This window comes from Equus asinus, chromosome 2 (assembly GCF_041296235.1).
Source record: "Equus asinus isolate D_3611 breed Donkey chromosome 2, EquAss-T2T_v2, whole genome shotgun sequence".
Taxonomy (NCBI): Eukaryota; Metazoa; Chordata; class Mammalia; order Perissodactyla; family Equidae; genus Equus; species Equus asinus.
The window spans coordinates 99,077,656-99,220,532 of record NC_091791.1 but is presented as its reverse complement, the minus strand read 5'-3'; the positions used below and the strand labels follow the sequence as shown (position 1 = coordinate 99,220,532).

The window sequence follows — 142,877 nt, the reverse complement described above, 5'->3', positions numbered from 1 at the left end:
CTGTGGACTTCTTGCTGCGTGAGAAGGGCACAGCTAGGAAGGGCTGGAGTGAGGCCCGGCATCCACTTTTTAAGAATTGTGGCAAAATATACATAACATAAAGTTTACCATTTTAGGGGCCAGACCCCTGCCCGAGTGGTTAAGTTCACACGTTCCACTTTGGTAGCCCAGGGTTCGCCGGTTCGGATCCTGGGTGCAGACCTATGTGCTGCTCATCAGGCTACGCTGAGGCGGCATCCCACATAGAAGAACTAGAATGACCTACAACTAGGATATACAACTATGTCCTGGGGCTTTGGGGAGGAAAAAAAAGAGGAAGATTGGCAACAGATGTCAGCTCAGGGCGAATGTTTTTTTTTTTTTTAAAAGATTTTATTTTTTCCTTTTTCTCCCCAAAGCCCCCCAGTACATAGTTGTATATTCTTCATTGTGGGTCCTTCTAGTTGTGGTATGTGGGACGCTGCCTCAGCGTGGTTTGATGAGCAGTGCCATGTCCGCGCCCAGGATTCGAACCAACGAAACACTGGACTGCCTGCAGCGGAGCACGCGAACTTAACCGCTCGGCCATGGGGCCAGCCCCAGGGCCAATCTTCCTCACACACACACGAAAAGACCATTTTAACCATTTTTAAGTGTAACATTAAGTACATTCACATTTTGTGCAACTATCACTACTATCCAACTCCAGAATTTCTGCATCACCCCAAGCTGACCCTGTGTACCCGTGAACAGTAACTCCCACTCCCCTGCCCCACATCCCCATTCCATTCTCTGTCTCTACGAAGTGGCTACTGAAGGTACCTCATTTGAGTAGAATCATGTATTTGCCCTTATGTGTCTGACTCACTTCCTGGCATCCATTTTGCCCAAGTCTAAGGGTGGAGGAACTCTGAGCCACGTCATTGACTGGTTGCATGTCATACATGAAACGTATCCCAAACAGTGAAAGAGCACGTGAAGACGCCTGCCGCAGACAGGGGCCTCTGATCGCACATCCTTGCTTTTCCCGCCTGGGCGTCTACATGCCCTCACTCACAGCCGCAACAGCGCCTCCCTTCCTGGCTCACACCACCCCGTCCCTCGGAGCCCTTCAGGGACTCCCAGGCTTGGCCCCTTGGCACAGCTCAAGGGCTACTACTGATCAGCCACAGCCCATTTTCTCAGTTGTATTTCTAACTTCCTCTGCTCGCCAGGCTGGGGCTGCGCCCTTTCTCGCTTCTGTCTTCCTGTCTGTTCCTGTGCCTGGAACACCGCCCACCCCCACCCTCCAGGCCTGAAGGAAGGACACAACGTGGAGTACCACATTCCCTGATCACACCTGGTCTCTAACCAAGCAGAGGTGGCTACTCTGCCCTCTGTGCTCCCAGAACACGTGGCCCCTTCCCTCTGAGTGCTCCCCCCAGCTTCCCCTCTACTGGGCCATATTTGTACGTCTGTGTCTCGTATCCCAGCGTCCAGCCTGGTACTTGGTGCACAGCAACACACAGCGAATGCTGATTGAGAGAATCACTTAGTGTCACCTCCTTCCCCCACAGCTGTGGGGACACCTGCGTCCCTCCCTGACCTCCGAAGACTGGACCCGTCATAATAACCAGTCACAGCGACTGGCAAAGGCCACGAGGCAGACTGCGGGTGAGGCAGGAGAAACAGCCATGACTGCTGCCGTCATACATCGGCACCGTCTCTACGGAGCACACTTTGGCAGTATTTATAAAACCTAAAAATGCACATATCCTCCGCCTTAGAAATTTATCTACAGACATACTGTTCATAGGTACAAAAGTTGTTTCACACTATTTGTAACAGCAAAAGATTAGCAAATGTCAATTGTCACTTCCCAGGAGCCTGGACATGTAAGCTAGGCAGCTGCACAACGCCACGCTACACGCCTGGGAGAAAGACCCTCGCTGCTGCTTGGCTCCTGTTGAACGTGCATCATGCCACCGCTCTCAGCTGTTGAAAGTAATAATGCTTTAAAATTTGGCAATTTGGTAGGCTAGAATGGCATAATCTTGTTTTAACTGCTATTTCCTTCACTGCTACTGGGGTTGACTTTTTTCATCTTAATTGGTTTTAGTTCTATAAAAACGTTTGTAAACGAAACAAGTTTACATTCATCAGCTCTTCTGATTCTGATTCTCACTATGGTGCTGTGAATACAGACAGGCAGAAAGCAGCGCATTTCACACTTGTGGGAAACGGGCTCCCACATCCAACAGGAGCTGCCAAATATTTATCGTGCCATGCATGCTACCAGCTACTTTTTAACATATTACTTCTACTTTTCCCAACAACCCTGCGAGGTATTACTAGTCTCATTTTGCAATAAAGAAACTGGGGCTAGGAGAGGCTGGTTAACTTGCCCAAGGCTGCTCAGCTGGTGACAGAGACCTGTGGTCCTCGAGGCCTAAATCAGAAGCCTTGCTACGTAGCTCCTCCTCTTCCTAGAGGCCTGGGCAGAGACGCTGGTGTCAGCAGGAGGCACGGAGGTCCACCCAGTCCCACACGTGCAGAGAGGCGTCACTCGCTGCAGACAACAAAGTCCTTGGCTTTTGGGGGTGCCAGGTATGGGTGGTGACCAGTGGAGCAGTGTCTATCCCATTGCCATCTAGGAAGACGTGACCTCTGTGAGTGAAGAGAGGTTCTGCTTGGCCCCCCATTCCATCCCAAGACGTGACATCATAGACCTGGACGGTCCCATCAAAACCTGAGGAAGAACAAGAAAAGAGAAGTGACACTGCATCTCTAAAATACTTTCTATAATTTGCTCTATGGTACCAAAACAGGCTATAGGATGAGGAATCAAACAGTAACAAGATACTTAAAGCCCAACCGAAGAGCACGTAACATCTGCCCTGAGTGTGGGCAGGTGACGGCTCCAGGAGGCACGAGCGACGAACATCCACTGGACATCTGTCATGTGCCAGGCCCAAGGCTGACCCTGGACGTGCGTTCTCTCTTTTAATCCTCACATCTGTACGAAATAGGTACTATTGTTTTCTGCACAAAACTGAGGCTTAAGAGACTATTTCAAACCTTTTCCACTTGCCCAAATTCTAACCCCTCCACCTCTGGGTCCCTCTCAGTGGATGGCCTTGTCTCCTAGTGGATGGAGAAACAGAAGCCTGTAGAGAGGGACACCCCGGTCCCCCCGTGACCTAGCTCTACCACACTCGCTCCATCCTGTGTCTTCCTGTTACCAAACAGCCAATCCTCCACCCGTCTGTGCTTCTCTTCTGCTCCTTCTGGATTCTGCTGTTATCAATGACCCTTTCTTGCTCTCTCAACTACCCTTCCCACTGGCTTTTGGATACCCTCATTAAATACCCTCATTCAACTAGATACTGCCAGGCCAGACCCGGGAGCCTGCTGACCTAGCCAGCTTGCTATAATTTGAAAACCAAGCAGACTGAGATGCGCCCTTGACATCTATCTGTATGTCTTTCCGGTACAGCCCCACAGCTGTCCTAGGCCTCTCCACCAACCTCAGCACTGAATTCCTGCTGGGATAGGAAAGGCCTGCTACCAGTGTGTGGAAGTTTAATAGCCAGAATGGGGACGGGCCTGCTGCTGAAAAACCTGGAGAACTAATCCGGAGCTTCTCTGTGCACAACTTTAACTTGTGGGGCCAGATTTATTATGGAGCTACAGGCTTCTTCCTGAGCACCTGGTATTCCCTAGAAGAGAGAGGTCAAATAATGGACAAAAGTCCTGCTCAGCAGTACCTGAAATGGCCAGGCAGTTGTCCAGGCCTGGGGCCCACGTCACTCGCAGCAGCTCTGGGGCGGGGCTGGGTGTGGACACCGCGCACTGGACTGAGCTTACAGGATGGGAGAGATCCCGGCAGTCAAGAAGACAGAGCTGCCCATCTGAGCCAAGGCTGGCAATGTGGGGCCCAGGGCCCTGGCCCCTACCCCCAACTTCTGCACACCACCTCCCCCCACCGGACCCAGGGCAGGGGCTGAGATTCTCTGATGGGGCCCACTTCTGGCGAGTGTCCAGGAGCCCCAACCGGCCCGAGGTACAGCAGAAGGCAAAGGTGTGTGCATCGAGGACCTGCAGGCTGCTCAGCTCGTCACTGTCACTGACACCTGGAAGACAGAGGCCGAAAGAGAAAAGCTGCTGGCGTCAGAGGGACTGGCCGGTCACAAGTCCCTTCCTCTGGGAAGCTTCCCAGCAGTCCAGGCAGAATGAACCCCATCTCCCCTCGCCCGCTCATCTCGCCATATTCTACTCAGCTGGTGGGTGCTGGTCCCCAGGACTGCCTCTCGAAACCCCAGAGCAGGAGCCCCTCAGGCCAGGGCTCGCCTCTCGTGCATCTTGTTAACCCAGCATCTGGCTCACAGGGTTGAATTCAATTTCAAACATGGCCGAGCAGGGCTGGGAGGCAGACGCTGGCTGGAGGAGCCAGCAAGGCGTGAGCTGTTGCAGTACCTGAGGTGTACATGGTCTTCTGGGACTCCAGATCCACGATCTTCAGACTGCTGAGCCTCACCCCGTGGAGGATGCCAGGTGCCACTGACGAGAAGATGGCTACCCTAGGCCAGAGATGCCCTTCTTTCTCGTGGACAGCAATGGTGCTGACAGCCTGGATAACATCTGGGGGAAAGCGGAAGAGACTAAAATCCAGGAATGTTAAGGAAGGTTTGAAACATTACACAGTGAAGGCCAGCCAGCCTTCCCCAGAACATTTAGAAGGACAAGGGAGAAGGGAGCTGACAGCTGGCAGGAGCGGACGTGGAGACTAAACACTCTGCATTATGTTTCCATTTCTGAAACTGTTGGAAGTGCTTTAAATTCTTTGTAATTTGTCTTATAAACTATTTTGCAAATGAGAGATAATGAATCAGAGCAGCCACCTCAAAACCCCAAAAGCAGTTCTGGCTTTTTATAGTTTTGTGGTGAACAAGTAAAGGAAGAGAACAGGAAAGAACACGCTGACGATGTCATTTACACCTTAAGTGAAAATAACAGGTACAGAGTTCAAGAACTACTATTATTTCTTCAAAAACACGTTCCACGACCTCAGGCAATTTGCTGAAGCCTAGCAGGTGAAGGTTACAGCGTAGGTGTGTGGTCTTCAAAGGCAGCCTGGGCAAGCAAGCCCACGTCTTTTTTACACTGAACATAAGAAGCACATACTGGTCCCCAAGCTGGGTTGGCCTGCAGTCTGACCTGTTTGTCTCAACCTGCATGGTGAGCAGGCAGGCTCTTGTCCCCGGAGCAGTCTACATTTGTGGCTGCTCTTAATACAAGCCATTGATACACAGTTCAGAACAAGCAGTCTGCTGGACAAACTACTTAAAGAGAGACGCAATTTTCCATTTTATATCTTCTCGCTCCAAGAGGGGGCTCATTATTTGGTTTCCACATTCTCTGAAAAATACGTATTTTTTATAATTCTAAAGGATAGGTAAAAGTCAGAGTGAGGAAGGAATGGATGAGAGAAGCAAGCCTAACACAGCTCCATCAAGTGAGCACGCGGCAACATGTCCCTCGAGAGAGCTCACATACAAGGAGTGCACAGAAGGATGCGTCTGGGCTGCGCTGGAAGGTGGAGGACCCTTGAGTCCTGCTCCCAAAGCCTAGACTCTGCGAACTGACTCCAGACCTGCTGAGCTTCACTGCTCCTCCCGCAGGGGCCGCACAGGTTCGGAGAAGACACGACAGCTGAGCCTCAGGATGAGAGCTGGTCCCTGAGGAGTGCCCATGAGACTGTGCTTCAAACCCGCCCCAAGCACAGTTTGTCTGGCTCTCCCAGGCCACACTGAGTGGCTCCCTCTCCCCTGTCCACAGACCCTGAGGGGCCTGGTTGGACTCCCCAGGAGCTGCCGCTCTGAGCAGGGGAGGGTTCTCAGACATGATCTGTCCCCATACGGGGGGAAGGAGGCCGCCAAGGGAAAGCCTGCAAAGACCTATGTCAAAGACGCCATGGAAAGACAGGCTCCAGGGCCCGACTGGAGAGCTGTTCTGTAATTACGACAGGGAAGGAAGTGCCCTCCTCTAGGGAATCCACGCCATGTTTCCAAAGCAGCCCCAAGCTGAGAGGAGAGACTGCTATGAAACCAAAGCAAAAGACACAGCGAGGTACCTCCAAGAACCCCAAGGGCAATAAAGGAAGGAAGGCTGTGTCTGAAGATTAAACCAACATAGAAAGGGTCAGAGGAGAGGTGGGCACACTCTGGAAGGAGCCAGAATGGCTCCCAGACCGGTACACTGAGCAAACACGTGAACACGTCTAAAGGGAAGCCGTGTCCATGAGACAGGCTGTTCAACCACAGAGGCAGAGAAAGTGGAGCCTGTCCAGGGTGGAAGGAGCCACACCAGACTAAATATTTAACTTCAAAGTGGAAGCAGCTAGTGACACTCAGCTGAGACCTTCAGATATGTATTCCTCCAACTCAGACACTTCCACGCCCCCGGGGCTGAGAAGGGGCTTGGCGCGGCCCAGGGGCGTGGGCAGCTCTTGGCTGGGCAGTGCGCCCTCACAGGTTCATACCCTGTGCCTAGGAGCGTGAAACACAACTTAGAAAGCTCTGAGCTAATTCCCCTTGTTTGGGTTAAGTTTATCACAAGCCTTTGATTAGGTTAGGTCTTCTATAGGCAAAGAATAAGGACCTGGACTACTCCCCTTTTATGGGTACTTACTTTGTCATTATAAACTAATAAATGAACTCTGGCCTAGACAGCAGTCCTGTGAGTCCGGTGAGGGTGTCAGCCCCCATAAACAGATTCGATTTGTTGTGGATGCACTGACAAAGTCAGGTTTCTGAGACATCAAAGCCGTGGGTCAAAACCTGGAGCTTGGAAAATTCACCAAGACAATGCTGTGCTTTTAGGCTTCTGGGAAAACAGCTGGCCAGTCTTCCCCAGGCTCTGGAATATTCTGCACTAATATCTAGGCGAAGAAAACTTTTTATCTGATTTCCGACTCCCAAGAGTGTCAGAGTAAGCCCCTTGGGCCATTTGCTCCCTTAGGCCTGAGGCTCCAGGGTCTTTACCGGCACCCCAGGCCCTGTCAGGACAAAAGGCAGCTCCAAGGCGCCTCCAAGCTGTTAGAAAGACTCCCCTGCTCTCGTCTTTAACCCACTGCTGCCCCACACAGCCTACTTTTAGGTAAAGATAAAAACAATTACAAGTTACTGGCATAGGGACAGACATATTGATCAATGGAAGAGAACTGAGAGTCCAGAAATAAATCCTTCTATTTATGGGCAATTGATTTTCAACAAAGGCACCAAGGCAAATGGATGGAGAAAGGTTAGGCTTTTTGACAAAGGTGCTGGGACAACTGGATATTCACATGCAAAAAGAGGAACTTAGACCCTTACCGCATACCGTACACAAAAGTCAACACTAAAGAGATCAGAGACTTAAATGTTGGAGCTAAACAATAAAACTTTGGGGGAAAAAAAATAGGGGAAAATCTATGGGTTAGGTGAAGATTTCTTAGATATAACACCAAAAATACACTCCATAAAAGAAAACACTGATAAATTGGACCTCATCAAAATTTAAAACTTTTATGCTTCAAGGGACACTATTAAGAAAATGAAAAGACAAGTAACAGACTGGGAGGAAATATTAGCAAAACACACTATCTGAAAAATAACTTGTACCCAGAATGTGCAAAGAACTCTTACAACTCAATCAAGACAAAAAAAGCCAATCAAAAAGTGGGAAAAACAGGGGCTGGCCCTGTGGCCGAGTGGTTAAGTTCACGCGCTCCACTTCGGCGGCCCAGGGTTTTGCTGGTTTGGATCCTGGGTGCGGACCTAGCGCCGCTCATCAGCCCATGCTGAGGCGGCGTCCCACACACCACAACTAGAAGGACCCACAACTAAAATATACAACTATGTACTGGAGGGCTTTGGGAGAAGAAGGAAAAATAAAAAATAAAAACAAAATCTTAAAAAAATAAATGGGCAAAATATGTGATAAAATATAAGCAACAAGAAAGCAAGGAACAAATGTTTTTGCTTGCTGCTGTAACCCCAGAACCCTGCCCAATGTTTGACACATTGGAAGCACACAATGAATGTTTGTTCACTGAATGATGAGATGTTAGCTACTGCTACAAATAACAGTAATAATGATAATTATTATTATTATAAACGTGACCTTTCGTGGATAGATTTACCCCCAGGAACCAGCTCTAAGCAAACTGGTGGCATAGCCCACACTGCTGGTCGGCAAATACCCCGCCAACTTTTTTCAGAGCCCCTACATCCATGCTGAGATGAATTATCATTATCTGACCACAGCTACCGCCAGGCATGGCTATGAGCAGACTCTGAAGTCAAACCAGACCTAAGTCTTGCTTCTGCTACTATCTTTGTGACTCTGAACAAGTTAGCCTCTCTGGCACAGAGTTTGTTGTCAGACTCACGAGAATTTAAAGAGATCACGAGTGGAAAGTGCTTAGTACACGGCCTGGAATACAACACACACTCACTAAGATCACTGTCACATCTTACAGATTGTTGACTAACCTGAACAGATACCTACCAAAATGTACAGTGAAAGCACAATCTCAAAGGGTCTGTGACAGCATGTTGTCTCAGCCTGCTGGGGTCAAGAACGACAGCAAAACTCCCTCATCAAGATTTGAACAGGCATTTCACCAAAGAAGACACATGAATGGCTAATAAGCACACGAAAAAATGCTCAACGTTATAGTCACTGAGGAAATGCAAATGAAAACCACAATGACAGACAATTTCACACCGTTAGGATGGAGCTAATAAAAGAGATAGACAATAACAAGTGTTGGTGAGGACACGGAGAAACGGGAACCCTCACAGACTGCTGGTGGGAATGGTAATGATGACGCCATTGTGGAAAACAGTCTGGAAGTTTCTTCAGCGTCTATCCAAGAGAAATGGAAACGTACGTCCACACAGAGACTTGCACATGAACGTTCTTAGTGGCATCATTCATAACAGCCAAAAATCAGATCCCTCAACTCGTGAAAGGATAGACAAACGTGGAACATCCACACAGTGGAGCACTGTTCATCATAAAAAGGAGCAAACTACCGATACACACTATGTCATGGTGGACCTCAAAAGCAGCATGCTAAGTGAAAGAAGCCCGATACAGGAGGCCACATATCGTGTGATTTCATTGATATGAAACGTCCAGAAAAGGCCATCTATTAGAGAGAGAAAGTAGATCAGTGGCTGCCTGGGCAGGGTGTGGGCGTGCGGATTAACAGTAAATGGCATGATGGATCTTACCGGGGTTTTGAAAAATGTTCTAAAACTGACTCAGAGTGCTGGCTGCACAACTTGTTAAACTTAGTAAAAATCACAGAATTGTACACTTAAAATGGGGAGAAACAACAAGGAAAGCCCACAGGGCCAGTGCCCTCACAAGCAGACGAGCAGGCCCAGCCCCTCTGCAGCAGTGAAGCCTGGGAGAAGCTGAAGCCGCGGCAGGTTCTGGGAAGCACCCAGCGAGGCGGTGTGGGCCTGGGCAGAGGACCACACAGGCGAGGGGGGGGCTCCCAGAGTCGGGGCCTGTGGCTCAGAGGCAACATCCACACTGCCAACAACGCTCTCATGGAGGGACGTGGAGAAGGGGCTGGGTCAGGACTGCATGCTCTGGTGCCTGCCTGTGGGGGAAACCGCAAACCCACTGCTGGAGGGCCAGCTACTTCCCACTAGGGAACTCCCCTCCGCTCCCAGAGGGAACAGGACTAACACTTTCTGCCCCGTTGCGGTCCCCTGTTGGGGAGCAGAGCGACTTCTCTGAGGTGGAGACTGGTGAGCGCAGCCTCTTGCTCATTCACTATTTTCCTTCCGTGAGACCAGTGTGCGTGCAAAGAGCGGGGACCTCCTCGCTGCCTCCTTTCCCTCCAGGAGGTGAGCTCACCCAAACAGCCCTAGCTCTGCCGTTGCCTCTGCCCCTGCCTGGGGGAGAGGCCCTGGTTCACGAGGTGCTCTGCCTATGACTGGGTTGGTAAACTCAACTCCTGGAGCAAGTTCCAGGAAGCTCCATTTGGGGCCTGTGTGCCATGCTGTAGTTGCTAACTCATCTTTGCCTGCATTAAAGGATACTGCATTTTAATTCCCACTTGGCTCTGAGTCACTATCTTTTTCTCTTCTTTTTTTTTGGTGAAGATTGGCTCTGAGCTAACATCTGTTGCCAATCTTCCTCTTTGTGCTTGAGGAAGATTGCACCTGAGCTAACATTTGTGTCAATCTTCCTCTATTTTGTATGTGGGACGCCACCACAGTGTGACTTGACAAGCAGTGTGTAGGTCTACACCCGGGATCTGAACCTGTGAACCCTGGGCTGCCGAAGCAGAACACACCAACTTAACTACTACACCACCAGGCTGGCCCCAAGAGTCAACTTCTTAATTGGTTCAGATTAGGGGGTGGGGGTGTGTATCAGGCTTTCCTACAACCCAAACCCCCACCAAGTCAAATTCACTCACCACTGTCCTCTGCGACCTGCCACACCTGCAGGTAACAACCTGGAAGGCCACTGGTCACCAGCAACCTATTCAGGATGGATATGAATCTCAGTCCAGACAGTGGGGAGCTCACCCACGTCCCCCAGCCTTTCCCCTCTTCAGCCCCTCAGCCCGGGATTTGTATACTCTCCATATCAGGGAAGCTTACTGCAGGAAGGGGTCATCAGGACCCGTCGTCTCATTTAACGGGAGAGGGGCAGGCTCCCTCCACTTTAGGGACAGGCCACAGCTCCTGGCGAGTCACAGGACTGAGCACAGGCTTCCACATGCTGTGACGTGTCCCAGAGAGGACACCAGCATGGAGCCTGAAGACACAACCCTGACCCAGAGACTCTCACCCTCTGCCAACTGAGCTATCAGCCCCAACCATCAGCTCTCTGAGAAACTAAGAGCGACGTTCTTCTCTATATCTATTCCCCGGAGCAACCCCAGCGATCTGTGGGTTACACTGGTCAAAAGGTCTGTGAGAGACCATGAAGGCACCCAGCCATGCTTTCTTTGTATTTCAGATCTCTGCGTGTGCATGCATGTGCTCACGTGTGCCCATGTGCTCACGTGTGCCCATGTGCTGAGGGGGTAGGGCTGGGGATGAAGAGGCAGGATACCCCTGGTGTTTCCAGACACTCCATCCTGAACAGAAGGTCTGGGTCACAGAGCTGACCGTACCTGGTGTCCGGCACATGCTTCAGATCAAAGACAGGCCTGTCTGAAAATCCTCCGTGGCGGACCTTAAAATCTCTTTCCGGGAACAAGCCCTAAAATACAAAGGGGCGGCCGATCAGATAGGGCCTGCTCTCCAAAGGGCTGTTTCAGACGTGCTCTAGGTAAGGAGCTAGAGCCCAGGCAGCAGGCAGCCATGCAGGATGCTCAGCTGCCAACAGATGCTGCTCCCTGCAGGGCCTCGGTGGCTGCTATTTATAAACACGGGTCTCAGCTGCCTACACAGACGGCTTCCTTTCTGCCCTGCACATTCAAAACCCTTCTAACCTTTCCCCAGCCCCTCTCACTACAGCACAAGTCTGATACTCCAGGCCTTCTTAGAGGACTCACAGAGGCCTAACAGCCTCATCAAAGAAAGCTGGAATGTTATCAGCCAACTGACACATTCCCCATCCTCCCACACTGCCCACTGGAAGTCAGATGGGTTCTTCCAGCAGCAGAAATATACAACCACCAATTACCCAGTGTTCACTGCAGCAGCCGCTGTGTTTAGTGCTTTATCTACTTCATCAAGTTGGATTCTTACAACCACCAGTGATGTAGGTACTATAATTATCCCTATTCTAAAATGACAAAACTAAGGCACAGGGAGCTTAAGCAACTTTTCGAAGGTCACACAGGGATTATGTTGTGAATCTGAACCCAGGTCTGTGTAACCAAAGTTCATGCTCTTAGCCACTAGAGCTATCTACTATCTGCACGTGAGGAACCGGAAGTAGGGGAAAAGGAGGTGGCCGTAAGGCAAGAGACGAAAAGCCAGGGGTGAGGTGGGAGGTAAACCAGGCCTCTCGTCAAGCTCAGTCTGGGCAAGCTCCCGGCTGAAGCTGGAGTGGTGGGGACGCGGGTGACCAAGAGCCCTAGGCAGGGAATTTGCCAGGCGGCCCTATCAGATGAGTCTGAACGATTCTATAGCAACATTAGGCAGCTACCAACTCTTCCCTTCTTTTTTGGGGGGAAAATATAAAGGTTTGTTCCTTACAAGACCTGGAAATTACACAGCATACCTGGGGCCACACATCAAGGGCTCAGGTAGAAAGAGAGAGAGAGAGAACTCTTTTCTCGTTGACACATACTCTTCTCTTGGCTTCGGAAACACTAACCTTTTCTGAGACTCCTACTTCAAAGACGATTCCTTCTCAGCCTTCCCTGTGGGCTCACCTTCCTCTACTCACTCCTTAAATGTATCCCTGAGGTTCTGGCTCTAGTCATTTCTCCTCTTATTCCTTATACACTACACATTCATCCTAGGGGACCTTAACCACTCTCTATACCCTAATGGCTCCCTAAATCTATTTTTAACAAAACAAAATTGACCTCCTCCTCCAGGAGCCCTCTGTAAATCATGACATTCTGAAGCACCTATCTCTGTGCATATTTGCCTCCCTCTACTAGACTATAAGGGCAGGCCCAGGGCTTGTCACTCTTTCTAGCAGCCAGGACGATATCCAGTAGACAACAGGGGCTCCATAAAGGTTTCAAACATGAGTAAAAGTAGACACATATACTCAGCATTTGTATTTCAACTTACCTGGTTTTCTTTTACAGAAAGTCTGAAAGGTAATGTCAGATGAAGAATCTCATTTTTTTTCCGGCTTTCATAGCCAGCAACAAAGACTCCTGGAAAAAAGAAGCAGAAGTAACTGTGACAAACTGCTAGAAAGACTCTGCATCACGGCTGGGTCTTGAAACTCTGCCAAATCCTCCAAAGCAACGATAAACTCTTTTGCCATTGGTATGCAGTCTTGTATTGGGGTGTGGAAGAAACCTAGATCTTTTTTTTGCTGAGGAAGATTGTCCCTGAGCTAACATCTGTGCCAACCTTCCTCTCTATTTTGTATGTGGGTCGCTGCCACAGCGTGGCTGCCGACAGTGGTGTAGGTCCCTCTCGGGGATGGAACCCAACCACTAGGCCACCAGGGCTGGCCCCAAATCTAGATCTTAAAGGAGAAACATAAGTGCTGCCTGGCCACGCAATTGCTACCAGGGACCAGGAGGCCCTCAGGCTCCCAGAAGAGTGGGTTGCGTCCCTTTGAGCTGAGCTCCCGAGTCCCAGCCCGAGGAGTGGGACTCTGCCTCCTTCAGGGCCAGGCAGGGCTTATCACCTTTGTCACCAATCCATTCAAGGACTCGAGTGGCTTCCGAGAGGTCGAACGCATGGAAATCCTGGTACCTACACGACAGGAACAACACAACGTCGGCCGGTGCACGACACTGCACTGTTGTTAAGGAACTGAGCTGGCAGCACGGTTGGGTGGCTGGGGGCCCGGGCTCTGCAGCCAGGCCGCGCTGGGATCAAGTCTTGTTACACATTTTACCCGCTGCGCGCCTGGGACCAGGCCAGTCCCAATTCCCCGGAGCCTCGCTCCGCATCTGTAAGGTGGAACTCCCAGGGTACCCGGACTCCCCGAGGGTGATGCGAGGAATCAACGAGCTAACCCGCGTTCACGGCTGAACTCACAGGCTGGCGCAAGATAACTGCCCCCTTATGTTATTATCCTGCCAAGCACTGCCCTTAGCAGAACCTCACCCGACCTGCGCCCACAGGAAGGCGCCGTGTCCCAGACCAGGCAGCCGAGGCCCCGCCCCGCGGCCAGCGCCGCCCCATGCACGCCAGGATTCCCCACGCGCCCCACCCGCGCCCGCCCAGGCCCGGAGCCCACGTCCCAAGCCCACAGAATTTACAAGCGCAACGACTCCACCAGCCAGTCCTCCGCGGGCTCCATGGCAACTGTCGCTTCCGGTTCCTCACTTCCGCCGCCCCACTTCCGCCTCGGAACCTCCCTTGGCCCGCGCGGCCCTCTCGCGAGGAGTGTGCGCGGCCTGCCCTTGCCGGGGGGCGTGGCCTCTCGCCAGGGGCGGGGCGGAGAAGTGTTGGGGCGCGGGCGCAGCCGCAGACGCGCCGTGCCTTCGCCCGGCTGGGTCAGGGCTTCTCCGGGTAAGAGCTCCAGGAAAAATGACGTAAAATCAGGGATTCCCAGGATGTCAGCTCCAGGTGAGCCTGAGGGACCAAATACCCGCCTGTTTTACGACCGGGTATTTGCAGATCAGAGGACCAAGGCCAACAGGACGCCCCGTTAAATTCGAATTTTGAGTATGTCCGTACAATATTTAGGACATCTTGTACGAAAAGATTATTGTTTATCTGAAATTCGAATTTAACGGGGTGTCCTGTATTTTTACTTGCTAACTCTGGCAACCTTACCCAAGGCAAGCGGAGAGAGGAAGCGGACAGCGGGGTCTGGATCCCAGCCCGGCGCTCTCCCTTGTGTGTGCCGGACACTCCCCTCAGAGCTTGGCGCGAGGAAGAAATAAGATGGGGTAAGCAAAGCCCCGCTGTGTAGTGCAGGCAGCTCCCTTTACAGGCGAGGAAACAGGAGAGACTTGCCTGTGCCAGTAGGTGGCAGAGGCGAGAGGAGAACCCAGCGCCTGGCACAGGCCCTGGCATCCAGCAGGCGTTGAGTACCTGCTTGCTGAATGAGCGAATGAGTAGGAGTCCTGAGTCAGTGCCTGGCTAGTACCGTGGAGTGTTCTGGGCTTTTTGGAGCCAGCCCCATCTCACTGAAGACCCGGTCCTCCAGCCCCCTTTCCCTCCCATTCCGTCAAACCTGGCTGGAAGGAGAGGACCAGACATTCTATGTAAAGAGGAAGGTTTTATTCATAACTTCAACAGGGAAGCAAGACATACAGTAGGAACATAATTTGTGTCTGCATTGGCAATATTCCTGGTGACTCAACTAGAAATCACAGTAATGGAGTAACAACCGAGATTTGAGCCCAGGATTTACATCCAGATGGGGCCACTGCCAGGGTCCCATTCAGCACCTTCCCTGGGTGGGCACAAGCTAAGCCATGTCGTCCTGTCTTCCTCGTTAATGGCATCACTTCTGCAGCAATTGTACCAGCAGCCTCCTGTGCTGAAGGGGAACACACAGAGGAATTAACCTGGGCAGAAGGGGCAAATGATAGGGGCATCCTGCCATTCCTAAGGGCTAGGCATCCACAGAGGTAGGAGGGGTAGGCTCTCAGCTGAGGCAGGTCCCCCAGCACCTTTCTCCCTGAAGAAGGGCCTGAGAGGGGTTGGGGCAATGGTTTTCTCAGAATAACAGCCCCAACCTCAGAGAATGGGCACGACAGTCAAAGGACATCATGGAAGTAAAGTCCAAGTACAGTGCCTGGTCCTGGGCAAGAGTCAGTGTTTTCACTCCCCCGCCCCCAGCTCTGCCCCAGCCCTCACTTCTGAAGCCCCATCCCCAAGGGCTAGGTACTGCTTTCTAGCTGTCTGTATGTTTCAGGCCTTTGACCAACAGCCCCAGAGGTGACATTGTCTCCCTTCAGATTCAGCCAGCCCAAGCTCCTGCCCTTAGTGGCTGGGGGTTCTGTGCATCAGGAGAGTCAGTGAGATTGACTGGGGCTGGACCTTCTCTAGGGAATGCCCCTCCCTTCTTTCAAAACATACAGACTACATGCTAGGGATACAAAGGTGAGTCAGCAACAGGTGCTGCCAGGGGGCTCACGGACCGGTAATAGCACCCGTTTACTAAGTGCTTTGTATGTGCCAGGCATCATCCATTTGATGGATGAGAAGATGAGGCTTAGAGAGGTTAACTGACATTTCTAAGGTCACACAGCTACTAAGCAGCTGGGTTATGAGCCTAGGACACTGTTGCCAGAACCCACATTCTACCACATCACACTGCCATTTTGCACACAGCAACAGAGGAACAGGGAAGGTGGAGTGGGGACAGCACCAGGAGCAGGGAATGGAAGAGCTGCCCCTCTACCAGGCTGGAGACTAAGGCGGCTGGGCTCCAGCTTTAGGGCCTTGAACCCCATAGGTCAGTGGTTTACAACCAGGGGTGATGTTGGCTCCCTCCCCCGTCCCCTCACCAGAGGACCTCTGGCAACATCTAGAGGCATTTTTCGTTGTCAAAATTGTGCGGTGGTGAGGGAGGATGCTCTAGTGGATGGAGACCAGGGAAGCTGCTACACTGCCTGCAATACACAGGCTAGCCCCCACAACCAAGAATTATCCAGCCCAGAATGTCAAGAGTGCTGAGGTTGAGACCCTGCCATGGGTCACTGAGGCAGATGAGAGACTGGGAAGAGCACTGGTCATGGTAAACAAGATCCAAACTCTGTCTTGGCTGATAACTGACTCTTCTCTTCCCTCTCTGGGGCTCAGGGTCCCAACTCTGGCTACAAGGACATACAGGGCACTGCAAAGGTGGAAAACTGGGGTGCGGCAAATCTGTGTGGACTGGCGAGGGAAAGCCCTGCTGCAAGAGGCTGGGTAATCCTAGGCTCTGACTGTAAATTGGGCAATAGGTGAGGGGAACTTCTTCCCCTACTTCTTGCTCCATGGGGTTTGCTGGGAGGGTCAGCTTCCTTTCTTTGGAGTCCTCTCCCTTTGAGCTCTGATCACAGGGAGAGCCAGAAATCTCTGGCTTTCTGGGGCCCATCAGGCCCTGGTGGGGCAGTTACACCCTAAGCCCAGTGCTGGATCCAAGGGCAGCCCTGGCTGAGCCTGGCCTGGGCCCAAGGTGGGGGCCTGGCTCACCTGGGTGTGAGATGCTGGGCTGTCGAGGCTCAGGTCCAGAGCTTTCTTTAGCAGGAGGATCCTGAGCAGATCATGACTCAGCTGCAGCCTCTGGTCCCTCAGGGAGATGTGGGGAGCTGTCCCCAGTGGGGATGGGATGGCCAGACTCTTCTTGCCCATGAAGTGACCTAGAAATGAGATGCGGAGGCACAAAGAAGTCAGGGAGTGAGGATCCGATCCCAGTGGGGAAGTTCCTGACCTCTCCCATCTTTCAGTTCTCGTGGCAAGAAGATACACAACTTTCCTCCTTCTCCTTCTCACCAAGGAGCTGCAAAGACCCCCGGGGTTGACAGCCTGTACCTCAGCTTTTCCTGAACAGGTAGAGAGGGTGGAGATGGCATGGCTGGAAGGAGGGAGGCATGGCCCAGGGCCAGGGAGAAACTCTGCCAGTTGTGCTCCCTGCTTAGAAGAGGGACAGGAAAGGGCAGGGAAGGAAGTGGAGAAGGAATAGGTGCCTGGAAGGTGGAGGTGCAGAGAGAAGACACGCCAGAGGTTAGAAGATTCAGTAGAATCTTGCCTAAGTAGAATCAGCTGGAGGGCAGATCTAGGATCCAGCCCCAGGTCTGCTTTAAACTGGCTGAATACTCTTAGCCAAGTCACTGACCGATCTGGCTCTCAGGTTCCCCATCTGTTAAATTAGATGAGTTCCAGGGTTCCCACCAGCCGGGACACTAGTGTCCATGGCTGAAGAACAGCCAGAGAAGGAACATGGGGTCAGAGGAGGGTGAGGGGCGCCTGCCGGGGTCCCGAAGACTTACCGGTGGCCCAGAGGTTGCCCCGCGGGTGCACTCGGATCTTGCCGGCCCGGCTGCGGGGCTCCGGGAGATCCCAGCCGAGGGGGGCGGTGCTGGCCGCGAGCAGAGCGAAGAGCAGGAGGCCGCCGAACAGCCGCGCGCCCCCCGCCCGCAGGGTCATGGCTCTACCCGGCGCGCCTCGCCACCGCCCCAATGTGCGGCGCCCGCCTTCCCTTCTTTTAAACCCGCGCCCAGGGGGCGGAGCCTGTCCGGGAGGCGGAGCCTGCCCAGGGCCTGCCCCCGCGCTCCACCTGCTCCGCCTTCCCAGTCCCAGTGCGGCCCGCGAGCCCTCGGGTGGGGGTCTCTGTCCGCGACCCGCACGCCCGCACTCCTGCCCCCACGTGGGCACCGCTCCCTTAGGGCCTCTGTCCCAAGCTCGCCACCTTCAGGCTAAGGACCTGGCCCGGGGCAAGTGGGGTCCCCCGGTCTCCCTCCACTCCCACCGGCGTTGGGCCGACAGCAGTTCTTCGCCTCGGAGCTTCTCTTTGTAAGGGCGAAAGTGGGGGCGAGGACGCCTGCTCCTGTGTAACACTGGCGTCACAGCGTCCAGCAAAGGGCCAGGCGCCAGAGGGGCTCCGTAGGATGCCCATCGGCCCCTCCCGCAGGGCTCTGACCGTGCTCAACCCTCTTTGCACTCTCACTGCCAGCACTCAGGCAGAACGATGGATGCTGGGATAAGGCCCCCCAGGAATGGGCACCCCGCTGGGAAGAGCCTGGCCTGTCAGCCGGGCAACAGGCAGATCTCTGGGTCAGGGGAGTGGAAAGAGCACAGGTGTCCAGATACAAGTGTGTGAACTCGTTGAACCTCTTTCTTCAACTGTAAAATGGGAATAACCACATTGCCCTATTTTTAATAATTTTACATGTTTTAGCACAATTATTTTGTGGCAGGAAGCCGCAGTCCTCTAGGACTGCCCTCTCACACTCAGCACTCTCCTCCTCCCAAGGTGCTGTCTAGACTTGTCTTGGAAAGAACTTCTGGGTCAGCAGCATCAGTGTAGGCAAAGACAGTGTGCTCCAGAATAATATGTTTATTTCTGCTTAATGTTTGGACTAAACACCAATGTTCAGAGCACTCTGCTAGGCACAGGAGGAGGGGAGACAAGAGGTAATTCCCCACTCCCAAGGGAGTTCATCTCATTGGAGAGACAGAACACAAAGGAGGGCGTGATGAAGGAGCGGGGTACAGACCAACCCCTGGACTCTGGACTCTTCCCTGAAACACTGCACAGTGTGGCTGTGACAGAACCTACTCCCCAGTCTGGCTCAATAACGGTACTTGTTATCATTCCTCTTGCATGTATCTAGCGCAGCAAGCCCTGCTAGCTCTATGGATCAGCATCCTAATAGCATTTATGAGAAGCTGATTGTCACGCTCAGCTCCTGGGAGCATGACATGCAGGACAGGAGCACTCCATTTCTGGCCCTGGCTTTTTCCCCGATCTCTTTGCTTCTCATCCCCCACCCTGGCATTTACACCTCTCTGCATTCTTGTCACTGCTTAGCCATGCTGTACAGATATAGCTCTCATCACCTTCCCATAATAATCATTCCCTTTGTGACCCCCTCCCTCTCCTCTGCATCAACCACATACCATCCTCTCTTCTCTGGTCCACGGATGGAGAAACTAGTGGGAAAACATAGGAGCTGGTATTAATTGCTGCCTGATTTAAATGCTTGAAGGAACTTTATTGGGTAGATTTATCTTTCCTCATTTCATAGTTGGAAACAGGCTCACAGGTTGAGTCACTGCCCAGACGTCACACTGGAATCAGACTTTGGGTCTGTCTGGACCACTCTATCGGACACCCAAAGTTGTACAGGGCAGATGCTGCTTTCCCTAAACACACCCACACCTGCTTTACCATTCCAAGTTTAAACATTGCATTGGTGTAGATTTCTCAGGAGGGAGGGGGAGCAGGCACTGCATTTACTTTCACCTCTCTTCTGCAGGTGACCCTGGAGCTTTGGGTTCTGCTCTGACAGGTTCTTTATATTTAAGCCAAGCCTCCTCTGACACAGCCTGGGTTCACTGCTCCAACCACAGCCCCTGGACAGACCCCAGATGTCCCTGAAATCACTGTATGTCAGCCTAGCAGAGGAAAAAGGGGCTTCTGAGGACTCTGGAGAAAGCAGCAGGGCAGCGGCTTCACGGCCAGCTATAACACACTGTCCCAGGAGGGAGGAGGATTAGGCACAGCAGAGAGGGTGGCTTGCCCAAGATAGCACTTCCAAGCGGGATCTCCCAGGGAGTGCTAGGCTGAGTTTAGAACAAGGACCTGAACTGCCAACTGCCTGTTCCCCAAGTCCACTGTGATGGCAAGGGAAGTCCAAAGGCCTCCATCCCAATGGGAAGACTGACAGTGAATCATGGAGGTGCATGGGGAAGCTCTTCAGAGCGTACCCTTGACCCTTCCCATGTTTCTACAACATTCAAGGTCATCCACAGAAAATGTAGAGAAGATTCATAGGACAATCCAAAAGATAATTAAGGGGTGAAAGATAGATGGGAAATCCTGTTATAACCAACACCAATGAAACATTTAAACTGCACCATGGTTTTTAATCAAAGGTTGCTTGAAATAAAGGACACATATATTACTAGTTGCTATATTTTCATTAAGTTGCAATCAATTATAAGTAACACCTTTTCACAACTGAGTCTTTTTTGTTGTTGTTTTCCAAAAGCACTTACATACATGCTCCTTTGATCACCAACACTATTTTGCTGTAGTAAAGACTAGTATTATGCCCACCTTATAGATAAGTCAACTTAAGTACAAACCAAGTTAGTTGCAGAGAAACTAAACAAATGGAGAAACCAGTGTGTGGACTCCAAACACATGAAAGGCACAGAGGACAAGAGAGAAAGTGAAAAGCAGAAATTTAAATTAGACGTAAAGAATCCGGTGAAAAGGAATGATGACAAACGTAGAGCTGCTCAGACTAGGATGGCGTACAATCACTCTCCCGGCAGACCTCCGCGCACAAGCTCTCCATCTGTGTGGGATGGGGAGATGAGATCTTGAGATAACTCAGGTCCTGCTCTTTAGTTTCAGAATGGGGAAGGGGCTGCAGAAACAGGATAACAGCAGAATCTTTAAGAAAGAAAGAAGGGAGACTCAGGGATATCTGACACAATTTCCCAAAGTCAGAAGGAACACAGAGGGATTAGCTGGAAAATCAGAACATTAACTATTAATAAGGAAATATTTCAGAACTGAAATTGCCAAAATACGAAATTTTTTTTTTAAAGGCAATATTCAAAAAGAGAGAAAATACCTACATCTAGTAAGGAAAGTGATGATGACCCCAACAGTGGCTAAGAAAGCTAAGCAGCTGCTGCTCAGCTAACGGCACAGATGCTCAGGGAAGTTATGAAAACCTAAGGAGAGAAGCCCCAGGCCCAGCATTCATAATTATTTGCATGTAATAGCCATGGATTTCAGGGTGTATTTCAGTAACTGAAATAAATACTCTGTAAACTCCAAATAGGTTTAAATGCTTGGAAATCTGCCTGAGAATCTCACTATTTCTGGGAGATTTACTAATCTGAGCAAATCCACGGAAGAACAAACTAAAGCCTCTGAAGAATTCCCAAGGGGCTTGCAATTGTGGGGTTTATCCCAAATCAAAGAGTCTTCTTAGACTTTATAAAGGTAGAAAGACACCAGCACTGTGACATGCTAAAAGCAATAGACTGACTTCTGGCTCTGCCATCCGTGGACCAGAAGATCCTAGGCAAACCTCTTAGCTTCTGGTTTCTCTCTTTTGTAAACTGGAGTTTATTTTGAGGACTAAATGAGAGAAAATAAAAATTTGTTATAAATTCAAAAGCACTTAGCAGAGCACATGGCACATTCTAAGCACTGAATATTATTAGCTGGATCCTGGGAAAAGCAAAGCCTGCTGGGAATCTGAAGCCCATCACAGGGGTTCCCTGGATGCAGCAAAGGCCATGGTGCAGGCGTAACAGTCAAGAAAACGTCTTGGCAAAATGCCTATTACATCATGAGTTCTTTGATAAACTAAAATACCTCAACTTCTGACCAATTCCAAGAAATGAATTCTACATAGCATTCTTTCTTTTTTTCGCTTAGTCAGGCTAACAGCTTTTATCAAAGTTTCATGCTAGCTGATCTACTTACTTGCCTGACCTAAGTCCTGAGTACAAATTCTTTTAACTAGATTCCTTGAATTAGAGCTGGAATTCAGCTTACCAATCTAAATAAACTGGCCAATTAAAGTAAGGGTTCTAGAGATATGATTCTTAACTGAGAGTGGATGGCATTCCAGAAACTCCTAAGATTGGGAGAACACGGATCTATAGCTTGAAAGTCATATTCAATATAATAACCTATCTGTATATTAGAGAGGAGTAACTATTGTTTTTATAATACATACTTAAGAAAAAGCAAGATCAAATATTCTTGGCTGGTGAGGATAAGAGGTTAGATACCCAGACCTGAGGGGGGAGTTATCAGAATGGAGAAGTTGTTTGAGATTTTTATTTCTTACAAGAAGCTATGAGTTTTAAAAGATTAAGGAACACTGTTCTCCACGAAAGCTGGTTGAAGGTTCCTGGCTGATTAGATGGGTAGCTGGTCTTTTGTGAGGTCTCTTTGCAGAAGTTGCCAAACTACCTATACTAAAGGAACATTCTCTGAAAGAGCTCCAGGAAAATCATCAGGCTAATCAATATAGGGGTGACTGTATAACATCACACAGTGCCCTTGCAGTGAGGTCCCAGAAGAGAAATGGTCTTCGGGTATCATTACAAGTTTTTTTTAAAATTGCATTTTATTGCCCATTACACAAAGCATAGAAATAATTATCCCCTCTTTACATCAGCACCTAAGGAACTGAAAACTAACACTATGGATCTCCTCCAGCAGACAACAGAATCTTTCAGTGTGTCTTGTGGATACTAACCTCACTTATGATTTCATCCTTTTCTCCTCCTATACTTATTTCAACCCCAAATTCTTCAATTATTTTATATCTTATCACATAGTACTAGATGTAGCTTTATGAGCCACTCCAAATCCTTTTGGGAACAAAGTAGGGTATAAATAAATCTAAAATGTGCCAGGGACCAGGGGATATACAATAATGAGTCAGAGGCTGGCCTTGTCTTAATGCCTTCAAGGAGCTGGATGGGGAGTGGGCCACACATAAGACAAACCACTCTGAGGACAACACTAAAGAGGAGCATGAACAAAGTACCGGGCAGCACCGGGCAGCACCGAGCATGAAGCACGACACACTCAAGGGCTTAGTCAAGAATAAAAAACACTTTCCTTTGAGCTCCCTGTGCATCTCTCTATCATTGCACTTATGATCCTATGTGGAAAATTTTGTTTACACGTTGCCCCTGTTAAGGCTTTGAGTTCCTGGTAGAAGAGGTCCCTTGCCTTACTCTTTGTATTCCCAGGGCCTAGCCCATAATCTAGTACAGAGGAGATAATCAATAAATGTCAGCTGAATGAGGAAGCTTTTAGTAGGTAGAGAAGGGAGTAGGTACCCCAGGCAGAGCGACCAGCACAAGCAAAGATGGGATGTCTGTCCAGTGAGACCAATATCAAGAGTACAAGAATGTGGCATCTGCTGAGAGCTGAGGGTAGAAAAAATCCTGAGGGCCTTCCACATAACACTTGGAAGGCGATGTCCTCACTATTTTTTTTGATAACCCCTGCATATTCTAGTCTCTAACACTTCTTGGTTACACAGAATTCTTTCTACATCCAGACTCACCATAGTTGTGTGTGAAGGCTCATATTTGCTGTTTTATGTCTAAAAACCTATCTGGCATAACTTACAATTCCAGTAAGGTAGAATGGTGACAAAGACATACCTGGCCAGAAAACAGCTTGAAGAGGCAGTCCTGACTGAAGGAGCATCTGAGAAAGGTGGACAATCCACTTAGCCAGCTAGATGCTGGATCATTTCTGAAGCTCAGTAGAGTGATAAACGTCCTAGGAAGGATGCCCGCAGATGCTGAGACAGCCTCCACACCATGCTCTGCAGGGTTGTCTGGACTTGATAACACACCGATGCAAATGACCAAGAAATGCACTCAAGGACAACAGAGCCTTTATTCTAAGCGTAGGCTCTCTGAGAAGGCTGACTCCCTAAGATAAGTGCCAAACATCAATACTTCTCCCATCAAGAAAGAGAACACAGGAAGAATTCAAGGACACACACAAAAAAGAGGAAAACAGGATTAACATAAAAAATTCTAGAAAGGGGGGCCGGCCCCGTGGCCGAGTAGTTAAGTTCACGCACTCTGCTGTGGCAGCCCAGAGTTTTGCCAGTTCGGATCCTGGGCGTGGACATGGCACCACTCATTAAGCCGTGCTGAAGCGGCATCCCACATGCCACAACTAGAAGGACCCACAACTAAGAATATACAACTATGTACTGGGGGGCTTTGGGGAGAAAAAGGAAAAAAAATAAAATCTTAAAAAAAAAAAATTCTAGAAAGGGAACATGCTGTCTAAATGTAACCATGGGAAATAAAGTTTTCAGATTCAAGTTTGGCAAGACCAAGATAATGTACTTACTAAGTAACCGGAAAGTACAAATCACTTTAATGATTCATATGCTCTGCCCCAGAATAATAGCTCAACAATGATGCTCCCCTAAGTTACTGCCTCTGGTTCCAATGCACGATTGTACCAAACGTTTAGTGTGTGTTGCTAGATGCTACTGGGAAAACAGAGTGCAGCATCTGTAAAATGGGGCTCCTGCACTGGAGGAGCTTACAGTCTGAGGGGGGAACTTGAGGCCAGAGCCACAAACTTGGACAAATAGCATAAGGCTGCAAACACTGAGTGACAGAGGAAGAACAATTACTTTGTGAAGACAGTGAGACTCAGACAAGCAGAAAAAAGAGTATGAGATAATATAACTGAAAACACAGCAGTATAGCACAAGGATGCTTAATGTTAGTTGAATTCAAAGTTCGAACTTCACATGTAGGTCTTATGTAGGGTAAACACAAAACTTATGGTCCAAGAAGAGACATTTCTTAGTTGAAAACTAAGGGGGATCTAAAACAGCCACAGACTGGCACAGTGCAGAGAACCTGGGACACAGAGTCACCTAAGCAACAGGGAGCCACTGACTATGTTTCTGGATTCAGGTAATGGTAATGAGAATGGAATGACAGGGGTAAATGTAGGCCTTACACGTGACTAAATATGGTGGGAAAATGAAAAATCTTTGTGAATACTCCTTCAACAAAAAAGTGGAACTTGGAGGGGAAGTTTGCAGGAATTGCTATGAGCTTAAGTTTAAGGATGGGACAATCAAGTGAAGTGTCCAGTGGGAACAGAGAGACATGGGACTGGAAGCGAGGACAGGCCTCTGGAAATAACTTGTAGAGACTCAACAGTTGGAGTAACGGGAGTGGATGAGTAACAGGCAAGAGATCATTCCATTATCGAATTCTCATTTGCAGTTTATCAATTCTCACACTCTTCAATTCCCTTCACTCACAATGGTTAAGCCCTCCCAACTTCCCACTTGTCCTGCCAAATCTCGAAGAGTTTATAATTCCATTTAAACACCAAATCAGACATGTCTGGCATTTCTTATATTTTCAAAGGGTTTGTAAAATACATATTTACTAGTAAAATCTCCCAGTTCTAAGTTTTAGCTTTTAGCACTAAACTAGACAATATAAAAACTGGGAACGTAATACCTCTCTCCACAAATTAACTTTATACTTTTGGCTAATACAGTGATTCAACTATTTTTAAATGATTTGATTACTTTTCAGAGAAATTTAGCTGTTGCTTCCAACTAGGGCATCCAACAAAGGAGGCAAAACAGTAATTCCACAAAATTGGGTGTGAAAATATACGAGTGAGGAAAATAATGTTTTCCTCCCAATAAGTGTGTAAGGAGAAATCCGGACAGCCAAGTATGTAAGTGCAAGGATGGTGACACTCAGGCAGGCTAGGCTCACAAAGAACCCTGGATCCCAGCGTTGGCCAGCAAAGCACACTACTTCTCCCCTAATGTACTCCCAGAAAGGCTGATACGGAAACAGAGCCAGGACACTCACGAGGAGGAGCCGTTAACCCCTCCTCTCCAGGTGACTAGGAGGAAAAAATGGAGCAAGCAGCAATTTTCTGCCATTCCTCACCCAGAGGGCTACTTCAGCACTCTCCTTGGCTCAGGAGAAATGTAAGTACCAGAGAAGCCTCACAGACAGCTTCAAAGAAGCACTTGTTAGCAGTGACCTGCCAAGTTTCATCCTCTGTTGAGATCATTAAGAGCCTGTATCCAGAGGTGGAGGGCTAAAGCCTAGTTAATGGACTTAGGATGTACTCTTCTCTACAGGCGAGGGCTTTAGAAGAGGAACTGTCCCTACTCTCATTCCATTAGCATAAAAGTATGCACTGATAGCCACCTCCGTTGAACAAATAATAGGAACTGTTCGTTTAACCCAACACAGATAACGTGCTCACTTTGAGATTTCACATTAATACAAGAAGAGAACAGAAACGAGAGTATTTTGTGCTTAAAATACATTGGCTTCCGCTACACTCCCTACTTCCTAAATGTCTCCATATTAACAGAAGAAAAACACAACTGGGCTTTGCATTCACTACTTCAAACCTTGCCTTCTTTAAGACCGCATCAGAGCAAAGCCAAGCCAGGCACTTAAGAGAACGGGTTCAGGCAAATTAAGAGTTTAAAGAGAACAAGTAGCATGCTTGCCCTCCGGCACCTTCCTCATGCCCCCTCCCGATGCTAAAATGCACTGCCATGGTGTAGGCAGGCTGAGAACGACTCAAGTGCAGAACAGGTTACGAGTCTTTACAGCCTAGTGAGATTTTCTCAACCTCTCAGCCACACTAGCTGGGTAGACGCATCTGAGTCACGCCCTAGTGAAGAATCAATTTTACAACTAAAAGATTTCCTATGAACGTCAATGGCTACTTTTGCCTCACAAAAACAAAAACAAACAAACAAACAGAAAAACAGTTGTTAGTATTAGGACAACCTTTTTAGCTGAAGGACTGTTCACATCAAAGCCTTACCTCCCCAATGGGTGCTAAGAACAGCACAGGAAGGCAAATTTCAGAAGCTTTCCCGACAAACACAAGTCAGGGATAAGGGGTTCAATATGCAAAGTCTTTTATTTAAAATTTTGAAAAGTTAAGTCTTGTGATCACCTCAGGATATGCCATTCCCATTATAAGGAGAAATGACGGTTTTAAACTCGTGTAGAGCTGCATTTTCATGTACAGAACTCTGTAGGCACTTTAGAAGTGAAGCTTGGCTTCAAAATACAAACACTGGGGGCTTTGGCTCAATCTTTTAATATAAAAAATTCACTGATGTACAAAAATGTGAAAGTGTGACAATGACAACATATGAAATTCTGTGACTGAAAGTCCCCTTGAGTGCCCGCCGTGGCGCAAGTGCACCAGCCCACACACACTCTGGCGTGGAAACATAAACTAACGCAAACCAGTGCTACCAAGAAGCGCCAACCCGTGTGTTCTCCATTCCACCAATCACAGACCGATAGCTACTCCAAACATTCAGTAACAGAAAGGACGGCATCTTCCAGGAACAGCAAAGCAGATTTGTTACTCACGATGGACCAGCACAAATAAACCGAGCAGAAAGAGTACTGCATACTAGAAAACAAACACAGAACCACAAGTCAGAGAAGTTTTTACAGGTTCACATGTCCTTACAGTTAATTAATAAACTGGCCTTTGTGACCATGATAAATTACTAAACTACCCAATTAGTCTTTAATCTTTTAACAGTAATCTATTTAACAGTTTCCAAAATTAAGCAAAAGATCATAATTTTAGTGAAGCATATAATTCAGGATCTTACCTTAAATTTAGGATAGTCATTCATGAGGATCGTCACAATCCCAATATAAGGAACAAATCTAAACAAACAAAAAATTGATCATCACAGAACGTCCTAAGTAGCTGTTATCATTTCCTGAACATTCTCAATATCTTCCATAGAATACTAATTTTCAGTTCACAAAGTCCACTTGTGTATACTGTCCTATTAGACCCTTTCAACAGCCCATGTGATAGGGAAGTTAGGAATATCGCCATTTTATAGATGAGGAAACAGAGGCTCATGCCCAAGGTTATATAGCTTCTGTGTGGCAGAACCAGTACCAGATCTGAGGTCTTAGACCTCTAGCTGGCAACTTTAATGCATTACATGCTGATTCAGTGCTAGGGGCTGGGTTTGTCATCAGAACCGCTGTCAATCTAGTTGGGAGCCAAGGCATACACAGCCAGAACGTTACAAGGTACTTCATGTTAAGTGTCCAAAAAGTGAGTATAAGAGCTCTATTACAGTACTTAAGATTTCACCACCCTCTCATTTTTTAACCACTGTAATCTGGCTTTGGCTCTTTTAATCCTGAAACTTTTTCTAGAACGGTTTTAATCACTGCACGCAGCAGACCAGTCTCAGTTCTCATCTTCCTTTACATCTCTGCAGCATTTGACTTTGATGACCACAAATTTGCCCTTGAAATCCCTTTCTCCTTGGTTTCTGTAACACACCACAAATTTATTCCTCCACCTAACTCTTGGCTGCTACACCTTTGTTTTTTTTTTACTATCTCTTTCTTTCCTCTTGCCCCTAAAGTCTGTCCCCTCAAACTAGGTAAAACCACCTGTTAAATAATCTCACAGCACCTTATATATTTCCTTTGAAGTCTTCATCACAATTTTAATTATGTAATTAGTTGTATCACCAGCTGGCTAGTGCCTGTCTCCCCTACTAGACTCTAAGGTCTACAGGGGCAAAAACAATGCCAATCTCGTTCCCCACTGTATCCTCAAGGCCAAACATAATGCCTTGCACATGGTAGACATCCAGTAAACACTGCCTGATTCAAGTGTCAATGTCCAGGACACTTCTTTTCTTTTTCCCTTAAGGATCTCATGTTCTCCCAGGACTTCAATTCTCCCCTCAATGCAAAAGATTCTTCAACATCATAAGAATTCAGGACAGAAAGAGAAAGTTGGCAGGGTACCATCAATGTGGTAAATGGCAGTTAGCAAATGTACCACTTTCTTCTTTTTCCTCCTCTTTTACTGCTGGACTCCAGAGTGGACAAGGTGATACTGTCCTAGAGAAGGGAGGTTGGGCTGAAGTGGAGATTGACCTTTGTGCACTTTAAAATAGCCCAGATACTTTTATTCAGGGCATTCACAACATTTGCACCATGCGAAAGGTGCACAAACAAATTACCTCCCACATAACACCTCCACCATCAAAGCCTTAGGCAAATTTGAAAAACAGAAATTTTGGCTTTAATGCATTTCACTTCCTTTAAAGAACTCCTCTTACTTCCTGTTCCCTGTCCTGCCACTCTCCCTTCTGGCAGCATTACTCAGACCCATCTCTCTCCCCATTCCCAAACTCCCATTCTAGAAGTTGATGTTTCTTAAAACCTAGACCTCCTTTGTCAGAATCACTTGGACAGCTTGTTAAAAATGCAGATTGCTACATGTTCCCCAGACTTACTGAGTCAGAGCATTTCTGGAAGGTGGGGCCCAAATGGTGCTTCCGTACACTAAAGTACAAGAAGCACAGTTCTAGCAAGTGAGATGCATGGAACAGGCATGTGGTGACAAATAATATCCCCTCTCAGGGCCCATGCTTTGCTTTCAACCCCTGGAACATCTAAGAGCTGAAAAGTAAGTCACTACAGAAGGGCATAGCTAAGCTCCAGGAGGGTGGGTACAGGTTTTCTGCATTTTTAATACACATATTTTTCCTTTTTAATGTAATAACTTATTTCTTTTGTTTCATTGATAACACTTTCATAAAAGCAATAGCTTTCAATGAAGGTAGATTATCTCATTTAAGAATGCAAAGGCAAATGCCCCACAGTAAAACGTAGATTAAAAGCTATAAAGGAATCTGTGATTTCCATTAAAACAATATCAGGCTGCTAATTCTGGTCTGCTTATCAATCATTCAGCGCGTAGAGACTTTCACTGTTACCTCCATGCAATGACATCTATGCTCAAAGAACCACATCCTTTGGTCTCCCAATGATCACACAGTCTGCTTATGAATTATTCATGGAAACATTATTTTCCCTAAGGTTTTTCCTTGCCCAGCATTAAGTGAAATGGAAGCAGCTTGATCTTTAGGAGTAATATAAGCAAAACGTAAGGCTGCCAGAATATGACAGGCAGTCCAAAGTCAAACAACAGATTTAATTATCTGCACCACTCTCTCTCTCCATGGACAGAGACAGCAAAGAGCTGCTAATCAAGTGCACGATGCTGCCATCATCAGTTATCATAAATTCATATCAGATGTTCTTTTCCCCTACTCCGCTCACATAAACTCTGCTAAAGCAGAGCTGATAATGAGGTTTAAAATAAGTAAAACAAATGTCACCCATGAAGCCAACTCCAACACCAGCCTGTGCCAAGTCAACATCTAGAAGGCAGAGTAGGGATAAATACACGTCCCTGGGCGTTCCTGGGGTCAAAGTTGCTGCTAAGGAAGGAGCCTCAGAAGGAAGAACTATCTGCTGATGTTTTGGGAGAAAGTAATTTTGTCAGATGTCAAAAGAGGTCTATATCTGGGAAGTCCCAACTCTGGTTGGGATCACTACTTTTCTCCCACAATGATATGTTTCAAGTTAAGTAAAAAGTACATTTTCAAAGTCTCATCCATTAAATTGGTTTCAGTCAAGAGAGAGCACAATTCCGCTGCTCCTTCTTTATATTTTTACTCCTCTTTTCATTGTCAGTGTTCCTCACCTCCCTGGCCACCTGCGTCTTTCATCCCCTGCCCGCCCCCCCACGCCGCTGCTCTCTACTCTGCTTTGACCAACAGGTCCTCTTGTGTTTTCAACCTCCTCAGTTTAGAAAGAATCACCCCTACTAAATACTTAGCTGGCTCAGTATTAGTTTTATTTTCCAAAATTGTTCTTATTACATGGTACGACACGAACGAACCTGGAAAACGTTATGCTAGGTGAAAGAAGCCAGACACAGAAGACCACATATTGTAAGATTCTGTTTATATAAAATGCCCAGAACAGGCAATCCAGAGACAGAAAGTAGATTAGTGGTTGCTAGGGGCTGTGGGAAAAAGGGGATGGGGAATGACTGCAAATGAGTATGGAGTTTCCTTTTTAGGGTGTGGAACTGTTCTGGAATTATATAGTGGTAATGGCTGCACAACCTTGTGAATACAATAAAACCCACTGATTGCACACTTTAAAATAGTAAATTTCATATCCCAATATATGTGAATAATACCCCAATAAAAATTTTTTAAACTTGTTTTTATTTATGGCCTTAGGCTTCAGTTTAAAATTTTTTAGTGTGCAGCTGCTTGAAAAAAAAATTTTTTTTTAATGCATAAAGATATTTGTACCACAGTCACAGACTGGTCTGCAGAAAAGCTCTACTCTTAAGGTTTGGGTACAGTCTGACTTTGAAATATCAGTTTAGTGTTTGACAAACACAATTTCCACAAAAGGAAGTGTGATGCCCCATTATGTGTCAAGGTAAGCGGTGGTATAATCAATGGAAAGTGAATTGGTACAGTTAAGATTCTGTGCTCTCGCTGTTCATGCCCCAGATGTTTACGCTTCACGGAAGTGAGCACCAGGCTATTACATTTTTTATTAAAAGCCACACAAAGGTCCATATTTTCAATGTTGGGATTTTAGAAACAACATTGTATATAGTTTGGGATTTTTCAAAAATTCTTCAGAAACACAAATTACCTGAGTGAAAGCCTGGCTCCCCTACCCTTTTGTGGGATGATGCATCTTTTCCCACGACAGGGGGCCAGAGTGAGCAGACGGGAGCTGCATTAAACACCTAAGCATCAAGATCCAGACAAAGGGACACTCTGTTATACTGATAGGAGTATAAATAAAACAGTATGGCAAAATTTGTCAAAAGCCTTGAAATATGCATGTTTCACCCAGTAATCCCACGTCTAAGAAGTGACTGTGAAGAAATGATTGGGCAGAGGACTGAGATTCATGTCACAAGGATGCTCATCATAACACTGTTCACAATGGAAAAAATGGAAACAATCAGAACATCCTACAATAGGAGATTGGCTAAATAAAAATATCCATACAGTGGAATAGAATACAGCTTTGAAAATAATGACATGGAGATAAATCTTTCGATTTGTAAAGATACTAATAACTTTGAGGAATGAAAAAAGATATAAACAGTGTGACCACTCTCTCCCCATAGATAAAAGGTGTCCCTGTATGTATACACATATATATTAATAGCTGCATCTTTATACATAAAGGCTAAAAGAACATAAACCAAAAAGTTAAATATTCATGGAGAGGGAGGGGAAGGAGAGAAGTGACGCTGCTTTTTGATGATTGCTGTTTTCTTATGTTTCTACATGAATCTGTACATTTACAATTAAAGGAAAAACATGGACTCAAAGAAGTTGATAAGTTTGAATAACTATATTAGCAGCATCTTGAGAACTGAGGGAGATGGGGACTATAATTTCTCCAAGGCACTGATAATCTAATTTAGATTATAAAAGTATGTTTAGCTCCATGACAGAAAATGCAGTGCCCTTGAACTGTAGGCATGCACAGAAAACCAGCTCTGCAGGAGACAAAACACACTGGTGCTTGCTCTGCTCTGCTCTGCTCCCTCTGGCCCCGAAATGAGTGTCTCTCATGCTGTAACTGAGGCAGGCTTCACTTAATGACTCACATTGACCTCTCTAAGGGACAGAGTCTCAGGGTGGTGGCCTGTGCACTAGCGTAATCACTCTGAATCCACAGTGTCTCTTCTAGGTCAGCAGGGGCAGATGTTCTGACAGTGGTAAGAGTACCAGGTGGCATCTAAATAGCGAGAATCAGCAGCTACTCATTTCAGAAGTGTTATGCCAGTAATTCTGGTGTGATGGTTAAGAGGGTGGACTCCGGAGTCAGCCAGCTTACCATCAGTGTGACCTTAGATAAGCAACCTAATTCGTCTGTGTTTCCTCATCTGTAGAATGGAAATATTAGGGTTGTTCTGAGGTTAAAATGAGGTAATACTTGTAAAGCACTTAGAGTGAGTCTCTGGCACACAGTACGCCCTAATGAATGTGAGTTATTGTTAATACTATTAATAACATGAAGGTAGTAACAATCCCATACTTCCTCATACCAATAACTTACAATTCCTGTCCTCCACTGATCTGTTCTCCTGATAAAATCTGAAATAAACAGGCTTAATATAACTTTTTAATTTAATTTGACCTCAATAATTTCAAGACTAGAAATAAAACAGTATGGAATAAACTAACATGACAAAGTTAATTTAGATGAACACTTTAAGTTGTTGACTTAGTAACTACTTAAGAACTGTAAGTTTCATGAAACAGGATTAATACTGCTCTGGATCCCCAGAGCCAAGCACAGCACAGACATTAGAGCACATGGAAGGTGCCCAATAACATTTCTTAAATGAATTAAATAAACAAATGAGTTTTTAAAATTGTAACTCCAATTCCATCTCATCATTAACATTCTATTCTTTATTGCACCCCATTTCCTCCCCTCTGGAACAGTATCCGTGAAGTTTCAGATGCATTTTAAGATGCGTACTTTTCTAAAGGACACAAGGTCACTTGGTAGAACCAGGACCAAACCATTATGTTCAATTGTGGATGACCAGACTACATGACTGAGAGAGCCATGTTTCAAGTGACCTGAAAAGCTCAGGAAATGCTCCCCTTTATACTTACCCCCTCGCTCTCCCTACAACATCTTTTTTCTCTAGCCAATGTTGTCCTTGTTTATAGAGGCCTCGGTCATCAACTGCATTATTATCTCCTTTGGTCAAAAACTTGATATGTCCATTTTGCCTTAAAAGAGCAAGGGAAAGCCAAGTCATCAAACACCTTCATGCCATTTGAAAGCACAAAATTTGCTCTTATTAACCAAAAATTCCTGTGGAACTGTGATATTTTATCATCATTCCTAATATCAAAATTACTTATTTAGCTAAAAGGATGTTCACAGCTGTGTTGTTTATAATAGGGAAAAACTGGAAACAGGCTAAAAGTCTAACACTCAGGAGTTGAAATACTATGCAAGCATTAAGGATGATATTATAGAAGAATAGTTAATGGCACTGGAAGATTATACAAATTTTATTAAGAAAAGATTACAAAGTAGCATATACAGTATGATCTCATTTTTATATTAAAATAAACACAAACCACCAATTTTCTGGAAATACAAAGAGCAAAGGGTATAATCCTACCTCATAGAATATAATTGGCAAAATGAAGACTATGGGAAACTACAGAAAGACCCAGTTTCTTCAACCAATAAGTTGCAAGGAACAAAGAAAGTTGGAGAAGGAATTTACAGATTAAATACAAGAGATTATAAAGCCAGATCAGCCAATCACAACTGAGAACCTTACTTGAATCTGGATTCAAACAAACTGTCAAAAAAATTATGACACAACTGGGAATTTGAACAAAGACTGGAAACTAATGATATAAAGGAATGAGTGTTCACTTTTTTTAGGTGTAATTCTAATTGTAGTCATGCTTTTTAAAAGCTCATTGCCTATTTTATAGATATTTACTGAAATACATACAACATAACATATCTAGGATTGATTCAAAAGAATACAGGCAGGAGGGCAGGAAGAGGTGGTAGCGTAGGTGGGGCAGAACCGGCCGGAGATTAATAACTACTGGGACTGGGTGATAGGTACATGGCAGTTCTTTATACAGTTTTGCCTATTTTTGTGCATATTAGAAATTCTCCATTTTAAAAAATAAAAGCAAAGAAAAAAAGATATTAAACAATATCTAAAATGATAGACCAAGGTGTAAATAGCAGCTATCTATAGCTTTCTTTATAATTTTTTCTTCAGCAAACACACACAGCTTTTACACACCAGGGTTTATAAGGACAGCATCTTACTTGATCAGAAAATTACTAGTTTAATCATGCTAAAGAACCATGAGGTCTCTAATAATTTTAAAATTTAATTGAACGCAAAGTACTTTTTACAGTTGATAAAGACTATCTTAAAACTACTTCAAGTGAGTTTGGGTTAACCACTACCCTAAAAAGAAAAAATCAGCTTCAGACTGCCACTGACTAATATCTACTTAGATTCTAAGCCAGAAACTGGTTCACTAGACACTAAATCTGCAGATGAAACTAAATTGAGAGGTGTTGCAAACACCAAAAACACTTAAGTGCAAACAGTCACTCTTAAAAATGAGATTCCAATTAGAAAAAAATGCAAATATATACAGAGAAAAATAATCTGTAGCTGACAACTTGGTAAGTGAAAGAATGTCTGAAAAGTCTGGGAGGGTGAAAGAGGACAGGTGCTAACAGGGGCTAGCTGCAAGGGTGAAAGTCAGGAGCAGCAGGAAGAAGAGTCAATTCAACCAGGAAAATAACAGCAATCCTACAGAGGCTGAAGAGTCAAGTCAGATATGAGGAGAGAAAAAGCTGGGAAATGGGAAACCCCCCAGGAAAGGAAAGGGCTGCTACAGGAGATGTGGTTATTACCAAAGATGTGATTTGTCAACAAAACAAGCCAACAAACAGACCCCATTCCCCTCTCTGGAATGTAATCAGGAGAGACTACTACAGCTGTTTGAAAAAGCACAGGTCCCAGGGCCGGCCCTGTGGCATAGTGGTTAAGTTCAGTGCACTCTGCTTCAACAGCCAAGGTTCAGTTTCCAGGTGTGGACCTACACCACTCATTGGTGGCCATGCTGTGGTGGTGACCTACATACAAAATAGAGGAAGACTGGCAACAGATGTTAGCTCAGGGCAAACCTTCCTTAAGCAAAAAGAGGAAGATTGGCAACAGATGTTAGGTCCAGGCCAACCTTCCTCAGGGGGGGAAAAGAAAGCATAGGTCTCCATCTCCTTCATGTACTTTATAGTGTAACAAGTATTACTGATGGCAACCAGTTCCTATTAGACTTACTACTAAGACCTACTCCAGGATTCATAACTCACAGGCCCAAAATACTGATTGACGACACACTTATACAGGACTTTTCCCTGGCTAGCACAGGGACCAATTATTTAATATCTACTTTCAAGGAGCTCAAAGTACTTATAACTTAATTCACCTATCATAATACTGTGATGTTAGGAGGGAGGAGACAATCATTTTATAAAAATGGGTGCAAAATAATATATCTATCTGCATAGAAAAAGCAAAGCTAAGGACTAAGCCACCCTGATGGTGAAATTTCTCTTTCCAAATACTTGATCACTTGCCAGTATCCAGTATCATCACCTCCTACAGGCCAAACTTACTAAACACATATTAGAGTAGGCTATAAAATAAGATAAAGTAAGAGTTTATGTGTGGGGAAAATATAAGTATTAAGAAGAGCTGACTAAAAGGCCAATATGAGGAGCTATCCAAGAGAATTAAGTCAACTGATAACATTTAAAAACAATCTCACCTTCTAAATTAAAAAACAAACTTCATTATCTCCTAGCTCTCTCCTAACTCATCTATTTTGGAAGAAAATGGAAAATAAGAGAATAGGTAAGGGGGGAGGATTCAGAGAAGAGACTTCTCGCTGTTTGCCACAATACATAACAACCTTGCCTGTATTCCTATCTCATATCCCTCATGTAGCAGTGAGGAATAATGATTCTCCTTTTTTTACTTAATTAAAAATATGGTAACTATAATAAGTGCAACATAGTTGTGTCTTTTTAAAAAACAATGCCAACCACTTTCTCTCAATTTACTGTTGTCCCCAAATACTAGAAGTTTCTCCATGTTTCTGACAAGGGAATTTTGCTTGAGCTCAGCAGCATGTTAGAGACGAGCTCTGGATTGCGTGTGCTTTTCCACTGCCTCGTCAGACAGTTCAGTCCACATAATTGGCGTCATCTGGAGAACAGGTGGGACCAGGCAAATGACTACACCGAGCACAAAGAACAGGTTCCAATTCACAGATCCATTACTATTAGATTAAGCAGTACTTGGCATGCTGATTTTTCAGTTCAGGGATTCTTTGCATATGAGGCAATACCAGGTATACTCTACCATATGTTTCTGATATAATCACATTACAAAATAAGATTGAGTAGATCCCAGTGGTATTTGGGGGAAAAAAAATCTATGTTTAAAAAACAAAAAGAGAATCACCCAAAATTTAACATTACCTCTGGGTACTAGGACTACATGTGATTTTGTTTTCTGTATTTTCCAAGAACACACATGTAATAAGAATGTTTACAAGACGGAGATTCAATAAATGAAAAAAGAGCTTTATATGATGTTTATAAATTTATAAAGGTACATTACATCAGAAGCAGGTGGTGAAGGAAAGGAGGGATGGGACAAAAGAGAGAGGCCAGTTCAACAGTTCCTACCTCTATTCCTCTTAAAGCTCAAGATTTTATTTCTTAAAACAAGGTTCAAACGAGAAATGAACAACAGTGCAAAAACCAGGCTGAAAACGTTCAGGACACATTTACTATAAAAACTTAATTCATTTTTGTTGCCCTTTGGTCTCATATTTAAGAACAATGTTAATACTATTAAATCAAATGATTATTACAATCAGGTATTTTAGTCTCCCCAAAAGAAAAAAGGAAATTGGAAACTTCATTATATATATATATATATATATATTTTTTTTTTTTTCTTCTTTAAAGCCCCCCAGTGCACAGTTGTGTCTTCTAGTTGTGGGTCCATCTAGTTTGTAGCATGTGGGACACCACTTCAGCATGGCTTGACGAGTGGTGGTAGGTCCGCGCCCAGGATCTGAACCAGCGAAACCCGGGCTGCCAAAGCAGAGCACGTGAACTTAACCACTCGGCCAACGGATCTGCCCCTGAAGTTTCATTATATTAATAGGATCTGTTATCTAAACAGGCCTGCAAGTTGAAGGCATCTCAAGAATCTAAAATAAATCAGCAAAACTCCAGATTACAAGTACCATACACCTTAAAATACTCAGAATGCTGTTGAAAATTGTTTTTAAAATGTAAGGGATCTGTCATTGATAGGGTATCTGTTAATGAACCTGCCCTCAAACAAGAGGAACTGTTTTAAAATGAAAAATTCACTCAATTTCACACATGAAAATGGACAACTTCTGCCGCACTCAAAGCAAGGCCTGTTTTAATTTGATTTTCTCCGATTCAGGGGATTCAGGGGAAAGTTAGTTCTGTTTTGTTCACAACAGGCAGCACTAAGAACAAACACAAACCCACTGTGAGAATCTGCAAAACACTACCTGTACTGAATAAGCCTTCACAATTCCAAAATAAACTTCTAAAACAATTAAGTTCTTCCTTCCTAGTCAATAATAGAATGTCATTTAAAAATTATAATCTTTCGGGGCCAGCCCGGTGGTACAGCGGTTAAGTTCACACGTTCCGCTTCTCAGCGGCCCAGGGTTTGCCGGTTCAGATCCCGGGTGTGGACATGGCACTGCTTGGCAAAAGCCATGCTGTGGTAGGTGTTCCACGTATAAAGCAGGGGAAGATGAGCATGGGTGTTAGCTCAGGGCCAGGCTTCCTCAGCAAAAAGAGGAAGATTGGCAGTAGTTAGCTCAGGGCTAATCTTCCTCAAAAAAAAAATATAAATAAATAAATAATTAAAAAATAAATAAAAATTATAATCTTTCAAAATATATACTGAGGTCTGGAAAAAAAGAGCAGTCAGATCTTTATTTCATAAATGAAGAAAGAACGCTTCTAAAATAGAATGTTTGCAGGGATTTTAAAAAAGCAACAGCTGACAGTTGCCTCTTCTTCAAGTGGAGAAAATAAAATACTTTAGAGGGTGGTAAGAAGAAGATAGTATTTATTTAGGGCTTCATCATACTCAAATCACCCCCACTGTTTCACTCGCCCTCTCTGTGTCCTCCAGGACGCCTCCCTTTTCCTTCATTTCTTTCCTTTCCTTCTGCAAATTTTCCAAACCTAGAAATACCATAGCTTTGGAAGGGAGGGGTGAGGAATATGCAGTAGGACAGGGGAGCACAGGCTTGGAGCTCAGAGGTCTCATGATTCATCTTCCTGAACTCTTTATATTACAGATAAGGAAACAAACCCAGAGGTAAAAGCTTTTCCTCACTGTTATGCCCCACCTTCACCCCCAGGTGACTCTCAAGGTTTTACATATGTCCTTTCCAATTCTGAAAGGCAAGAGACTATATTTAAAAGAGTAACTTAAGATTTCAGAAATTTTCTTTGGAATTTACAAAAGTTGATAAATTATTCTTATTTGAAATGTCTGTTACAATGCCTTAAAGATCTTTTTTTTGGGAAAGATTAAGGCTACCTCATCCATTATATCAGAAGATTTTACTTTTATTTAGGATCAATCTTTATGTCATGTCTTTTTGGGGGTTATATACTGGGTTACTGATTTAGTGGGAAAGCAATAGGAAACCAAGAAAAACCTTCAGGGATATAAATAAATTAATAACTATTTGGTTTTCCGAATGTTCACCAAACCTTCAGACATTCATAAAAATGGATTGGAAGAAGGACCTAGGAGTTCCCCACCCATTCTTAATCTTTAGGTTATCAAAATTAAATACTGTAAAAAATAAAGCATAAAAATATTTTAAAACAGAGAAGATATAGTTTGCACATACTTTTCATGAATCTTCAAGACTCGGTGAACTATAGGAATCTCTCTCCCTTCTATCCGGAAAACAACAATTTCTCCCACTCGTATGGGATCTTCAACTCGATTTGTTAGAAAGAGAAGATCTCCTCTATGAAATGCAGGTTCCATGCTGCCACTGGGAGGGAAAGAAGAATATAAGAGTAAAAAGAAAGCCTGAGATTAAATTTACTTTCAAAATTAGATATTCCACAAAACAATCAAAAGTATCACCTTTGGAGTATATGAGATACCTTAACAAATATATCAGCATAAATGTGTACTGTTCTCTAAATATGGTTTCCTCAGACTGAGTTATATTAAAGTTTTCTTTAGTTATTAGCTTTCACTAACTAGTTCCATTTCAAGCATTACTATTCAAAGGAGCTTAAATTTTGAAAAGGGCAATGTTACTAAATTCCTTAACCTTTTAAAATTTCAAGTGACAAATAGAATATAAAAGAATGAACTTTATAGTCACTGCCCTTATTCTCACTTCATCTGAAAACGCTAAACATATTCAAATATTCAAATGAGAGCTGGATCATCATCTTCTGCCATTTACAAAGATACAGATCAAGATGACCTTATAGTTTCAACCCATTAAGAAGGAAAAACAGCTCCTCAAGTCAAAGAATAGTCAGCTACGGAGATAATGCTTGTGCTACCACTTTAATTATTTATTTATTTTTAAAGGAGAAACAAGAAAGAAACCCAAGGACAAGAGCAGAGATTCTTGCCTAAGAATTTCAGAAATGAGAAAAGGATTCAATTCCATGGTAATTAGTGAGGACAAACTTCTAGAGTGTCATCTCACCTCTCACCTGTTCTACCTTATACCGAGTACTTCAAAGGTCTAAGATATTTGCACTATTTAATGAATTTTTTCTTTCTATGAAGAAGTAACCCATCAGTACTATTTTCAGAAACTCAAGCTCCAGTTTTCAGTTACAGTAGATTTAGTAAGAAGAAAATGGATCGACAGGGAATAAAATTCAATACAGAATAACTACAAAGTGCAAACACTTCTGTTTGAAGACTTTGGTCCTTCTACATAAGGGAATATGGCAGTGGTTCCCAAACTTTTTTTTTTTTTTTTAAGATTGGCACCTGAGCTAACAACTGTTGCCAAGCTTTTTTTTCCTGCTTTTTCTCCCCAAATCTCCCCAGTACATAGCTGTATATTTTAGTTGTGGGTCCTTCTAGTTGTGGCATGTGGGATGCCACTTCAACATGGCCTGATGAGCAGTGTCATGTCCACACCCAGGATCCAAAGCAGCGAAACCCTGGGCCGCCAAAGCGGAGTGTGCCAACTTCACCACTCAGCCACAGGGCAGGCCCTGGCTCCCAAACTTTGCTGCACGTTACAATGACCTGGGGAACTTTTAAAAAAATCCCAATGCTAAGGTCATATCTCAAACCATTTAAAGTTTTTTCTTTCCTTCTCCCCAAATCCCCCCAGTACACAGTTGTATATTCTAGTTGTGGGTCCTTCTAGTTGTGGCATGTGGGATGTTGCCTCAGTATGGCTTGACAAATGGTGCTAGGTCCATGGCCAGGATCCGAACTGGGGAAAGCCTGGCCCGCTGAAGTGGAGCACACGAACTTAACCACTTGGCCATGGAGCCGGCCCTCAAACCATTTAAATTAGAATATCTGGGGATGGGAGGCAGGCGTCAGTATTTTGTAAAGATCCCAGGTGATTCTAATATATATCAAAATTTGGGAACCACAAGGAACATGGATTTTCAGTATATATTTATTCTTAAAACTTTTGCTAAAGTTCCTCATGGGGCAAAGAGTTCCCTTTTACAGAAAGTGTTCCGAAGGAAGACAGGATGTGTTTGGTGAAAATATTGTAGAAGTTATCCTAGATATGTAGTTTTCAAGTTTTTACTTTGATGGATTTATTAAAATCAGTGACATCCTTTCTTCAAATAAAACCTTGTTTGAAAATTATATAAATAAAACAGGTAAAAACTGAGTTGCTCTGGTTGAATGACTCTTCTTTATGAGCACTTATTGTATGCGAAGTGCTATTCTAAGTTTTTGGGGTTTTTTAAACAATTTTCAGAACAACTCTATGATGTAGGTACTATTATTAACGCAACTTTATGGATAAGGAAACTGAGGCTTAGAAAGGCCTAAAGTTATAAATCAAAAAAATGACAAAGGTGAGATTTGCACCAAAGATGTACAGCAGGATCCACTCTCTCTGTGCTAAAGTGCCTCCGAGCCACTCAAGAATTTTAAGCATGGAGTATCATAATCATACTTGCATTTAAGAAACACCAAGTCAAAAGTTAGAGTATATAGAAGACATTCAAATATTTATTGAATTAATAAGTAAACTGGAAAAGATAAAAAGTAGATTGGGAGACCAGTTCTCCAGGCTATTACTTATAATTAAATACTTGGCAACTATTAAAAGTGTTATTAGGGGCTGGCCCCGTGGCCGAGTGGTTAAGTTCGCGCGCTCCGCTGCAGGCGGCCCAGTGTTTCGTTGGTTCGAATCCTGGGCGCAGACATGGCACTGCTCGTCAGACCACGCTGGGGCAGCGTCCCACATGCCACAACTAGAAGAACCCACAACGAAGAATACACAACTATGTACCGGGGGGCTTTGGGGAGAAAAAGGAAAAAATAAAATCTTTAAAAAAAAAAAAAAAAGTGTTATTAAAAACATGAAAACAGGAGAATAAGGGGAAAAAATTGAGAAAAGGATGCACGAATAGAATTACTTCAATTACATAAGAAATAATATACCTGAAAAAAGAGACTAAAATATTAATAGTGATTACATCCCAGAGCTATGGGTAACTTAGTTTCATCTAGATTTTTTGTGTGATTTCAACATTTCATATAACGAAAATATATTATCTTTTTTCTGATTATAAAAGCATTTTTTTAAAGGTCACTATAGCAGCCTAGGCAGGAAATGATGAGGGCTTGAAACAGAACAGCAGGGAGAACAACTATAAATGGGTAGAATAGAGAGAGGGAAAATAACAAATCTGATGGCCAATTGGATACGACACAAGAGGGGATCAAAAACAACTCCTGGATTTTTAACACTGGCAACTGAGCAGATGGCAGTGACAGTCACAGAAATAGGAGAAAGAACAGGTTTTGTGGGAAAGGGAGATAAATTTCACTCTCATTACATGGGAGTTTCAAGTACCTAGTCAACATCCAGATGGAGATGTTCAGTGTAGGGTGAAAACAAGAGTCTAGACTTCAGGGAAGAAAGTTGGATGAGAAAGAAAAAGATTTAAATGTTCAGATATAGATGGCAATCAAAAACAGATAAAAGTGTGTAGTGAGAGGACCATTAAATAAACCAGGGGAAAATTTTTAAACATTAAATAACTATTAGTAAACATTATTATCTGATTAAACTATACTTTTAAATTTAATACACCAATCATGGTAAATTTTATAAGATATATACAAACCATTTAAATATTTTTAAACTGACTTCAGTTATATAAAGAGGAAAAAACCAGTTTTGAATGTTCCCCGAAACTTCAGTTAATAAAATAAATAATAAGAAAGTATTTGTCTTTACCCCCAATGGCTTCACAGAAGTCCTAAAAGCAGATTCTCAGGTGGCCTGAGTCCTCTGAGGCATATTTGGTTCCAGGGAAAAATTAGATCCCTTGAAGTTAGAAGAAACCCTAGCCAGGCAACACCTACTTGGCCACCCAATCACGTAAATTACCTTTCTCTAAGGACTGTTTCTTCCAGGCTTGACCAAATTCTCTTCTAATATGTCCTGGTCTCTCAAGTTCTTTTCTTTATTCCACACTGGCAATCAGAAAAGCTTAGTATATAAACAACCTACCTACCAAATAACTTATCCAAATACCACTTTTAAATCCCAACTGATATCACAAATTTTCCAGCTATAGCGAATTGGACTATTTTCAGGACTATCCATGTGTTGAGCAGATCCTTAGTCTAGTCCCCTGCTCACTCCAACACCCCCAGTTTAAAGGTCATTAGATTGTCCATTAACATCTCCACTGAAGGGAACTCAATCTGAAACAATCCCAGAAGAATCACCAAAAGCCCTCCTGGACCCTCGCTCCATACCTTTCCCCAAAGCGCCAATTAGTGTGGCTTCTCCTTCTGTTAAGGTTCAAACACTTCACAAACTGAAGCTCTCCACTGAACTCAAGACTGTCTGAGAACTCAGGGCCACATAATTTTAGAATGGGAAAGGTCTTCTGACATCATCTAGGTCTACACTTCATTCTATAGATGAGCAAACTATGGTTCAGTGAATAGGGGGCTTGCCCAAGGCTATAGTTAGACATGAAACAGCTAAAGACCCAAGTCTCTATTCTCCCAGAGCAGTACATTATTCATGCTTTCCTAGCTAATAAAATCCACACATTTCTTTGGATCTCTAAAATTACAGTCAAATTTGATCATTAATAAAGACAGAACTAAGGTATGAGTAACAGTACAAGTAAGGTACAAGACACTGTAGACCCAGTGCCTCCAATCACTTGTTGCTGGAAGTATATCCTAGTAATGACAAAGAAGGAGTCAAATTCATCTTGTCAAGAGTAATGTACTATTATCCAGACTCTAGGTAACGTTAATGATTGCATTTATTTTATATTTACACTCTATTATCTCCAGAAAAGACTTGAGACAGCTTACATAATTAAGCCCAAAATAAGACAGAACTATAATGATTCAATTAAATAACCAAGTGGTAATTATCCAAAAATGAGCTACTAAATTAGGTTTTTAAATCACTAAGAGTATGAGTACCAGATTAGGGAAGAAAATTTGGTGGAGAAAAAATTCAGCACTATTTGTCACTTTAAGAGATGGCATTAATATCTTTCAAAACTCCTGAAGTCTATTTAGAAGTGATATTTAAAGGTCAGCAGGAAACATGGAAATAATTAGTGATGCTTCTGCAGAAAATGAACATGCTGCAGAAAAACTCAATTCATGGAGATGATATATAATCTAACAAACAAACAACTAAATATCAATCCTGATGTATCAAAGCAAAGTGTGTAAGAAAACAGAAGAATTTCTGGAAAATAAAGTACATTGAAAGACTTTCTTAAGAGACGTGCCAAAAATAAAGCTCATATAGTAAACATTTTATAGAAAAGTCATGAGCCCTTTGGGGTCTGAAAGGAAAGTGCCTAACAAGGTTGAGAATTTCTCACAATTGAGAAATAGCAACTAATTTTCTTCTAGGCCCTCTTCTGGGAAAGATTAGATTATAAAGGAATGATACAACAGTTATTCAATATCTCAATTTTTCTCCCAAGTAATGCCAGGCAATTCCATGCTTTGAAAAGAAAAATTAATTGTTACCTGAGCACCACTACAATTGGACTTTCACTTCCAGTTATGACCATTAATCCCTTCCAGATCATTAGTGCCGAGGAGACAATCATTCCAAAATTTAGGACTTGATAATAGAGCTGTAAGAACAAAAGAGAAGAGATCAGATCCATAATTATCCCCACCAAGAAAGCAACTGAGAGTAGTAACAACTTAAAGTTTCAAGTAGCCCTATTAGGACAGCTGACGTTCTGAGACACTCTGTAAAATGCTGTACTAATCCCACCATCGGCATCCCGGAAGAGCCCTCCTTCTCTCGCCCAAAGTATCCCGCTCTATTTTGTTTGTTAAACGTGTTATATTTATATAATAACTTATAATTTTCAGAACCTGCCACATAAGTTATTTTATTTGGGCTTTACAACCATTCAGCTTAAATTCAATCACACCCATGATACATACCAGCCAAGAGGAATATACCTCCACTTCTGAACTCGAGTACTTACTTTTCTACAACATTTATCCTTTGATAATCATCGGCTATTCAATGACTTTTAACTCCACCCCTCATTTTATAGTTGAGGAAATTTAGTCTCAAAGAGAGGAAATGACTGCCAAAGTCATACAGCTTGTCAGTCACAAAGTTAGGACTTGAAGGCCAGCCTTCTGTCTTACTAAATTTCCACTACTCGACAAACTAAAATTCTGTGGCATGAATAACCAGATACAATATCAGAAAGCCATTTCAAGTGAGGGAAATAATGTGAGCTAATTGTGTTGGTCTAAGGGTGGACAATGGGTAAAAATAAAGAGGATGACTGGACACCATGGCAGAGAGGTCAAGGAATGAAAAGACGGTGCTGGAGAGCACTGGAAGAAATCTGCAAAAGCATGTTAAGCTCAGATATGGAGAGCCTTGTATGTATGACCGAAAATGCGGAACTGAAAAGACATTCATAAAATGCTGTAAAGTGAAAAAAACAAGTTTCAAAAATATGTACGAGTAAGTTCATTCTTGTTATTTTAAAAAATATATGTGCCTGTGGACATTCTGCAAGACAACTGTTCTAGTCTTCAAAAGTTCAATGTCATGAAAATAAAGGTGAGAGACTGTTCTAGATTAAAAAGGACTAAAGAGATATAACAACCAAATGTAATGCACAAACTCTGACTGAATCTTGGTTTAAAAGAACAAAATGGATATAAGAAAAAATCCCAACTATAAAAGACATTTTGGGCTCAACTGAGGAAACTCAATATGACAAATTTTTTGTGGGTGTGAGGAAGATTGTCCCTGGGCTAACATCCATGCCAGTCTTCGACTTTGCATGTGGGACTCCACCACAGCATGGTTTGATGAGCAGTGTGTAGGTCTGTGCCTGGGATTAGAACCTGAACCCTGGCTGCTAAAGCAGAGCACACACACCCAACCACTACCGGGCCAGCCCCTGTCTTAAATACTAAATGATACTAGAAAACTAGGGTTAATTTTCTTAGGTGTGACAATACTATGGGGGTTATGTAGGACCCTGTCCTTACTCGTAGGAGATGTGTGCTAGTAGGAGTCAGCTAGCAGTAGTAGGTAGGGATGAACTGTCACATCTGCAACTCGCTTCATGTGAGTCAGAAAAAAATTTATATACATGCACACACACATAATTACACATAGAGCAAATATGGCAAAATGTTAACAATTGTTGAAGTTATGTGGTAGCTTACAGGTGTTTGCTGTACTACTCTCAATTTTTTTTTTAGCTTTATTGAGGTATAACTGATGCATAAAATTCTAAGATATTTAAAGCATACAACGTGATGATCTGATATACGTATCCTTTGTGAAAGAATTCCAACGGATTCATTAACACATCCAATACCTCACATATTTATCTTTTTGAGTGTGTGTAAGATCTTTCAATTTTTCTTAAAAATTAAAAAAAGAAGTATAGAAATAACCAGAAGAGAATAAACTAAATATGTCAGTGGTTACATCTGGGGCTATAACACTACGCCATATTGTTTCATCTTGTTTACTCGTATTTTCTACTTTTTTCCTTTTTAAATTAATTTTTATTTCCCTTGAAATATTATATACACATAGAGCCAAGAGATACATGTGAGAAAAACCAGCAATATCCTGGTGACGGCAGGCCAACTCCAGCAATCATTTTTGTGTCTTTTAGCTACTTCTTCTGGTATTTACTCTCATCCTTTTAAAAACTAATTGCTTCTCTTGTTTCCATAAATTTGGAACATCATCTATTAACTACCTATCATGATGAGGATTTTAGCTCTCTTAGACCATTTTCTGTTTTTGTTCCCTACAGTAATTACCTGTCTTTCCTATATATTTTTTTTAAAAGTTTCAAGTTGCATCTTCTTATAAATGCATAGGTAATCTCTGGAAGGATACACAAGAAACTGAGGACAGTGGCTGCCTCTGGGAAAAGGAACTGAAAGTCGAGGTGGAAGGAGAATACTTTCCAATATATATGTTGCATGTTTTTAAAGTTCTTACTAAGTGCAAGTATCACCTTTTCAAAAATAAGTTGTTTAGGTTTGTTTTTGTAAGTCCATATTAACGGCCAGAACATTATCTTTCTGGCATTCCAACAAAATATGACACACTCTATCAATATAATTAATGTCACCCACAAAGGAAGAAAGAAACTATGGGTATTTTCTAACAGACTCTATTTCTAACAAATAGTTGCTATTCTTTGAGTAATGGAGTAATATGAGCATACAGGTATAATCTGAAACCCAGTTTAATACTTCTATTTACAGGTGAGGAAACTGAGGCACAGAGAGGCTAAGCGGTGCACTCATGGCTGCACAGCTATTGGCAGGCAGAGTAATAACTGCTAGAACTGAGGTCTCCTAAATTCCACCTCTTTAAGATGGCAGCTTTAAAAAAAAAAATCTTTTTATTCAGAAGACAGAGTTAAGGAAATGGAGTGGGAGAGGCTAGAACTAGGAAAACTGGCTTCTAAGAAGTAATTATGGTCAACCAGTGGATGAGCAGTCAGCAATTCAGCTAAAGGTTCTATTTTCCAAACTTTCCAAGGTAAAAAACTGACCTACAGTACTGATTAGGACAATAGATTCCGGGCTCCAATCCAGAATCTTTGAGGGAGGCGCTGTGGGGTTCCATGGAAACTATACACTATAGTTCCATGATCCCTTATTTAAAACCTTTGGGAGTCAGATGTTTCATAATTCAAAATTGGCTAATTTTGAAAAAGTAATACCAGCATGTACCATGTATTATCTGACACCCCTAGCAGGGTCTATGACAATGTCCCATTATCAAGTATATTGATATTTCTGCAGCAAAACATAAAAAAGTTCACACTGAAATAAAACTAAAAATAGCCATGTCAGTCAGTTCAAGTTTGTTTTGTTGAGGAAAATCTTTCCATTTTCAGAAGGGCACAGATGTAAGGAGTGGCAGAACAGGTGTGGGATATCCAATAACTGTTCTTTAAAAGAAGAATGAGGGACCAGCCCGGTGGCCGAGTGGTTAAGTTTGTGGGCTCCACTTCAGCAGCCAAGGGTTTTGCTGGTTCTGATCCTGGGCGCGCACCCAGCACTACTCATCAAGTCATTCTGAGGATTCCCACATAGCAGAGCCAGAACAACCTACAACTAGAATATTTAACTATGTACTGGGGGGCTTTGGGGAGAAGAAGAAGAAAGAAAAAAAGAAGATTGGCGACAGATGTTAGCTCAGGTGCCAATCTTTAAAAAAAGAAAAACGAAAGGCTTTAAAATCATGATTTCTTATGTCCCTGCAAGGAGGTCACTATCCTATCCACAATTACCCTTCTCTTTCTCCTCAGACATGTAACGCCACCTTTCACTATAGAGTCATTCTTGTGAAATTTTTCTAGACAAGATCATCCTCATGACTATTATAGGGAAAGAGCTTAAAAGTCCCTCACCAGTATAACCGGTAATGTTCCTTAAAAGATGCCTATTTGCATACTGCTAAGTCTGTCTGTGAGCCAAAGCTAGGTAGAAGCACACTATTTGCTAAAACAAATGCCCTACCTGAGCAAAAATTTGAAAAACATCATATTCTTTTCCCTTTCTTTTTTCTCCTCTTTTTCCCATCAATAATCATGACTCGAAAGACAAATATATTGCCTCCCTAGCCCCTGCTTTCTTTACCACTACATCTGAATGCTTATGAACGCACATTACCAGAAAAAGTGCCGTCTCCTTCTGGTATTGGCAGAAATCAGGTGGCAGCCACCTAACCTTCTCACACCATTTGGCCACACCAAGCTAACTATTAATAAGACATTGTGACGTATGTAGCAAAACAACGCAGAATTGAATAGTCCCATTATTTTTTCTCAGAAGTGACTGGAACAATACACTCCTCAGTGCTCAAGGTGAAACTAGAAAAGAATGTTATTAAAACCAATCAGAGCTCTATGTAATATCTCTTGGTAGGTATGGCATGGGGATTTGCGTCTGCTATTTTTCTTTTGCACTTTTAAGAAGTAATGTGTGGACTCCTTCCCCAAAAGTTCTGTGACAATTTAAACTGCACCGTAAGCAATATACAACAAGAATTAAAGAACAGCCTAGGACAGAAAATTCAGCAAAATAAAAAGCTGATATTTCCTATTCTTCTAAGAGATATCTGAAGTTCAGCATATAAGATATTTTCATAAAAGTCAGACCTCCAGCAGGCTCACGCAAAGACAGAAGTGACCATGGAAGCAAAAATGTATCTCAGAGGGGCAGGTCCGGTGGCGCAGTGGTTCAGTTCGCACTTCTGCTTCGGCGGCCCAGGGTTTGCTGGTTCAGATCCTGGGTGTGGACATGGCACCGCTTGTCAAGCCATGCTGTGCTAGGCGTCCCACATATAAAGTAGAGGAAGACGGGCACGAATGTTAGCTCAGGGCCAGTCTTCCTCAGCAAAAAGAGGAGGATTGGTGGCAGATGTTAGCTCTGAGCTAATCTTCCTCAAAAAGAAAAAAGCATCTTAGAGCTACAAAATAGCAGTTGGCCTAAGTCTTAAATTCAACTTATCTTAAGACCTCAAACTAACAGACTCATTAATCTATAACCAAAATTTCCCTGCTTTCTAACTCACAGAAGAAGAAGCAATTAGAAGCTAGGGTATGTGAGGCAGATATATGGACAGCAGCTAGAAGTAAAACTGATGTCATCGGAAAAACTGAAGCATATTCAGAGTAGACATTGTTACCATGGCCCAATAAAGTCACTGATAGTCCCGGCGAGGATCTTAAATGATAACAACAACAACAACAAATCTTAAATAGTCTAAACAGACATAATATCACTAACAGTAAGACAAGTTTCATTTAAAAAATCTGTTAAATCTTTTTGAAGTCTGACAAATGAAAACATATCTACACAACATATGTACAGCAGCTTCATTCATAATAGCGTCAAATTGGAAAAAACTCAAATGTCCATCAACAGATGAATAAATCAATCACAATATTTCATACAGTGGAATACTACTCAGGAACAGAAAAGAAAGAACTACTGACACATACAACATAAATAAACCTCAAAAATATGCTATTTGGGCCAAGTTGGAGTAAGAGGGACTAAATTTACCTTCTTGCCTGAAATAACTAAAGCATTGCACAAAATAAATGAAACAAAGATTTTCAGACATTGGACATGTAACTGTGTTTAGGCAGTGTAGGATCATGACTACTCAGAAAGGAGAAACAAGGTGAGCCCTACGATCGCCCCAACTTACAGACTGGAGAGTTACCAGACCACAGGGCAAAGGGGAAATGCAGACAGAGCCTGGAAGTCTCCCTGACTTGAGGATAAAGAACTGGGAGTTTGGGAAGGCAAAGGGAGCTAGAGATTGCAGGCAGTACAGAAATGAGAGCTACATAAAGATCTGCAGAGGGTTTCCTCAAGTCTTCAGCTGAGTGATGATCAGCAATGATCAGTGCGTGCATGTGAGGAAATAACAAGGATGGAAAAAGAACCAACTAAAAGGAGGAGATGGAACAACTCTTAAAGCTCATAAGGGGCAGGAACAGATTGTTTCCACCAGCCAGAGTGGAAATCCTCATAACACACGGGCTTTGGATAGAGTATTCAGAAAGGTACTGTTCAGTTGTGGTGCAAAATTAGCCTTAAACTAAAGGTTGCTCTGGACTTGCCTAACAATGCCTTAAAAGAGCCTGGAAAGAATTAAACTGTTTCCAAGTAACCTGACTGTATCCCAGAATAAAGCTCAAAAATACTCATACAGGAGTTGGCCCCGTGGCTGCGTGGTTAAGTTCGTGTGCTCTGCTTCGGTGGCCCAGGGTTTCACCAGTTCGGATCCTGGGCGTGGACATGGCACCACTCATCAGGCCATGCTGAGGTGGCAATCCACATGCCACAACTAGAAGGACCCACAACTAAAACATACAATTATGTACTGGGGGATTTGGGGAGAAAAGCAAAAAAAAAAAGAATACTTATGCAAATACAGAAATATCCAGCATCCAAAAAGGTGAAATTCACAAAGTCTGGCAACCAATAAAATATCACCAGATACGCAGAGGCAAGAAACTATGACCCATAATAAGGAGAAAAATCAGTGAATAGAAACAGACCCAGAAATGACTGACATGATAGGATTAGTAGACAAAGACATTAAAACAGCAGGTTCAAGAAGGTAGAGCATACATTGAGCATGATAAATAGAGACTTGCATGACAGAACCTAAAATTCTACACCCTGAGAAACTTCTTTCTAAAGAGAAGGAAAAAAAAACCTTGGGGCCGACCCGGTGGTGCAGTGGTTAAGTTCACACGTTCCGCTTCTCAGCGGCCGGGGGTTCGCCCGTTCAGATCCTGGGTGTGGACACAGCACCTCTTGTAAGGCATGCTGTGGCAGGCGTCCCACATATAAAGTAGAGGAAGATGGGCATGGATGTTAGCTCAGGGCCAGTATTCTTCAGCAGAAAGAGGACTGGCAGCAGTTAGTTCAGGGCTAATCTTCCTCAAGAAAAACAAACAAAAAACTTTTTGAACACACAAAAACTAAAATAATTCACCATGAGCAGACTTACACTATAAAAAAAAGTTTTAAAAAGGTCCTCCAGGCAAAAGGAAATTACCAAATACACAAAGGAATGAAGAACACCAGAGACAGCATATGTTGGTAAATACAAAATATATTTTTTATTATTAAAAAAATTAAACATAACTGGCTATTTAAAGCAAAAATAACAACAAAGTTTTGTGGTAACGTGTAGAAGTAAAATGTATGACAACAGCAGCAGAAGGGCCAGGAAAGGGGAAATGGAAACATATTATTGCTATGTTCTTGTGCTATACATGAAGTTGTACAACATAACTTGATGGTAGAATGAGATAAGTTAAAAACACAAGTAACAAACCTTAAAGCAACTTAAATAAATAAATAAGGTATATCTAACAAGCTAACAAAGGGAATAAATTAGAAACATTAAAAAGCTCAACTGAACCAAAATAAGGTGGAAAAAGAGGAATGGGAAACAAAAAACAAATGGGAGAAATAAAAAAAAAGATGGTGGATTTAAACACAACCATATTAATAATCACATAAAATTTAAATGACCCAAATACTACCCTTAAAAGGTAAATACTGTCCAACTGAAAAAAAAAGCCCAATTATACACTGCTACAAAAAATGCACTTTACATATAGACACAAATATTGTAAAAGTAAAAAGTCAGAAAAACACATCATGCTAACATTAATCAAAAGAAAACTGAAGAAAGAAAGACAAATGGAGTGGCTACATTAATATCACACAGAGTAGATTTCACAGCAAATAACATTACCAGGCACAGTGAGCGTCATTTCATAATGATAAAGAAGTGAGTTCATTATGAGGACACAAACCTAAATGTTTATGCAACTAATAACTTAGCTTCAAAATACGGGAAACAAATACTGGCAGAACTACAAGGAGAAACAGACAAATTCACAGGTATAGTCTGAAATTTTAGGGCCGGTTCTGTGGCCTAGTGGTTAAGTTCGGTGTGATCCACTTCAGTGGTCTTGGGTCACGGGTTTGGATCCTGAGCACGAACCTACACCACTCATCAGCCATGCTGTGGCAGTGACCCACATATAAAAAAGTAGTGGAGGACTGGCACAGATGTTAGCTCAAGGCTAACCTTCCTTAGCAAAAAAAAAAAAACAAAACAAGAAATTTCAAAATCCCTTTCTCAATAATTGATATAGCAAGATGAGAGAAAGCCAACAAGGACAGAAAAGATTTGAACACTAACAACAATTTGACCTAAATGATATATATATATTTTTTTCTCCCCAAAGCCCCAGTACATAGCTATATATCCTAGCTGTATGTCCTTCTAGTTCTTCTATGTGGGATGCTGCCACAGCATGGCTTAATGAGTGGGTCTGAGCCTGGGAACCCTGGGCCGCCTAAGTGGACTGCATGAACTTAATCACTACATCACCAGGCCAGCTCCTGACCTAAGTGATATTTACAGAACATTCTGCTCAACAACAGCAGATACACACTCCTTTTAAGTACACACAGAACGTTACCCAAGATAGACCATATTCAAGACCACAAAAGAAGTCTTAATAAATAGAAAAGGATCTGAATTATGCAAAGTGTATTCTCCAATCACAATGGAATGAAAATAGAAATCAGTAATGAAAGATGACTGAAAAATCCCCCACATATTTAGAAATCAAACAACACACTTCTAAATAATCACGATAAAAGAAAGTATTTCGAACCGAATAAAAATGAAATACAACATATTAAAATTTGTGGTATGCACCTAAAGTAGTACGTTGAGGGAATTCTATAGCAGTAAAGGGCTATAATAAGGAAAAAAGAAAGGTCTTGAATTATATGTTGCATTTTTGTTTACGCTCAGTTTAAAACATTTTGTAATTTCCCTTGTGAGTCTCCTTTGACCCATGGGTTATTTAGAAATGCACTGTTTAATTTCCAAATATTTGCAGATTTCCCAAATTAAGCTCCCACCTCAAAAGACTAGAAAAAGCAAATGAAACACAAAGTAAGTTACAGAAAGGAAATACTAAAAGGAGAAATAAACGAAACAGAAGACAGGAAAACAATAAAGAAAATCAACCCAACCAAAAGTGGGTTCTTTGAGAAGATCAATTAGCCAGACTAATCAGGAAAAAAAAGAGAGAAGATGAATTACTAATATCAGGAAGGAATGAGAGAGGTGACATCACTAGATTAATACATGTTACTTTGTACTACTATACAAATATTAAAAGGATAAGTGAGTATTATGAATAGCTTTACACCAATATATTACCAATTCCTGAAAAGACACAGGCTACCAAAGCTCACTGAAGAAGAAACAGACAACTCGAATACAACTACAACTATTTAAAAAATTGAATTTATGGTTTAAAAACCTTTCCACAAAGAAAAACTCCAGGCTCAGATGGCATTCACTGGCAAATTCTACCCAGTATCTAATGAAAAAATCGTAACAATTCTACGCCACCTCTTCTAGAAAGTTGCAGAGGGAGTACTTCTCAACCTATTCTACGAGGCCAGCATTACTGAAACCCAAACCAGACAAAGATGTTACAACAAAACACAGAACAGTATCATGGATATAGATATAAAAATTATTCGCAACATTTTAACAAATCAGATCCAACAACATATACATCATAACCAAGTCAGGTTTATCCCAGGATAAAAAGTAGGAGACTTCAACATCCCTTTCGCAATAGTTGATAGAACTAACCAGAAAATCAGCAAGCATAGAGAAAACCTGAACACCATCAGCTAACTAAACATCTATAGAACATTCCACTCAACACAACAGAAAACACATTCTTTTCAAACACACATGAAACATTCTCCAGAGATCAGGCTCTAGGTAAGTAAAAAAGGGCCTCAAATTTTAAAAGACTGTAATCATACAAACTATGTTCTCCAATCCACAGTGGAATTAAATTAGAAATCAGCACTGGAAAGAAATTTGGAAAATCCACAAATATTTGGAAATTAAACAACAGTTTTCTAAATAACCCACAAGTCAAAGAGGAATCACAAGGGACATTACAAAATATTTTGAACTGAATGTAAGCAAAAACACAACATATCAAAATTTATGGAATGCAGCTAAGGCACTGCTTAGAGGGAAATTTATAGCTTTAAATACATACATTAGAAAAGAAAGATCTTAAATCAATAACCCAAGATTCCACCTTAAGAAACTAGAAAAAATAGCAAACTAAACACAAAGCAACCAAGGAAAGAAATAAAGTTTAGAGCAGAAATTAATGAAATAGAAAACAGATAAACAATAGAAAAAAATCAATAAAAGTCAAATTCATAGAGACAGAAAGTAGAATGGTGGTTGCCATGGGCTAGGGGAGGGAGAATGGGGATTTTTAATGGATACAGTTCTAATTTTGCAAGATGGAAACTGGTTGCACAACAACATGAATGTAGTCACCACTACCGAACTCAACACTTAAAAATTGGGTTAAGATAGGGGCTGGCCCCGTGGCCAAGTGGTTAAGTTCACACACTCTGCTTTGGTGGTGCAAGGTTTCACGGATTCAGATCCTGGGCGTGGACCTAGCACCACTCATCAAGCCATGCTGAGGCAGTGTCCCACATGCCACAACTAGAAGGGCCCACAACTAAAATATACAACTATGTACTGGGGGGCTTTGGGGAGAAGAAGGAAAAAAAATCTTAAAAAATAAAAATAAATAAAAAATAAATATTAAAAACAATGTTTAAGATAGTAAATTTTATGCATATTTTACCACAATTTTTAGAAATTATGCTAAATGAAGGCAGCCAGTTGCAAAGGACTACATTTTGTATGATTCTATTTAAAACTGTTAAGTAAAGGTAAATCATAGAGACAAAGCAGATTCGTAGCTGCCTGGGGCCACGAGTGGGAACAGGCACTGACTGTAAAAGCATACGAAGGATCTTTCTGGGATGACAGAAATGTTCTAAAAGTGGATTGTGGTAATGGTTGCACAACTCTATACATTTACTAAAACTAGGAATTAGATACTTAAAATGGGTGAATTTTACAAATTATAGCTCAATAAAGCGGTTTAAAAAGAAAAAAAATACACATACAAAAATAATAGAAGAAAACAGAGTAGAAAAGGCCTTGGAGTAAGGGAGGTCTTTTTAACTGACCTGAAATCCAGAAGTCATGAAGAAAAGATGGGTAAATTTAACTACCAAAACAAAATAAAAAAGCAAACAATAACCTAAAAATCCCACAACTATGCATGGCGAATTATACTGTAAGCTAAGTCACAAGACAAATGAGAAACTGGGAGAAAATATTCACCACATACATAACAAATGATTGAGTTTCCTATAAAAAGCTCCTAGAAATCACTAAGAAAATAACAATCCAAAAGGAAAGTAGGCAAAGGATTTTAAACTGTTAGTTCATGGAAAATGTATTAAAATGACTCCAAAGTCACAAGAAAATATCCTCAACCAAATTGATAATAAGGGAAATACAAAGTAAAACCTGTCCTAAGATACCACTTTTCACTTATTAGAAGGGCAAAAATCTGAAATTCTGAAAACACGCAATGCTGGCAACACTAAAGGATAAAGTCACTTTCACTTTTTTATTTCTGAACAATGTAAATATATCACCTATTAAATTTCATTCAAAAGGAGGAGGAATGAGTCCATGAACTTATTTCAACTACCTTACTTGTCTTTCTCAGGCATTTGGCACTTGATTAACTCTATTATAACTCCCTTATCCCTTGGTTTCTATGTCACCTGCCTCAGACCCTCCTCCTTTCTGATGTCCCCTTAAGTATGAGTGTTCTAGGATTCCAACCTTCGCCCTTTGCTCTTCCCGTTCTGCATGCAATCTTGTCTACCTGTGGTTTCACTTACAACATACATGCTGATGACACCCAAATCTCTATCTCCATACCAGACCAATTATATCCAATTGGTAATTAGGGACTGAAAATTACGTAGACGTTACACAGACACCTTAAATTCAACATGTCCAGGGCTGAAGTCAATCTTTTTCCTCAAGTCTCTTCCTCCTTCCACATTCCCTATCTTAGTGATTAGCACCACCAACTGCCCAAGTCCTCTAGATTTTACCTCCCCAACACCTCTCACATCCACCCCACTGGCTTTCTTCCCAGGGCTATTGCCTTAATTCAGGTCTCGTCTCCTCTCACCCAGACTATTAAAATAATCCGACAATTCTACCTCTAGACTTGCATCCTCTAATTCATCTGCCCACATATAATTTTTATAAAGTGAAAATAAAACTATTGTACTGTCTGCTCAAAATTCTCTCTCCCCACCTATAGGATAAAATCTGATCTCCTCAGTACACAAGGCCTTCCGTGATCTGGCCCCTGCTGCCCTCTCCAACCGGATTTCTTGCTCCAAGTGAGATTCCAGGCTCATAACCATAAAGATAATTTGGCTTGTAACGCAGTGTATCATAGTTTCTTAACAATGCTACTACATGGAGCAATATCTGAAGAAAATTCATAACCAATCAGAACTGAAAGTTACATGTTCTTAATAAGTCTGGATGATGAAAATAAAGGGTTAGGTACCCTGTCTTAGCAAGACAATCATCGGCTTCTAGCAATGCCAACTTAAAAGAGGCTCACTCCATGTTTTTCTGACAGTTTCCTATCCCTGAGGACCTCTGAAGCAAGGAATCCATAGAAGAACTATGCTTTGATGGCAGGGCCTACTTGAGGGTTACATCAACTCTAGATCTTTCTCTCATAATCTGGTCGCTGGGGACCCTGATTGGCTCTCCATTCCACAGAGTAAACTTGTTCACTATATTGATGATACTGGATGCTGACTAGACTTGGTGGTTGAACTTCGTGACCTAGACACCTTGGTAAAACACATACATGGCCAGAGTGTGGGGGATAAATACCACACAAGTTCTGATCCCAGTGAAAACTCTTGGGGTCCAGTCGTCCTCTTCCAAGACAAAGGACAAGTTGCTGCATCTAGTTCCTGCTACCACCAAGAAACGTAAAGCCTAGTGGGCCTCTTCAGATTTTGGAGGCAATGTATACCTTATTTGGGTGTGCTACTCCAATCTATTTATCTAGTAAACCAATTCTGGGCCAGTTTTGGGTAGGGCTCCACAACAGGTCCAAGCTGCAGTGAAACCTGTTCTATCACTTGGGCCATAAGACCTGGAAGATCTCATGGTGACTTTTTGTTTCTCAGCCTCCTAGCAAGCCACTTATATGGACCAGCTCTAGCTCACTGCTCTGTCAAATGTCATTGCCATGTGGGTGCATGTTCCTGTGGTAGCCATACCCTCTCCAAAGTGGTCTGAATCTCAGGCTGGGGAGGTGGGTTGGAGGAAGGTGTTTTCTTAATTCTTTCCTTGTTCATTCTCCCTCATCCTAGAAGGTAGTGGCTATTTTCCACATATGCTACTTCTGAACCCCTTAAGCATCCTCTTACCCGTTTTAGTAGTTAACCATCCTTTACTAGCTAAAATTCTCTACATTAAGTTTTTCCCTGTTCAATTACTGGTGTGGTTTCTCTATCTTCTGAGTGATACAAATGGCTTTTTGAGGACAATTATGGCACCAACTGGCCACCAGCAACAATTTGTGGGGCTGGGATAACGTCTAATGCCCCCCAGTATGTGGTGTATGCTCTGAATCAGCAACCAATATACAGGGTTATTTCTTCTATAGGTAGGATCCACTAGTCTAGAATTAAAGGGTAGGAATGGGAGTGAGTCTTCTCACTATTACCCCTAATAATCCACTAACGAAATTTTTGCTTCCCATCTTCACAACTTTGGGTTCTGCTGGTTTACAAGTTTTCATTCCCAAAGAAGATACCCTTCCACCAGGGGACACAAGGGTTCCATTAAACTGGAAGTTAAGACTGCCTCCTGGCCACTTTGGGCTCCTCATGCCAGTGAACCAAAATGCAGAGAACAGGGGGTTACTTATTGGCAAAGGTGATTGATTCTGACCATCAGACAAAAATAGGGTGGTTACTACATAATGAGGGAAGTGAGTATAACTGGAATACAGAGAATCTTCTGAGGCCTCTCTTAGTACTCCCATGTCCTGTGATAAAAGCCAGTGAAAACTATAACAATCCAATTCAGGCAGGACTACTCAAGACATTAACTCTTCAGTAATGAAGGTTTGGGTCATTCCAATAGGCAAGAAACTATGACCAACTTAGGTTCTTGCTGAGGGCAGAAGGAATATGGAATAGTTAATGGAAGAAAGAATATAGCTATAACCATGTGGCTAATTACAGAAACAAAGGATAGCTGCATATTAGACAGAAGCATAATTTTGCTTTTATCTTTATTTGAAAAGTCTAATATGATTAAAGGAGGGTGTATAGATACCATGTTGACAAAAAGGTAGACTATAGTAGTTTGTATTTTGCCAACTTGACTAAGCTATAACTAGGTCTCCCCAACCCTCTCCCTGTATGGGTCTGGGTTAGAGTTGGCCAAGGAGAGAAACTTGCCCAGGATCTGGAAGTTGAAAGGGAAGCAGCTGCTATTATGCTGAAGGTCACTGCTGTCAGAAGTAGTGAAAGACAGACATTAAGGGCCTGGTAAAATCCAGTTTGTCCTTGCTCTGCCCTGCTCCACATCCAGCTCTCTGGCTGACTAACAGAGACTAGATATAGCGGCAACAGCCTTCCACAGACTTCACCTACTCTCCTTTGGTGTGACTCCACTTCATCAGCCAGACATGGAATCCAGCCCCAAATTCCATGGCAAGCTTGGATTTGCCCACCCATCAAGAGCGTTTCAGAAGAGCTAGTTAGTGACATTTCTCCAGTTCTCCATCTCTCAGTTTTAGACTCTTATCCAGCTCATCCCATAATTGTGTAGGATCTTATTGCTATAATAAATCCCTTAATTCCATAATATTCACAGTGGTTCTGCTTCCTAAACTCTGACCAATAAACCACGTTTTCCAGACAAAGCTTTCTGTCCCTGTGGACATCATCTGTGTTTGGACACTACATCTCATCTCCTTTCTTGAAGTCAGAAAAGACAATTCTTTTGAAAAAAGAGTTACAGTCACAATTTCTGCTTAAGTGGAGTTTATCTTTATTGTTGTAGGCTTGTGCCATCTGGCCATGCGAATGAATAATCATGCTTGCCTTTATGTCCATAGAGAGAGTATTATGGGGGGTGGGGCGGAACTACCTAAAAAATATGAAGTATCTAGGAATAGTAACAGGTAAAAGCCTTAATCCTTACTATCATCCTGTATTCTAGATTTTGCTCAAAGTTACAAAGGACAAAGAATGATTTCTGGACGCTCAAGAAGAATATACCCATTGATAGCAAGTGCAATTTTCAACATAATTTTACTTGTGATTTCCTTGTGTAGGTAGCGGAGACGGATGTTAGTATTTCTACACTGAAACTTGGCAACTCATTACTAAAGGCTGACACCCTGCCAGTGATAAAGATTTTCCTGATCCTAAACGAGACCAGATTAGTTTCCAACAATCACACACCTCCTATTTGCTGCATACTTACTCATATTAGGTCCAACTCTAAGAAAAATCTCCTAGGTTTCTTTGTGTTTCACTAGCGGGCCAATTCATAAATAAAAAAAGTTACCAAAGACATCCAGAATTCAATCACATACCACTAGAATAACCATTAAGGGTTAAGTGATCCTAAGAGATAGGAAGATATAAAAAGAAATAAGGATTCTGCCAAGTCCTAAGGCCTTTAGATTGAGGCAGGAAGACATACAGATAATTAAAATCCAACGAAATGCAAAATTCAATCAAGTAATATAAGAGGCCTAAGGAGGAGGTAATAAGCGAATTCTGTGAAAGTCAGATTAGTCCCATCAGGGCTCAGATGTGGATCTAGTCACATCCTGGCCAATATCCTCTGGTCATTAAGAATTTTCAGCAAGCAGAAAAGACAATCCCCAAAATCACATGTGAAAATAACATAGAAATTAACTGGGATGACACACTTATTCTCTTAGTGAGTAAACATCTTTTGACCCCAGAAAAGTTTATAATTAAGAACAAAAACGGGGGCTGGCCCCGTGGCCGAGTGGTTAAGTTCGCGTGCTCCACTGCAGGCAGCCCAGTGTTTTGTCAGTTCGAATCCTGGGCGCGGACACGGCACTGCTCATCAAACCACGCTGAGGCAGCGTTCCACATGCCACAACTAGGAGGACCCACAACTAAGAATATACAACTATGTACCAGGTGGATTTGGGGAGAAAAAGGAAAAAAATAAAATCTTAAAAAAATAAACAAAAAACAAAAATGCTTAAAGGAAATTATGTATAGTTAATATTTTTATGTTAAGGACTCTGGGCATATCTGGTATTTTAAGTATTTGTAAAACTGAAGAGAATTTGGCCTATTAAAGTAATAGGTCAGGTCTGCAATTCAAACTTAAAATATATAATCAATTTTTGTAGATTTATTATTTTAATCAGAAAGTTTACTATTAATACACAGTGTTGAAACATTTGAGGAAACTTAAGAAACCCAGGATTTATAAAGATTAAATAACTATGCAGTGATGTTTATTGAATAATTGACATTTTTAAAAAGGAAATTTTTAAAATATATAAATTAAACGTAATGGGTCTTTCTGTTTCGGTTTTTTTTTTTTTTTTGGTGAGGAAGATTGACCCTGAGCTAACTCCTGTGCCACTCTTCCTCTATTTTGAATGTGAGGTGCCACCACAGCATGACTTGATGAGTGGTGTGTAGGTCCACGCTCAGGATCTGAACCTGCAAACCCTGGGCCCCTGAAGCGGAGTGCACAAAATTAATCACTATGCCACCAGGCCAGCCCCTGAATATTATTTTTCTAAAATGAAAGAAAATTCTAAGTAGGCTTTTCTGTACACAAAGGGCATCTCACTGGGGATCAAAAAACTAATCAACAACCAGTGGTGTGCTGGAGTCAACATTCTAAATTTTCAGGAATTTTGCAAGCTGATTGTTAAACACAGTGTTATGAAAAATCAGTACTATTAAATTACATTAAAAACTAAGGTAAAAAATATTCTAAACTCATCAGTTCCTAGTTATTTTACTATTACCTAAGTTCTTGAAGTTATCTTTTCTATTGTATCTATAAAGTCGAAATTACAGTTGCATGCTACCACATCTCTTCCTAGTTTCACATTCAGTGATGTCATGTTAGTAGCTTCAAATCAGCCACTTGGGAGTATTTACACTACAGAAAAAGGCAAACTCTACAAATCGGGGCTTCATGGATTAAGAGAAGCCTCAAGAAAACAGTGATCTGACACTCCAGTGAAGGAGCCACACTCCAAACGGGAGAAGAAAAAGTAGTATATAACAGCTAAAAGGACTTTAGATTTCACCTAATATTCTAGGGCAGTCCACAGAGACTCAGAAAGAACACAAGGGGAGTTCTGAAGACAGTTAATTTACGTACACAAGGTTGGAACAGAACAATGTTCATAGAGACAATGATATGAAATAGGTAGGAAAAGTAAACTGGGACAAGATTGGAACGAAAAACGGAAGACTATAAAATGACTGGGACTTAGTCCAGCTGCCATTCTGAGGAGCTCAGGCTTTAACCTACGAGGCAATGAGAACTACAGAAGGTTTGAGGGCAGGAGAGACAAGATTAATCTGGCAATAGTGTACAGGATACAGTGAAGGTAGTGAAAATTTTATTTTTGAAAATTATGAAGTAGACCCCCCCAAATTACATTATATATAATAAACAACAGTCTCAAGTAAGGCTTTAAAAGTCAATTAAAACTCAAAGCTCTTGGGGCTGGCCCCGTGGCTGAGTGGTTAGGTTTGCGCGTTCTGCTGCGGAAGCCCAGGGTTTTACCAGTTCCAATCCCGGCGCGGACCCAGCACCGCTCATCAGGCCATACTGAGGTGGCGTCCCACGTATCACAACTAGAAGGACCCACAACTAAAATATATACAACTATGTACTGGGGAGCTTTGGGGAGAAGAAGGAAAAATAAAATCTTTTTCTTTTTTTCTTTGAGGAAGATTAGCCCTGAGCTAACTACTGCCAATCCTCCTCTTTTAGCTGAGGAAGGCTGGCCCTGAGCTAATATCAGTGCCCATCTTCCTCTGCTTTATATGTGGGACGCCTACCACAGAATGGCTTTTGCCAAGCGGTGCTATGTCTGCACCCGACATCCGAACCGGCGAACCCCAGGCCACTGAGAAACAGAACGTGCGAACTTAACCACTGCACCACCAGGCTGGCCCCAATAAAATCTTAAAAAAGAAAAACAAAACAAAACCTCAAAGCTCAAAAGAACACATACTCTGCGATTCCACTTATATAAAACGCAAACCCTTCTATACTGACAAAAAGCCTATCAGTGGTTGCCAGGTGCTAGAGGAGCTGTGAAGCACAAGAGATCTTGTGGGTGACAGAAATGTTCCCTAGCTTGACTGTGACATCTAACTGTAGAAACCTGTCAAATGGTACAGTTTAAATGGACAGAGTTTATTGTATTCAAGTATTCCCCCAGGAACCTGATAAGAAAAAAAAGCAATTACAACTCAAACAAGTTAACCAGACATTTGATGATATGTATTCAGGCATAAATGGAAAAGTAATGCTAATGACAGCAACCTTAGAGGAGTCCTACCAAAGTTCTAGTTTCCCTCTTCTCTGATTAGCTCAGTGACTAATCACTGTCCATTTTCCCCTCAGACATGATGTCCAGGTAAAACCTCATTTCATAACTTTTCCTCACCTGTTCCCAAGCTACCCAACCCCTCCTGTCCCCTCCCAACGACCTCTGGGAGGCTGCCCCTTTTCTTCATCTGTATGGTGGGAATAACACTACCTCACAGGTGTCTTTGCCCTTCACACAGAGCAAGAGCTCACAACAGTTACGTTTTGCCTTAGTCACTTTCTACACATTTATGCTCCTTGAAGGCAGACTCTGTCTCATTATCTTTGCCTTTCTCTCACTGTACCTAACATGCAGTACGATAAATAATAGGCCCAAAATAAGTACTTCTTCAGAGAAATGTCTGTGGCACCTAGAAATTCAGATATGGATGAAAGAGACAACACTGTACAAAAAGTGACAATCTGAAGTGTTATCATAAAAACAAACATTTTGTGCAACTTGAAAAGAGTGATCAATTGTGGCTGAAGGAATTAGGAAACACGTCTAAGAAGATGACACTGAGCTAGCTAAGGCCTCAAGGGGAGTAAGGGGAGGCTCCATGACTACTTCCCCAAACGCCGATTACAAATAGTGCAACACACAAGTCCGAGAGAAAAACCTTTCACAGTGACATCGGGATAATCCTTAACAGCCAAATACTGGAAAAAGGTCGGAGGTGAGCAAAACCAGGCTCTAGAGACACACCTGGTGCAGAGGACAAAAAGGCGCACCTTTTCTAACAACGGAAGGATCGCAACAGTATTCCCAGTACCCCTCGGCATGCGATCTAGAAGTTCAAGACGGAGCAGGGTTTGAAAACAAAATCAGATCTAAATCTCAAGGTCCCTGTGCCACCAAGGCTGGGCGGCACCCCCGAGGATTCTGGGGGCTGCCACCCTCGCGCCGAGCGCACTCAAGGGCAGGGGCAGCAACTGCTCCGGCTCCAGACTCAGCGGCGGTCCACGCCAGAGCCAGCAGCCGGCCGGGCCCAGCGGTGCGAGGAGGGCTGCGACCGGCTGTAAGCAGCAGAACGGCTTCCGTGGGGCCTGCGGCCGCCTCCCCGAGCATCCCAGGAACCAGGGAGGCAGGGCGCCGCCGGAAGCCCTCGGAGTCCCCGCGGCGGGAGACGCCGGGAGCGCGCCGCCCGACCGAGCCCCAGCCGCAAGCACCCCAAGCCCCGCTCCCGCAGCGCCCCCGGCCGCCCCCTGCGCCCCCGCCCCGTGGGAGGAACGCGACGTGAGGACCCGGCTCCCCGCTCCGCCCCCAGCAGGCCCCAAATAAGCTGGAGGCTAATAACTGGGGGCGGGGAAGCGACCTCCGGCCACAGACCCCACACACAAGCGGACGGACCCCAGCGTCAGAGCCGTCAGGCCCGCGCACAGGGGCCCCGCGAGGACAACGTCGAAGGGACAGCGGAGCCGGGGACACAGCGGGCGGCCGATCTCACCTGCCGCTTGTTCATCCGCCGCACATCGTCCAGAAAGTCTAGAGACAGCATGGCGGGGCCGGCGAGGGGGACACCGGCAGGGGACAGGACGCGACGGCGACCAGCGGGCGGAACGGCAAGCGCACGGGTCGAGCTCCCTGGACCGGACCCCGCGGCGCCCGCTCTTCCGCTTCCGGGGCGGACACCGGCGCGGCCCCACCCCTTGGCTGCGGAGAGCGGACAAAGGGGCTTGCGACCCTCCTGACCGGCCTCCGCGCCTGGCCCCGCTGTATGCGGGGGGGCTCTCTCCGGCTCCCGATCTCGCCAGCTGAGGACCGGCCGGAGCCCACTCCCCGCGCTCAGCCCCGCGGCCCCTCACGGGGCGGCGACCTGGGCTTAGCCGGGAGGCCGCCCTGCAGCCTCAGGGAGGCGGGCCCTCGTGCACGCCTGGCCAATAGGGAGCGAGTCTCCCGCGTCCGCGGGCAGAAGCGGCCCCTGAGTGGCCGGCGCGTGCAGCCTTGGTTGCCAGTCTGGGTGTGGCGCCGGCCCTGGTAGGGCCGGTTTCCCGCGCTGGTGGAAGCGGACCGCTCGGGGTGGTTCCCATAAGGGTTTCTGCGAAGGGTGGAGGTGTGAGAGGCTTTCAAAGCGCTGCCTGAGCGGCCCAGGAGCTTAAGGAACTCTTGGAAAGAGAGAAACCGCCAAACCTGGCGACAGCGGTGGAGCCGGTTGTCACGAAGTCCCGCCCTCCCCGAGCGCGACTTCCTAACAGACGGGCCTCCTCCAGTCTCGTTACCTCGGGCGCCGTGATGCGACCCTCTTCTCGCCGCCTTCTGTCTCTATAGAAACAGCCTTCGATTTGACTGGCTAACAAGAAGGACCAGAGCCGGTCTCTTGTTATTACTTGCCTTTTTAAAAATATTGGTTATCTCACGTTAGGCGAAGCAGAGTGAAGGATATGCTGGAACTCTTTGTCCTACCTTTGCAATTCTTTAAATCGAAACTTATTTAAAAATTAAAAAGTTAAATATGTTGGAGGACGGCTATAATATAAAAGACAGATGATAAGTTTGGGGAAGGATGGAACCTTCATAGACGGCTGGTGGGAATGTAAAATGGTGCAGCCACTTTGGAAAATAGACGGGCAGTTCCTCAAAAGGTTAAATATAGAATTACTATATTAACCATATTAATCAGCAATTCTGCTCCAAGGTATATAGCCAAGACAATTGAAAACGTATGTCCACACAAAAACCTGTAAGTGACTGTTCATGGCAGCATTATTCATAATAACCAAAAAGTGCAAATAACCCAAATGTTCATCAACTGATGCAGGGATAAGCAAAATGTGGTATATCCATACAATGGAGTATTATTTGGCAATAAATACTGCAAAACGGATAAAGCTTGCAAACATTAGGTTTAGCAAAAGAAGCTAGTCGCAAAAGACCACGTGTTGTATGATTTCATTTATGTAAAATGTCCAGAATAGGCAAATCCATAGAGACAGAAAGCAGTGGTTGCCTAGGGCTGGGAGGGTTGGGAGAAATGGGGAGTGACCACCAATGGGTATGGGTTTTCTTTTGGGGGGTGTGGAAAATATTCTAAAATTAATTGTGGCTATAATTGTACAACTTTGTGAATAGTAAAAACCATTGAATTGTACACTTTAAATTAGTGCACTGTATGGTATGTGAATAACACAATAAAGCTGTTATGAAAAAGAAAGAAAAAAGAACCATTGACGTCTTGTTCATTGTTAAATTCCCAGTGGCAAAAACACAACCTGCCATGTATTAGGCACCCAATAAATATTTGTGAATTTAAAATATGTTTGCGTGTGTATCTCCAGCTGCTGCCCCTAGGCACCCCATACTTATGGAGTTGAAGAATCAATTCCTGATTCCTCCAAATTAGGAAGTCCTGTGGAGGAAAAGACACATAAACCCCATGAAGGCAGGGGCCTTGTCTTGTCCATCCCTCTACCCCAGCTCTCATAACAGTGCCAGACTCATTAAGTATTTGTTAGTAAATGTTGAATGTGGCTTCAAATCTGAATTCTGGATAATAGAGCACTTGGCCTGTGCTTGTTAATATTGAATTCAAATCTAAAAGTGAGAGTTGGCACCATTTAAGTGGGCATGAGCCTCAGTCCACCTTCGTATTGTGAATAAAGAGCTCTAAGTGGTCCTCTGGGGCTTCAGGTGTAGGAAAAGTCAATTTAGTTGGGGAGCTTAAAAGGGGCCTCAGAATGAAGAGAACATTTGAGATACTGATAAAATATATTTGATATATGGGTAAAGTTGGCAGGCAAAAAGGATATACTCAGTGGAAGGAATTGTAGCAATAAAGGTATAGAGGCAGGAAACTGGAAAATGTATTTGAATAATCCAGTCTGATTTCCAACCTTGCCCATATCTTAATGAACAGGGCTGGTTGGGTCTGCGGGTGCTCTCTCACCACTGATGAAACTTAGCAAGCCTGAAATGTCACTTGTTGGATATGCACACTTAGCACTCATGGGCGCATTCAGGTACTGCTCTATGTCTGAAACCTTATGCTCCCATAACCCACTTTCTGATGGTTACTTCTTTTTCCTTTCTCTGTGTGTTTTAAATTATACAAATAATACATGAGTACATTCTCATGATAAAAGAGTAAAACAAGACAGGCAATCAGCCATTCCACTTCTGGGCATAGACCCAAAAGAACTGACAGCAGGGTCTTGAAGAGATACTTGTACACCCATGTTCACAGCAGCATTATTCACAATACCCAAAAGGTGGAAGCAACCCAAATGTCCATCAATGAACAAATAAATAAACAAAATGTGGTATAAACTGACAATGGGATATTATTCAGCCTTAAAAAGGATGAAGTTCTGATACATGCTACAACATGGATAAACCTTGAACTTAGCATGACATCATGCTTAGTGAAATAAGCCAGATACAAAAGGACAAATATTGTATGATTCCAGGTACATGAGGTACCTAGAGTAGTCAAATCCTCAGCGACAGAAAGTACCTGTCAGTGTACTTTGTACAGTGTACAAAGAACAGTGGTTACCAGGGGTTAGGGAGAGGAAGAAATGGAGAGTTACTGTTTAATGCATATAGACTTTCAATTTTTCAAGATGAAGAAGGTCTGGAGATTGGTTACACAACAATGTGAAAATATTTAGCACTACTGAACTCTACACTGAAAAATAATTAAGATGGTAAATTTTATATTATGTGTATTTGACCACAATTTGAAATAAAATAGATCAGCATATATAGAGCAGACCGTGAAGGTTCTCTTTGCTCCCCCAGTCTCTCCCCTTTCTAGAGTGACACCACTGTCAACAGTCTTTCCTTCTAGCGCTTTTTGCCTATGTACTTAAAATTGACACTCACTTTTTCACATAAATGAGATCACACTGTACATTTCCTTTCACTTTTTGCTTTCCTTTCATCTATTTATTCTTTTCCACTTAAAAAAGTTCTCTAGTCCCATCACTTTGCAATTTTCTCCCAATCTATCAGCATTCTTCCAAGTGGAGGTCCCTGGACCGGTGATCTATCAATTGTCTACAGGCTATTTTCAAGAGATGAGAAGCTTTATTCACATCTACTTCACAAATTTTAATTGTCACATTAATTACAATTTTCTCAGAAATCATGTTACACTCTCAATAGCCATTTTGCTCCTAAAGTTTAGGTTGTGTCGGGTCTATAGTTTGTCTCAGCTAATATTCGGTTAGTAGGATGTAATTTAAACTAACGCATTGTTTCATAATATGTGTTATTGTTTATGTGTTAAATTTGAAACTTCATTGTTACATTTTATTTTCAATTCACAGAAACAGATGAGTAATTCAAATTAGTTAGCTGAAAGTTAATTAAATCAGGATGCTGAATATTTTCAAACTCAGAAAAAAAAGTTGTAAGTGAAATGTTGACCAGGAATCCAGTGCAAATAAATATAGAAGACAAATCTGACTGTGCTGGGCTGGGTAGTCCACAAGTGTGATGAATTGGGATGAGCAGCTGAAAAAGAAAAGTGCTAATAAGAAATACGATGAGCCTCTAAGAAGAATGTTTTATTAAACTGGGAATCTATTTGCCCCTGGTTCCCAGTACATTATGTTATGAAACTTGGTCAAATAGTGGCATAAAGCCAATGAAGCATTAGTGCCACTTTTTTTTAAAGCTCAGTGGCCAACCTGATAATCAAAACAAATGTTTCCAAAGGAAGAAAAACACGCAAACTAATGCTTCCTAATAGAACATTGACAAAATTTCTCCCTGAAGAGAATTGCTCAAAACTATAACGGCATCCTTTAAAGTTGCACTTTTATAGCCAAAACACTGACAGGTCACATTCTTGCCAAGAAGCTTTTAAAATCAGTCATAAAGTTAAAGATAAATATGCTCATTTAGAAAGCCAAATAAGCTTTTGGCAAAATTCTTTTATCAAAAGATATTATTCAAAAAAGAAGGGGCTGGCCCGGTGACATGGGCAGTTAAGTTTGCACGTTGGGCTTTGGAGGCCCGGGGTTCACCGGTTTGGATCCCGAGTGCGGACATGGCACCGCTTGGCAAGCCATGCTGTGGCAGGTGTCCCACATATAAAGTAGAGGAAGATGGGCATGGATGTTATTAGCTCAGGGCCAGTCTTCATCAGCAAGAAGAGGAGGATTGGCGGCAGATGTTAGCTCAGAGCTAATCTTCCTCAAAAAAAAAAAATGAAGACACTGTTGGACACTGCACAGTATGAATGACATACAAAGTGGACGAACACATTGTCTGGGGTCATCCAGGGCTGTTGAAGAAAGTCATCCACCCATGCTCAGCCCTAGAAACCCATCTCACCACTTTCCCCTCATTTTAATTGATCTGATGAATTGGTTATCTATTTCTGCATAACAAACTACCCCAAAACTTAGGAACTTAACACAACAAATATCATCTCACAGTTTCTTTGGGTCAGAAATTTGGGGCCAGCATAGCTGGGTGGCTCATGCTCAAGTCTCGTGAAGTTATAGTCAAGTTGTCCAGAGGGGCTGCAGCCTCATCTGAAGGCTTAACTGAGGGAAGATCTGCTTCTGAGCTCCACTCATATGGTCATTGGTAGGTCTCAGTTATTCCTAGACTGTTGGACTGAAGCCTTATTTCCTAGTTGGCTATTGACCATAGATCTCCCTCAGTTTCTTGCTTTGTGAGCCTCTCTTTACAGCAGTTTACAACACGGTGGCTAGTTTCCAACAGAGTGAATTATCCAAGAGAGAAAGAACCAGCTCAAGACTAGGATGACTAACTCATCCTGATTTTCCCAGAACTTTCCTGGTTTTTGCCTTGAAATTTCTGTATCCCAGAAAGTCCCTCAGTCCCAGGGAAACCAATATGGTTGGTTACAAGTTGCAATCTTTTTTATAGCCTCATCTCTGAAGTGACATCTTATCATCTCTTTCATATTCTATTCATTAGAAATGAGTCCAGTACAGACTTAAAGAGAGGAGAATTAGGTTCCACTTTTCTTTTTTGCTGAGGAAGATTCACCCTGAGCTAACATTTGTTGCCAATCTTCCTCCTTTCGTATGTGAGCCACCACCACAGCATGGCCACTGATGAGTGGTGTAGGTCCACGCCTGGGAGCCAAGCCCGGGCCACCCAAGTTGAGCACACCAAACTTAACCACTAGGCCACTGGGGCTGTCCCAAGTCCCACCTTTTGAAGGGAGGAGTATCAAAGAATTTGTTGAAATATTTTTAAAACCACCACATCTAGAGTCCAGTTTCATGGGGAAAAGAAAGTATTAAAGAGAAACTCAACTTTCTACCTTGTTCCCTACCCAACTTACCTACCTCCACAATCATCCCTTCCTCCTTTGTTCTTCCTGTCCATGAAAGAGGCATTCCTCCTTCTGTCTAAAGGTAGTCCTTCCACCTGGCCAAAACTTATCTCTTCCATCTACTCAGAACCTTGTCTTATTCATCATTCCTTCTCTCCCTCAATTTCTTCCCTTGACTTTCTCTTTTCCCAGCATATGATCATATTCAAATATTTCTTATAAAATTTTTTTTTTAATATTTTTTATTTTTTCCTTTTTCTCCCTAAAGCCCCCCCCCCCCCCCCCCCGCACATAGTTGTATATTCTCCGATGTGGGTCCTTCTAGTTGTGGCATGTGGGATGCTGCCTCAGCGCGGCTTGATGAGCAGTGCCATGTCTGCGCCCAGGATTCGAACCAACGAAACACTGGGCCGCCTGCAGCGGAGCGTGCAAACTTAACCACTCGGCCACGGGGCCAGCCCCTCTTATAAAATTTTTATGCTGAGTGCCTTATTGAGGTATAATCTACTTACTATAAAATGCATGAATAATATGTCTACAGATTGATGAGCATCAACAAATATATCTATCCATTTAAGCATCATCTACATCTTTCCTCAATTCACTGAAAGCTGGTTTCTGCCCCCATCCCCTGGCTGAAAGTCAGAAAATAGCCACTTGAAATCCTTTAGGTCCATTAGGTCACCTTTTCCAGTTTGCCTCCTACCTCTCTGGCTTGTGGTTCTCCGTCTCCAGCATGGACTCCTTGGCCTGCTCCTTAAGTGGTAGAATCTTCCACTGTCTTCTCACTCTACACTGCCTCTGGGTGATCTTATCTGCTCTCATGACTTCAACTACTTTCTCTGTACATTCATCTCTCCCACATCTAGAACCCTGATCTCCTACTGGATAACAGACCTTTATAGAAACTGCCTCTGGACATCTTCACTTGGATGTCCAACTGACAATCTCAAACTCACTATGTCCCAAATGTCACATCTCCCCATCCTCACTACTCCCCATAAGAGACCTGTTCTTCCTCTTATGTTCCAAATCTCCATAAAAGGCACCACCCAACCACAAAAGTAAGCAATCTGATTGCCATCTTTGATTCTTCCCACTCTCTCACCTCCCAAATCCAATTAGTCATCAACTCTTAGTATTCTGCTTTTTTAAAAAAATAGTGATGCTTTAGTTTTATTTTCAAGTGATTTTTTTTTTTTTGGTGAGGAAGATTGGTCTTGACATAACATCTGTTGCCAATCCTCCTCTTTTTGCTTGAGGAAGACTGTCCCTGAGCTCACAGCTGTGCCAATCTTCTTCTATTTTGTATGTAGGACGCCACCACAGCATGGTTTAATGAGCAGTGTGTAGGTCCATGCCCAGGATCTGAACCTATGAACCCTGGAGCACCGAAGCAAAGTGTGCAATCTTAACCAGTGTACCACAAGGCCAGCTGCCCTACTTTCTTAATATCTCTCTTATTCATCCAGTTTCTCCATCCCCACTGTCACTACCTTGGTTCATGCTACTATCATTTATCCTGATTATTGCAATGAACTCCTAACCGGTCTTTCAGCCTGCAGTCTTGCCTCACTTCAATCCATTCTTCACTCTGCAGCCAGAGTGATTTATCCAGACTATAAATCTGATGATGCTTCTTCCTTACATAAAATTGTTCAGTAGATCCTCCTGACTTTCAGGATAAGATCATATTCCCAGTGGCTGGCCCTGTGGCCAAGTGGTTAACTTCTTGCGCTCTGCTGCAGGCGGCCCAGTGTTTCGTTGGTTCGAATCCTGGGTGCAGACATGGCACTGCTCATCAAGCCATGCTGAGGCAGCGTCCCACATGCCACAACTAGAATGACCCACAGCTAAGAATGTGCAACTATGTAGTGGGGGGCTTTGGGGAGAAAAAGGAAAAAAATAAAGTCTTTAAAAAAAGAAAAAGATCATATTCCTCAGCATGCTACCAAAGTCACTTTGTGATCTGGCCCCTGCCTACCTCTCCAACTAGTCTCATTTTCATGTTTGAGAGTCTTTAGTTCCATGACTGCTGCATACTCTCACTTTTGCGTAAGCTTCTTCCTTCCCTCCATCTCAACCCAACACTTTTCTCTTTTTTCGGTGAGGAAGATTGGCCCTGACCTAACATCTGCTGCCAATCTTCTTCTTTTTGCTTGAGGAAGATTGTCACTGAGCTAACATCTGTGCCAATCTTCCTCTATTTTTTGTATGTGGGATGCTGCCACAGCATGGCTTGACGAGTGGCGTGTAGGTCTGCACCCGGGATCTGAACCTGTGAACCCTGGGCTGCCGAACTAGAGCACATGAACTTAATCACTATGCTACCAGGCTGGTCCCTCACCCCAACATTTTTTATTCCTCCTTGCCTTTCAAATTCAGCTCATGCATTACTTCCTCTGGGAAGCCTTCACTGCACTTCTATCTGCATACTCGCCATCTAATTATATATCTGTTGCTCTCACCAGACTGAGTCTCCTGGGGCAAGGGCCTTCTCATTTATCTTTTTACCCCCAACATCTCACATGAAACAAACACTAGAAAAGGTTGTCAAATGAATGAATGGAGGTCTTAAAACCCAGGAGGCCCCGCCCACCCGGAGACAGACATCAAGAAAGACTCTAAGGATAGGATTATCTTTGCTGGGATCAGCGGGGGTGGTGGCCCACAGTGTGTGCTCAAGGCTCAAGGCTGGAAGAGGATTTATCAAAGTAAAAAGCTGAAGATATAGCCCTAGTCCTTGAAGAGCTTTTCGGATCGTTTGAGGCAGAAAAAGAAAAAAAGATATCTTTAGGAAAGGAAATCAGTTAAGGTATAACTGCTAGCCTATACATGCTATAGAAACTCAGAGAAAAGAAAGGATCTTGCAGGCAGGGCCTTAGTCAAAGGAGGGAAGCTGGGCCACAAAGCTGGGAAGCTTTGCATTGTAAAAGAGGAAGCGTTATGTCAAGCACAGATTAGAAATGGGGTTAGGTGTGGGGAGAGGGCTAACACCCAGGCTTCCTTCCTGGGAGCAAACAGTCTTGAGGAAAAGACAGACTGAGCAAGAAATAATTGGGATGAAAAGAATCCATTAGGGCAGAATTGGACCTGGAGGGATTAAGGTAAACTGGGTGGACCTGGAAAAGCTTAATGAGGTTTCCCCGCAGTGCTGGGGTCTATGCAGTGCCTCTTATGAAAATAATTCAGATATTTACGACAGGTGATCCCAGACTAGATAAAGACATAAAGCCTAAGGAATTAAATTTTCCACATTTGCAAAATGGGCTGCCAATCTTCCTAACACAAAAGTCTTTTGGACCCCGTCAATCACAATGGCATGTCTGGTATTTTCCTTCATATATAGCCTGCTGGCGTGCCTGAAGGAAGCACCTTATTATAGAAGTTAAGTCAGACCCACTTGACTTTGAATCACTCATTAACCACTCACTAGCTGCCTAATCTTGGGCCAGTTAGTTAACACTTTTTTATCCTCAGTTTTCTGGTGTGTAAAGTGGGAATACAAAATCACTTTCATCATTTGAAGATTAAGCAAGACAGTACGTATCAATAAAGCTGTTGGCACAATGGATGACAAATGGTAAGTGGACAATGAAGGTTAATAATTATTAAAAACAAGAAGTGGGTTCAAACTGATATCCTCATGCTTAGGGTGAAGAAAGTCTGTCACTATACTTGAACCCTGGTTAATCACTTCTGTACAAACCAAGCGTGTCTACTAGCAGAAGCAAAGTCACCTCCGTTTTTAAAAACCCTATTCAAAATAACTACGATCTCATCCATTTCTCCTTGAACTTCCCAATGAAGGAAATGGTGGATAGAAGGAGAAGGTGTCCCTCTGACCCTGCCAGGAAAGGAAGTGTCCCAGGCATATTAGGGCAAGCCAGTAGCACACAGGCCACACTGGCAGTCTAGCTCTTCTCCAGTGCCATCTCCCAAAAGGATCTATCTGGGTTTGCTGGGAGGACCCATCCACCCAGCCTCCCCAAGGTCAGGTCAGGGGCTGCAGAGATGGGACTTTCTGCCTACCAACCCAATGGCTATGGACATCAGAGACCATGGCTTTAAAAGATGCAGCAGCTCTGGATAACATGGGGTATCAGGAAGAAATCTCATTCCCAAAAATCAAAGGTGCCTTCTGTTCAAAGAGATTACTAGAGTCACTCAAGTCCCTCTGGAAGACTTTTGGAGAGCTCTCTTTAAAAAGTCCTGAACAGCTGCAGGGGCAGCTGGGAGAAGGAAGCGCCAGCCTTCTGGGTTGGTATGTGTGCATATGTGGTGGGGGGTGGGGGGGGCACCAATTTCCTGTTTGGCCATTCTGCTTTGGCTAAAAGAAGAAAGGGACCTTGCTGTTTGTTTTGTAAGTTCTTAGGAGAGAGCCGTGTTGCGAATGTGGAGGTCCTGTGGATGAAGGGCTGGGAGTGGGGGCAACCTTGGCCCCTCTTCTCTAACGGGGGATTACTCCTCCTCCAGCCCTGATGAGTTGCCTTTTGAGGTTTTGCATCTCATAGCTAAGGACAGGGGCTTGCCTCCTCTTGACAGCTTAAGGGATCCTATGAGAATCTGTTGAGGCAGTGAGTCACCACTGGAAATGTGGCTTGTGTAAATCTGGATTTGAATATAATAGTGTCTTAATGCAAGCACATTCAAAGATATAATCATTAGCAGTCATTTATATATGCACTCAAGTAACCAGAAACATTTACCTAAAGGCTACTGTGAGCCTGTCTTCAAGGTGCTTGTGTTGATACTCTGCGTGATTTGGCCACGGCCTCCCTCATCAGTCTGATCTCTGACCTTCCTTGCCAACCTCTCACCCTACAATCCAGGCATAAGCAAACTCCGATAGCCCCAGGATGTGACAGAGGGGTTCATGAAGTGAGCTCTGGAGCCGAACTGCTCTACTCCTTACAAACTGTGTGACTCTAGACAAGTTACTTTACCTCTCTACCTCAGTTGTTTCTTTCCTTTTTTTCTGCTTTATCTCCCCAAATCCCCCTGGTACATAGTTGTATATCTTAGTTGCAGGTCCTTCCAGTTGTGGCATGTGGTCTGATGAGTGGTGCCATGTCTGTGCCCAGGATCCGAACCCGTGGAACCCTGGGCTGCTGCAGCGGAGTGCACGAACTCAACCACTCGGCCACAGGGCGGCCCCATCTTTCTTTTTATTTTAAGGAAGACTTGCCCTGAGCTAATATCTGTGCCAGTCTTCCTCTATTTTGTATGTGGGTCACTGCCACAGCATGGCTCCCAACGAGTGGTGTAGGTCCGCACCCAGGATCCGAATCTGGGCCGCCAAAGCAGTGAGCACCGAACTTAACCACTAGGCCAGGGGGCTGGCCCCTCTACCTCAGTTTCTTTGTAGGTAAACAGGGACTGTGGTAACTAGGGGTTTTTATGAAGCTAAAATGAGCTAAGAATGTGAACCCCTAGAATAGTGCCTGACACTTAGTAAACAACGGTTATAATTATCAGGATGTTCTTCTGATTGGAGGCCTGACAAACTCCTATTTCTCCTTCCAGACCCTGTTCAGTGTCATCTGCTGTGTGAAGCCTCCCCTGGCCTCCCCTGGGCAGAGTTAACACCCCTTCCTTAGTGCCACTCCTGTATTTTATATGTTCTTTTCTATGTCCTTTATTACATGGAACTTCAATCGTGTTCAATTTTCTGAATCAAAAATAAAGCTTCAAGGCCTGACGTACTTTGAAAGGAGAATAATTGCTATACGAGAGAGTCTCGCTTTTATAAACAGCTTGTTAACCCATTTGAATCTGCAACTAGTGAACTTGAACCGGTGAAGGAATATTTTTGGGGTGGAGCACTTCCTGTGCTGGGCCTGCCGATTCCAGATTTGTCAACATCCTGCCTTCCAACTCCCACTGTTAACTGGGCTGCCCAGAGAACAGTGCACGATACCAGCCTTACCTCTCACCCTGGGGGCCCCAACCACACTGAACTTCTTTCAGTTCCACAAAAGCCTTCTGGGCCTTCGCTTCAGCTGCTCTTTCTGCCTCAAGCATTTTTCAACCCTCCCTTCTCCCTTTTGCTTAACCATTCTTTATTCAGTCTTCATTCCCTCTTGCACCCCCAAGCCTTCTCTTATCTCTCAAATGGGTTAAATTATTCTCCGAGGTAGCCACACAGCCCCTCATACTTCCCCTATCATGACACTCACAACATTTTATTATAATTGTTTGTCTGGCTTTTCTGCTAAATTGTAGGTTTCACAAGGGAGGGAATATACCTATAAAGCTAGCCCAGGGCACAGTCCCTGACCCAGAGTTGATGTTTAGTTCCTGTCATTAAGAGGAAAAAAATGAACAAATGAATAGAAGGAATGAACGTTTGGTCACAAGCACCTGTACCACATTCCCCTGCCTTTTTATCTTCCCTCGAGATTCTGTGCACCATGGGCCTTAAAAAAAAAAAAAAAAAAAAAAAAGAGCCAACTCTTGGGGATAGGAAGAAAATTGACTGGGAGAGCTGTACCCGAAACATTTAAAATTTCAAATCAGAGACTCTCAGAATATGAGCATTTTCTCCCACTTCCTTCAAAATCCAGCCCTAGCCAATTCAACACATTTTGAAAGAAAGAAAAAAGAGAAGGAAAGAAAAAAAAATACAGATAAAATAGTTTAATGCCCAAATGTTAAGTATGTTTTTCTCTAAGCCTGTGCTGTCGGACACTAAAGCCAGTAGCCACATGGGCCACCCAGCACTTGCAATAGGGCCACTCGGAGTCAAGACATGTTACAGTGATAAAGTGCACCCGAGATCTTGAAGACTTAGTGTGAAGAGAGGAGTGTAAACTAATGGTCATTTTGATTACAAGTTGAAACGATAATACTTTTAATATATTGAGGTAAATAAATTATATGAAATTTCAGCCATTTCTTTTCACTGTACTTAATGTGGCTACTAGATCACCTAAAATTGCATTTGTGGGCCCGTGGAGGTTAATTTGCTAGGCCAGGTGGCTACCTTCTTTCTGCTCAGATCTGCTTTTTCAGTTCTTTCCTGGTCTACTACATGCTCTTGAGCCCTGACATTTTCTCCAGTGCCCTTGGTGTGACCTCTGGGGCTGGGACTCTGGTGTGGCCGCAAGGTCTGCCCCTGCATCCTGATCATGGGTCCTGTTGTCCCAGTTGGCTCGCCACAGCTCTCAGTTTCTGTCTCTGGCCGTAGCCTGTGACCGGACCATAACATTCCACAGTTCCCTATGGCCCATGGTTTGGTTTTGGTTTTCTCCATGTTCATTGCATGTGGGAGTTTGGCAAAGAGAAATGAGATCTGTTCTTTAGGCAGATATTCTGAAGTCACCTATCAGAAAATATTGATAGATGACAAATACGTCGCAAAATGCCTCAAGCTGATAATTGTAACAAACAACTTGTTGGCATGTACAAACTGTTTTCCCCTCCATTCCTTTGAATTAAAGCAAGAGCAATTCTCCCATGAAACAACTGTTTGGGTGGAGGGTTGGGTGAACCGATTGGCCACACAACTGTCCCGAGTCTTCAGCTGTAACTTTCTTAGCCATGTCCAATTAATTCTGTCACCGCAGAAAGGTCAGCTCAGTTCTCTGGCCTGAATTTTCTTCTGCGTAAGGCGAGGCTTTCTCAATCCTGCCAACTTTAAAAGTCCATATGCTTCTATATGTGAATGGGAAGGAGAATAATTTTAAATAAACACAAATCGTAAGCACACACGTCTCTTCCATGTCTTTCCCCCTTTCCTCGGTGCCGACAGAAGCACTGCTCCTCCTCAGCAGCCAACTTTTCTGCTTGTCTGTGGCACAGGAGTAGACAAGCATTGGTGCTTTAGAGTCACATGACCTGGGTTCAAATCCTGGCTCTGCCACATTCTAGCAGAGTGATTTTGGTCAAGTGACTTAACTTCTTTGAGCCTCAGTTTCCTCCTCTGTAAATTGGGGATAACACAGTCTTTATGAAAAACCCCTGGTTCAGAGGAGCTGTTTATTACCATATTATGCTTGCATCATATCCCTGCTGCCTTTTTTGGGGGCCTAATTCTTCCCTTTCCTGCTGGCATCTGTAATTGCTACCTTTGCTTAAAAAAAAAATTATACATATCATTTAAAAAATTATATATATTATAATTGCCTCACTTGACTCAGTTACTCTGTCTGGTCAATGTCTTATTTTTCCCTTTCATTTCATAGGCAGTGTTCTTGGGTTGCCTGTGGTTTACTGCCTCACCGTTCTTTCTCTCCTTTCTTCTCTGCTGTGTGTCATCTGCTCTGACCTATAGTGACCCTCCAGACACTACTTCAGTAATGACCAGTCAGTTGGCAAATCCAGCAGTCCCCTATCCCACCCTATCCTTCTCGACTTCACTGCTGTGACATTCGGCACTCATCACCCCTTCTTTTGATGCTTTTCTCCTCCTGTAGCTCATACGACCACCAGAAGAAGTTACCCGACCAGGCAGATCAGTATCCCTGCAAATTTACTGGCCCTGAGTAATCCCTGGCAATCTCGTCTCCTTCCTCTAGTAACTGCCTATCCCCTCTTTAAAATGGTGTGTCACAATTCTTCCTCTCCTCAGACCTCCCGCCAGCCACCATTCCCCGCCCCTCCCCCACTGGTGACATTCCTTCTCACTTGCCTGTGGTTACTTCAGAGCCAGCACCTGCAGCCACACCATACTTGACTCCTCCCCTCCAGCGCACAAGCGGAAGTGGCTTCCTAGCTAAAGCCGGGCCCTTCACCTTTGCCCTCGAGCCCTCCCCTCCTGCCACTTTTAGGGGAAAGAACAGACCGTCAGTGATGTGTCTTCAGCCTCTCCCACTCCGCTGCATCCTCCCTGTCAGGATTTAGGATCTCTTCCACCTTAAAAAAAAAAAAAATTCTTCCCTGCCCTCACTTCCTCCTGTAGTTACTGCCTTCTCTCTACCCCTCCATTTTAGCCAAAGTTCTCAAAATCAAGCACTGCTCTCTGCTTGCTCCTCTTGCTCTCCCCTCTGGGTTCTGCCCTCAGGCTCTGCCGAGGATTCCCTGCATGCCACGAATTCTAGGTGCTTTATAGGGATGTGGTAGTCCCTTAACGATGAGAGAGGTGATAGCACTGTCTCCGTAAAACACCTGCCGAGAGCACGTGGATCGACTAAATTAGCTAAGGCCACCTGGCAGGGGTTGAAACCAGACTACTGGGCTCAGAGTCCATGCTCTTGACCACCATGCCATACTGCACCCCGTGCCCCAAACTGCACACTATCTGTTCTGAGCACTCAGCACGGTGCCTTCATAGGGCAGGAGAACGACGAACGTGTCTGAATGAATGAACACAGACTGTCACCACGGTTCAGGTCCTTATTCTCTCACTTGGAGCATAACCCGCGAACCTAAGGGTTCTTAAAAAGTGCATGGGCTTGAGTTTATGTCTATTTTTCTGAAAGAAGGTATAGTTTTCATGAGTTTTTCGTAGGAGTCCGTGTCCAGAAAAAGTTAATAACTTCTTGATTCATTCATTTTTCTGTCTTCGGTTTCATTTTCGCCAACCTCCTCCCCCTTACATCCTGTACATAGCCATTAGATAACTAGATTGTCAATGTTTTGTTTTAATTCTGTCATTGTTAAAAAATGTAAGAACAAATAACCTCTCTCCACCTAAAAAGCCTTGAATGCCTCCCTGGCTGGCAGCCTCCAAGATAAAAATCAGACGCTTTGGCCCAACGGCCAAGACTTTTCAGTAATCAAGCCCCAGCACATTTTACCAGTACTATCTCCCATTTTTCTACTGCTTGAATCCTCTGTTCCACTCCAACTGAAGTCTCCTAGTAACTTCAAAACTTCCTTCTAACTCACCTTTTAGCAGTGCATTCAGCAACAATGTATTACATTCCTGACCTAACCTAGGCAGATGGTGGGGGTGGGGGGGGGGGCTGAGAATACAAAGATGGATGCAACACAGCCCTTACGCTTGAGAAACTATCAGTCTAATTAGAGACAGAGACGTGAAAACAAAATCCCCAAAATATGAAATGACAAACTATTCGTGAGAGTTATTCCCACTTGGAGGTGGGGTAAAGGAGACCTTCCCTTTCTAAGTCAAACGTGTCTGTATTCTTTACATGTTTCTTTTACAACAATTACTTTTTTAACCAGCAAAAAAGTGATTATCAGGCGAAGATTGTGATTAATTCAATTCTCAGCTCCTGAGTTCCAAGAGGGACAAACCATAAGTGTCACAGAATTAGTAAAATTAATGAGGAAAGGAGGACAATCAACTGACAGAAAAATGGGCAAAAGCTATGAATAGACATTTCCTAGATGATGAAACATTTGTGGTCAATAAATAATATGAAGACGTGGTCAACCTCACTAATCATCAAGAGGTACAAACTGAGACCACAATGAGATCCCATCTCATATCTATTTGAGTGACGAAAATTAAGAAATCCGACAATACCAAGTGTTGCAGAGGATCTCATATAGAACGTTGTTGAAACTGTAAATCAGTACAAACCACTTTGGTAAACAGTTAGGAATTCTCTTGTAGAGGTGAAAGTTCACTTAGCCTTTGACACAGCAATTCTTCTCCTCTATAAATACACAAGGGAAATTCTTGCACTTGTGCACCAGTAGTTTTTATATGAATATTCTTTTTTCAATTATTTTTTGAGGAAGATTGGCCCTGAGCTAACATCTGTGCCCATCTCCCTCTACTTTATATGTGGGACGCCTGCCACAGCATGGCTTGATGAGCGGCACGTAGGTCTGCGCCCAGGATCTGAACCATGTGTGAACTTAATTGCTGTGCCGCCGGTCAGGCCCCTATATGAATATTCTTAGTAGCACTTTTGCAATAGCAAAAACCTGCAGCAATCCAAATGCTCATTATTAGGAAATTGGGTGTGTTAGTTGGAGTTCCCTAAAAGCAGAGACTGGCATGAGGACTTGGGTGCAGGTTGCCTATTTGGGAAATGATCTCAGGCAGCAGGGGTGAAGGAGAGGGGAATAGTGAGGAAGAGTAGGAGGAAAAGTCAACGTAGGGAGCATGGTTCCATGGAGACCTCTGAGAAATGTACAAAATGCCTCCCAGAATTGTCCCCCTGAAGGATGGGAGCCTGGGGCATTTATCTCTTGGATCCTATTGCCCCACTACTTGAGGGTTAACTCTCTTTACTTTCAGGCTGTGCCTGGGAAAGGGCTGAGAAGGCTTTTGTGGCTTTCTAGAAGGTCCTGAAACAAACTAGAGAGGCCCCAGGCCTGGCACTTGCACTGGGAATTGTCAGTAACTGGGAGCTCCCATGAAAATGATCAACACATATTTGGCTAAAATCAGATGTTGGGGGCCAGGGCAGGCCACCTCAAAATATCCCACAACAGCACATTGATTATTTTGAACTAAAGTTTCTTGAGAAACAAAAAGGCCACTCTGACTCTCCTCTCTCTGTTCCCCCTTAAAGCAAGAAATGAATCTCCCCTGTGAAAGATGCTCTCCCTGCATCCTTGTCACCAGAGCCAGGGAAGTCAGAGCTGAGAAGCTGCACAAGCAAACCTTGTCACTTTTACTAATTTACTACCTCAAGCCTAAACTCTGTTTAAATTCCTCACTAATTATGTACCCCAAACTGAAGTTTCTTTGTCCTGTAATTTCTTCAGAAATGTATTGTTTCTTTACGCAAAAAGATATACAAACTGCCTGCTTTGTTCACTCAGAGAACATCACGTGTCTATGATCACCCATGTGCGCATATTAAATTGCTTTTTTTCCACCTGTTAACCTGGTCTTATGTCAATTTTATTATTAGTCCAGCCATAAGGACTCTCCCTCTCTGAAACAGAGGGGGCCCAAGGGGAAGAACATAGGGCACCAAGAGCTTTTGCTGCCAAGGACAAAGTGATATTAGCATACTCACACCTCGGAATAGTCACAGCAGCCACAATAAACAAACTCAGCTGCATGCAACAAGCCTGAGACAAATCTTAGCAACATGACATGAAAAGCGAAAAAGAAGTCCCAGGATATTATATAGGGAATAATACTCTTTTAACAAAGAAAACAACTAAAGTTAACAATAGGTGTTTTGGGAATATGTATGTATGTTCACACACACACACATGCATACAAATAAACACTTAACTAAAAAAAATTTTTTTTGAGGAAGATTAGCCCTGAGCTAACAGCTGCCACCAATCCTCCTCTTTTTGCTGAAGAAGACTGGCCCTGAGCTAACATCCGTGCCCATCCTCCTCTACTTTATATGTGGGACGTCTACCTCAGCATGGCTTGACAAGTGGTGCCATGTCCACACCTGGGATCTGAACCGGCGAACCCCAGGCCACCAATGTGGAATGTGCACACTTAACCACTGAGGCAATGGGCCGGCCTACTAAAAAATTTTTTCTGTGTACTTGAATTCCAAGAAAAAAACCTGCAAAGGATTATTAAAACAACGTATAAAGCAATCCTGAAAATTAATGAGAAAAGAATAAATAATGAATAGAAAAATGGGGAAAGATATGAACAGATAACTAAAGAGGAAATATGTATAACTAATGAATACACATATACACATTCAACCTCAACTTTTTATTTTTTTAATTTTAAGTTTTTATTTTGTTAAAATTTTTTTTTTTTAATGAAGATTAGCCCTGAGCTAACATCCACTGCCAATCCTCCTCTTTTTTTCTGAGGAAGACTGGCCCTGAGCTAACATCCTTGCCTACCTTCCTTTATTTTATATGTGGGACGCCTGCCACAGCATGGCTTGACAAGTGGTGCCTAGGTCTGCACCTGGGATCCAAACCAGGGAACCCCAGGCTGCCAAAGTGAAACGTGAAAACTTAACTTCTGCACCACTGGGCTGGCCCATCAACCTCAACTTTTTTAAAAATGTAAGACTTTTTAACTCTAAATTTTTATAAAGCTAGGGAAATTTTAAAAATTAATTTCTTATTTTTAATAAAATTTGTTTAGATAAAAATATTTGTAAGAGCAAGAAAGTGATAAACACAAGATTAAGCACTGGGTTGGGGGGGGATATGTGTAAGTTGTCAATTCTAGTTTTTAGGGTGGATGATAAATAACAAAAGAGAACCACACATGAACCAATGAATGTAGGCTCCTGACCCACGGATTATGTTGAACCCAGTCCTGTACACCCAAGGCCCGAGAAATAAGGTGATATCATATGGTAAATACATTGAGGTACTGAGAAGATATGCTGATAACACAAAGGAGGGAGCTGGAAGATCCCCCTCATAACTGGGAAGGTCAGAAGGCTGACCAAAGTGGTGGCAGTTAATGGGTGTAGAAGAATAAGGAGAGGATTGCCAAATTCGGGAGGAGGTGTAGGGTCTGGGAGGGCATTCCAAGTGGAAAGAGCAGCATGGGAAAAGGTACAGAAATGAGAGACAGTGAGGCACGATCAACAGACTACAGACAATTCGTGTTGGCACAAAAGGAGAATGAGAAAGGGGAAGACAAGTGATCGACCCAGAAGATAAGAAAAGGTCCACGATATGGAAGTTAGACATTATTCCACATTATAAGCAAACGAGCTTTGGAGAATTTTTGTTTGAAGAAACATGATTTGTTTCCGGAAGATTCTCACAGTAGGGTGGAGGATGGGTTGGAGGGTGCTGGAGGCAGGAAGATCAATCAGGATAGTATGACCTTGGTCCGGGTGAGAGGTCTGAAGGCCTAATTTACTCAGGAGCTCTGGTGTGTGGGGGCACGTGTGGTCTAAATCAAGAAGTTTTTAAGAGGTAGAATGGGCAGAATTTTATTTCCCCGCTCTCCTGTGCTTTTCTTTACAGTGCTTGCCACCTTGACATATTTACTTATCTATTGTTTTCTGTCTGTTCCTTCCCCCGACCCCGACCCTGCCGCAGGATGTGAACTCCAGGAGAGCAAGATATTAACTTTGTTCCCTCCTCAATCCCCAGGGCCTAACAGTTCCCAGCGTATGATAGGTACCAAACAATTATTTGTTGAAGGCATGAAGTTTAGCTAGGAAGGAGAAATACAGGGTAATAGCCAATAGGTGAAGAATTTCCAATGTTCCAGTCTAATTTAGCTTCTGTACCTCCTATTAATCTCTCCCAGAGCTCAGACTCCAGCTAAGCATTTGACCAAACAATAAAGTGTTCTCACTTCTGGCTCTTATTCTTGTCTCAGCCTGAGTTAACAATCTTTCCTGCCTCCTCGACCTATCCTACCTGCTCTCTACCTCCCTCCACTTTTTATCTCTAGAAACTCTGGTTTTCTAGGTTCCCTTAAGGTCTCTGGCCATAGGCTTACACAGTTCTCACATTTTTTTCTTTCTTTCTTTCTTTTTTTTTTTTAGTTCTCACATTTTTATATGATCACATACCTGCTAGATATTCTGCCTTTGTCCCTGCAGATCCACTCACCACCTTTCTCCAGAGGCTGACCTTCAAGGACAGTGTCATTTGGGCTCACCTGCCCTTAGCCTTCCTCTTGGGTTCAGCCAGTGGGAGGTACCACAGGAGATCTGAGGGCAAGAGAGAGAGGTAGGGCTGTATTCCTCTAAGTTCCTGTTGGCCCTCCCTGTCCTTCAGCTATTGCTCTCACTGAGCACGGGCTCCATCTCTTTGCCCCCTCAGGCCTATGGTTGATAATGGCTTCTCAACAGATGCTAACCCTGGGGTGCTTCACTCTCCCTTGCTTGTTTCCCTCAACCCTGCCCACATCTTTGTACACTGTCCCCTCATTAACTGTCTTTAGTTACACATTTTGAGCTGGCCATCTGTTTCCTGCTGATCTTGGCTGATACAAAAGCAAAAATACAGAATTGTATCTTTTTTTAAAAATTGAGGCACGTTTCACAAAATTCACCCTTTTAAGTATACAAATTCAGGGGTTCTTGATATAGTTGAGCAAATTGTATCTTTTTTCATTTAATGTGTAATCAAATGTTTTCCACCTTACTCCATTGTCTGCATACTCAATGGTGAGTTACACAATGTTGCGTACCATAAGTTACTTAATCACTTATATGTTTCAAACTTTCACTATCACAAATAAGGCTATAGTAAATATTGTTGTTCCTGTGGCCATTCTGTTTTGGGGAGGATTATTTCTTAAGGAAAAGTTTCTAGGAGTGGTATTGATGAGTCAAAGGGAGTCACATCTCTATTAAGTTTCTCCAGAAGTACTGTCAAATTGCTTTTTAAAAGGATTATACCAATTCACATTGCCTCGGCTTTCATCATCTCATTAGCATTGGAAAGTACATAAGATATATATTTTGCTAATGTAGTAAGTGGTATTACCATTTGAAATTCTTTGATAGCCATACCAATCCTTAGCCATTTAAAGCCATTTTTAGTTAAATGGGATTGGAGGAACAGTGATTTGAGGGGATAGGATAGAGAGAAGGTAAAGGGATATGCTCCCCAAATTCCTTCTTCTCCATCCAGCCTCTTCATCCTGTTTATATGTCAGTTTCTTCCTCTTCTGTGAGCTATGCTTCTTCAGGGCATGGCCTAGTGCCTGGCACTGTCCTGAATATCAACAAACATTTATAAAATGGATAAATGATGAAAGAATATTAAGATATATGCACAGAGTTGGTCATACTAGTCTATGAGCATTAATGGCCCTCCTTTTAATGTACCCTTTAAAACAATGCTTTCTATCCCCTCCAAATAAACATATTGACTACTACTGCCGGCCTGCAGAATGCTTTGGACTAGTGAGTTCATCTCTGGACTACCTACACACTTCTTTCTACCAGTTAAGTTAGATGCCCAACAAGAATTTGTTCTGTTGGTCCCAAACCTGCTTATGACAGCTGTTTGCCAGAGTATAATGAATTAAATTAAAATTACATAAACTGTTGAAACTCAAGCATGAAAAGGAAGAGCTGCTTCTATGAAATGTTAGTTGAATGCTTTGGAAATATTAGCTAAAGACCCGCTGAAAATTACTGTCAAACTAGATGTGGATGAGACGATTACAAAGGATTTTTTTTTTTTTTTTAAATAAAGAGCCTCTACACATACTGCTTTGCAAGAAGTTTTAAGTCCTTAGTCAACTTTAAAGAAACAAATTGGAAAGCAGAGGAAATACATCATGGATATGATTTATGTAAGAAAGACAGCTCAAGAACTCTAATCAGCATTTTTGCTCAAAGAAAAGGTTTGGTCTCACATCAAAAGATGGACAAGTGGGTGTCCCTTAGATTTTAAGTGAAAATGAAATGTTAAGGTGTGTATTTGCCATTTTTGGGGGCGGGGGGTCACTCACTGCTTTAGCATACTTTTCTAATTAGCTGAACAACTAGTGGATCAAATCCAATTTGTTTCGGCAAGGATAAATCCTTATTCCCAAATCTTTTTGTTTTTATAGGAGGGCAGGAATGGGAGAATTTGTCCTGGTTCTTCCAGAAGGAGCAACTTACCTAACTGGTGAATTTGGATCTGTGTGCCCCCAGAGAGTGTCATTTTCCCTAATCAGACATGGATAAGGTTGCCATGCCTCTGCAAGGGGGAGGTTGAAGGTTTGGGGGAGATAATTTTAGTTCAGGGAATATTGAAAAGCCTATCAGTTATCATCCAAGCCACATTCTTCAGTTCAGCTTTAATGGTAATAAAGTTGATTTTTTTTTTAAAAGATTTTATTTTTTTCCTTTTTCTCCCCAAAACCCCCTGGTACATAGTTGTATATTCTTCGTTGTGGGTCCTTCTAGTTGTGGCATGTGGGATGCTGCCTCAGCATGGCTTGATGAGCAGTGCCATGTCTGCGCCCAGGATTCGAACCAATGAAACACTGGGCCTCCTGCAGCAGAGCGTGAGAACTTAACCACTCGGCCATGGGGCCAGCCCCTAAAGTTGATATTTTCATTGGCTCCAAACTTATAAGAAAGGGATGGTACTTACTGTCCCCAGAATACTCCAACAGTGTTGGATGTCTCCTATGTGCTGTCACAATCAAGATATAGTCCCTTTTATTTTAGTCCATGATTCTGTTCACTCAAATGAAAAGTTGTCTCTGGTTCGCAGGCGGTAGTCTAGCCCTGTTTGAAGTTCAGTCTGTATCTCAAGCTAGATGAAGAAGAAAACATGTACGGCTCCTGAGAAATACTGATATCAGGAAATATTTACTGAGAAGGGAAGAGGAACCCAAACATGACTCCTGCCAATCCTTCCATCCCCTCCCCCACTGTATCCTGAGAAAGTCCTGCCTGTTCTGTTGATTCCTGGGACATGTAAACATGGCAAACTTCAGGTCACAGCCTGGATGGCTACTCAAATGAGAACTGCAAACACAGTCGGGAATAGTCTAGCCTCTTTTCAATGTCCTTCAAGGTATTTTGTAACTCTATAGTGGGTCATAAAATCAAGGCGGCAGGTCCTGATCAGTCTTTAAAAAGAAATAAAAGAATAATAAAGTTGAAAATATCAGCCAGCATTGCATAAAATAAGGGTAGCATTTTACCAAACATTTGTCTCAGAGGTGCATGTATCTGTGCATGTGTGTTTACATTCTGGGTTGAGATGTGGAATATATTTCTTATGGAGGGTCACAGTCAAAAAAGTTTTCAGGGGCCGGCCCGGTGGTGCAGCGGTTAAGTGTGCACGTTCCGCTTCAGTGGCCCAGGGTTTGCTGGTTTGGATCCCGGGTAGAGACATGGCACCACTTGGCAAGCCATGGTGTGGTAGGCGTCCCATGTATAAAGTAGAGGAAGATGGGCATGGACGTTAGCTCAGGGCCAGTCTTCCTCAGCAAAAAGTGGAGGATTGATGGCAGATGTTAGCTGAGGGCTAATCTTTTAAAAAAAAAAGAGTTTCCAAAGCATGTTATTCAGCCATAAAAAAGAAGAAAATCCTGCCATTTTCAACAACACGGATGGATCTCGAGGGCATTATGCTAAGTGAAATAAGTCAGAGAAAGAAAAATACTGTATGATCTCACTTACAAACGGAGTCTAAAAAAAGCCAAACTCGTAGAAAGTTGTAAAAAAAAAAAAAAAACAGTTTGCAAAGCACCGGTTTAAGGTGCACATTTCTTTTTCCTTTCATTTTTGCTCTTTGCTAATTTGTTCTGAAACTCTGCTGTGAATAAAAATTGTAGTAATTAGCAACCAGAGAAGCAAGAGCCAATTCTCATTATGTAAACAGCTGGAATGCAAAAACTGTTGCCCCCACTTCATTCCTCTGAGTCAATCAAATGTCCACAGATTATTAAGATGGAAGGGCTGAGATCTAGAACTTTATGAAGCAAGAGGTTACAGGAAAATTTCCTTTAAAATTTATCACCTGCACAGTTTAAGCCCCAGTGGTTCTTCCCAACAGACAAATTACAGAGTTCAGCCTGGCACTCAGGACCACAGCCCTCCCTTCCTTTCCACACTGATATGCCTCCTCTCCTCCCACCAAATCCTGTGCTCCAACCAAACTGGCCTCTTGCTGTTCCCCGCACACTCCGTCTCATTCTGTGTCCTTGATTGCACTGTTCCTTCTCCCTAGGGCAGCCTCCTTAGTTAACCCATCTCTGCTTGCCAAAGTCCCATCCATCCTTCAAACATTCATTTGCAATTTTCTTTCCTGGTTCCTAATATATCTTTCTTTTGAACTCCACAAATGTTTTAAAAAACACCTTTCTTAAAAGTACTTTAAAAATTTACTTTAAAATGTCATTTTTCCTGATCTCGAGGGACATATTAATATACTGTAAAAATAAGAAAATACAGAAGTCACGGAAGAAAATAAAAATCCCATTTTTTACCTATGTGACACATATTTATATATTATAATCTGGTATTATATCATCTTATGTGCTTTTTAACTACAAGTATTTCTCATGTCCTTAATCTTTCTCTTCAACACGATTTTTAATGCTTATAAACGAACTATAATTTATTTAATAATCATATAACATTGGACATTTTGCTTGTTTCCACAAACGGTGCTGTATTTTGGAAGAGCATAAATGGGGTGGTGTCCAGTGCACAGTGACAATTTCCTAAAAGCACAATAGAATATTTTTTGGAAATAGGAAATTGGGGCTAGTGATAATTAGGAGAAATCTAAGTTCCCCCATGAATGTTTGGAAATACTGGCAGGTATGCTGGGTTTTCCACTTTAAGTGGAATGGGGGTTTGAGCCACTCAAGTTTTAAAGGACAGTGACCCAGCAGGTCTATGGATGACTTTGGCGGAGGGGGGGGTACGGGGGGAGGGGGGTCATCCAGGCAGCTGATCCATGGAAACAGGCAGGGTTCAGTATGAAAGAAAAAAAAATCACCTCCCTCCTTTAATCTTACTCCCCCTTGAGCTACAGGCCTACTTTTCTCTCCCTCTCACTGCCAAACTTCTGGAAAGAACCATCACCCTTTACAGCCGTCACTGCTTCCCCACCACACACTCCTCACCCAAGCACTCAACTCAGCTTGGTGCCTGGCACACAGCAGGCCCTGGCTGAGACTGAGTTCCACCCCTCTTGCAAATTGGCATCTCTTTCCTGGTTCTCCACGGCCAGCCACTAGGGCCTCCTCTCCGTGCTCCTCCGCCCGACCCGGCTGCCCCCTACTGCCGCCTGTCTCCAGGTACGCTGGCTTCTCGGCAGGCCCCGCCGCCCCCCGCCCCGCCTCCGCCCCCGCCTCTGCGAGTTCTCACCGCGCAGTCAGAGCTTCCTCAACGGCCCCGAGTTCCCAGTGCCCCCGGGGAGGCACCCGAAGCCAGTGCTGCAACTCGGTCCTCCGCGGGGCTCACGGTCACCCCAGGGGCTACCCGTCAGAGTGCCCGTCCCCGCACCCAGCAACACCAAGCGTTCGGGGCGCACCTACTAAGCGCCGGACCCACGACCTCGGGCAGAGCGCGTCCCCGCCCAGCGCCCTCCGCGCCGGGCGCCCGGGGGCCCGCGGCCTGGGTCGCAGGGAGCGGCCGCGGGGCAGCGGGCGGCGGGGACGGGGTCCACCCTGCGCGCGCCGCCGTCGGGGCCGCGCCGCGCCGCGCACCCCGGGCGGGAGGCCGGGCCGAGCCGGGGCAGCCCCGCGGCCGCTCGCCCTGGGCCGGCGCCCAGGTCCGAGTCGCCTTCCGCCCGCCCCCCCGCCGCCGCCCGCCGCGGCCCCAGCCAGGTCCCGCCGCCAGCCCGGCTCCCGCCCCCGCTCCGCCCCCGGAGCCGCAGCCCCGCCCGCCACCGCCGTCGCCATGTTGTGGCTCCCGCAGCCGGCGCTGGGGACGCGCGCGGCCGAGCCCGGGGCCTGCCGCCGCCGCCGCCGCCAGGTAAGCGCCCCTCGCGGGCCGGGCCGCCGCCGAGGCCGCCCCGGGCCGAGCGGGCCCGCGAGCCGGCGCCGCGCCCGTGCCCGCGCCCCGGCCGGGCCCTGCAGCCGGGCGGCCCCCTCCGCGCCCGGGGCGGCAGCCACTTCCCCGACCGCCGCCTGGCGGGCCCGGGCCGCCACCCCACCCCGCCCCCGGCGCGCGCCGCCGGCCCCTGCCGCCGCCCCCGCCGCCCGGCGCGCGCCCCCCTCCGCCGCGGCCCCCCGGCCCGGCCCGGCCCGGCCCGGCGCGCATAACGGTGCCGCCTCGGCCGCCGGGACGCCTGTCAGCCACCCGTGCCCGCCGCGGCCGGGAGCCGCGCAGCCGGGGGCGGACACTTCGGGGCCCGGCCCTTCGCGGCGCCCCTCGGCGCCTCCCCCACCTCCGCCCGAGTTGTGACCTCGCGGGAGGGTTCTCCGGGGGCAGACAGGTATCCCTGCCCCAGAGTTGGGGGTCTTCGGGGGGCGACCCGGCCTGTTGATCCGAGGGGGAACTGCCTCTCTGCAGCGGCTCTTCCTGCCAACCTGGGGGGAAGGCTCAATGTGACCCGAGGGAGGACAGGGGAACGTCTGCTGGACAGATGGCCTCCTGGCCTTGGCTCAGCGTGGGTGAGGGGGAGGGGTCCGTGCGACCTGAGGTCTGCCTGCTCCTGAGAACCCCCCCACCCCCAACCCCCACCCCGGTTCATTGGAGCTGCTCGGGGGATTTTTAACTATTGTTTTTTGGGGTAGGCCAGAGGTGGCATGAAAAGTCCTGGACTGGAATAAATCCACAGGCCCCCCTTCCCCCATCAAGGGAAGCATGTCTGGCACCCGGGAGTAGCCTAGACTAGGAGTGGCTGTAGGAGAATGGGACTTGGATAAGGTGGTCTTTGGCCTGGGATTAGCCCTGTCACCTTCAGCTCCGTGTCCCTGTAGGGACTGTAGGACCCATCTGTTGATGTGTACAGTGTGACTGAGCATACAGGATGTGGACACGCAGATCCTGGCCCGGTGGGTGCTTGGTGGGATGTTAGGGATCTGTTTCCTCAAACTCACAGGCACCTTACACAGTGAAGGAGAGGAGCAAGCATGGTGCCAACACACATATTGTGACCGTTTTCCAATTTTTCCACTGGTTACGGCTTTGATCCGCCCAGTACATTTTTATTGAGCACTTATTATGCACCAGGTCCTGCACTCGGTGTTGGGAGGAGAGTGGTAAACCAGAAAGTCATGTTTCAGCTTGAGCTCATAGCCTAGTGGGAAAGCCCAATAATAAACAACTAATCTTGAAATTTCATTCAGCAACAAATATGTGCCAGGCATTATTTTAGATGCTGTGAAGAAAGCAAGCAAAAGTAACTGCCATTTTGGAGCTTTCATTCTAGTGGGGGGGGGAACAATAAAATAAAATATATAATACAAACTATAGTCTGTTGAAAAGTGCTAAATGCCAAGGAGAAAAAGAAAATAGGGAAGGAGAATATGAGATATCAGGTGGGGGATGAATTTACATTCCAGTGGCCTGGAAGGCCTCCTAAGAAGGTGTCTCTTGAGTAAAACTTTGAAGGAAGTGGTAAACAAATCATTTTGAGCTGTGATGAGTGCAAGGAAAGAAAGATGAAGAGCGTGGTGAGAGAGAGTAATGGGACTTGATTTGGGTTGGGGGCACAGGGAAGGCTTCCCGGAGGAAGTGACGAGACCCGAAGGAGGGTTAAGAGTTAACCATGTGTGGAGCAGCGCAGAGCTTGGCAAGTTGGAGGAAGTGAAAGGAGGCCCGTGTGGCTGGAGGGGGAAAGGGAGAAGGGAGATAAGTCTGTGGAGAGGTGGGTCAGGTCACGGGAGGCCTTGGGGACAGAATGCCTTTCCCCCTTAGTTTGGATTGTAATTAGGAAGCTTTCAAGGGTTTTAAGCCAGTGACATGATGACATTTACGTTTTAAAAGATCTCTGGCCTCTGTTTGGGGACCGGTCTTTGAGGTAAGCAGGTGAGGCAAGGCTTTCTGTGTGGAGAGGCCTAACTACATACCTGATCTGCCTGGAAAGCCTCAAGCCATCTGGGGGAGATCCTTTTGCTCCAAGGGTCTGTTTTGCCCCGCTTTTAGGAAGGGAAAGGAAAATGAATTTGCATTATTGAGTGCCTGCTAGGTGCGAGAATCAGTTTTAGAGACTTCTGCAAATATTATCATATTTAACTTAATCCTCTCTGCATGCGAAGAGAAAGGGATGTCTTGCCCTTTGCAGATGCAAGCCCAGAGGGGACAGGGGACTTAACCCAAAGCTACATTTGTGTCATAATCGGTATTCAGACCTGGGTCTTCCTAATTCCAGAGCCCACTGGCTCTGCAGCCAGACTCCTGGAGTTTGCATCTTGCTTCTGCCACTTGCTAACGTAATGGTTTTGAGTTATTTAACCTCTTGTGCCTCAGTTTCCTGTCTGGAAAAACCTCAAGCTTTTCCCAGCTTAAATGCAGATAAAATTATCTGCCTCACAGGGTTTGATAAATACAGATAAAACGGTTTTTGTGCGGATCAAATTAACTAAGCCATGTAAACATTTGTAGCACTGAGCTCCGATGTTAGTTGCTGTTAGTACGTAAAATTTTTAAATATCCGTGCTGTCTCTCAGCCATACTGTGGTCATTTTGGATGAGAATAAATATATAGGTAATTTAAGTCTTGAATTTTGTGGGACTCTTTCACCCTCCGTTTTCCTCTAAACGACTTAATGCCAATGTTTCGTGTGATCAATCATTCGACATTGATTTCCCATTTCATTCTCGACGCTGTGCTAGGACTTATGGATATAAAGTGAATTCCTTCCCTCCAGAACCTCAGGGTCTCCAGAGGAGGTCATATATTTAAAAGGATGAGCTACAATGTACTTCATGAGTTCTGTAATGCACCTGTAGTTAAGAGAGCTGTTGGGAGCGAGAAGAACTAAATGCCGAGGGAAGTGGGGAAGACTTGGGGTGGAGGTGACTTTTGTACTGGGCTTTGGAGGAAGAATAGGAGTTTTATACACAAGTAAGACTGGGGAAAGGACGTTCTAGGTAGAGAGAGCTACGTGTGAAAGCGAGGAGCTGTGAGAGGCTTGGTTTGTCCCGTGATGAGACTGGAAAGCTGAGTTGGAGCTGCAAAAGGCAGGTCCAGTTTGGGTTTTATTCTATAAGCCACAGGGAGCTATCAGAGAGTGTTAAGTACATCAAACACATTCCACCACTGTGGGTGCCGCAGTTAGAGAGTGGAGACAGAGACCATCCTGGGGGAGCTTTTCTGACGAGATCCCTGTGCCTCAGCATCTAGCTCTCAGTTTCACAGACCCGAAATCCAGTTTTTTGGGGCACTCAGCTGGTTGTGTCCAGGGAGACTGACTCATTAACCAAACTTGGAAGAGACTGATGCACAAACTCAGAGTATTAACTGGCCATGAGAAACAAAACAGCGGAGTGACAGATGTTTCTGTCCTCTGGCCATTGCTCCCCGCCCCCCCCCCCCACCCCCCTTCTGGCCAGGACTGGGACACACTGACAAATTCTTGCTCCTCAATTCCTGTTTGTCTTTCTCAGGCTCCATGAAAATTAACCCTTACTGTTAACATAATCTTTCCCCAAGCTTTATACAGTGTAGTCAACAATGATTTTTAATTGATTGAATGATTCTGTGTCATTTGGGTGGGATCCTGTGTTTGTAAAACTTAAGGAAGAGGAGAAATAACTTTTTTAGAAATAAAATATTGGAAAAGGGGCTTCCCTAGAGTTGGGTTACCGGAGAAGGCGTAGGGATTTTATGTGGGGTAGGTAATTTTGTGGCTGAGCGGTGCTTGTGGACAGATGCATTGGGAATTGTTCTGGGAGTAGAGGTTTGTGGACTCTTGGAGGGGGCGGGGGGGTTTTGGTTGCACTTGAAGGGGTGATTGGTTTAACATTTTCATCTTCCCTACACTTTGGAGACAGAGAAGAAAGTAATAGTTCCTGCCCTTTACTCAGCCTGGGCATGGTGAGCTTTCTTAGTAGATTGGAATCTTCGTGAGATTTGAGCTTCATCTTAGCACTTCTTTCTGCTTCGGCAAAACTGAGAAGAGTGGAGTTCTGAATCTGTATTTTTCTACAGTGAAAAATAAAATCCAAATAGACCAACCTAGATTGTGGATTAATTATTTTTCTTTTAAAACTCTAAAAATAATTACACGAGAATATTCGTGTAGAAAATTTAGGAAATGCAGATAGGTACACGAAGGAAATAAAACTAACTGATACATCCTATAACCTAGACCTACTGTCAGCATTTTAATATTTCATGTTTGTATTAGACCTTTATCTCCAGCTCTGTCTCTACATGTAAGTTTAATTTTTTCTTTTCCTACAAAAATAGGAACATCCTGAATAGGAGAGAGTTCTGAGTGTTGACCTCTGAAATGGAGCAATTGCATGTACCCCAAATTCGTATCTGTTTCCATTTGTGGGCATCTGCGCCAGTGTTCTCCCCCTTCCTGCTCTAGGGGCACGGAGTGCGATACCCTTTAGCTAATTAAGTTTTAGAAATGTTTTTAGGGGCTCAGGTGCCACTTCACCCAACTATTTGCTTTTATTCGACAGCAGGAAGTGTGTATGTGTGTGTTGAAATGACATGTCTGATTCTTTTTATGACTCAAAGAGAAGTTAATGAACACCGCTCGAGTTTGGTGTCAAACCCGTCAACACTCTTGGGCTGTCCTCTGTTCACTGTGTGACTTTGGCTAAGTCCTTTCCCTTCTCCGTTTCAGATTCTGAAGGTGTTCTGTCAAGAGGTAACGGTGGCCCCCTTCCTTTCGTTAACACACTCTGCAAGATGACGAGGATGCTGACGTCTTTCTATGTGATCCATTGTGGAAAGACTGCCACAGTGTGGAGTGAGAAAGAGGGGGCTGCCTGTGGAACACACTGACTCCTGGCCTCGAAGCAGTGTGTGTGGGGCACACACAGGGGTCTCTGTGACTGTGTCATGTCTGTTTGTGAGAGCTCCAGAATTATCGGAGCCTCCTGAAAACTTTTGAGTAGGCCAGAGGTGGCGTTCATGGTCTTCTGCAAAACTAAATCCACAGGCTTATCCTGAGAAGCAAGACCTACGCCCCAGGTCTAACTCAGGACAGGCTCACTCTGCAGAGCAGTTTCCTGTAAGCTCTGCTTACCTCTCAGTGGTGAGATTGGGTGGTTTTCACTTTTTTCTTTATATTTTTCCCTATCCTTTGAATTCTCTTTTGGCTTATATATCATCTTTACAAAAGCAAACAACTGGTAAATCTGTTTTCATTTTGGAAATAAACCTTGAATGCCCTCAAGCAAAAGTGCAAACTTCCCAGAACTATGTCCCTATAGAAGAGCCGGCCACCCCTCCTTGGTCAGGGAGGGGAAGATGCCTTTGTTAGATGTGCTGTAGAGATGGCTCTCCCAGACAGGTGAATTAGGCTAGGACCTCTGACTGAGATGTTCCTGAGAGAGCCAGGGCTGCACCCATCCGGGAGGAGCTGATGAGTAGAGTGTGACTTGGCTTGTAGCCTCATTTGTTGGGTGTTTTCTTTAGGAGTGTTTCTAAGGAAATCACTTCTTTTGGGTGAGGCCCTGGGCCTTCTTGCATAGACTCAGTCTCCTGCACGTCAACGTGGGGGATGCTCTAGAGGCCTTGGTGTTACAAGCTGGGGGTCACAGGACTGTAAAGAGAGGGGTTCCTGTGTGTAAGCCTCATATGCCTTCCTGGAATTTCCCTCCCTCTGAGAGCTCAGCCCATCCTGGTGGGGAGGCTGGGGGGTACTTCTTCCTCATATCCATCCAGTCCTTGGGCATAGGACCATTTTACCCACACTGCCCTTGGCAGGCTGGAGCTGAACGTGAGCCAGTGGAGTGGGCTCTGGCTCTGCTTTTATTCCCCTGCTTTGCTGCAGTTTACAGCATTCTACTCCTATCTGCCAATTCAGTTCCTGAAGTTGAAGTTTTTCCTTAGCAAGCCAAAGGGCAGAGTGAGACCAGAGAGAGAGAGGTCTTAAAAGTAGATGTCCATTGTAACTGAAGGCTTCTCAGACTATTCCAGGGCCTGAAAACACATCTGAGGCAGAGCTTTGGCATTTTCAGAGGAGAAGGGAGCCCAGGGTGGGCAGCGAGCAGCTGTTCAGACTCTTCTGGGGCTTGGCCCAGCTGAGGCTCAGGTCTGTGTGGGCAAGGGCCCTGCCTTTGCCTTGTTAGACTCTCCAGACCTGAACTGAACTGGCTGAGGTTGTAAAAACTGCTTTATTGTCTGAAACTTCATTAAGGCTGTAAATCTTTAGGCCCTTACAAATATCAGATGTGTGATTAATACTACTATTATTCTTAATTAGAATGTTTACTTGTATGTAAAATCCTGTGGAGCCTTTTTGCAACTGGGCATCATTGATCAGTAATCTACGGTTGCTTATGAAAGGCCCAACCTGGGCCCCAACCCAGAGCTGGGTGCTCTGTGGAGTATAAGAGTCACATGAGATGAACTTTGCCGTCAAGGACTTCCCCCACTGAAAGCAATTAGAGAACAGTTTGCTTCCACACCAGAAGGGTCTTAAGGGGGCTTTTCTTCCTGGGGGTGGTGGTTACTTTCTCACAGGTCAGCCCTCTGAGATGGCTGGGCTTACCTTTGGGGAACATTCTCTGCTACCCAAAATGGATTGAATGGCCATTTGGGAGGAGGGAGGTGGTGGCAACAATGTTGTATCATCTTTCGTTGCTTCACTTGTCTCTCCTTGACACTGTGTCTCTAAGCACCTGTGCTCTTTAGGAGAAGATAGCCACCTACCCACAAAATATGAACCCCAACGCCTATCATTCCACCATTGTAGCTCCATTCCTCTGAGTCTAAGGCTTTTGCATTTCTACTTAGAGTCCCCTTTTAAAATATTTACACCCCCTGGGAGAGGTCAGACTCTTAGCAGTTCATCACCAAACAGTAGCTCTAATTACCAGGAATTAATTAAGTCAACTGAGAGAAAGACTGGGACCCAGACAGGCACTTGGGGCCAAGAATGTCCAAGGGGACACACTCCTGCAGGGCAGGAGAGAAGTGAGGGCAGTGAAAGGAACTTTCATGCACATTAGTTGCTGCAGGTGGGTACTGCTAACTCTGGGGCCACCTGGTGGTCTTGCTGGCTGGGGTGTCAGATACAGCATGACCTAGCGCTGGTACAGGGGGCTTTGAGGCCCATGTGGAATTTGCACTGAGTGGGGAATTTAGACTTAAAGGATTGGAAGATTGTTTTTTCCTTCATTTAAAAAGTAATATATGCTTGGTTTAGAAAATTTTGGAACATTCAAGAAGAAAACAAATTCTTCCTAATTTTATTACCTAATGATAGACAGCTGAAATGTACAGGCAGAGGGACGAGATCTTTTTACAATGTAAGTCAGCATACCACTCCTCTACCCCAAGTCCTTCCTTAGCCTTCCATCTGAGAGCTGAAGTCAGTCCTTGCAGTGGCCCTCCATTCTCCACCTCCCACCCCTGTCTCCTGTGACTCCCTCCGCTCTGGTTCGGGTTCCTTGAATGCACCAAGCACTTTCCTGGCTAAGGGCCTTTCTACTTGTTCTTCGCTCTGCCTAAAACCTCTTCTCTCCCATATTCACGTGGCTTGCTCTCTCATTTGCTTCAGAATTGAGAATGTGGTCACTCCAATTTCTGTTCTGAGGAACAGGGGTTCCTCAACTGAAAGACTGCCTGACATACTATGAATCTGCTTGTTTGTGTCTGTCTGTCTCCTGGTGGAATGTCAGCACCACGTGGGCAGGGACTTAATCTATTCTGTTCACAGGTGGTATCCACCAGTGACTAGAACAAGGCCTGGCACATAGTAGGCGCTCAGTTAATATTATCTAATGAATGAATGCACGTGCATGCATGTGTGTAGTGTGTGTGTGTTGTGGAAATGGAATGGGAAAGGACCGTGTTCCTAGAAGCTGGAGGGGGAGAGAATGGATGTGGATGATGTAGAGAGTGAGGATGCTCTTGGCGGGAATGGAGGCTGGAGACGTGGTCTAGTCTGTTCCAGTCTGTACAATCTCTTCTCTTACTGATGCTGTTGAAGGCGAAGGCAGTGATTTGGTGCTTTGAGGCAGGTGAAGAAGCAGCTGCTGAAATATAAAATCAGTGGACTTGGTCTAGGCCTCCATTATGGAGCTTCTCAAAAGCCTGGCCTGAGGGCTGGAGCTGATAGGGTAGGTTATAGGAGGCTATTTTTAGGTTTGTGAACAGGGTGAGGGACCTGATGGAAGTGTTATTTGGGGAGACATACAGGATGATAATAGCGGGAGACCACAGAGGGGGAGCAAAGATGTGGCAAGGATAGGGTGGAGACATGGAATGGAAGAGATGATGTCAGTGAGACTTGGCAATGACAGGGTGCTCCCCAGCTGCTGTGCGGCTGCCTTAACAAAGGTTTCCAGTGCTCCCAACTTGGTAGAGCTTAAAGTATTGTCGGTGGCTTCGAGTGAGTTTTGGAAGCAGGTGGGTATAAGTGGGAGAAAGGGAGAGGGAGAACCCTGAGGTTCATCAGGTTGGGGGGTCTGTAGTGGGGCGCCGGCGTATCCTGCACTAGGCCTACAACTCACAGACACAACTGGGGACGGGAGCCTGTCTCTTCCTCCTGGTCTGCCCAAAACCGTCACCTTCCCAGAGTGGCTGTCAGTGCTCTCGGGTTTTCTTCTGAACCTACACGTATACCAGGACGGTATCTGAAATCCGTTTGTTCCATCACCTTTCAACTTCATTTTCTGTCTCCACAGTATTGTCTATTTCTCAGAACAAATTGTCTTTGACTCACAGACCCACTTAGATTGGATTAATTGACTGGAAATACTTATTTCTAAATGATTTCTGTTTCATTAGGCTTCTAGCCTGTTTTTTAAAAAGACTTTTGCCAAGATGAGATCAGCGAAGTGATTTCGGTATAATCTGCTTCTTTTTCATCTTTTGGTACAAGTTACGTTTTGAGATTGACATTTCAGATGCATTCATTCCTAGAATAAATATTTGAGTGCCTGCTATGTGCCAGGCACTATTCTAGGCACTGGAAATATAATGAGGAACAAAGTAAACAGAGATCTTGCCTTCGTGCTGTTTAAGACAGTGCTGTAAGAGCTTTACAAATGGGAACTCGTTTAATCCCTGTAACAGCCCCATTTTACAGATGGGAAACCCGAGCCAGAGAGGTGAAGAAACTGCCCAGAGTCACAAGGTCTAGTGAGGGGTGGAACAGGGGTTTGAACCCAGCAGAGTCTGTGCTCTGAACTGTCACGTGTGATGGGGGCGGGGAGAAGGGTTGGAGCTGGGGAATTTCTATCTTTGACTATGTGGGGCCTGCTTTGAATTTATGTTTAGAGATTTTTCTCAGGATCTGACCTATCTGCTTATTATTATTATTATCTTTAACATTTACCTTCAGGCCTATTAAAAATGATTTTCTTTTCTTCTCTCTTTAGGTGGTGTTTGGAAACTAGACCATGTGCCTAGGGAGAAGTGGTTCCTTTCTCCACAGCTCCACACCCCCAGCCACGCTCACCACACCCTTGTTTTGAGAACCTCATTGAGGTATGATGTCTAGGCTGACCTGAGCTGCCCTTGAGGAACCAAGAGTTTGGACGCAACTGATTTTTTTATGTTCCCTGGTAGTTATTTATTTTTAAATTGTGGTAAAATATACATAGCAAAATTGACCATTTTAACCATTTGTGAATGTACTATTCAGTACCACTGTCACCACCATCCATCTCCAGAACCTTTTCATCCTCCAAACTGAAACTCTCTCCCCGTTGAATAGTAACTCCCCATCTTTCCTCCCCTGGCCCCTGGTGACCATTGTTCTGCTTTCTGTCTCTCTGAATTTGACTGCTCCAGGTGCTGCATATCAGTGGAATCATACACCATTTGCCCTTTTGTATCTTGCTTATTTCACTTAGCATAATGTCTTCAAGGTTCATTTATGTTGTAGCCTGTGTCAGAACTTCATTCCTTTTTAAGGCTGAATAATATTCCATTGCACGTTTGTATCACATTTTGTTATCCATTCCTCCATTGATGGACACTTGGATTGCTTCCACCTTTTGGGTATTGTGAACAATGCTGCTGTGAACATGGGTGTACAAGTACCTCTCCAAGACCCTGCTTTCCTTTCTTTTGGGTCTATGCCCAGAAATGGAATTGCTGGATCATATAGTAATTCTATGTTTAATTTTTTCTGGGGGGAACTGCCATACTGTTTTCCGTAGTGGCTACACCATTTTACATTCTCACCAGCAACGGCCAAGGATTCCACTTTCTCTACATCCTCACCAACCCTGTTCTTTTCTTCTTCGTCTTGGTTTTTTTTTTTTTTTTTTTTTGATAATAGCGTTCCTAATGAGTGTGACCTTGGTGGCAATCTAGTTGGATCCGTGGAGTCCACTAACCAAGGATCGGGTCCCTGTTGTCCTGAAATGTACAAATGTAGAGGAAATAATATGATAAACCTCCATGTACTCCTTACCCAGCTCCAACAGTTATCAATTCATGGCCAATCTTGTTTCGCTTATATACGCCCTCCCTGCTCTCTTCCTGCTGCCCTGTGGTATTTTGAGGCAAATCCCAGACATCACATCATTTTATCTGTAAATGTTTCACCATGTGTCTTAAAAAGATAAAGACTTTTAATAATCCATTTTGTCTGGTGATGGGAGGGCACATAGAGATGCTCCTGACACATTATTCCTCCTTCCCTTGGATCACCAGGGACATATACAGTGCGCACACGCGTGGACACCTGGATGTTGGATCCATTGCCTTACTGGGTGGTTGGTGAAAAGCTGTCTTGGCTGGGGCCCTGCTTTCCTGTAGAAGGTGACAGTCCTTAGGTCTGAGCCGTGATGAAGGAGCCCACCCCGATCTCTGTTGAGAGGGAAAGGAGAGAACAGGGAGTGAGTAAGGAAGGAAGGAATAGTGAGAGGGAGAGGGATGGGAAAGGAGAAGAGCATGTGTGTAGGGGTGTGTGTGTGTAGGTGTGTGTGAGAGAGAGAGAAAGGAAGTGAGAGAGCAGAGCACCTGGGAGAGAAACTCTTTACCAGGCCTTTGACTCATGAGCTCCTAAACTCCTTAGTGATCTAAGGAGACCACAGAGATACTTCAAGACTAAAAGCATATCCCTTATGTCCCTGTGTCCTCATCCCCTTTCCCCCTGTGCCCCCGCAAACCTTTCAATTTTGGCATCTTTGTGCTACAGTTCTCCTGTGATGGATGAGACTGGTGGCACACTCAGAGCCACAAATACAGGGGTACCAGAGACAGGGAAAGAGTGACTTTGTGGAGCAGCTGCTTTTTCTTTTCTGGGGCCCTTTTATTCAGGGACTAGAGGCTTGGTTCCCAGCAGGTCTGAGGCTGCTGGCTTATTCCTTAAATTTGGGGATCTCTACTACCAAGAGACGATGCTTTTACACAGTTTGGTGGGAGGGCCTCCTCGAGGATGGTGTGTGAACAAGAGGAGCCCTTCCTCCGTTTTTTCTCAGTCTCTGGGTCCTGTTTCCTTCTGACAAAGTGCGGTTCCCAGTTAGTGCTGAGATCTCTTTGCAAGTAATGAAAGGCAGAGGGGGTACAGGTTACAAAATATCAGTTTCTATCTCAGTTCTCAGCCTGTTTAGACTTTGTTGCCTGTACCTAGTTTCCTCTTCTATTATCTCGGTCCGCTGCACAGTCCTGCACAATGTCTCCTCCTTCCAGTTCCAGCCCCCTTTCTCTCTTCCTAGCTTTTAAAAAATATAACAGCTTTATTGAGATATAATTCACGACATACAATTCACACATTTAAAGTGCATAATTCTATGTTTTTTCGCATATTTGCCAGGCTGTATCGCCTTTTCTTAAGACTCCAGACTCCCCTGTGCCCGTCTCTTCCCTGTGGTTCTCAGAGCCACCTCTCTCCACTGATGCTGCACTGATCCCGTCTTCAAGACAGAAGACTTTATTGTGAGGACAGTGCCAGTAGGCACTTTCCACTGGTAACATATTTAACTTAAGCAGCCCTGCATGGGCCTAGGATTCACAGACAAGTGCTACTTCAGGTAGACCCCTTCCCACTGGCGAGGTTCCATCACCACTCAAGGCCTCTCTATTTATAAAAAGTTAAAAAAAAAAAGGTAAACACAAATAACGGTGCGAATTTGCCAGCTGCTTTGTTGTTAATAAACGTGCTTGGGAATCTGTGACTGTCCTTGATTAGTCTTAGTTCTGGACAGATGAGCTATCAAGTCATTCCTCCTTTCCAATGGCAAATTACCTTCCAGTAAACATGCTGGGGCATATAAACCGACAGTAAAGAAACGAGCAATTATATACTGTGTCAGGTGGTAGTAAGGGTTGTGAAGAAAAATAAAGCAGAGTAAAGGGACAGAGATGGATGGTGAGGGCAGCGATTGGTGTCTTACATACAATGATCATAGAAGGCTCCTGACAAAGTCATGTTTGACTAAAGGCATGAAGGAAGCAAAGAGTGAGCCCATAGGGATCTGAGGGGAAGAGCGTTCCAAGCAGAGGGAACAGTAAATGCCAAGGTTCAGAGCAGGAGTGTGCCCCGCATGCTCGAGGAGCAGTGAGGCGGTGTGGGCACGCCTGGAGCAGGCTGGCCACGGGGACGGGTGTGGGAGACGGAGGCAGTCTTCGCCAGGCAGGCCTTGGTAGAGACTCGGTTTTACACTGTGTGGGATGGGCTGGTGTTGGAACGCTTTGAGGAGAGGAGGAACAAGATCTGATGGATGTTTTAAAAGCAGCACCTGGGGCCGGCCCGGTGACGCAGCGGTTAAGCGCGCATGTTCTGCTTTGGCGGCCTGGGGTGCACCGGTTCGCCGGTTTGGACCCGGGTGTGGACGTGGCACTGCTTGTCAAGCCATGCTGTGGTAGGCGTCCCACATATAAAGTAGAGGAAAATGGGCACGGATGTTAGCTCAGGGCCAGTCTTCCTCAGCAGAAAGAGGAGAATTGGCGGCAGATGTTAGCTCAGGGCTAATCTTCCTTAAAAAAAAAAAAAAAAAAGCGCACCTGGCTGCTGTGTTGCTGTGTTGAGGTTGAAGAGTAGAGGCCAGGGTGGAAGCAAGGAGACCAGTCCTTTGTGGGACTCCAGGAGAGACAGATGACGATGGTTGGAGATGGTGAGAAATGGTTGGATTTAGGTTTATTTTGAGGGTAGATTCACAGGATTTACTTATGGATTAGACGAAGGATATGAAGGAAGGAGAGGACTCAGGGATGCCAAAATCTGGCTGCGCAACATGGAGGGCGGAGTTGTCGTTCACTGAAATGAGGAAGACTGTGGGAGGAAATCAGGAGTCAGAGTTTGGATGTAATTGGGTTTGAGATGCCTGTCCAAGTCCAGAAGTAAAGGGGTACCAGTTAATCATTTGGTGAGTGCCTATCGAAAGCTCAGGAAATAGCAGAAGGGAGAGCCTTTTGCTGAAATAGCTGTGGTGAATGTAGAGCATTATGCCATGAGGAGGAAGAAGCGAAATGAGGGAGCATTGGGAGTTGTGCGTTGACTTCTGATGGGGATGGGCAGAGAAAGCCCTGCTCCTGTCCTTGCCTCTGGGAATCCCGTGCCCTTGATGAGCCTTCAGTGGCACCCACAGGGGGGTGGCTGCGGGTGTTTGCAGTGGGTGGTGTGTGGGGATGCTCAGGAGCAAGGTCTGGGCCTTCCTGTTTTCCTCCGTGCCAGGCACAAGCCTTGGTGTTTGGTCAGTGTTTGATGAATGAACTTCTTTCGGAGCCTCAGTTCTCCACTTGTCGAATGAAGAGGTAGCCTAGACCATTGCAGGGAATCAACTGGGAAGCTTTAAAAAAACTGCAGGGATCCATCCCGGATGTATTGAACCAGAATTTTCCTGGTGGGAGCCTGGGTGGCTGTGTTTTGAGTCACTCCCCATGCTGTTCTTTTGCAGGCAGTCGAGCAGTCTGCAGACGGGCGTTTGGAAGCCACTGGACCAGATCATTTCTGAGGTCCCCTTCAGCTCTGACATCCTGTGAGTCTTGTTAGAATGCTTGCAGTGTAATTCTGTTCTTGGGAAATGGGATTTTTGGCTGGGGTGGAAGGGCGTGGAGGGCGCTGTGGGCCGGGCAGGCAGGGGCATTACCAGGCTTTGGAGAAGCGTTGAGGAATGGTTCTGGGAGGGGTGGGAGCGGTGGTGGCGCACTTGCCACTGGGAGCCGGTGCACTAGGTCCTGGAAACAGAGGTAAAGGACATGACCCCAACTTTGGAGGGGCTCACAGACTGATGAGAGAGCGCGTGGTCTCCGCCTGCTGTGGGAAGTGCTGCCGTAGCAGCAGGCAGGCCCAGGTGTCGGGAGAAAATGGTGGAGGGGGGCAGAGGACCGGTGTTGCAGCGCTCAGAGAAAGCATCCCCAAGGAGGGGACCTGGAGCAGAACCTGGGGGTGAGGAGTTCTCAGGCAGGTCTGTGTTTGGTGCCTGAGTGGGGGCATCAGGTGTTCTCTAGTCAGGGGACAGCTCAGGCCCTGACACAGCAGCATGAGGAGGTCTGGGAGAACCAGCAGTGAATGAAAGGGACTCTGGGAAGTGGCTGGAGAGGTGGGCAGAGACCAGATAGGAGGGGATCCTCCGTTCTAAGCGAGGAATTTGAGGTCTATCCTGAAGATGATGGGGATTTTGAACAGGGGCGTCTCTGTGATCAGGTACGTGTTTTTCAGCAACCGTCATGGCAAACAAAAGTGTGCCTTGGAGGGGCTATGGCTGGACGGAGGAAAAGACAAGTGAAAAGCTTTGTTGTTCCGTCTGGGTCCCTTGGGGCACCTGCTTTCTTTAAACTGCTGCGAATCTCTTTGGGCTGTTTTTTGCTAATGATTAGAATACCAGGTGCCTCATGGAATGAAATACTGGCCACTGAGATGACTCAGAACATCTGTGACTTGTGGTCCCGTAGACCTGTAAGCAGGCCTCAGATGCGTATTCAGGAGGGCAGCGATGTGCACATGGTAGGGAGTCTACTTTTCCATGCCGGGAGTTAAGTTTTACGTAGCAATCCAATAGCTCTGGATTAATTGGCCCAGCCATTGCAGCCTCGCCTGTCCAAGGACTTGAGTCCTCCTGCCCAAGGTCTTCACGTGAGTAGCTGGTGGCAACCTAGGCTTGAAAGCCAGTGCTTGTGGTTCGCAATTTCTTAGTCTTTTAGCTCCACCATTCCGAGTCTGGGGCTTCAGTCTGGGTCCAGAAATGTGCGACTTTTTTTTTTTCTTTCCTGTTTCCTTCGATCCAGCTAAAGTTTCACTGAGCTTCTTTCTCTGCCACCCATGGAAGCAGTGTCTCTCTCTCTGACCGATATTTTAGGCAGAGTCCAGACTAAAGCTCCTGCAGGTCACGGGAGGAGCAGCTGACTCTCAGGCTTGCTTACTAATTCTCTTTCCTCTTGCCTACCTCCCACTCCTGGTCCAGAAGGAGAAGTTTCCCTACCTGGCAACCAACTCACGTCGTTTCTTCTGGTCTGAGCTTCTGCTCAGTAATTCTCTGTCTCTCTGTCTCCGTCTCTCTCTCTCTCACACACACACACACACACACAGCTTGAGTTATTCTTTGCTCTCTTGTCCCCTGGGATGCTCCTTTTTCTAAAATAGAAAGCTGAGGGTAACTTTCATTTACCTATTTTTAAACTCTTAACCGTTGTAACAATAATATCAATATGTAAGCCATATTCAGTCATGTGGGGGAGCAGGTGAAGAATTCACCCACAGGTTGTAAAATGTACACACTCCACATGCTTCCTTCTAATCCTTGTCCAACAAACAATGGCAAATACAAGGAAGCTTAGTTTTGTGGTCTCATAGTCCAGTGTTCCTTAAGTCATGCTGCCTTCACTTTCGTTTTATAAATCTGTAGCATGTTATTTGCTTTCTTGCCTCATTAAACAGAATATACTGAATAGAGGTCAGATTTTTCTTAATGCTTGTGAGTGCCTCTGCCCCTTTGATGTCCTGTTACTTAACTTTTATTAATCTGCCTTTACTGAACTTAACATTGTTAGGAAAAACAGATGACTAAGTTTAATGTTATTTGAAATTCAAAGATTTTCACTCTGAGAGAAAGAAAGCTCATGGATTGAGTAATAATTCCTTGTTCTTAGTTCCTCAGAGCCTCTTTTAAATTTGTAGATTTGAATAAATGTGGACATTAGTACATTTATATATTTTACCTCTAACATCTTCAGTATATTTTCTGACTAATGGATGAAGTCATCTTTTGTTTGTCTACGTCTTTTATTTCAAACTTCAAAATGCTGCCCTCTCCGCTCTAGTATTTTGAGGTTTGATGAACAAACCTGTACTCCAATCATGCTCTCTCTTTCCCCTAAACCTTCGTCTCTTCAGAATAAAATAGAGTTCTAATTTTTAGGTTCTCATTAGAAAGCCCTTCTATCTACTTTATAACTTCAGTCTTGTCCCTCAGGACCTCCTCCAGCGCTGGCATGTCTTTCTTAAGTTCTGCAGCACATCTAGCTGTGCACACACTGAGTGGTTTTGAATATGGGCGGGATCACAAGTTTTATTTTGTTTTCAGTGTCCTTTCTGGCAGTGCCCAGTGTTTTCTGAACCTTTTCTAATGAAACATGCGATGTGGTGCCTTAAGGGGACAGTCTAAGCTGAGGCCTCTTTGTTGTACGGTTGGGCTTAGAACCCATTATTCTAAAAGTGTAATTGGAATTGCTTTTCCCTGAACGTTCCTTCACATTTGCCTTCGCTGATGCTCCTTTGCTGTAATTTCGCCTGTTGATGCAGCCTCCTGAGAACTTGTCTTTTAATTCCTCATTTTGATTTCTGGAACAGCTTTAAGGCCATTTGCAGTCTTGAAGGTTTCAGTTTATTGCTTCAACAAATATTTATTGAGTACCTAATGGAGAGTACAGTGATGAACGAGACGCATAAGCCTCTTCCCTCATAAGCTTACAGCCTAATGTTCTGCTGGATCACTGGCTCCTGAAGCAGTTTTGAGTGTGAGACCCCCTTTTTGAATTAATACTTTTCATGGGCCTTCCTCATTCAGTAGTGGTATTTTTTCCCTTTTTAAAAATTTAATTATTTTTTTGAGGTTATATTGGCTTATAACATTGTGTAATTTCAGGTGTACATTATTATATACTAATTTCTGTATAGACCAGTAGTGGTATTTTTAATGGCTGGTCACTGGGAACACATGTGGATATGAAGTTGGATCCCCTGTGGGTTGGGAACTGCCATTCTAGGTAATTTATGAAAGCGTTAAGCTCCAGTCCAGAAATGATCAGTGTGTTAAAAACTCTGCTGCTGGGCCAGCCCTGCGGCCCAGGGGTTAAGTTTGGTGCACTCTGCTTCAGCAGCCTGGGTTTGGTTCCAGGGCGCAGACCTATACCACTCGGTGGTGGCCACGCTATGGCAGCAACCCACATATAAAATAGAGGAAGATTGGCACAGATGTTAGCTCAGGACGAATCTTCCTCAAGCAAAAAAACCAAAAACAGGCTGGCCTGGTGGCCAAGTGGTTAAGTTCACGTGCTCCGCTTCAGCAGCCCAGGGTTTCACTGGTTCGAACCCTGGGTGTGGACGTGGCACTGCTCATCAGGCCACCTTGAGGTGGCGTCCCACATGCCACAACTAGAAGGACTCACAACTAAAACACACAACTATGTACCAGGGGGCTTTGGGGAGAAGAAGGAAGAATAAAATCTTTAAAAAAACCCAAAAAAACAAGAAATCCCCCAAAACTCTACTATTCATGGTTTCCAATAAATGACAGTCACATTCACACACACAATCACACACACACACACACAACATACATTCACCCAAGTTCTGTGGAATTCAGTTCTTTGTTGTTGTTTTTTGGTGGAATTTTGGCATTTAAAGTCTATAGAAGTTCTGGCTACTAGTTCTGCCATAATCGTACTGTTTTTACCTCCTCAAAGAATTCTGATAGGCTAATTAGGCCTGATGAGGCCCTTTCAAAGTTAAGGTGTTCCCTCCCCCGCACCCAGTTGATAGGTTTACTCAAGTGTTTGGTAAAATTTCCTGGGCAACTAAGTAGACCCTGTAATAAAAAATGGGAACTTCTGTTCACTTTTTTCCAGTTTCCAGATCTTCCCTGAGTAGAAACTTATCCTGAGAGAGGATATGGTGTCAGTCTGCCGGTCCCGGGGTTGTTCTTGACTGCAAGGGGGGTTGCCCGTATTGCAGCGTGGTTCCGCTGTCTTCCCTTTGAGTGAGACCGGCTCTCAGTCTAGGTCCCAGAGAACTGGGGAGCCTGCTCTGCCTGCTGACTGGGCCGCTCTGGATCACTCGGTGAGCTTGCCATGCCTGGACCTGGCTTGTTCAGAGGCTTCGGGAGGAGCTCTGCCCGGGTCAGCCCTGGACATCGGGCGGGGCTTGTCACCAGGCCCTGGGCCCTGAGTGCTGCCCCCGGCACGACAGGCAGCTGTCTGTGGTTTTCCCGGCCCGACTTGGGCGTGCTGTGTGCAACAGGTTACAGACGCTCTTGTATGTGGAAGCTTTTTATTGTGACTACACCTTTTATTTTAATTAGGTTACTCCACTGATTTTCTAGCTGGCAGTCTCCTGCAGAGTCAGGCCAGATGTGCTTTAAGAATTTTGTATTAATGGTTTTTGGAGTTCTCTGTAAGAAGCACCTCAAGTCTTTTGGCCTGCCTAATTTCTTCTTCTTTTGTATATTAAAAATATAATTTAATAAAATTACATAAGCAATACAATTTGAAATAAATAGTTTGAATAAATGATTTGAAAATGCAGATAAATAAAAGAAAGAAAAGAATTCCATCATTTGTTGAGATATTTTTCACATTTTGGATATTCTTCTAGCCTTTTTCATAAAAACTGTATATATTTTAAAATTGTTTTAAATAGAGATTGTACTGTATATATACTTCAGTATCCTTTTTTTATCATTTTATATTGGGAGTATTTCTCACAGTCTTATGTATTGATCTCTAATGATGCCTAGTTTTTAATTGTGTTGATATACCGTAATTTATTGAAGCAGTTTCCACTTATTGGAACTTGAGATTGTCTCATTTTTTGTTGTAATTTTGTTATAAATAATTCTGTAATGAGTGTCTTTATCATGTGCCTCTCTCTTTCCTTAGGATGAATTGCTGCAGGTGGAATTATTGGACCTTATATATTATTGCTAAATGGCTCTTTAGACAGGTTGCATCAATTTATACTACCTTCAGAATGCTTATTTTGCCACATCTCTGCCAACAGTGGAGATTATTGTTTTTTGAAAACCTTGGTCAGTTTGATAAGCCAAAAATGTTTCTCCTTATTTTGATTTGTATTTCTCTAATCTCCTGTGAGTTTGCAACTCTTTTTTATGTATTAATTGTCCATTTGTTTCTTCTTTTTTTAATTGCCTGCTCATCACTTTCATTAATTTTTCTAATGAGTTGCTTGTCTTTTACTTACTGCTTTGTAAGGATCTTTTATATATTAATAAACACATTAATGATAATAATCATATGTTGCAAATATTCCTTTTGATTTGTTGTTTGCCTTTTAACTTTGTGCTGGCAGGTTTTTGATGAATAGAACTTTTTATTGGTAGTCTTTTTCTTTACAGTTTCTTCCGTTGCTTTTATAATAGGGCATATTTTGATTAATTTCTATTTTCTACTTATAAACAATGTCATACTTTAGAGCAAAGTTTAAAGAAATACAGACATGTAGGTACACCATGGGTCCCTTATTCACTATTACCAATTGCTGCTGTTTTTGGTTGTCCTTACTAGGGCTAAATAGAAAACAGGACTTGATCTTTGGGTTTTTATTTTTTATTTATTTATTTTTTTGGTGAGGAAGATTGGCCCTGAGCTAAGAGCTATTGCCAATCTTCTTCCTCTTTTTTTTGCTTGAGGAAGATTGTCACTGAGCTAACATCTGTGCCAGTCTTCCTCTGCTTTGTATGTGGGATGCTGCCACAATATGGCTTGATGAGCAGTGTGTAGGTCCACGTCTAGGACCCGAACCTGCAAACCTTGGGCCACCAAAGTGGAGCATGTGAACTTAACCACTACGCCACTGGACTGGCCTGTATATCTGGCTTTTAAAAGCATCATCTTTGGTATTTAAATCCAAAGGTTATAAAGGTTTTTCCTGCTGCTGATCTTGAGCTGCCACAGCACTTACCAGCTCTGATTTTCCTAGCAAGAGACCCCTCCCCTTTCCTCTGACCGTTCTCAGCCAATCCCTCAGATTTCTGTGTGGAGAACATTACTTTCTTCTGCTGTGATCTCTCTCTGCTTCGAGCCCCTGTGACTTGAGTTAGACAGTAGTAGGCACCCCACTAATCCTTGCACACACCACCAACTGCTATCCTTCCTCCCCACCTGCTTTTCCCAGCTCCTTAAAGAGACCAACCTATGCTGCCCTTCTCCTCAATCTTTCTTTCCTAGACAGTAACAGAAAAGGGGCGGGGGAGGGGGGAGATACCACACAGGTGTTTCCATGTAGTGAGGATCAGCCTGCATATTAGCCAGCGATGGCTTGGCGTGGGGATGCTGAGTGCTTCCACGGATGTCCTGTATATTCCCCTTGTTCATGGGCTCCAATACTTCGTGTTTCAGGAGACAATGTCATTTGTTGTCCTGAAACTTTACATCTCATTTCAGTGAGATATTCTGCCAACCCACATTTAGTTTAGATAATTGGTATTTCACTTCATCATTATCTACCATAATGAGCTATCTTCCCAGTGGGGGGTATTTTTCATTTTCTGTGAAAACTCTGAAGCAGGCAGATGTGTTTTGTTGTGGGTTGGGAGGAGGGCAAGAAACCAAACCTGTAAAGCTGTTGATCCCGTGGGGTGGTAACAGATACACCTCTGCCATGCCACCTGCTCCCCTGTGGTTCTAAGTGAGTTTTTTTCTTTATTTTCCCATTTTAAAATTATAAAAGCAATCTATCGGCACAAAAAGTTTTAAAAATAACCCACCAGTAATCTCACCATCCCATGTAATTATTTTTCTCTTTCTTTTAATCTTGGATCAAATGCATACTTAGTTTTACATTGTTATAATCATAGTCTGACAACATTTTTGTTTTTTTTTTTAACTTAATAGTATAAGTAATTTTCTGTGTTTCTCTGTAGATTTCATAAGTAGAGTTTTTAATGACTGCATAATAGTCTATCAATTATTTAACCATTCCCTCTTCTTGGATATTTAGATTCTTTTTGTTTGTGTCTCTCTCTCTTTTGTGTTCTTTTAATAATACTATATACTTTTGCATATAGCTTTTGGGAAGTTTTGTTCTTAGGATAAATTTCTGGCAGTGGGGTCTCTGGGCCCAAGGATTTGCCACTTATCTGGTTCTGTACAGCTACCGTACTGCTTTCTAAAAGAGTTATGTCATCTGTGTCCAGAAAGGTTTTCAGTATAAACATGGTGTAAGAAACATATGAGCCAATCAAGCTCTGGGATGCTGAAGCATATGCAAGATTTAAGGCTGAACAAAGGATACGGTGGGCTTTTTCGTCCTCTTTCCAGAAGGTTTGAGCCAGCCAGCGTCACTTTTCCTCTAAGTGTGGGTGTGATCGTGATTTTCTAATGGAAGGCCTCTTTCCTAGAGCCTCGGGTTTCCTCTGTCACCATAGTTCTGTAGCTCTGCCTCACCACATCATGAAGGAAACAGGTGGATTTTCTTTTCTCTGTGTACTACGTTAAAATAAAACTTCGGGCTTCCCCTAAACTGTTCCCTACCACGTTGATAACTGTGTGGTGCCTTGAGAGTCACCCTGCCCCAGGTTTAGTGATCCATTCACCAACCAATGATAGTTTTAGGGTAAAAATTAAGGAATCATGAAGACACTGACTGAAGAAAAAAATACCTACGGGAGGATATAATCTAGAGTTTATTTAAGAGACAGCATAAATCATGGCAAAAGCAAATCATTTTGGATTTGATTGAATTTATGCAGCAAAAAACCAAAGTTATACAAAATTAATGATTAGTAAGAGTAAATTAGCAGAGGGGCCGGCCCGGTGGCACAGTGGTTAAGTTCAGCGGCCCAGGGTTCGCTGGTTCGGATCCTGGGTGTGGACATGGCACTGCTTGGCAAGCCATGCTATGGTAGGCATCCCACATATAAAGTAGAGGAAGATGGATATGGATGTTAGCTCAGGGCCAGTCTTCCTCAGCAAAAAAGAGGAGGATTGGCAGCAGCTGTTAGCGCAGGGCTAATCTTCCTCAAAAACAAAAAAAAGTAAATTAGCAGAAGTTATAGCCAAGTTTCATATATGAATCAGAAGTTTCCTAAGGAAAGGAAGTATTGAACCATGCATTTAAAAAAATTTTGTTGAGGTCATCATAGTTTATAACACTGAAATTTCAGTTGTACATTATTATTTGTCAGTCACCATACATATGTGCCCCTCTAACCTTTATGCCCACCACCCAACCCCTTTCCCCTCTAGTAACCACTAATCTGTCCTCTTTGTCCACGTATTTGTTTATCTTCCACATATGAGTGAAATCATACAGTGTTTATCTTCCTCTGTCTGGCTTATTTCGCTTAACATAATACCCTCAAGGTCCATCCATGTTGTTGCAAATGGGGTGATTTTGTCTTTTTTTTTATGGCTGAGTAGTAGTCCAGTGTGTGTAAATATATACCACATCTTCTTTATCCATTCATCAGTTGTTGGGCATTTGGGTTGCTTCCACATCTTGGCTATTGTAAATAATGCTGCAGTGAACATAAAGCTGCATGGGACTTTTGGAATTGCTGACTTCAAGTTCTTTGGATAGATACCCAGTAGTGGGATGGCTGAGTAATATGGTATTTCTATTTTTAATTTTTTGAGAAATCTCCATACTGTTTTCCATAGTGGCTGCACAAGTTTGCATTCCCACCAGCAGTGTATGAGGGTTCCTTTTTCTCCACATTCTCTCCAACATTTGTTGGTTTTTGTCTTCATTACTTACAGTCATTCTAGCAGGTGTAAAGTTATATCTCATAATTTTGATTTGCATTTCCCTAATGATTAGTGATATTGAACAGCTTTTCATGTGCCTGTTGGTCATCTGTATATCTTCTTCAGGAAAATGTCTGTTCATATCCTCTGCCCATTTTTTGATCGGGTTGTTTGTTTTTTTGTTGTTGAGTTGTATGAGTTCTTTATATACTTTGGAGATTAACCGCTTGTCAGATGTATAATTTGCAAATATTTTCTCCCAGTTGGTGGGTTGTCTTTTCATTTTGTTCCTGGTTTCTTTTGCCTTGTAGAAACTCTTTAGTGTGACGTAGTCCCATTTGTTTATTTTTTCTTTTGTTTCCCTTGCCCAAGTAGACATGGTATTCAAAAAGATCCTTCTAAGACCAATGTTAAAGAGTGTACTGCCTATTTTTTCTTCTGGGGTTTTATGGTTTCATATCTTGCCTTCAAGTCTTTAATCCGTTTTGAGTTAATTTTTGTGTATGGTGTAAGATAATGGTCTACTTTCATTCTTTTGCATGTGGCTCTCTAGTTTTCCCAACACCATTTATTGAGAGAATTTCCTTTCACCATTGTATGTTCTTGGCTCCTTTGTCAAAGATTAGCTGTCCATAGATGTGTGGTTTTATTTCTGGGCTTTCAATTCTGTCCCATTGATCTGTGTGTCTGTTTTTGTGCCAGTACCATGCTGTTTTGGTTACTATAGCTTTGTAGTATATTTCAGCGTCAGGGTTTGTGAGGTGTCCAGCTTTGTTCTTTTATCTCAGATTGCTTTAGCTATTTGGGGTCTTTTGTTGTCCCATATGAATTTTAGGATTTTTTGTTCTATTTCCGTGAAGAATGTCATGGGATTCTATTGAATCTGTAGATTGCTTTAGATAATGTGGACATTTTAACTATGTTTATTCTTGCAATCCATGTGCATGGACTATATCTCCTTTTCTTTATGCCGTCATCTATTTCTTTCAATAATGTTTTATAGTTTTCATTGTGTAGGACTTTTACTTCCTTGGTTAAATTTATTCCTAGATATTTTATTATTTTTGTTGTGATTGTAAATGGGATTGTATTCTTAAGTTCTCTTTCTGTTAGTTCGTTAGTAGAGTATAGAAATGCAACCATTTTTGTAAGTTGATTTTGTATCCTGCAACTTTGCTATAGTTGTTGATTATTTCTAATAGCATTCCAATGGATTCTTTAGGGTTTTCTATATGTAGAATCATGTCATGCGCAAACAGCAAGAGTTTCACTTCTTCATTGCCAATTTGGATTCCTTTTATTTCTTTTTCTTGCCTAATTGCTCTGGCCAAAGCCTCTAGTACTATGTTGAATAAGAGTGGTGAGAGTAAGTACCCTTGTCTTGTTCCTGTTCTCAGAGGGATGCCTCTCACTTTTTCCCCATTGAGTAGATGTTGGCTGTGAGTTTATCATATATGGCTTTTATTATGTTGAGGTACTTTCCTTCTATACCCATTTTCTTGAGAGTTTTTATCATATATGGATGTTGGATCTTGTCAAATGCTTTCTCTGCATCTATTGAGATGATCATGTGGTTTTTGTTTCTCATTTTGTTAATGTAGTATATCACACTGATTGATTTACGGATGTTGAACCATCCCTGTGTCCCTGGTATAGATCCCACTTGATCATGGTGTATGATCCTTTTAATGTATTGCTGTATTTGGCTTGCCAATATTTTGTTGAGGATTTTTGCATCTATGTTCATCAGCGATATTGGCCTGTAATTTTCCTTCTTTGTGTTGTCGTTGTCTGGCTTTGGGATCAGGGCAATGTTGGCCTTGTAGAATGTGTTAGGAAGTGTTCTGTCTTCTTCAATTTTTTGGAATAATTTGAGAAGGATGGGTATTAAATCTTCTTTGAATGTTTGATAGAATTCTCCAGAGAAGCCATCTGGTCCTGGACTTTTGGGAAGTTTTTGATTACTGTTTCAATCTCTTTACTTGCGATTGGTCTATTCAGATTCTCTATTTCTTCTTGATTCAGTTTTGGGAGGCTGTATGAGTCTAAGAATTATCCATTTCTTCTAGATTGTTCAATTTATTGGCACATAGTTTTTCATGATATTCTCTTCTAATCCTTTGTATTTCTGTGGTATCCATTGTAATTTCTCCTCTTTCATTTCTAATTTTATTTACTGGAGCCTTCTCTCTTTTTTCCTTAGTAAGTCTGGCTAAGGGTTTGTCTATTTTGTTTGTCTTATCAAAGAACCAGCTCTTAGTTTCATTGATTCTTTCTACTTTTTTTTTGTTTCAATTTCATTTATTTCTGCTCTAATTTTTATTATTTCCCTCCTTCTGCTGACTTTGGGCTTTGTTTGTTCTTCTTTCTCTAGTTCTGTTAGGTGTAGTTTAAGATTGCTTATTTGAGATTTTTCTTGTTTGTTAAGGTGTGCCTGTATTGCTGTGAATTTCCCTCTAGGAATGCTTTTGCTGCATACCATATGAGTTGGTGTATTTTCATTTTCATTTGTCTTCAGATTTTTTAAATTTCTCCTTTAATTTCTTCAGTGATCCAATGGTTGTTCAATAGCATGTTGCTTAGACTCTGCATATTTGCCACTTTTCCAGCTTTTTTCATGTAGTTGATTTCTAGTTTCATAGCATTATGGTCAGAAAAGATGCTTGATATGATTTCAATCTTCCTTAAATTTATTGAGGCTTGCCTTGTTTCCCAACATATGGTCTGTCCTTGAGAATGTCCCATGTGCGCTTGAGAAGAATGTATGTTCTGCTGTTTTTGGGTGGAATATTCTCTATATAGATAGATAGATATAGAGATATATCTATTAAGTCCATCTGGTCTAGTTTTTCATTTAATTCCACTATTTCCTTGTTGACATTCTGTTTGGATGATCTATCCATTGATGTAAGTGGGGTGTTGAGGTCCCCTGCTATTATTGTGTTGCTGTTAATTTCTGCTTTTAGGTCTGTTAATAGTAGCTTTATGTACTTTGGTGCTCCTGTGTTGGATGCATATATATTTATAAGTGTTATGTCCTCTTGGTGGTGTGTCCCTTTTATCATTATATACTGCCCCTCTTTGTCTCTCATTGCCTTTTTTATCTTGAAGTCTACTTTGTCTGATATAAGGATGGCAACACCTGCTTTCTTTTGTTTGCTGTTAGCTTGGAGTCTCGTCTTCCCTCCCTTCACTCTGAGCCTGTGTTTGTCTTTAGGCTGAGATGTGATTACTGGAAGCAGCATATTGTTGGGTCTTGTTTTTTAATTCATCTAGCCACTCAGTGTCTTTTGATTGGAGAATTCAATCCATTTACATTTAGAGTGATTATTGATATATGAGGGCTTAATACTGCCGTTTTATCCTTGTTTTCTGGTTATTCTGTATTTCTCTTGTTTCTTGTCCCATGTATTTTGGACTGCCAGTTCAGTTTGGTGGTTCTCTATGATGGTTTTTTCAGTTCTCTCTTTATTTATCATTTGTGTCTTTGTCCTGATTTTTTGTTTAGTGGTTACCATGATGTTTCTATATAAGATCTAGTAGATGAGATAGTCCATTTTCTGATATCCTCTTATTTCCTTAGTCTAAGCAGGTTCCATCCCTTTCCTCTTCACTGTTTGTCATTGTTGTCACAACTTACTCCATTTTGTGTTGTGAGTTTGTGGTTAAAATGAAGTGATTATAGTTATTTTTTATGTTTTACTTCTCTTTATCTTTAATGTTATGATTGTTTGCTAGCCTGTTCTAATACAGAGTTGCAATTTTCTGATTTTTTTTCTATTTATCTCCTTGCTCAAAACTTTGTAAACCCTTTCTTTTTCATTTTTTCCAGCTGTGAGGGCCTTCTTGATTGTTTCTTCTAAGGGAGGGTCTTGTGGCAAGGAACTCCCTCAGCTTTTGTTTATCTGGGAAAGTTTTTATTCTTCATGATAGCTGAAGGATGTCTTCACTGGATAGAATATTCTTGGCTGAAGGTTTTTGTCTTTCCAGATTTTGAATATATCATTCCACTCTCTCCTAGCCTGTAAGGTTTCTGCTGAGAAATCTGCCGAAAGCCTGATAGGGGTTCCTTTGTAGGTTATTTTCTTCTGCCTTGCTGCCCTTAATATTTTTTCTTTGTCGTTGACTTTTGCCAGTTTTACTAATATATGCCTTGGAGAAGGTCTTTTTACATTGATGTAGTTAGGAGTTGTATTAACTTCATTTACAAGCAGTTCCAGCTCCTTCCCCAGGTTTGGGAAGTTCTGTTATTATTTCTTTGAACAAGCTCTCTGCTCCTTTCTCCCTTGCTTCTCCCTCTAGAATACCTATAATCCTTCTGTTGCATTTCCTAATTGAGTAGGATCTTTCTCAGAGAATTTCTTCATTTCTTTTTAGTCTTAGTTCCCTCTCCTCCTGCATCTGAAGCAGTGCTATATTTCTGTCTTCTAAATTGCTAATTCTGTCCTCCATAATATCAGCTCTGTTGTTTAAGGACTCCAGATTTTTCTTGATCTCACTCATTGTGTTTTTCATCTCCAACATTTCTGATTTTTTTTAATAGTTTCAATCTCTTTTGTGAAGAATTCCCTCTGTTCATTAATTTTATTTCTGAACTCATTGAACTTTCTGAGTTTTCTTGTAACTTGTTGATTTCTTTATGTTACTAGTTTCTTTATGATAACTATGTTGAATTCTCTGTCATTTAGATTGTAAATTTCTGTGACTTCAGGATTGATTTCTGGGTACTTGTCATTTTCCTTCTGGTCTGGAGTGTTAATATAATTCTTCATACTATTTGATGGGGTGGACTAGTGCTGTTGCATAGTGGTAATATCTGGTTGCAGGTTCTACCTGGTGGGCAGAAGCTGTGTCCTCTGAGCCTGCTGTAATCTCTGGCAGATGTGCCTGTCCGTTGGAAGCTGTGTTGACAGGACTCATCTGCATTTGCCTGCTGGCTGCTGCTGCTTTACAAACGTAGATGCACAGTTGCTCTGCTGGGGGTCCCCTGCTCTGACTGACCAGGCGAGCTGGTGTACCAGGTGCAAGGATAGGGTGGGGTGATTTCTTTCATGTGCATGATCCCAGGCGACCCTGCTCTCCACTTGCTGTTTGCCCTCTTGGGCTGCTCAGCTTGCTGAAGACACCCCTGCGATTACTTAGCTGCCTCTGTGTAGAGTGTCTGCACGGGCTGGGAGGCCAGTCTCAGAGGGAAGGTGTTCCTGCAGAGGGCTGCCCTCTCCCCCATCTCCTCTCATTGTTGTGTGCTGGCTGCCACACAAGGTCCCATGCGCTAGATTGCTGCTGTTCAGGAGAGAGAGGAGATCCCTTACCTGCTTCCACTGCCTCCCAGGGGTCCAGCACCTCCACCTTCAGACGTATGGCTGTGTGGATCTCTCAGACGTCTATTGTATTGTATGAATGTCCTCTGCTAGGTTTTGAATGTCTCTCTATGTTAGGGGTGAGAGACTAAGGGAAGAGCTCATTTTGCCATGAGGCTGACGTAACCCTTGTGTTTTTTTTTTAAGAAGGCTGAGTGATTGGTTTTTTGCTTGTACATGTGATCATGGAAGAGTGATATTCTCTGAGAAATCAAGGGCATGTAGTATGAGCGTACCCTCTTTTTGGCTATGCAGCCAGCCAGGAATTTCCAGGTATTGAGGTTTAGGCCCTGCAGGTAGGCTTGTCACTACATATAAACTTCTCTTTCCACCCCTTGCCCAACATCCCCAGCATTTTGCAAACCCATTGGGTTAAAACTCAGGCGTGTGACTTCCCGTAGTGTGGGGTTTATCGTGGGCATGCAGGCCGTGTGTGTGTTAGTGTAATGGATGTGGGATGACGATGATGCAGAGCAGAGTCCAGTAGGATCCTAGCGATCACTGATTCAGTTCTCTGTTTCTGTTACAGCTCTTGCCAGCACCCAGCCATGGGGGATATGAAAACTCCAGACTTTGATGACCTTCTGGCTGCCTTTGACATCCCAGACCCCACCAGCCTTGATGCCAAGGAAGCCATCCAGACCCCCAGTGAGGAGAGTGAGAGTCCCCTCAAACCTGCAGGCATGTGTATGGATGAGAGCGTGTCCTTGTCTCACTCAGGATCAGCCTCAGATGTGCCGGCCGTGAGTGTCATTGTCAAGAACACCAGCCGCCAGGAGTCGTTTGAAGCAGAGAAAGACCACATTGCTTCCAGCCTCCTACACAATGGATTCCGGGGCTCCGATCTGCCTCCAGATCCCCACAACCTGGGCCACAACTGTGGGAAGTTTGATTCCACTTTCATGAATGGAGACAGTGCCAGGAGTTTCCCTAGCAAGCTGGAACCTTCCAAGTCAGAGCCATTACCAACCTTTAACCAGTTCAGTCCGATCTCCAGTCCCGAATCTGAGGATGCCATCAAAGATAATGGGTTTGGGATGAAGCCCAAGCACTCTGACAGTTATTTCCCACCCCCTCCTGGGTGTGGGTCTGTCGGGGGCCCAGTCCTGGAGGCTCTGTCTAAGTTTCCAGTCCCAGAGCTGCATATGTTTGATCACTTTTGTAAGAAAGAACCCAAGCCAGAACCCTTGCCCTTGGGGAGTCAGCAGGAACATGAGCGAGGTGGGCAGAAGGCGGTGGAACCTCACAAGGAGCTGGATGCCAGTCGGTTCTTTGGGGAAGCTTTGGAGTTCAACAACCACTCCAGCAACAGTATTGGAGAGCCCAAGGGACTTGCCCCCGAGCTTGGTACCTGCTCATCAGTCCCTCCTAGGCAGCGTCTTAAGCCAGCTCATTCCAAGCTGTCCTCTTGTGTTGCAGCCTTGGTGGCCCTGCAGGCCAAAAGAGTGGCCAGTGTCACCAAGGAGGATCAGCCTGGCCACACAAAGGATCCCTCAGGGCCCACTAAAGAGGGCTCCAAAGGCAGCCCTAAAATGCCCAAGTCACCAAAGAGTCCCCGGAGCCCTCTGGAGGCCACTAGGAAGAGTATCAAGCCATCGGACAGCCCTCGGAGCATCTGCAGTGACAGCAGCAGCAAAGGCTCCCCTTCTGTGGCTGCCAGCTCCCCACCAGCAATTCCCAAAGTCAGAATCAAAACCATTAAGACATCATCGGGGGAAATCAAACGGACGGTCACAAGGATCCTGCCAGACCCTGATGATCCCAGTAAGTCCCCTATTGGGTCACCTCTAGGGAGCGCCATTGCTGAGGCCCCGAGTGAGGTGCCAGAGGACGAGGTCACTGCCCTGCCTGCAGCAGAGCACTTTCCTGAGGTGGGCACCACTTCGGGGAGCCCTCAGGATGACAGGAAAGGGGATGAGAGCGTGACGAAGGCCAGTGAATCTTCATCTCCCTGTTGCAGCTCTGGGTCCCGGGCCCCAAAGGGGGCTGCCTCGGGCTCACAGATGGGCAAGAAGCAACAGCAGAGCACAGCACTGCAGGCATCCACCCCGGCCCCTGCCAACCTCCTGCCCAAAGCCGTGCACCTGGCCAACCTGAACCTGGTCCCCCACAGTGTCGCCGCATCAGTGACGGCCAAGTCCTCGGCGCAGAGGCGGAGTCAGACACAGCTGACGCAGATGTCGGTGCCCTTGGTCCACCAGGTGAAAAAGGCCGCCCCACTGGTGGTGGAGGTCTTCAACAAGGTCCTCCACAGCTCCAACCCTGTGCCCCTCTACGCGCCAAATCTCAGCCCGCCTGCGGACAGCAGGATCCACGTGCCGGCCAGTGGATACTGCTGCCTGGAGTGTGGGGACGCGTTTGCCTTAGAGAAGAGCCTGAGCCAGCACTACAGTCGGCGGAGCGTCCACATCGAGGTGCTGTGCACACTGTGCTCCCAGACGCTGCTCTTCTTCAACAAGTGCAGTCTGCTCCGGCACGCCCGCGACCACAAGAGCAAGGGGCTTGTCATGCAGTGCTCTCAGCTGCTCGTGAAGCCCATCTCTGCAGACCAAATGTTCGTGTCGGCCCCTGCGAACTCCACGGCACCAGCAGCCCCGGCCGCCCCCGCCTCCCCCAAACATGGCCTCACTTTGGGCAGTGCCAGCCCTCCCCCTCCAGCTTTGCCGCTCTACCCAGACCCCGTGCGGCTCATCCGGCACAGTATCAAGTGTCTCGAATGTCACAAGCAGATACACGACTACATGGCTATGGCTGCACATTTCCAGAGGACGACGGAGGAAACCCAGGGGCTGGTAAGCAGACTCTGTGATGGGTGTCAGGCCCCTGGTGCACACGGGCTCCATGACTGGGCATGGAGAAAAAAGCTCATTGATGTGGGGGCAGTGGTGGCATCCTACAAGTCTTAGAAGAGGACATCTTGCTTGATGGTTAGTGACCCACCAGAACATATTGTGCTTGGTGTTTATTGGGAAAAGCGTCCTGCCCACAACTGAGGGGAGACCCTGAAAATTTAGCGAGTATATTTATGGGTACTTAGTCCCACTCCGGTGGGCTGTCAGGGCCCACTGTCGGGCTTGGGCTGGGGCTCTACTGGATGGTCCCCTGGTCTCTGTCAGCTGTCTTAGCAGGGGCCCAAAGAACTTGGGGACAGAGATAGGTGTGTCAGTGCCCCACTCCTCACTCTGTACTTCTGAGAACCGTGTCTTTACTAAGTTGTTCTGCCCTGCGGTGGACACAGCTGTTTTTGCAGAATCTCTTAGGGGAAACTGCAGTAGGGCCCGTGGCAGGGCTGATGTGGAAAGGAGAGTAGACTGACATGTGGACCCCGTGGCAGAGGCTTTTGGGGCCCTCATCTTTCAGCTGGTTCTCACCACTCCAGGAAAGCAACTATGCTCATCAGCCTGTGCTGATTCTTGGTTATGCTGGATGAGATGTGGCTTTTTTTAAAAAGGGCATTTGTTGCTGAAAATACCCTTTCCACCCTCTATGTCAGCGGTTGTCTGTATCAGCAAGCCCCTAGGAAGAGGCAGGCCTCCAGATGTGCCTCCAGAAGGCTCTTTTCTTTCTCCTCCAGGTGGACTCACGACTTAGCTAAGCTCACCCCTCATTGAGCCTCCCTGAACCAGGGCTACAGAGGCCTGGGGGGAAAGCAAGACAGCTTCTTTTACTCCTGTTCAGCAGGGGCCTGCACCCCTGTTGGTGGCCGATGAGCTTTGCATGTGTGTTCCAGGTGCCACTGTGTGCACAGCGGCTGTGTCAAACGCAGGGCTGCCAGAGGAGGGAGTCGTACCGTTCTTCTGGGAGCTCACGATGGCTCAGCAAGGGCAGGGCTCACCACCCAAACAGCTACAGTGTGCGGCAGAGGAAGATTGGGGCTGGGAGAGGCTTATAAACATAGTTGCATAGAGTGCCTCGGAGGGACTGCTGCCTGCTGGCTCCAGGTGTAGGGAAGGAGCTGTGTGGACCTGACCTGGAAGGTGGACCTGCAAGGATGAGCTTGGAGGAGGGAGACGGGCAAGGGTGTTCCAGGTATAGGGAACAAAGCTTTGTGAGAGTGCATCTGAGGAACAAGGAGTTGTTGGGGGTGATGTCAGCCTTGGGAGTGTTGGGTAGAGAGAGGAGGTGGAATTGCCGGGCAGCCCCCAAAAGGGCCGGCAAGATGCCATAGGGCTGCTGTTGTCTCTTGTCTTCACCTTCTCTGTTTTAGTTGGCATTTTCTTCGTGATGAGTCAGGTGGAGTGTGGCCACCCTGGGCCCTTTCTTCAGGGGCCTCAGGTAGTCCTGCTGTACCAGTGTGGTTGACTTGGGCTGGGATTGCTTCTTCTGAGTCATGTGATCAGAGCCATTGCCAGTCGAGGCCTGATGCCTGGGCTGTGATGTGTTTCCCACGCTGTTCCTCGCCTGCTTTCTAGAATCTGAGCAGGCAGAGGTCTGGGTGTAGGATCCCAGGCTGCCAGCCTTCTTATCCTGCATCGTCTTTGTGTCTTTCTTCTCTGGTGGGAACCGGACAAAAAGGCCCCCAGACAGGAAGGGAGGGAGTGCCCAGGAAGGCTGCCAGGCTTCTCTGAGCCTCGTTCGAATCCCTCACAAAATCTCCTGCCAATAAATGTGGCCTCTGAGTCTCAGAGAAAGGGTAAAGCTTGAGCTCTGGGATCAAAACCTAACCTTGAGGGCTGGTGGACTTGGGTTTCCTGAGAGTGTACCCAGGTTCTGGGCCGTGTCGGGGGCGGGCAGGGGACGAATGGGGTGGCATTGGGCTCCCCTCTAGAGCAGGGATTGCAGGGCAGCACGTTTGGGCCTCCGTCCTTCTTCCTGGGAGTCTGCCCCGGGACCGGACGTGCCTCTCTCCGCAGTGGCTGCACAGGTCCTCCCCTGGCATTCCAGCCACCTTGTTGGATAGGATGTCAGCACAGAGACGCTATTTCTTCTTGTTCTTAAGCTTTTATTTAACTTAACTATAATGTTATTGTCACACCTAACAGAATTAATAATTATTCCTTAATATTACCTAATACAAGTCCACATTGAAATTTTCCTTTCACGTCAAAAAATTGTCATTTTACAGTTGGGCTTGTTTTGAATCAGGATTCAAACATGGACCGCACGTTACATTTGTTTGTTATCTCTTTTGAATTTCTCAATCCAGAACAATAACTCCTTCCACTCCACGCCTCCAGCCCCTCCCTTTTTTTCACGTCATTGATTTGTTGAAAACTGGGTCATGTGTCCTGAGACTTTTTAATTCTGGGTTTGACTGCTTCCTGAGAATTTTCCAGGACAATTTTGGGTTTGACTGATTGCTTCCTCGTGCAGTTAGTTTGTTCTTCTCTGCCCCATATTTTGTCTGTAGCCTAGAAGTTGGCGATAAAGACTTGATTAGATTCAGGTTCAGTTTTGAGGAGGGGAGCACTGTGTTCTTCGTGTGTCCTGACTTCAGGGGCTCAGAGTGCATCACTGTCTCAGTTTTAATGATGTTCAACTTGATCAGTGAGCTCAGGTGGTGATGTTCTAAGATCCCTTCATTGTAAAATTCCCTGTCTTTTACCTAATGATTTTTGTATCTGTTAGTAATTGCTGCTTGAGGCAGTAAGTTTATTAGGAGTTACAGAGGATGTTTTTCTAATTTCATTATTTCTTTTTCATTTGTTAGCTGGAATTCTGTATAAAACATCTTCCCCTCTTCCATGAGGGCTATTTGGTTACCCTGAAATATGGTTATGTTGGAAAATGGGATAGAGACTTAATTTGTTTCCCTTAGTTAACAATTTTCACAGTTGATGCCCTAACAACCTCAAGTAGTGTTTTGAGAGTCCCTTCTCTATTATTTTTTTTAAGTTGTGGTGAAACACACACAATGCAAAGCTTCCCATCTTAATCGTTTTTTAAGTGTGCAGTCCCGTAGTGTTAAGTACTTTCACATTGTTGTGCGATCAATTTCAAACTCTTTTCATCTTGCAAACCTGAAACTCAGTACCCATTAAACAACTCTCCATTCCCCCTCCCCACAGCCCCTGGCAACCACCATTCACCTTTCTGTGTCTATTAACTTGACTGCTCTAGGGACCTCATATAAGTGGAATCTTAAAGTATTTGTCTTTTTGTGACTGGTGTATTTTACTTAGCATAATGTCCTCAAGGTTCATCCATATTATAGCATATATTAGAATTTCCTTCCTTTTTAAGGCTGAATAATATTCTATTCTATGTATGTACCACATTTTGTTTATTTATGCATCCATTGACGGACACTTGGGTTGCTTCCACCTTTTGGGTATTGTGAATAATGCTGCTGTGAACATGGGTGTACAAGTATCTTTTCTAGACCCAGCTTTCCATTCTTTTGGGTATATACCCAGAAGTAGAATTGATGGATCATACGGTAGTTCTATTTTTAATTTTTTGAGGAACCTTCATACTGTTTTCCACGGTGGCTGCACTGTTTTATATTTCCACCAACAGTGGACAAGAGTTTCAGTTTCTCCACATCCTTACCAGCATTTGTTATTTTCTTTGTTTTTGATAGTAGCCATCCTAATGGGTGTGAGGTAACCTCCTCTGTTAGTTTTAGTTAGTGTTAGAATGAACTCATTGGTTTTTATATATTTTGTATGTTCATGAATTCAGTCATTCTTTTTGATGCTCAAGTGATCCCATCTTTGGTCAGTAGGAGCCCCTTCAAGTTGGCTCCTGTGTCCTCATTAAGCCTGAGAAGCTTCCTTACTTTGAGCCCCAAGAAGGTGTCCTGGGCACAGTCTTGTGCTAAACCTGGAATCAGCCATTTCCCCAAGGAGCCAGGTTTCTTTTGAGGAATGGTATTTAGAGGGCACATTCTGGGTACCAGAGATGCTCAGTGCTACTGGCTATATCTTTGTTTCTAGGCCTTTTCAGTGGCTAGAGCTAAGAACTGTAAACTTTTAAAAAGAGAAAAGAAAGATCGTGAGTTTATACTGATATTCAAATGTAAGATTTTCAGGTTTTTATGTAAATGATCTTATGCTGAAAATCTTGGTTCTTAAGATTTTCCTACTACACACACATATATTCAGACACACAAATTTCAAAATATCAAAACCAATATTATTTCTAACCTTAGGACAACTGTATAAAGTTGCGGGTGTATTTTCAGTTCTTGTCCTTAGAATCTATCACGTTAAGGATGTATAAGTTAAAACACTGTTTTAAAGATCACTGGTGATAATTCTTTCTCTGTATGGTTATGTCACCAACTTGATATGTAGTTAGGTTATTTGTTTCTGTTTTTCAATATTTAGGGAGTTCTTTTATTTATTTAGTTTAACTTTATATTATTATTTTTTAATTATGTAAAACGTTTATGTGATTACAGAGTTAAAACTATAAACAAGATACATTCAGAAAAGTCTTGCTTCTGTCCCTGTACCTTTCACCCTGTTCCCCCTCCTTCTCCATAGGTAATCATTTTTATTCGCTTTTGCTTTATCACTCTGTTGCTCCTTTTTTGCAAATATAGGCAAATATGTGTCCTTTTCTTACACAAACTTAACATACTTATTTACTGTTTTGCACCTAGAGTAATATTTATATATATATATAAATTAAAAAACCCCAACTCTTTATTGTGGAATGTCTCAAACATATAAAAGTGGAAAGAATAGTGTAATGAGCCCTCATTTAACAAAGACCAACTCATGGCCCATCTTGTTTCATGTATTTTCTTGCCTGCCCCTTCCTGCAATGGATTATTTTTGAACAAATCCCAGTGTCATTGTGTCTATAATTATAATTTCAGTATGTATCGCTAAAAGATAAGGGTTTTTTCTCCCTAAAAAAAATAGACATACTACATCACATCTCAAAATTAATAATTCTTTGTTATAAGCAAATCTTAATACAAGTGTCAAATGTCCCAATATTATCATCAAATAAATGTTCAAATAGCTCTGATTGTCTCATTTCTTTTTACACATGGCTTGCTTGAATCATTAGGATCCAAACAAGGGCCATATATTGCACTTGTTGAAAATTTCCCTTAAGTCTCCTTTAATCTGTAAGTTCCCCTTCCCTCTCTACCTTATTTTTTTCCTTGCAATTTGTCTGTTGAAAGAACTGGGTTGTTTGTCCTGTAGAGGTCCCACATTCTGGATGTCACTGATAAAGGTGGAGACCTTTTCCTGTCTTCCCTAGCACTTGTTCCTCTGAGCATCTCCTCTGACCCCAGCTCAGTGGTCCTGCAGTGAGTGGAGCAGCTGTCTCCTTTTGCCAAGAAGGGCCTCTCCAGATGCAGGCACCAGCTCAGTCCCTTGCTTTCCCGCTCTGGGCTGTCTGGGCACTGCCCACTAGAGAGCTTCAGTGAGTGGGGCCACAGATTTCTTGTCCCCTGGTTCTCCCCTGGGGCCAGAAACAAAGGAGCTGCTGCCTTTTCTGCCCTTTTGTGTGGGTGTATGTGGTGAACTGTGGCTCAGGGCACCCCTCAGAGTGAGCAAACAGGGCTGAGGGAATGGAAACTGGCAAGGCCACCCAGTCAGTCTGTGTTGGGGGCTTCTGAGGACCAACCAGGATGGGCTCAGGTCCGTTTTTGGAGTCACCGAACCATCTGACTAGAGGTGTTGAGTAGGACCCGCCTCTGCTGAGCTAGGGCAGAGGTTCTGGTGAGTCTGGCGGTGTAGTGAGGTCTTAGAGTTCAAGAAGTGCCTTAGGCCTCTAGAAAAGCTGGTCCTCTGTCAAGCCAGAGGGAAGAAACACCCACAGTTTTAGAGGTAGGATTAATCTTTGGGAAAACAGGGTCAGGTGTCTCTCTAGTTAATACGATGAGAGGCAAAGCTTACTTGGGTATCAATATCAACACCTAATGAGGCCTGGGGTGTCACAGGTATCCTAGGAGAGTTGGCAGAGAGCTGAGGTGGGAGAGGAGGTGGTTCTGACCCCTCTCCTAGGAAAGCCAGACAGCTCTGATTGGAGAGCCACGAGCTGCCGCACCTGCATGAACTGTTTTCTTGGTGTTCTTTCCTAGACTTGCCAGGTGTGCCAAATGCTGCTTCCCAACCAGTGCAGTTTCTGTGCCCACCAGCGGATCCATGCACACAAGTCCCCCTACTGCTGTCCGGAGTGTGGGGCCCTCTGTCGCTCTGCCTACTTCCAGACCCACGTAAAGGAGAATTGCCTGCACTATGCCCGCAAGGTGGGCTACAGGTGGGTGCTGTCTGGCGTGCTGTCCCGGGGTTGCCCAGTGGCTGGTCCTTTTTCTGGACCAGAGCTCATGTAAGACTGAGTTTTGGTCTTAAGAGGCCTGGGCTCTAGCCTAATGAGACAAGAATGTTGATTGGTACGTAGACAGACATTTTTATTTTGTAGAGAACAAGAAGAGCAAGGGGGAAAAGAGTAAGTTTAAAAAGTTAAACATTTAAAAAAATAGCTTCGAAGGGGAGGGTTTTGGGGGCATTAGTATATATATAACATTCACTTTGTCAGTTTGGTGTCTAAGAGTATATAAATTTAATTTGCTTACAAAGTGGCTGTGTGTGACATATTAAAGTACTATAGTAAATTTACTAACTGCGGTACTTTCAAATGCTCTCAGTTTTGCTCACATGGAGCTGCAAGTTGCGAAACTCAAAAGGCTCCAGGATCTTTGTGCTCATTAGTTTTTGTCAGCTTATGAGAAGCAAGCAAAAACCTGAGAATGAAAAAAATGATCGCCTCATAGTAAAACCAAGAAAACTCTATTTTAGACTGAATCTCCTCCATTGTATCAAACATATGTAAGCAAGAAGTCATTTTCAGGAGAAGGATCAAAATGGGAGGAACACTCCCTCCAAAGCTCATTGATCTGTAACTTTTACATTGACCCAATCGGGTCTCCTTTACTGATTTACTGCAGTTGGGAGTTTCTACGTCTTCTGATGTTTTATTTTATTATTTCACTTTCAGAAATTAACTTTGCCCAAATTTAGTAGTTTTCTCCTCTTTTAGATTTTAAAAAATTTACTGATTTAGTTCACTTAATAAACTTTTTTTGAGTACTTATTATTGTCTTTAGCATTGTGCCAGACACTCAAGATACAAAGATGATTAAGACACTGCTCCTGCCCTCCAGAGGGCTTCAGTCGGGTAGGTTACAAACATATGTACATGAGTAATTATAACTCAGAGGGGTAGGTCCGGTAGTAGAGGAATGGCCAGGAAAGCTTCACAGAGGGGATCATGGGAGGTTTTCAGGCAGAAGAAAGGGGAAAAGCATATCTGGCAAGGGTATAGGCAGGGGCCCCAGCACACGCAGGAGGGGTTGCAGGAATGGTAGGCATTCCTATAGATGTGGGTCGGGATGAACTGGGGGGAATGGTGAGAAAGGAGACTAGGGAGTTGGTGGAGGCCAGGCCGTGCGAGACCTTGTGTTCCTTGGCAGACCTTCGGACTTTATCCAGTGGACAGTGAGGAGCTAGCTACAGAAAGACTTGCAGCGTAGGAGTGATCCGGCTAGACCTGTGTTTCGGAAAGATCATTTTGGGAAGCTGACACAGCTGTTAGAGAGGGGAGAGACTAGAGACTGGCTGAGAGGCAAGTGTGATGGTCCAGATGAGTTGCTGAAGGCTTCAGCTAAGGCACGGCTGTGGGGATGGACAGGAGGTAGATTTGAGAGAAACTGAGGATGTAGGTGCATTAGGACTTGATGATAGCTTGTATATGGGGGTGTGGGGTTAGTGATGACTCCCAGGTTTCTATCTTGGTATAAACATTTCCAATGTAGACTAATTTCTTTTGCTTGTTATGGAGCATGGAGAACCTAAAATGTACGAGAAGCAAAACAAACCAGAGATGGGGTTATATAAAGCCTTGCCACCACGTTGTGGAAGAGCATTGTTTGGCAGCATCCCAGACTACATTTTTAAACCAAACACCTGAACGTGCATTTTTGCAGTATCCTGTGACATTTGAAAATGGCTTTCAAGTGTGTGCTGCTTGTTTCAAGATCCAGTCCAATCCAATAGCAATGCAGTCAACACCTGAATTTTTATCTTTGAATCTTGAATCCAAGAATTTTTCGATAACACAGCTGGATTAATAGTATATTTTTTTGTCTTTTAATTAAATATTTTACTTTATTCTGTAAGAGTAAAAAGAAACATAGTGTCTCAACAGCAATTCAGTTTATGAAGCCTTTTTGTAAGAGATGTCAGACAAAAAAGTATTGTGATTCAGCTAGAGGGATTACTGAAGACATGGACATTAAAATCTTCAGTGATCTGTGGTTGAACTCAGAAGACATACACACTAATAGAGTATTCATTATACTTAAGATCTTCGGCTATTAATATTTTTTATAACACTTTATTCAGTTATAATTCACATACCATACAATTCACGCATTTGAAGTGTACGATTCAGCAGTTTGTAGTATATTCACAGAGTTGTACAGTCAGTCACCACAATCAATTATAGAGCATTTTCATCACCCAAAAAGAAACCCTATATTTGCAATCTTTCCATCCCCCAGCTCTACGCAACCACTAATTTACTTTCTATCTCATAGTTGTGCCTCTTTTGGACATTTCATATAAATAGAATCATATAATATGTGGGCTTAGCCTAATGTTTTCAAGATTCATCCATGTTATAACAGACAGCATTATTTCATTCCTTTTTATGGCCGAATGCTATTCCATTGTATGGATATATCACATTTTGTTTATCCATTCGTTGCTAGACATTTGGGTTGTTTCCATCTGTTAGCTATTATGACTGTTGCTGCTAATGAACATTAATGTACAATTTGTGCAACATATGTTTTCAGTTCTTTTAGATATATTCCTGGGACTCGAATAGCTAGGTCAAATGGTAACTATATGTTCAACTCTTTGAGGAATTGCCAGGCTGTTTTCCAAAGTGGCTGTACCATGTTTATAGTCCCACCAGCAGTGTATAAGAGTTTTGATTTCTCTACATCATTGCCAACATTTGTTATTGTCTGACTTTTTTTTTTTTTAAAGATTGGCACCTGAGCTAACATCTGTTGACAATCTTCTTTTTTTCTTCTTCTTCTTCTTCTCCCCAAAGCCCCCCGGTACGTAGTTGTATGTTCCAGTTGTAGGTCCTTCTGGTTGTGCTATGTGGGACACTGCCTCAGCATGGCCTGATGAGCAGTGCCATGTCTGTGCCCAGGATCTGAACCAGCAAAGCCCTGGGCCACCAAAGCGGAGTGCGTGAACTTAACCACTCGGCCACGGCACTGGCCCCGATTGTCTGACTTTTGATTGTAGCCATCCCTGTGGGTGTGAAGTGGTATCTCCTCATGATTTTGATTTACATTTTCCTGATGGCTTATGGTGTTGAGCATCTTTTCATGTGGTAATTTGTATATCTTCCTTGGAGAGATATCTGTTCAGATTCTTTGCCCATTTTTAAATTGGGTTGTTGTCTTCTTATTGAGTTGTAAGAGTTCTTTAGATATTCTAGATACGAGTCCCTTGTCGGGTATATGATTTGCAAATATTTTCTCTCATTCTGTGGGTATTAATATTTTTTAGTAAATTCTCAAAAGGTACCTATGTTCCATTTCATTGAGCTCTACTATAGAGTCTTACAATAATATTTTATGTTTTGTATTAATTTTGCTTTTCTTGAGGAAGATGTATAAAGCCTGTACATTTATATATATTTTATGTATATATATTTATGTAAAATGTATATAGACATTATATATATTTAGAATTTTATAAATTATTTTGCTTTTTGTTGATAATTTGGAGAGTAGTCAATGACGATATAAGGGAGCAAGTTTAGACTTTTTAATGTTACTTATTGTTTGTGATTGTTGGCAAAATTAAATATTTTACTGCTCTTTATCCTTTTGAAAACTTTATGTGTTTAACAACATCTGGTTCTATAATTGTCTCTTTTCCCTTAAACGATTGGTAAGGAGTGGTGTCGTGGGGTGGATTTCTCTTCTGCACACTTTTTCATCCATCTGTCAACCTGGACAATTCAGGCCTCCGTGGAGGCTCCTTGGCCTGTGTCGTTTTACCTCTTCATGCTCTGGCTTTCCGTGAGGTTTGTCTGAAGAGTGTCTACGAGGTAAATAGAATGGATTTTCAGTTGTGGTTTTGAAGAGTATATTTATGTTGTGCCTGCAGGAGTTTGGTCAAACTGCACAAATAAAGCCACTGAAGAGCTTCTTCACAGGTGTGCTTGGCCACTTTGGATGAATTTCGAAATACGTGGATTTTTTTCTCCTCTTAATACTTTGTGGTATGGAAGTAGTTCTGTGTGCTAGAAGTCGGTCACTATTTTGTTTAGCAGGAGAGAAAAGAAAATATAATAAGTAGTTTGTGTAGAAACTCTAATTTAAAACATGTGCGCATTTAGTAATGAATGCTCATTGGAGTTAATTGCAAACAGCTTTCTGGTTCTGTGTACTGTTCCTCATTGCTAATTAAGCTTGGAGAGGTGAACTGTGTACTGCTCCTCATTGCTAATTAAGCTTGCTGTCCCTTGCCCCACCCCCCAAACACACACACACAGAAGGAGGAGAAACAAAAGAGTTGGTCAGGATTCTGTGAGGACTTTTGTGGATGGCCGAAGTGGGCTAATGTAGTAAAATGAAGGGTAATATTTGGGAGTCAAAGAATTCTTAAGTGAAGGGATGTCCTTTCTTTCAGTAAAGCAACAGCCTCTCCTCTAGGGCTTGCTGGGAGGTCAAGGTTACGGGAACAGGCCATACTGCAACAAGAGGAAGATAAAGGTTATCTCGAGAGAAATAGCTGGGAGCAGGGAAAGTCTTTTCTCATGTGGGGGGACCTGTGTGTGTGTGTAGGGTGGAGGACAGACTGAACACATGAGAGGGTCTAGGAAGCTGTGTGGATGCAGAGTGGCATGGAGGAAGCTCACATCATTCTCTGATACTGAAGAAGGACAGGCAGTGTTTATAGAGGGGGATTTTGAAGTGAGAGAAGAGTCCAACATGATGATAGTCCTCATGTTTCAGAACAATGAAAAAGAAGAGTCCTCAATTTCAGAAAAATGGTTTAAGACAGTTTGTACATTATGAAAATGTTATATTCACTAGACAAAACTCAGAAAATACAAATTGATAGGGAGAAAAACAAATAAAAATTTATCTATAGTCCCACCAAGGACTAATGAGCTGCGTGGTCCAGGATGGTACCAGGCACATGTGGCTGTTGAGCACTTGAAATGTGGCCAGTGTGACCGGTCATTTTACTTTATTAAATTTAAAAAGCCACGTGGACAGTGCAGTACAGAATGTTTCCATCACCACAGTAAGGTCCACAGGACAGTGCCACTCTGGAGCCTTTCTTCCTGGGCACAGCATTTCCTGACTGTACGTTTTATTCAGTGGCCATCCCTGCTTATTCACTACCAGCCTGTGGGAAGGCACAGGCTTTCTGTAGCTTCCTTCTGAAATTCCTCCTGAACTCCCACAGTTGTGTCACACTTTCATGGGTACTGTTTATGTCATTTTTGAACCATTCCCCTCCCTCTCCTCTCCCACCAACTTCTCTTATCTGGGCTTGAGTTTTTGCTTTGCAGAAGAACATCCTCTGGCCAGGGAGGGGAGGTGGAGGTTTCTCCTCCCTTCTCTGTCAGGTGTCACCTTGGGCTTGGGGGACCCTTGGTGACCTTGTCATGCCCGGTGGCAGCAGGCAGGCTCTCAGAACGTGTGGAAGTTTCCCTTCCCTTCTCTATCAGACGTCGCCTTGGGCTTGGGGGCCCTTGGTGACCTCATCGTGCCAGATGGCAGCAGGCAGGATCTCAGAACGTGTGGAGGGTGGGAGGTTGAGTGCCCAAGGGACTGGGAGAGCGAGGTTCCCCGAGATGGCTCTGCTCCTGGCTTCTATTCCTCCTTTCTCAGTACCATCTCTGGGTCTCACCCCCTCCTCACTTCTGCTTTTCAGGTGCATCCACTGCGGAGTTGTCCACCTGACCTTGGCCTTGCTGAAAAGCCACATCCAGGAACGACACTGCCAGGTTTTCCACAAGTGTGCATTCTGCCCCATGGCCTTCAAGACTGCCAGCAGCACCTCCGACCACAGCACTACCCAGCACCCCACCCAGCCCCACAGACCCTCCCAGTGAGTGCAACTGCAGGCCAGAAGACCCTGTGGGGCAGAGCAGAGTGGCCCAGGTTCTGTGGGGGGAGGTGTTGGATGGACTGGGGAGCCAGGGCTAGCGTCAGAGATGCCTGGAGTCCACTGGCGGCATCCTGAGGCAGGGGAGTATCCACATTGGCTCGGAGTAGTGCTTTCCGGAACCTGACCCTGGTCGAGAGAGAGCAGAGATGGGGTGGAAGGGCTGTGTGGTTCTGCCACCAGAGCCTTGGCCACCTCACACCCTGGGGCTTGTCTCTTCAGGCTCATTTATAAGTGCTCCTGTGAAATGGTCTTCAACAAGAAGAGGCACATTCAGCAGCATTTTTACCAGAATGCCAGTAAGGCGCAAGTGGGCGTCTTCAAGTGCCCTGAGTGCCCACTCTTGTTCCTGCAGAAGCCAGAGTTGATGCAGCACGTCAAGGTGGGATGCCTTGGGGGAGGAGGGCGTGTGCCTCAGCCAGGGGTCTGACTCCGTGCGTCTTTCCCCTTGCCCAGTCAGTAATCACTCTCCCCATCTCCAGAGCACCCACGGTGTTCCCCGAAACGTGGACGAGCTGTCAAGCCTCCAGTCGTCAGCTGACACATCCTCAAGCCGCCCGGGCTCTCGAGTTCCCACTGAGCCCCCAGCCACTAGTGTGGCTGCTCGCGGCAGTTCCCTGCCTTCCGGCCGCTGGGGCAGGCCCGAGGCCCATCGCAGGGCTGAGGCCAGGCCCCGGCTGAGGAACACTGGCTGGACCTGCCAGGAGTGCCAGGAGTGGGTTCCTGATCGGGAGAGTTACGTCTCCCACATGAAAAAGAGCCATGGCCGGGTAAGTATAGTGACATGGTCACAGTGCAGTGCCAGATTCTCTGGACTTCTTCCTGTGAGGTCAGAGCCCCCTTATGTGTCCAACCCCTTAGGTTTCCTGGTGCTTTGGGCAGGGTGGGTCCCACAGATCTTGAGGACTTTGGGGCATCCTTCTTTCTGCCTACATCATCTGAGAAGAAAGATGTACTCAGAACTATCTTGTGGTTCTGATGCTTTGCATTCTGTCATCTCCCGTAGACAGTGAAGCGGTACCCGTGTCGGCAGTGTGAACAGTCCTTCCACACCCCCAACAGCCTGCGCAAACACATCCGCAACAACCACGACACAGTAAAGAAAGTCTACACTTGTGGGTGAGTTCCCAGAGTGGGGAGCCAGGAGGCCTGCGATTCACAAAAACTGTCCATGGTACCTCTGCCGTGAGATCAGGAGTCAAAGGCAAGAGATGAGCGAATTTCTAACGGAAAAACACTGTGGCTGGATCAGAAATCAGGGCAGGTCAGAAACCAGCTTTTAGGACCTGGTAGCTCCTGAACCCTCCCTCCTCCCACCTCCCTGACCCTGGGCGGCACTGCCAGTCAGCAATGAAGGGCCTTGAGGTGTGAGAGCAGTGGTGGTGATGTGGCTGTGTGCCTGTCTGGGCTTCAACACCATCTGTCTGTGCTTCAGGACGTACCCCGGCCTCTTTCCTGCCATTCACCAGCCCAGCACTTGGGCCTCTGGGTGGTGGCATGAGGGAGTGGAGAGTAAGATCATGGCCCAGGGCCAGTAGAAATATTCTGACTTGCTGTTGGCTGGCTTGCTGGCTGGATTTCTCTAGGGTACCCAACAGCACCCAGCCCGCCTGAGGACCGCCCAGCCAGCTGTCTGCCTCCTCCAGACTCTCCCCTGGAGCCAGAAGCAGCTTTCGCCTCCACCTGCCCGCCGGTCCTGCCGGGATCCACGGGGCCCTGGAGACTGTCATCTTACACGACCTCTTCTGGCTGTGCTTTTGCAGGTATTGCACAGAGGACAGCCCCAGCTTTCCTCGGCCCTCCCTCCTGGAGAGCCACATCAGCCTTATGCATGGTATCAGAAACCCTGATTTGAGCCAGACGTCCAAAGTCAGACCTTCGGGTGGACATTCCCCCCAGGTGAGTGTGGGGCTCTGCCCTCTGGAGCAGCCCGCTCCGTGAGCCTGGAGCTGGAGGGCACGAGGAAGCTACAGGGAGCCCATCTGTGACTGGGGCCGTAGAGCAGTGACAGCTTCCCTCCATGTGGGTCACTCTCTAGCCCTGTGTGACCCTCCTGGGGACTCCACACAAGTAAAGGACAGGGACAGATACCCATGCAGCAGCCCATCAGCCTTTTGTTCCTGTTGTTTCCCTGTCCCGTGACCCCGTCCTCAGGTGTGGGCTGCACTCTGGACGCTGGAGCGCTTTCATGCACACCGTGCTGCTTCTGCCTCACTGCAGGTCTGGGAGGCAGGGCGGGCGGGCTGGGTGTCGGTGGGGATGGTGATGCTTGGCTGAGTCACACCCACCCAGCCCCCACTGGTTATGGGAGGAGCCAGCCTAGATTCCTGCTACCCTGGCCCCTTGTCCTATGACCTCATCCCATTCCATGCCCTTTTCCCATCTCTGGTGAACTACTGGAGCAGCCTGGTTGCCCCTCCTCACTGTAGTCTCTTCCTACTCCCTGGTAGGGGGCTGCTCCTCAGAGGGGTCGGGCATGTCTGGGGGACTCTGAGCTGCCTGGAATTCCAGAGCATTCTTTCTTGGCTATTCAGAGAAGGGTGCTGGTCACGAAAGGCCCTTTCATACCTAGCAGGTGGGGTGTCAGTTGACATTTTGGCAACATCTATCTATGATTAAAATGCACACCCTCCCTTTCCCTCCAAAGGCACAAGCCCTTTGATCTAGCAATTCTGCTTCTAGGGTTTATCTGCCAGGTATCTGTGCCTTTGGGCATAAGGCAGTTCCTTCAAGGATGTTGACTGCAGCACTGTGCGCAGTAACAGGATGGAACCCGGCCAGACGTTCACCAAGGAGGACTGCTCGTCCCCACAGCGGGTCGTGTGCTGCTGTCAGGGGAACGAAGCCCCTGTGTGTGCTCTCGTGGAGACGAGCGCCAGTGTATGTTGTTAAGTGAAAAAAGCAGGGTGAAGAAAAGTGTGCATGTCATGCTATCATTGTGAGAAAGACAGCAGTTTTATTTTTGTATATGCATAGATAGAATCTCTCTGGGGGAGCCACAGAACCTAGGTAATAAGGTATTCCCTGGAGACCAGGCCTGGGCCGTGGGCTAGGAGGTCCTTAATTTTCTCCATACCCTTCCCATATCTTTGGAATGTTGTGTCACATACACACGTTACATTAAAAAAAAAAAAACTAAAAAACTGAAAAAAGGAACAAACCAAGTGTAAACCAGCGTTCGGTGCTGCGGTGACCGTGGCCTGGGCGGTGATCCTGCGAGTCCTTGGGCTGCACTAGTCATGTCTGGGGGCCCATGGCTCGGGCTCGTGCTTGGCCTGGACTCTCTCACGCTGTCTCCCCTTTCAGGTGAAGCATCTGAAAAGACCAGTCAGCGGCGTGGGGGACGCTCCAGGCACCAGCAATGGCACTATCGTCTCTTCCACCAAAAGGCACAAGTCCGTTTTCCAGTGTGCGAAATGTAGCTTTGCCACAGACTCGGGGCTCGAGTTTCAGAGCCACATACCTCAGCACCAGGCGGACAGCTCCACAGCCCAGTGTCTCCTTTGTGGCTTGTGCTACACCTCTGCCAGCTCCCTCAGCCGCCACCTCTTCATCGTCCACAAGGTGAGAGACCAGGAGGAGGAGGAGGAGGCGGCGGAGGTGGCGGTGGAGGCGGCGGAGCCAGAGGAGGGCTCCGGGGAGGAGATGTCCGTGGAGACCAGGGAGAACGGACTGGAAGAATGTGCCGGCGAGCCTTTGTTGGGCGACCCAGAGATGAGGAGAGCACTGGGCCCGGCCCCTGAGGAGGACGGTGCCCAGGATGCTCAGAGTCGGCCACAGGCCTCTCAGGACCAGGACAGCCACGCGCCGTCCCCTCAGGTGTGACCAGAGGCTTTGCAGTGTGTGCAGTCGGGGTGGTGCCGTGGCGTCCTCCGCCTGCCGTGTGGACAGTGGGAAATAAAAGCCTCTGCCCCGGTGTGAGTGTGGCCGGCTGTACCCTGGAGCAGTGTCTGCCCTGAGTGGAGAGCTGGGTGTCCATCAGCCCCAGGAAATGTGGGGTTGCCCAGGACCCTCAGAGCTCTGAATTTGCTTCTGTTATTTATGGCTTTGTGCTGCTTCTTGATGCCCCAACTCTTGTCTGTGTCCTTCCAACCCCAGGCTGCTTAAGTGGCCCAACCTCAGTGCTGTCAACTTGGCTTGAAACCCCTCAGTGGCTGTGCTCTTCTGGGAGGTTCCCTGCTTGCTGCCTTCAGCCAGGGGCCTCCTTGGAGCTCTCTTGGCCTGCGGATGGCGGCTCTCCTCCTGGCCGTCAGAGCCTGCGAGGGGTGAGGGTGCTCGTGCCGTGCCTCTGGAAGAGCTCTGCCCAGTCTGGCTCGGCGAGGGGCCTTGGTCACCGTGCCCTTCCTTCCTGTCTTCTCTGATTCTTTTCCCCAAAAACAGTCCTGGAGAATTAATCGTCACGCTGGCTGGTCCTGCCTGTGTGGGTGGGAGACACTCGGGCAGCACACCTGTCTGGAAGCCGGGAGAGCAGGAGGTGCAGCCAGGGCGGGCGGGCGCCGAGAGGCAGGCCCCTTCAGAAGGAGCTGGGTTTCCTTGTTCTGCCTTTCCTGGCAAGTGGGGTTTGGGGCACACAGACGTTGGAATATTTGTACTCTTGTTCCTGTGCCATTAGAGAGGCTGCTGCCCCAGGAAGGCCAGCCCCTCCTCCTCTTGGCTACACTCATGTTGCTCAGACTATATTTCAAATAAAAAATCTTCTTACCATGCAGGTAGCTCTTGTATTCCTCTTGAAGTAAGCCTGGCCCGACCCTGCTCCAGCGAGGACTCTTTCCCAGACTTCCCCGTCTCTGAGGGAGAACAGTGTTTCCTACTGTCCATGCAAGATCCTTTCTAGTTTCTGGAGCTGTGGAGCTGTGGTTAGGAAGCCTGGGGCCCGGTGCTCTAGAGATCGTCTGAAATGGTGAGGGGAGGGTCTTCCTCCTGGTCCAAAGTCACCTCCAAGGTCTCCCCTCGGCTAGTGGCATTGGCTTTAGGGCCTCTTGAAATTTCCTGGGCACCTCCGTCTTTTCCTCCAGATGGATTTTCAACCTAAGAGAACCCTTTATTGCGGGAGGGGGTATAGAGGGAACCTGTAATTTTCTCTCAGTGTTCAAGAGGGCTTGGTATTGCCATTGCCACGGGGATCTCAGGTGTGGCAGAGTTGGTACCAGACACGGGCTGGCAGAGTTAGAGCCTCACACAGCACAGGCTGTGTGGAGGTATTACCTGACCTCCAGCCCGAGCGGCTGCTGCAGCCCTGCCTGGGTGGACATGGGGCTGGGCCCGGCAGGGTCTAGTGCAGCGAAGGGAAGTGGGTGCTGGCTGTGCTCCTAGAGGTGGTCTTTCAAGGAGGGCCTCGAACATCCACTATAAATTAAGTCAGATAAATATACCTGACCTTTTCGCAATTGAAAAAAAAATACATTTTCTTCCTCTATCAAATGCCAGATTTTTAGTGGAAATGCTAATGGCATTGGAAAAGGTTAGTGCTTGCCTTAGTTTCAGACAGACCCTGCTGTTTAATGATTGCTATACCTGGCAGGACCACCACGTCCCTGCTTCCCAGGCAGACAGTGAGGGCAAGCCGAGCCTGATTCCGGCTGCCTGCAAAGCCAGAGCTACCCCAACGTAGCTGTCACCCCTTTCCTAACTGCGGTTGCAGCATGCCCACCATGCACCCCAGGTCCACTCAGGAGAAGAGATTATAGAGGAGGCTGGTTTGGAATGGATGGCTGAGTCCCTTCCTGCTCAGAAGCAGGGCGAGAGGTGGTGGTGAAACTGCAGGTTTGACTGCCCATCCCGACCCTAGGTCCGTCCTTCTTTCCTGGGAATGACATGCAGTGGAAAGAATGCCGAGCCGCTCACCAGGAATCCTGGGTCACAGCCTGTGTTCTGCCCTAAACCAGCTCTTAACAAACCCCCTAACTTCCCTGGCCCCTCCCCTTCAAAAGAGGGCTAGAAATTCCCATTCAACTGGCTTCACGGGCTTTTGGGAGTTGATGAACGTGGAAGGACTTTCTAGTGTATGAAACACTATATGAATGTGAGGGAATCCTGACTTTGGGGCTTGGAGGGTGGAGGGCGTCCTGCCTGCTCTTCAGACTTGGATGTTGATGGTCAGTTACAATTGGTCCAGGCCACCCCTCCGTTATTTAGAAATAGTGATGATAACAGCACTTTAAGCCCTGCCCAGCATCTTGGTAAACACTTTCCAGTGATTCTCTCTTCATCCTCACAGAGATCTCACAGTTACCCTCCATTTCACAGAGAAGAAAACCGAGGCCCAGAGAGGTTAAAGGACTTGCTGGGCCACCTGTAAGTGATGGTGCTGAGTCAAGCCTGCCTGTTCTAAAGTCCACAGTGTCAACCACTGGGCCACCTTAGTGACTCGGCTGCTTTGGCTGGCTGCCAGCTTGTCCACAGTTTGCAGCCATCCAGACATCCACTTTCCTACCTCTCCTAGGGTTGGGGTGCCCCACTGAGTGCCAGGTTCTCTTTGGAGTCAACCTGTGCCTTGTCACCCGAGGAGAGCCCTGCACGTCACGTTTGCTTGTGATGTTCCGAAGCACATGCAGCATCTCTATGGCCTGTCATTCCCATTGAGATTTATCTTGCCGTTTGAAGACCTTCATTTGGCGGGGTGGGGAGGGGCAGGGTACCATTCTCGAAAAGATTACCCAACCTTCACAGGCAACATGGTTCCCTAAGAGTCCCATATCTTCTGCTCTTTTTTAAGATGTTTTTTTTTAATGGTCTGCTATCATTTGTTATCACGAGAAAATGCTTGCCACAACAAGCACTTACCTGCACATTAGCTGGGTTGAAGCTCTGCTGATCCAGTTAAACAGATAAGATCCCCACCCTCCTAGAAACTACAATTTAATACACTCGAAGGCTTGACAAATGACTAGTATTTATTTTCCAACTGCTTTATCTCTGTACAATGATATGCTGAATTACTATAAGCTAATTGGTGTAGAAAGAACTATTCCCTTAACTTATGTAAACGGTCTGGTTTTTGAAAACTTAACAGTTGTGGCTCAGCAAGTTCAACACATAGCCTTCCCTGAGACCAAGGAACTCCCCCGCCTGCCCTGTTCACCACTGTATATTCAGCACTGGGCACACTTTCTTTGACTTGTTTTTTAATTTTTCTGTTTTTTGAAAAATTAATACATATACATGGTAAGACACACAAGTAGTACAAAAGTTTGCACTGACAGGTGAGCTTCCAATGGTGGTTAGCCTTCAGTTCCCCGGACCCCTCTTTAGGGATAATCACTGTTACCTGTATCTTGTGTATCCTTTCTGGGCAATTCTATGCATTTATAACTTTTAAATATGTATATTTATATATCTATTTTTAATACAAATGGTAGCATTTGATACACAGTGTTCTGAAGCTTGCTTTTTTCCACTTATATAATGGCGGTTGTTCCAAATTCATCCAGTGGGTCCGTCTAATTCTTTGAAAGCTCCCAGCACAGTTCCTTTCATACAATAGTGGTTCATAGAGTGTTTGAATGAATGAATGAATGCATGCATGTGTGAATGGAAGACTCCAATTCAGCTGGTAGCTACAAAGTTCTCTCAGGGTCTGATCTGAGCAAGACAGGGTCTTCTGGATTCTAGAACATTCCCCCTGTCTTTTCCAAGGGATCCAGGCCGTTGTTAACCTTCTCCACCAACAGGTGCCACAGCAGCCTTAGGACTGGGCACAGGGAGCCGTGGGCCCCATTAGGGGAAAGGGCTGGCTAAGACCCAAGTCCCAAGCATGGGCTTCTTTTGAGGTCCTATTTAAAATGCCTTTTTCTTATTGGAAAATGATAGGACATGATTAGAGAAAATAAAAAACATGTACATTTATAATCCCAACTTACCTTTGTAGTTTTCCTTTTTTCACATCACTTTCCAATCCTCATTCAGTTCAAAGCTGAATTAATGGTATAATTGTGTTGATAATGGAAGTTAACATCAGACTTTTCTATATGACAGACATTATTCTCACATTCATTCCCTTATTTAGCCTCATAACAATTCTATGAGATAGATACTACTATTATTCTTTTGGAGGTTCAGAGTGGTTGAGTAGTTTCCCTAAGGCCACAGAGCTAGTAAGGGGCAGAGGTGGGATTCAGTTGGGTGTGGCGAGCACTACACTGCCTCTGATTTTGCACCCTACTGTTTTCTACTTAACATTATGTCTGGACATTTTCTATATTTCTCCATAGCCTTGAAATCATCATTTTCAATAATTTTCAAATCAACATAATTTACTTACCCATTTCCCCTTTCCCATTTAAATTTCCCACTCCATCAGTGCAATGAAGAGTGCTGAGCATATAGCTTTTTACTTCTGCAGAATTATTTCTCAGGAGTTTATCCCTATTTTTCTTTCTTTTTTGGTGAGGAAGATTCGCCCCAAGCTAACATCTGTGCCAGTCTTCCTCTATTGTGTATGTGGGACACTGCCACAGCATGGCTTGACAAACCATGTGTAAGTCCACCCCTGGGATCTGAACCCACAAACCCTGGGCTGCCAAAGTGGAGCGTGCAAACCTAATCACTATGCCACCAGGCTGGCCCCGTCCCTATTTTTCTTGACTAAACTCACTGGCAGTGTGACAGAAGGAAGAAAGCCACCAGTGACTAGAAATCAGAAGCCCTAGTCTCCAATCTGGAC

General features: G+C 44.5%; 4 protein-coding genes across 11 annotated transcripts; 1 reads left to right on the top strand and 3 right to left on the bottom strand.

The window, feature by feature from the left end:
• Positions 1-364: 364 nt before the first annotated feature.
• WDR73 (WD repeat domain 73) lies at positions 365-13,991 on the bottom strand. Its single transcript, XM_014842616.3, has 8 exons — positions 13,886-13,991; positions 13,306-13,373; positions 12,732-12,820; positions 11,150-11,238; positions 10,445-10,509; positions 4,435-4,599; positions 3,726-4,091; positions 365-2,707 (listed from the first exon to the last, which is right to left on the bottom strand). Exons 1-8 carry the CDS (start codon positions 13,924-13,926, stop codon positions 2,472-2,474), a joined length of 1,119 nt encoding a protein of 372 aa, XP_014698102.3. The 5' UTR covers positions 13,927-13,991; the 3' UTR covers positions 365-2,471.
• Positions 13,992-14,833: 842 nt separating this feature from the next.
• Positions 14,834-17,969, bottom strand: NMB (neuromedin B). Of its 2 annotated transcripts, none has more exons than XM_014842621.3 (3): positions 17,558-17,969; positions 16,761-16,927; positions 14,834-15,112 (listed from the first exon to the last, which is right to left on the bottom strand). In XM_014842621.3, exons 1-3 carry the CDS (start codon positions 17,712-17,714, stop codon positions 14,945-14,947), a joined length of 492 nt encoding a protein of 163 aa, XP_014698107.1. In that variant the 5' UTR covers positions 17,715-17,969; the 3' UTR covers positions 14,834-14,944. The 2 variants fall into 2 exon arrangements, with proteins under 2 accessions (XP_014698107.1, XP_014698108.1); XM_014842622.3 differs by having other exon boundaries at positions 14,834-15,117; positions 17,558-17,865.
• Positions 17,970-26,726: 8,757 nt separating this feature from the next.
• SEC11A (SEC11 homolog A, signal peptidase complex subunit) lies at positions 26,727-90,462 on the bottom strand. 5 transcript variants are annotated; one of them, XM_044760895.2, is made up of 8 exons: positions 90,138-90,462; positions 87,400-87,564; positions 84,870-85,010; positions 44,602-44,711; positions 39,242-39,391; positions 33,359-33,478; positions 27,461-27,518; positions 26,727-27,252 (listed from the first exon to the last, which is right to left on the bottom strand). In XM_044760895.2, exons 4-8 carry the CDS (start codon positions 44,682-44,684, stop codon positions 27,202-27,204), a joined length of 462 nt encoding a protein of 153 aa, XP_044616830.1. In that variant the 5' UTR covers positions 44,685-44,711; positions 84,870-85,010; positions 87,400-87,564; positions 90,138-90,462; the 3' UTR covers positions 26,727-27,201. The 5 variants fall into 5 exon arrangements, with proteins under 5 accessions (XP_044616830.1, XP_044616839.1, XP_014698104.1 ...); XM_044760904.2 differs by lacking the exon at positions 84,870-85,010 and having other exon boundaries at positions 90,138-90,338; XM_014842618.3 differs by lacking the exons at positions 84,870-85,010; positions 87,400-87,564; positions 90,138-90,462 and adding exons at positions 32,790-32,827; positions 64,711-65,128.
• On the top strand, positions 90,048-138,923 carry ZNF592 (zinc finger protein 592). 3 transcript variants are annotated; one of them, XM_014842623.3, is made up of 11 exons: positions 90,048-90,067; positions 100,236-100,344; positions 104,709-104,789; positions 119,623-121,885; positions 128,083-128,261; positions 133,982-134,158; positions 134,438-134,597; positions 134,698-134,985; positions 135,222-135,334; positions 135,979-136,114; positions 137,522-138,923. In XM_014842623.3, the coding sequence occupies exons 4-11, from the start codon at positions 119,642-119,644 to the stop codon at positions 138,038-138,040; spliced, it is 3,816 nt and encodes a 1,271-aa protein (XP_014698109.1). In that variant the 5' UTR covers positions 90,048-90,067; positions 100,236-100,344; positions 104,709-104,789; positions 119,623-119,641; the 3' UTR covers positions 138,041-138,923. The 3 variants fall into 3 exon arrangements, with proteins under 3 accessions (XP_014698109.1, XP_044616806.1, XP_070350865.1); XM_044760871.2 differs by lacking the exon at positions 90,048-90,067 and adding an exon at positions 90,592-90,746; XM_070494764.1 differs by lacking the exons at positions 90,048-90,067; positions 104,709-104,789 and adding an exon at positions 90,592-90,746.
• The last annotated feature ends 3,954 nt before the right edge of the window (positions 138,924-142,877 follow it).

Coding starts and splice junctions, on each gene's coding strand:
- WDR73 (XM_014842616.3), bottom strand. CDS start 13,926: ATGGAGCCCGCGGAGGACTGGCTGGTGGAGTCGTTGCGCTT. Junction 4,092..4,434: donor GAAGACCATGTACACCTCAG/GTACTGCAACAG, acceptor TCTGTCTTCCAG/GTGTCAGTGACAGTGACGAG. Junction 2,708..3,725: donor CAACTGCCTGGCCATTTCAG/GTACTGCTGAGC, acceptor GTTCTTCCTCAG/GTTTTGATGGGACCGTCCAG.
- NMB (XM_014842621.3), bottom strand. CDS start 17,714: ATGACCCTGCGGGCGGGGGGCGCGCGGCTGTTCGGCGGCCTCCTGCTC. Junction 16,928..17,557: donor GGGCAACCTCTGGGCCACCG/GTAAGTCTTCGG, acceptor TCTCATTTCTAG/GTCACTTCATGGGCAAGAAG. Junction 15,113..16,760: donor GCCCAGCATCTCACACCCAG/GTGAGCCAGGCC, acceptor CCTTCAGCACAG/GAGGCTGCTGGTACAATTGC.
- SEC11A (XM_014842617.3), bottom strand. CDS start 64,761: ATGCTGTCTCTAGACTTTCTGGACGATGTGCGGCGGATGAACAAGCGG. Junction 44,712..64,710: donor GGCGGATGAACAAGCGGCAG/GTGAGATCGGCC, acceptor TTGTTCTTACAG/CTCTATTATCAAGTCCTAAA. Junction 33,479..39,241: donor GTCTTGAAGATTCATGAAAA/GTATGTGCAAAC, acceptor TGCTCTTTTAAG/GCAAAATGGACATATCAAGT.
- ZNF592 (XM_014842623.3), top strand. CDS start 119,642: ATGGGGGATATGAAAACTCCAGACTTTGATGACCTTCTGGCTGCCTTT. Junction 134,159..134,437: donor CAGCCCCACAGACCCTCCCA/GTGAGTGCAACT, acceptor TTGTCTCTTCAG/GCTCATTTATAAGTGCTCCT. Junction 134,986..135,221: donor TGAAAAAGAGCCATGGCCGG/GTAAGTATAGTG, acceptor CATCTCCCGTAG/ACAGTGAAGCGGTACCCGTG.